The sequence below is a fragment of the Saccostrea echinata genome, unplaced genomic scaffold (genome assembly GCF_033153115.1).
Source record: "Saccostrea echinata isolate AGI-Se365-2 ecotype Australia unplaced genomic scaffold, CSIRO_AGI_Sech_v1 ptg000001l, whole genome shotgun sequence".
Taxonomy (NCBI): Eukaryota; Metazoa; Mollusca; class Bivalvia; order Ostreida; family Ostreidae; genus Saccostrea; species Saccostrea echinata.
Genome location: NW_026889750.1, coordinates 39,228,092 through 39,356,589, shown reverse-complemented (window position 1 = coordinate 39,356,589; position 128,498 = coordinate 39,228,092). Strand labels below are relative to the sequence as shown.

Sequence of the window (128,498 nt, the reverse complement as noted above, 5' to 3'; positions counted from 1 at the left end):
TCAATATGCAAGTGCTAATACAAATTTTAATGTGTCAAAATTCAATGCATCAGAGATACACCCAAACTTAGGTTCAGCAGCTCATAAAGTTTACAGATTAAAAAACATAGGATAGCCAATGAGCCAATGTGATTGTGATGTAAACAAAGAAATTATAGAAGTACTTGGCCAATCACGGATCTTATGAAGCACTTGCTGACTCACTGTACCTCCATATGACCCAGTCTAGCCACATGTCTGGGGAACAGTGAGCCAGTCTGATCAAAAATATATATATATATATAAAAAATGGAGATTGAGTTTGAAACAAACAGCATTAGCTGCAGAATTAATCACCCAAGTTTTATCAGTTCTCCATTTCCATGACAAACATGTTAAACATGTTAAAAGTCACATAAATTTTTACATTTTTTTCAAATATCACAGGATTGAGCCCAATTAAATCTCAATTTAGTTTTAGGTAAAGTTTTACAAAATTTCTATCAAATATAGTTTGAATTCTTACCAAATGTAAAATGTGCCTATAGTCTTAGATAAATACAACTGATTTATATCTACCTCGTACCTTTATCTTGGTTGTATGTAACATCATTGAGCAGAAAACTTATTTGTATACAAAAAATTAAAGCATATTAACCTACATTTCTAGAGGACTATTCTAAAATTAGACTGAAGAATATGATTTATTTTTATCTCATTTAACAGCCCTTTGCACATAATTTAAGTAGGTAAGTTACCTGTGACAAAATAATTTTTTAATCAGTCACACAATGTATAATTATCTCATTTAGAGAATACTTAACTAGCAACTTATACATTATCTTGCAACTGCTGTCTTCTCATGAATGGGAATTTCAACATTAGCTCAGCCTTTGGAAATACATGTTCTGGAGGATTTAAAATCAGGTGTCAGAATATAGATGGATTCAAATAACATTAATTGCCTAAAAACCAAAATAAGACACTATCCTACAAAAGGAAGAGGTTAGAAATAAACGTATACAGAGGTCTACATTCCTTTTTAATGTGTACTTTTTATCATCTTTGCAAGCCAAGGGTTCTCAATCTACTATGCTCCTCAGTCAAAATGTGGGGAGCGCAGTACCTAGTGGATCAAAAATCTCTGGCAAGATGACTTTTCATTTACAGTTAACTTTATTTTTCTCCTTCCAAACATTCTATTAATGTGTGCAAGTTCCCTTCATCAATGTTACAAAAGCTTGAATGCAATAAAATAGAAATGTTATTAATATTGCATTTATTTTATTTACAATCAATCTGAATTTAACTGCACAAGCTTCTGTTCACTACCTATAGGAGATTTATGACTGTAGAATTTTACTACTTTTAAGAATAATTCATACATAAACTGATGAATTTTAACCAGTTTCCACTGTTTAAGTTTTCAAATAGAGAGTCATTAATCCAGAATATACCGGTACCTTCTGGCTAGAACTTCTACTTAATCAGGACATTAACGTTTGTCGGACTGCCCGTGTCCACTTCATTTTGTTATCAGTCAAGTCAATCTCCAAAAACACTTTCCAATCAAAGTTACTTTTTTTTTTTTTAAATAATTATTGGAATATTGTGAATATGGAAAAAAAATCCCCATAGAATTCATTTACCTAGCTCTGTGATTTTTTTTAAATCACAAACATCAAATACGAAACATTACAATCTTAAGGGCTCATGAGTCACACTTCACCAGATATTGTCAGAATGTTCAAGGACTAGGTTAAAGAGAGTGCTACTGCATTTTAGATCAGTATTAATGCTTTTATTTTCATTATTAAACAAATCTCTAAGTCAATATTATTTTCAACTTCTTCATTCTTGAAAATTAATTTCTACAAATTCCTATTATATCTGTTCAAAGTCAGACAAGTAAAAAATGAGTTTGGATGAGTAACATTCGTCAGCAACTTGTCCAAATGACAATTAGATTAACTTGATGGGTTGATCTATTGCATCACAATACACATACAATTTAAAAATCGTAAGGAGAAAGAGATTTAGTATAAAGTTGTGAAACATATTTCCAAATAATTTGATATTCTTTATATGACCAATTAACTAGGGGTGTCCACACTGTGGCTTGAACCTACAACCCTCAGATTTAAAATCCAACGCTTTACCGACTGAGCTACAGGCTAGCTAGTGCTAGTAGGAGCGTGGCCTCACTATATACAACGCATAGCCACTTTTAACTCTGTTACATTTATCTAAATGTATAAACATGTACTTCTTGACAGAAATTTATTTAAACTAAGAAACATTAAATGGCACAAATTCAAAAAAAAAAAAAAAAAAGAGCTTACAAAATGTCCAGGTGCCAACTGATTTTGAGAATCATAAATCATTCATTTTAATCAAGTTAATAAATTCTTACCATTAATACATGTCAAAAAACAAGATGTGTTTGTGAAACACTGATGCCCCCGTATGGCAGGTTATGGCGAAGGTTAAAGTTTCTCAAATGCAAGTCAAAATCCAGGCCAAAAGATAAAAAATGTTAAATTTGAAAGCCCTAGCTGCAACTGTTCAAAAGTTATGGCGAAGGTTAAAGTTTTTTAAAAGTAAGTAAAACATCAAGGTCAAGATCAAAGTTGTTGGTATCCAAAGGAAGGTCTTGTCACAAGGATTACATATGTGAAGTATGAAAGCCCTAGCACCAACCATTCAAAAATTATGGCCAAGGTTAAAGTTTTTCTAAAGTAGGTCAAACTCCTATGTCAAGGTCAAAGAGTCAAAGTGGTTGGTATTCAAAGGAAGGTGATGTCACAAGGATTAAATAATTATGTGAAGTATGAAAGCTCTAGCATCAACCATTCAAAAGTTATGGCCAAGGTTAAAGTTTTTCAAAAGTAGGTCAAACTCCTAGGTCAAGGTCAAAAGGTCAAAGTTGTTGGTATCCAAAGTTAGGTCCTGTCACAAGGATTACATATGTGAAGTATGAAAGCCCTAGCTCTAACCGTTCAAAAAATATGGCCAAGGTTAAAGTTTTTCAAAAGTAGGTCAAACTCCTAGGTCAAGGTCAAAGGGTCAAAGTGGTTGGTATCCAAATGAAAGTTCTTGTCACAAGGATTACATATGTGAAGTATGAAAGCCCTAGCTCTAACTGTTCAAAAGTTATGGCCAAGGTTAAAGTTTTTCAAAACTAAGTCAAACTCCTAGGTCAAGGTCAAAGGGTCAAAGAGGTTGATATCCAGAGGAAGGTCTTGTCACAAGGAATACACATGTGAAGTTTGAAACCCCAAGCACCACTTGTTCAAAAGTTATGGCCTAGGTTAAAGTCTCATAAAATTTTGCAAAAGTGGGTCAAACTCCAAGGTCAAGGTCAAAAGGTCAAATATGATGGTACTCAAAGAAAGGTCTTGTCACAAGGAATACACATGTGAAATATGAAAGTCATAGCTCCAACCAATCAAAAGTTATGGGCAAGGTTAAAGTTGACAACAGACAGACAGACAAACAGACAAACAGATAAACAGACAAACAAACAGATAAACAGACAAACAGACAGACAGGACAAAAACAATATACCCCCGGGATCTTTCGATCCGGGGGCATAATAAAACTTGACGTATGACTTTTACCATGTTTACACAATAAATCCGATGAACACCTTCAAGTACCATTATCAAAACTGGTCAATACTCTGTTCAGTTGTCTTCATTAAATCTGTCTTCATGCAATTTCTACACTTCCATGAATCATAACTCACTTCGACAACAAAGTTAGAACAATCCATTCCAATCTTTATGACCTATATATACCTGGTATATTGTGTTTACAGAAAAATAAGATGACATTTTGGATTGCTTAGGCTCTCTGTAAGATGCACAAATGTCAAAAATCTTACAAACAATGGACAATCTGTGACATAATTTATACACATCATAAAGTCCCACATTCAAACGACTGACCTAGTTGCTCATCAATTTTTACATTCACTTTTCACCTCTTTTCAAACAATACTGCTGCGCTACTGGTGCTGCCTGTGGTGGTTAAAAATGATCCATCTGGAATATACACTTAATATTCTCACAACAAACAAAATAAGCAGCTTTATAGGGACATATTGGGGCATAGAAACTGATGCTGCTTGATCAACTTGCTTTGTAAAAAAAACTCCTGCTTTGCAGTCTGTCCAACAAAAAAGGACTGCAATTTATTGCACAATTTAGTTGTTTGATAGTTATTTTGAAATCATTGAAAATTCAAATGTTTAATTTATGTAATTTTTTGACATTCAGTCAAACCTCGTTATCTCGAACCCAATGGGACCGAGAAAAAACTTCGAGATATCCAAGGATTCGAGATATCCTGGGTAAAATACTTAAAGAATAAGGGATTGGGACTTTCAAATCATTTTGATATATCCATGGTATTCAAGATATCAGTGTTCGAGATACCGAAGTTCAACTGTATCTAACTTATGACATCACAATTGTGATTTGATGACAATGTCTAATGCTTTGAAGTCTGCATATCCTCCTGGCTAAGAACATGATTTAAGATTTCACCATCAAAGTTTGATTTGGGGGCAGACATTGGCCATTACAGAATATAGTCCTTTTCGCATTAACGCTCACATACTCATTGGTCAACATGGTCAATAATATCAACTTCTATGAAAATGATCAAATTGATGTTTGCTTGACAGTCTCTTAAACTTCAATAAACATACATAATAAAAAACAAAAGCAATTTCTCAAAGTTATCTATGCATGAATCATAATGTTAGTAGTGCAAATTAAAGGTCTTACCATTTATATTAAATATTAACATGTTCAAAGTTTGGTCGATAAAAGTGTAACGTAAGGCATTTAAACCCATACCATATAGCCTTTGTGTGCTGATTTTGTTACTAGCTATGAAACACAGCAACGAGTGGGTAATCCTCACATTAAACAATGTAGATCTTATATACACTGGACAAGGTTAAAAAGAAAGGCAGTACAAACTCTGGCTAATCTATACCACCTGTTGTATCAGTGTCGCTCAAATTCTCTGTAACCTAACACCAAACTCAAAAGTAATGTATCAGATTATTCATGATTGTTTATGGTAAAGATGTGTGATGATTAATCTAAGCAATAAACCTGATAAATAAATACTGTTTTTCTTCCTTTTTTGAAACATTTTTTTTCTTGCAATGTGAACCCTTTTTAACGATCATGATGATGTATGTAAAATTCTACATTATTTTATCTGCATGAAAGTTAAATTACCTTCATATCAATTTATGATGAAATTTAATAGCATGCCATGTACATAATGTATTACGAAAATATCTCCCAGGTTCCACTTTATTCACAACTTTTATGTTTCAAACAGTCTCTTTAACTTTAATAAATAATGTTTAGAGCCAAACATTCTCAAGAGTCCCCTTTGCTTTTAAACACACCCTAGTTTTATTTTTTTTTTTTTTTACATCCTATTGCTGATAACACACATTCTTCAAGAGTGACAAAGTAATCCTGTGTTCCCCTATGCTATCTGTAATGAGACTGTATTCTTAGTCTACTACTAACTGGTATCTAATTGATGATATCTCATACTATAATATAAATCTGAAGTTTCCACCTATTTTTATTTGATATATCAAAACTTGTTTATTACCGGTGTCATAAGATATGGTCGTCACTCTATGAAAATTATGTAAATAATACTCAAAAGAGAGCCCTAATATTATGCCCAAACAAGAAGATTTGATTTGAACATATCTTATTATGTACTGAAACATATTATAAAATTGATTGGGTAGCAGGCATAGCCTATATAAGCCCTCTCCACAAACAAAAAGATGACTTTCAGTGTAAACCACTCATGACTGAAGTGTGAAACAAAAAGATACAGAATCACTGATATATTATATTAAAGTACGAAATTATTTAAGTAATCCAGGGAATACCAGTTGCTAAGACTTATGCATGGGTAATATCTGCATGTATAATCTACACACTCTAATACTATTAATGTGCTGTTGTCTTCCTTGCAATATCAACAGATTAAATATATAATGACATTCAAAGTGAAATAATCTTCAAAAATTCATAATTGATATTTGCATTTATAACTGCAAAATTATTCAATGTAGAAGTCAAAGATGCAAATGTATAATTTTTCTTAATTGTCATATTACAAAATCACCACATTGCCATCTCTGCAAAAAAAAAAGATGGAGAAACAGTTTTTTTTTTACCCACATAAATGTACACCGAATGCAACAAATTTTTATGCAAGGTTTTTCCTTCATCCATCAGTTTACGAGATTGACCAGAAGAAATTTTGGATCTTCTTTTGGATTAATGCTCTATTAAAGCAATAGTGCAGGGATTGAAATTTTCCTGGAAATCCCACTAGCCCAGGGCTACTGATCAGTAAAAAATTACTAGCCCAAACCTCAAACTAAGTAGCAAAACAATTTTTTTTAATGCAAAATGAAAATGTAACAATTTAAAGTTTCAAACGCTATGGTGACAGAAACAAATTAAACTAGTTCTCAGTCAAAAGAAACCAGACTATATAGAAAGAAAAAGAAAATGGACGAGGATTTTTTCCATTCAGTTAGTCCAACAGACTATCGTTACATTTAAATTAGCTAGCCCGAGTCCTAAAATGACTAGCCCCGGGCATCAGGCTACTGTATATTTCAACCCCTGTAGTGATACTCAAAAATTTCCTGGCCAAAAGTTTCAGTATGTTGGACATATTATATTCCAAAAGGGGTTGGGGGTGGGGGTATGATTAGAGGGTTATTCCAGATCCCATTTGGGCAATTAGAAGAACCCGTGCGACTGCCAGACCACCATGCACCAAACATTCAACCACAATGACATCCTATTTGTAGCACACATTTATACTGTATGCTTTTTTAATACATGTCATCGACAATCATCATTATTCTCTGGCTTATCTACCCTGACAATGAATGTTATTTAGTTTCATTTCAGAGTACAGTAAGTTTAATTTCTATTTTAATTAACATGATTTCGCCTTTTTTCACTCCTAAAATGTATGTTACAATACATATGGCTTGGATAAAAGGTTTCTTGTGCGATACTTTCTTATTAAGTATATATCGTGGATACTTTGTTGATCAATCCTTTCACCTTTTGTAAATAGATTCAAGTCTCGAAAATGGAGTTGAAATCATGCTATAAGTTCTTGTTGACTCATATCACCCCTCATTTACCAGTCAAAACTAGTAAACATATTTAAACATATGAAAAAGCTCTTGAGTTAAAACGTAAAGAGTACTTACAGTTTTTTTCAACGATTGTATCCCTCTCTCCAACCGGAAGTAAAATAACCGGAAGTTTACACTGGTCACTCAACCCAGAGCTGTGGAAATTCAAATTATTCAGAATATAGATTTACTTCAAATGCTTAAAGAATTCACACATATCGAAACACAAGGATAATAAGAAATTCACAAAAAAAACTTATTTGGGAGGAACATGCGTGTGTATGTGTGTGTGGAGGGGGGGGGGGATTTGTGTTGTTTCGCGCCAATTCTGTTTCGCACCTGATCGAGATGCTTCGTAATTTAACAGCTCGAAACACTCCTTTTTCATTAATTTTTTGGGGGTGGTATACAAACATTTTTAGGTATTATGCACCTATTCTTGACAAAAGAAGAGGTCATGAAAAAATTAGCTGAATTAAGATGATTTCATTGTTAGTATGCTTGTTTCTTCAACAGCACAATGTGTCCCAAAATTTATGTGTGGCAGTTGGCAGTAAGCAGCTAGCAGTTGGAAGTAAGCAGTTGGCAGTAAGCTGTTGGTTGTCGCATATGGAATCTATACTATCCAGCCTTTATTATCATATTTTACAGGCCCGTAGGAAGCAATTTCAGTTGGGGGGGGGGGGGCACAGCCAAACATTTGTCAGTTGACAGTTGAGGGGACACTACCAAAAATTTCCTAACAAGTAGAAAAAAGGTCGTCAACCACCAAAAATTCCTTGACAAGCAAAAAAAAAAAAAAAGGTCATCAGACGTTTTTATTGAGGGGGCACAAGCATATATAGTATCTATGTTTACTATAGTAATCTATATATCGGCAAAATTATTGGGGGGGGGGGGTACGCCCCCCGTGCCCTCCCGGTTCCTACGGCCATGTTTTATTAGACATTCATATTATGCATTTATTAATAGCAAATTTTTAACCCTAAAGTTACTTATTAGCAAATAAAACATTTTTTTCATTTTCTATTAAAAATAGGAAAAAAATTCTTATTAAATAATTGAGAGCTAATATTGACCTTTTAATGCTGAAACCACTACTTATCAGGGATGTCTTAAAGGTTTATAAAATAAAATTTTGGTGTGGCATTCCTCCTTCTGATTATTCAAACTTAATCTATGAAATATTTCATGGGACACGCTGAACAAACAAAAATCAACTAAAACATAAAGTATGAAATGTATTTTTCGGGATATGAAATAAATAGCATAAATTAGTAAAGGGAAATGAAATGAAATTAAATAAAATTTAGGGGTTTTTTTTGTTTGTTTGTTGTTTTTGCTTTGTTTTTTTTTTTTTTTTTTTGTTTTTTTTGAAAATTTGCAAACGAACATTCTATAAAAATATCTAAGGGGCGCTTTGACCAAAATCAGAAGGTGGGGGGGGGGCACATTGCTTGGGGACGGTTTCGAAATGATTTTTTTCTATAAAATTTATGAAGGGGCGCTTTGACCAAAATCAGGTGACGATTTGACCAAAATTATGGGGCGCTTTGACCGGGATGGTTTTCCTAGGGGGCGCTTTGACTGGATATCAATTATTCGTTTCTTCAACTACACAAGTATATTCGTAAATTTAGATGTGACGTCATCAATATACAGAAGAAAAATCTTTGTTTTGGTTTGGAGCTGACAATGTGATCTTAAAAAGAAACTTCTTTCCTGTCTTTCCTGGTAATGTTTATAAGAACAAGTATCTACGTAATCAGATATACTAGTCCATTTCTCAATATTTTACCTTTGTCTTAGACAATGACTTAATCAGTTGTTAATAGTTGTTGATCTCACATGATTCGTTACTTATTCATTTCACTACCTGCTTCTCTCAGCTCAAGGATTGATAATCAGAGAATCTAATCATTGTAATTTTTTCTCCGGAATCTTTATTTATGTTAAAGTACCTTTTTGTTATTGTTGTAACATTAAAAATTTAAAAAGGCTAAACTCGTTTACCTTTAGATCACCACAGATCGTAGTCTCCCTTATATTGTTAACATAAACCATCTACAGACTACATATAGATGTTAAATCTCATTTTCAAGTACAAACATATACAGTCGCATCTAGTTAGAATAATCTAACTGTGTCTCAGGACAACCCAAACCAAGTGCCCTGGGTCCGTAGGACAATATCATTTTAACAATAGAACGATCTATCTAAGTCACATCATATTAATGTATATGTGTAAGGGTTAGTATTCATATTCCACATTAATCTCAGCGAGATCCATAGAGAATAAAAATTTTAGTCTGGTATCTCTACGGATCTCAGACCAGTATCAAATAATCTCATTCGGGGTTTCGTGCCGGGACTTCGACCGCTGGTTTCGATTCATATGGGCTGAAATGAATTAGCTGTCCGCTTCAACTTTTTGCTTTGGACATCCTTTTAATTTCCTATCACCATAAAACTTTCGTTTCTTACCTCTGAAAGGTTTAAATCCATCAAAATGTAAAGTTGCTGATTTTTCATAGCAATAAGCTATTCGTTTAAACCTCCGATGCTGAAGAGTTCCAGCAATAGTCTGCTTCAAATACTTCGTACTATGGTTCATTTCTATAGGAAAAATTAGTAGTACGAATGAGATTATGTGATACTGGTCTGAGATCCGTAGAGATACCAGACCAAAATATTTATTCTTTACGGATCTCGCTGAGATTAATTCCACATCTCTCTACTGTGTATGGAAAGCCTTTATTTTATGAGAAACACTTGCCACCAGCACAAGATCTTATGTCTCTATTACTACAGCACACCACATCTATTCTCATATACTCTATCGGGGTTGACACTAAACTCATAAGGCATAATAACCGACAGCATCAGTGACTTTGAATTTCCTTTGTTGTCACCAACCCTGCAGTCTAATTATGCCTTAAAAGTTATGTGTCAACCCCTGAGAGAGTATGAGAATAGATATGGTGCACCAATTGCTTTGGATTTCCTACTGGCCTGTTAATTAAATTTAAAATAAGTTGTCCAGCAGCTTTTTGCTGCTAGCCAGGTCACAAAATGATGATTGAGGGGATGGGTAGGGTTCAAAGTCAAGGTGTTGTTCCCATCAAGTGTCCAGGGCACTTGGAAAATTGAGAGTATTGGGATGACATTAGATCAGCTACTTACAGGTTATGATGTATCCAGTATTATGGATGAGGATTTAAATGTTATTAATAAGATGCATGTGATATTGTGAAATAAATATTTTTTTCTAGCAAACCTTTTCAAAACTACTAATATAGTAAATTGAATAAAAGAGCAACTGCATTACATATGATATTTAGCTATTATAAGTCTCAAAGCAAATTTAAAATTCCATCAACATGTGCAACTGCAGCATAAATTTTGCAAGGGTAAGAAACTAAAGTTATCAATTATAATCTAAAAGAATAGAAGTTGTTTAAACCTATAAGATTCCTCCTCCAGCTGAATGTGTTTTGGAATGCATTTCTAGAAAAAAATATGAACAAAATGGACATTTTTACAGATATATAAATAAATGTAGAACTGGTAAAATTGTAATAGAATTAGACAGCATACAATTCAAATTTAACAATGTTTTTCAATTATAATTTATTTTGTCAGTATCCAGGAGTGTGCAAGGTGCAAGAGATCCAGAATGACTGAGTCGGACAAGTGGAAGTGCCAGTTTTGTACCTATCAGAATTTTCAAGTGGCTACAAAGTGTACAATATGCAATGTACGCAGACAGGATACACCGATCTCAGATTTTGAAAATGAGGAGCAGGACATCTACAAAATGGCAGCTTCCATGGGCCACAACAAAGAAAGCAGTACAGTGCCCTCAACTTCACCCCACATCAGTAGCAGTGATGCAGTTCATGGTACAAAATGGGCATGTTCAGCATGTACATATCTAAACTGGCCAAAGTCAAGTAAGTGCACTCAGTGTCTGCGACCAAGAAAAAATGTGTCACCTGGAAGTCAGTCACCTAAGCAGAGGAGCAAGACAAGAAATGAAACATCTGGAGCTCACTTAGGGGAGAGTTCCAGATCAGGAAGGACTACTCCAGCAAGAGAAGTAACACCTGGATCACCAAAGGCAGCAAAATGTTCATCCAATAATGATATTAATAAAACATATTCCAAATATGCAAAAATAAAATGGACCTGCAAAGCCTGCACATATGAAAACTGGCCCAAAACTTCAAAATGTGTGATGTGTGGGACAAGTAAAGGAAGAACTTCTCCAGAGATCATTACCTCACCTCCTTCTTTATCACCCACCGAAATCAATTCAAAACAGATGGGGCCTTCTTCCCCTACCATGGCATGTGGGGGTGGATCTCCTCAGAGTGACAATCAGTCTGTAGAATTACAAGACCCTTCTACTTCTGGTGCTGTAACATCTGATGATAACAAAGCTACAGAAAAAAGACTTAAACAGATAAGAAAGTGTATGAGAGAAAAAGATTGGTTGTGGTTGAACGCATGTGTTGGTGTTGTTATTGGAGATTTAGGAGCCATTGAATCATTTATTACGTCAGGTGGTGATCCTTCGCGGCAGCTAACCCAAGAAGAAGTTGCTTTGTTAAACAGACCAAGTGCATTTGAAGTAGGATACACACTTGTCCATCTTGCCATAAGATTCAAGAGAGACGACATGCTTGCTGTCCTCCTTACAAGTACTGAATCTAATGCTAAGGGACTTAAACGCCTGCCATCCCATGTTTGTCCTGATGTTGCAGCGGAAATTCGTCGGGAAATTTCTTCAATACTGAGACAGAGGAAGGGAGGAAAAGGGGAATTCCCTTGCCAGTTTTTCTCTGATTGTGTTACATTTGCTTTACCCTCAGGTATGTAAATACAACATTTTGAAAGATTAAATACAAATATACATATATGTTTTTTTTTTTTTTATTTGAATGGAAAATAGACTCCATAGCTTATTTTATTGGATTTTGATTCATTATTTCCTATGATACAATTAAATATATTGATGGTTTTGTGCGTGCCTTCTGACAGGTGTTATGGATTTACCACAGTCTGTACAGTCACAGGTGTTCAGTGAAATCCTAGATGAAGATGTACAAAAAGGTATTTACTCTGACCTAAAACACATAGATGTGAAGAAAAAATAATTTTATTGAAGATTGTTGGAAAATATTTTCCAATAAAATATTTCCATTATGCAGTATAAGTATCCTAAATAGCAAAGCACTTCATACTTTATGGAAACATTTCAATAAACAAAAAACAATAATTCTTCATTTGTTGTAGAACTAGAGGATGATTTAGTGATCAACTGGAGTTTGGAACTGACAGTAAGGTTAGGAAGTCGTCTGTATGCACTGTGGAATCGAACTGCAGGAGACTGCCTTCTGGATTCAGTACTACAGGCAACCTGGGGAGTGTTTGACTCGGAAAACACACTCAGACAAGCCCTCTCAGAGAGCATTAGTGATGGTGCTATGATGTAAGAATTAGATGTAATATGAAAAAGGTTTACTAGGGTGCAACTAGGTGGGATAATCTGTCAGGAAAATGAATACAGGAAGTAAAATCATCCATTTTCTTTTGTTTTTATTTTGTAGGTTCTACCCTAGATGGAAAGAATATGAATCGATGCATGCTGAGAGCTTGCAGTTTTCTCTGGATGAGGCACAGTGGCAGAATGATTGGGCAGAACTCTTAAATTTAGCAAGTCAACCTGGTGAGTTCAGCACAGAAAAAAAAAATAACAAACATTTAAAATGTTCGCTATAAAAGATGTAGGTTTAGTTATTTTTAACCTCTATGAGACACAAAATCAGTTCACTAGATTTATAAATTTGTAAAATCAGAGTTCATTATAACCATTTAATTCTACCGGTAATCGTAAAAAATTTTGCTAGGGATCCCCCAAAATTTCACTATATCCATAAATTTTCTATATTCATGTTCATACTAAATGAGTTTTACTGTACTTGTAAATATATGTAAATTTAAAAATAAGAATATAAATTATTTAACCTGAATATTCATCGAATTTTTAATCTATTTACAGGTGCTTCTTTAGAACAGACTCATATATTTGCATTAGCCCATATTCTTCGTAGACCTATCATTGTGTATGGAGTGAAGTATGTTAAAAGTTTCAGGGGAGAATCATTAGGATTAGCAAGATTTCAAGGTGATTCAAACAATCACAGTATCATTTACCACAATGTAATGTAAAATAATATAGACTTGATACTAGTATGGTTTGATAACACAATATGAATATATTAAGGTATTCAATGTATTTTGAACAATTTTGATTCATTTAAACTATTTAAAAATGCATTGCTAGATAATGATGAAAGTGAAATGAACCAATTTCACATGACAGATAACATGCAAGAAGCCAGTCATTTTTCACCTTAAAAGATTTTGATGAGTTATCTGCCCTTGATGAAAAGAAGAAAATTTTAATTTTTTCAAAATATCTATGGTGAATGATTCATTTTATTTCATATTATAAAAAAGAGAGAGTTTATGCATATATTCACCAATTGTAAGGAATTCAAATTACTTTTTACAATATCTTAATAACACATGCGCTGCCCATAGACTTCAATGTTAACTTCAAGATATAAAATTAATTGTACAAAAATCAAAATTTGGTAAAAAATTGGTGGAGTATTTTTATTTGATAACACCTTCAAAATACTACCATGAATTAAAAATTGGACCATTCATGTATTAGGTACAATAAATGGTCGTTATACATTGAATACCTTAATTATATATATACATGTATGTACATAAGTGGATTTGAAAACCACTTATAAAAAACATATATACATGTATTTTGTTAAATTTACTAAGAAGGTAGTATTTTAATTGTCTAAATCTAACTAAAAGCAGTTTTCAACTTTATTACCTGCCATGATTATGATAAATGTGCTAATATTCATTAGCAAGTGTTTTTTTTTCCCATTTCAAGGTAATGCTACATTTATATTACTACCAAGCAAACAGTATTTTTCATATTTATGGTATCAATTGTGCAATTATATAGGTGTTTATTTACCATTACTCTGGGAGAATGGATTTTGTTGGAAGACACCAATAGCATTAGGTTATACAAGGGGGCATTTCTCTGCCCTTGTGACTATGGAAATGGACACAGATGGCATCCCAGGGGCTGGGGCTCATATTGAGCCCAATGATGATGATGAAGTTGCCTATTTACCACTGGTTGATTACGAAGGAAAGCTCCTACCAGTGCCCTTTTTAATGGGCTCAGAGGTTGTAAACTAATGCTATCATTTAAACAATAAAACGATTTCTATGTTAATATGGGAATTAAGGGTTGCAACCAGGTTGCAGAAAAAAAATACTTAACCCACGTAAGAGAATAATTTTTTTTTCTGCAATGGTTGCAAACATTAATCCCCATGTTAACAAAGAAAGGAAGACATTTTATTTTTACAGTATATTTGTATATCTGTATCAATTATTCATATAAAGTTGGTGACAGTACATAAGATATTGTATAATTGATCTGTACATTAATTTGATGGAAGAGCCCACTTCTCAAGAAATCTTTCAATCAGATGGCTTAAAAAAAGCATTTTGAATTAATTTAAGGTTAATTGATTGATGGAATCAATTTTCTTAGGAAATAAAGGAGAAAAATATTCAGTGTATGTAAATATCAAAGGTCTAACAAATATTCAAATAACATAATTTTTCTATTTAGCAATGGTTAAACCTTAATTATCATGGCCTTATATACATGTATTGGAAAAAATAGGATTTTATATTTGATCGGTTTATCTCGGGCTACAATTCTAAACTCACCCATAACTTAACTGTAAGTATATTAGAAAATTTAGTCTATTATAATCTGAAATTCATTTCAGGTTGGACGTGAAGAGAGTATTTTACATGAGTGGCTGGACTGTGTTGTTACTAAGGGTGGCTGTTTGGTGGCACTGCAGAAGGTGGGGAAGCGGCCCCTAATGATCAAACAGATGGTTGATGAATGGCTGGACCATTACAGACAGCTACCACATGTCACCTTAACAACAAATAAACAAACAACTCTGGCTGCTCAAACATTCTCAAGTGATGGAGAGAGTGATCAGGAATAAGACAGAGTACTTTTACCTTTCTGTTTGTGATTAATTGATAATACCTCTGATTGAGTGCTTTTTAGCTCACCTGAGCCGAAGGCTCAAGTGAGCTTTTCTGATCAAAATTTGTCCGTTGTCTGTCGGCGTCGGCGTCGTTGTAAACTTTTCACATTTTCATCTTCTTCTCCAGAACTACAGGGCCAATTTCAACCAAACTTGCCACAAAGTATTCTTAGGTGAAGGGGATTCAAGTTTGTTCAAATGAAGGGCCACGCCCTCTTTCAAGGGGAGATAATAAAGAATTAGTGAAAAATTAATAGCATCTTTTAAAAATCTTCTTCTCAAGAACCACAGGGCGATGAAAGATGAAACTCATGTGGAAGCATCCTCAGGTAGTGTAGATTCAAGTTTGTTCAAATCATGACCCCCGGGGGTAGGGCGGGGCTAAAATGGAGGATCAAAATTTTACATAGAAATATATAGGAAAAATCTTTAGAAATCTTCTTCTCAAGAACAGCAAAGCCATTATGAGTCATTTCTATATGGAAGCATCTTCAGATAGTGTAAATTCAAGTTTGTTCAAATCATGACCCCCGGAGACTGGGCGGGGCCACAATGGAGGATCAAAGTTTTACATAGAAATATATAGCAAAAACCTTTAAAAATCTTCTTCTCAGGAACAGCAAAGCCATGATTGATCATATTTACATGGAAGCATCCTCAGGTAGTGTACATTCAAGTTTGTTCAAATCATGACCCCCGAGGGTCGGGTGGGGCCACAATGGGCGATCAAATTTTAACATAGGAATATATAGGAAAAATCTTTAAAAATCTTCTTTTCAAGAACAGCAAAGCCATGATTGGTCATATTTACATGGAAGCATCCTCAGATAGTGTACATTCAAGTTTGTTCAAATCATGACCCCCGGGGGTCGGGTGGGGCCACAATGGGTGATCAAAGTTTTACATAGGAAAACATAGTAAAAATCTTTAAAAAAAACTATTTCTTAAGAACAGCAAAGCCATGATTGGTCATATTTATATGGAAGCATTCTTAGATTAGTATAGAATCAAGTTTGTTTAAACATGACCCCTGGGGGTCGGGTGTGGCCACAATGGGTGATCAAAGTTTTACATAGGAATACGTAGGAAAAATCTTTAAAAATTTTCTACTCAAAAACAGCAAAGCCATGATTGGTCATATTTAAATGGAAGCATCCTCAGGTAATGTAGATTCAAATTTGTTCATTTCCCCCCCCCCCCCCCCCACTTTTGTATTTAAATTTTTCAACCTTTCAAGACTAAACTGATTCCTGCTTTTTCCTAGCTATAGTGCTCAGGTGAGCGATGTGGCCCCTGGGCCTCTTGTTTTTTTCTTTTAGAAAAAAATAGTGTCCATTTAGTTTGCTTTAGTAGGAAGCAAATTCACCATAACTCTGGTTGTTTCTTTTTTATTCAGAAAACTTGATTAGATATTTTTGTTGTTGAAGTTTTAATGTTATATTTTATGTGAACATGGTATGTTTTGATTGCTAGTACAATATCCTTTGTGTAATAAATAATAAGTTTATTTCATTGATAATGTTCTTTCGTATTTTAATTAATATACTGAAGTGGTCTTGAATTTGAACTTTAAAGTGTCTACTTTGTACAATTGTGTGTAAAGAAGTAAGGGGAAAAAAGGAAAGTGCTTTATTGGTTGATAGTGCAGTGCTTGGTAACAACAGTGTTTGTCTTTTGTATAGATATATTCCGTTTTTGTGGTCAAATATGATATGTCTTTCAACAGTGCCAGCATTGTGTGCTAGAACAGCATTGTGGGAGATTATGTGTTTAATAAGTCAATCAGTATTATGTTGGGTGTTTGAAATGGGGAGTTTTATTCAGCTGTAATATTATAGACATCAGTTAAATTCTACAAGAAATACTTCCAATTTATTTGTTTAGTGTGAGATCTTTTTTCTCTAAAGTCCTGCATTTGTTTGCATCCATAGGTTAAAATAGATCTCCCCCTGCACTGTTCATCACTGACATCATTACTGATAGAAAGGAAAAGTTCATTAAATGAAGCATTTTGAACTGAATATTTCCTGGTCTTCTCCTAAAATGATATTCATAAAAATGGCTTTAATGTTAATGTGTACTACTGTATACAGGGAAATTTTCGCCCCCATTTTATTTTCGCCCCTTTCATCCTACTTATAGGTGGACGAATTTATAATGGGGCGAATTCAAAAAACACAGTGTAATTTCTTAAACAGAATTGTGACTGGGAGAATTTAAAATGGGGCAAATTTGTTTGCAAGTGTGAAAGGGTGAAAATAACACGGGGCGAAAATAACCCTGTATACAGTATTTTGTCACGTGTGTTTGTGTGTGTGTGTCAAATATTAATGGGGTTTTCAAAGGTATGTACTGTATGTAGTGAACCATAATTGTTACTTAATTCAGATATATAAATCATTCCCTCAGTGTTTGTTATATGATTAGTGCTTATCAGATTTATAGATGTGTTACTGAAATGAATACTTGTTTATATTAAGATGATGTTTATCAGATATGTTACACTGTGAATGCCATTTTTGTCCAAAGAAATTCTAAAATGGAAATACCTCATTTTAAAATCTCTCATTTTTGAAGTCTATGATTGATATTATATATTTTACTTCTGTAGCATTACAGAGCTCTTATATCTCCACATTTGCAATGGGCAAACACAGAGAAAAAACATTTCCTGCATAGATTGCATAGAGAAATTGGAAGTAAATGATGCATATCTTTTTCATAATGTTTGTCTGTTTTGCTATGTACTCTCAGATTATTTTTAAAACATTATTTGCTTTATTGTTAGTCTGCTACAGGTATTATGTGGAATAAATATAATTTTTGCTGAAGTACCTTTGTAGTGTATAAAGCAAAACCTGATATACAGTGTACTTCCATGGTAACCTATATTGCTTTTTGCAATACCAAATTTAATTACATGTGCATGTATTTAAATTAGAATTTTAAAATGTTGTAGTATTCAGTGTAAAGATAAAAAAAAAAGTATAAGCAGGTTTTCAATGTAATCATGTCTGCCCTAAGTAAGATTACTGTTAATTCTAATCGAAGTGAAAAAAAATTCAGGTTTAATAAGTGCAAGATTGTTTCTGTGGTTGAAGAATTGTGTCTTTTTGATGTTATGTGTAACTTTATATGGGCATCACAAATTAATTACATCCAAACTTCAGGTGTACTCATAAGAGAAGTTAGTTTATATTGATTTGTTTCCTAAAAATCTTAAAATGTCACACATAGAAATGATCATTAGTGAAATTTAGTGTTTACAATATTGAGTGTGTTTAAAGTCTTGATAATCTTCATTTGTCTGAACCTGTCCCACTGCAGTTTTTTTTCTGTCAGTAATAATGTCCATCAGTATCCATATAATTCTTTTTCTTCCTATAAATTAATTTTTTGATTGAAAACATAATTCATTTGTGTGCAATATTTGCAGTTTTTTTTCTTTTACATTAAAAGAGAAGAAAAATACTTTGTGTTTGTTATACTGTTTTACACAGCTCAAATTGGGGTTTCCTGTTGCAAGAAATGAAGTACATAGATTAATTACAAAATATGAAAGTAATAGATGAAAAAGATATCCTTTAATTATTGATAGAAGTAGTAGGCCAATCCTAGAATGAACTTATAATGGTAGAATATTGTAATGATACTATCCCAATAAAAAAGAAGCCCATGGACCATATCACTCACCTGTGTTTTTCCTGACCCAGAAGATCTATTAAAGATTTTTTTTTCTCTTTAGACATGAAATATTTTGACCCCATATTGTGGCCCCATCCCAGCTTATAGAAAGTTGAACTTGCACAACATGGAGATGCTTTAATATCACTATAAGTAATAAGTCATTACTGTTCTTGAGAATATATTGTAAGGATTTGTTTTCCCTGTATACATGCATTATTAGTATGTTTGTTTTGGGATTTTAGCCCCAGCATAAACCTTTGTTCAATACATAATTTAGAAAAATTTCCTATACATTATCCATATGTATCATCCACTGTGGGATGTGGAGACTGGTCCTTCGGATGAGACCGTGTAAACCGAGGTTCCATGTTGCAGTAGGTGCTAGCATGAAAAAGATCCCTCACTGCTCAATGGCCCTGATTGCCAAGTATAGGTCAAAATTTGCAGCTCTCCACCGGCAAGTTGTGGCGTCTCCATAAGAGTGAAAAATTCTCAAGAGGGATGTTAAACAATAAACAAACATATGCATCATTGTTTAAATGTTGTAGTTTTAAAACTGAAATGCTCCACTACTGTTATACAGTAAAACTTCTTTAGTACAAACACAGACATAGCTAAATCACAGACATATAGCAGTTTTTTTTAGCTCACCTGAGCCGAAGGCTCAAATGAGCTTTTCTGATCACATTTTGTCCGGCGTCCGTCTGTCTGTAAACTTTTCACATTTTTGATTTCTCAAGAACCACTGGGTCAAATTCAACCAAACTTGCCACAAAGCATCCTTGGGTGAAGGGGATTCAAGTTTGTTCAAATGAAGGGCCACACCCTATTTCAAGGGGAGATTATTAGGAATTAGTGAAAAAATAATTGCATCATTTAAAATTCTTCTTCTCAAGAACCACTGGGCCAGGAAAGATGAAACTTATGTGGAAACATCCTCAGGTAGTGTAGATTCAAGTCTCTTCAAATCATGACCCCTGGGGGTAGGGTGGGGCCACAATGGGTGATCAAAGTTTACAGAGGAATATATAGGAAAAAATCTTCTTCTTAAGAACAGAAAAGCCATTAGTCAAATTGATATGGAGGCATACTTGGGTAGTGTAGAACGAAATTTGTTCAAATGAATGCCCCCGGGGATAGGGTGGGGTCACAATGGGGGATCAAATTTTTACAAATGAATACATGGGAAAAAATCTTCTGCTCAAGAACAGCAAAGCCATTTGTTATATTGACATGAAAGCATCATCAGGTAGTTTAAAATTCAACACCCCCCTCCCCGTAAACTTTTCAATACTGAACTGATTTTTGCTTTTTTTCCTAGCCAATGTGCTCAGGTGAGCAATGTGGCCCATGGGCCTCTTGTTTTAATCCCAGGTGAAATTCCTAAGGAAAGTATTACGGTTATAACAAACTCTGATAATGAATTTTCGATGTTTTTAAAGTTCAAAATGAACTGACATTATTTTTCATGACTATTTAGATTTGAAATTCATTAGAAATCTTTAGTAACCCAAGGAAAATTTTGTATTTAATACCATATTTAGAAGTCATACTTGAAGGTAAAGATGCATAGTGTGAATTTGATATGCTATAAATGTATTATATTTAGCATGTACGATATTTAGCGGAAATTTAATTTTGAACAAGTTAGCGTAAATTTGATTTTAGCATATTTGTGAATGATCTTACTTATGTGTAAATGTGGAAGACATTTAGCATTGTACTTGAATTAGCAGAGGTTGCTTTCCGCCAAATACGCTAATTAAAAAAAAAGAGTACACAGCCAAATGTAATACGTTTACAGTATATACTTTAATAAACTCGTTATACGGATATAGAGAATTACAGATATAGTGAAGTATATATTCACAGGTCCCAAGGACTCTGCTATAACCGAGTTTTACTTTACATCCAAATTTAGGATAGACTGATCATTTTCATTGGACAAAAGAATTAGATCGCTATTCCATTGGTTCAATGTGTGTCATTTATTCATGATCATAATAAGTGAATCTTACTCAGGTTGATGGAAATAGAATGGACAGAAAATATGTGAATCTTGACATGTGACAGAAAAAAGTCTTAAATTTAGAATATAGGTCACTGTGACCTACTTTACAATGCACACCTTCTGAGGGCATAAAATTACTGGTAATCATATCAACTGAGAAAGTTTGATGGTCTTGGGTTTCACTATGTCCAAGTTAAGCATATAAAAGATGTTAACTCAAAAGCTGCAAAATTAAAAAAGTATAGGTCTTTAGATACATCAGCTGAAAAATTGATGATACCGGTCCATAAGTTTTTAAAACTAAAAAGATCTGATCAATGAATTGTGATGTCATATGACACATTGTTTGTGTCATGGCATCATAGCTTCAACTGCACGGATGTGCCTAAATTTGTTGAAAATAGCTGTGTAAAAAATTGTTGCAGGATAAACAAAATACATGCATTGATATAACAGTCTTGAAATATAAGCAATATTTGGGCTCGGGATAAAAATACGATAGAGAAGTTTTGCAGTTTGCAAACCTCGCCTCCATCATGTTTCCTTACCCTTATTGCTTATGCATGTATTTCAAGTCAGTAACCATGTATTTTAAATAAATCGGTTTTTGATTTTGAGCCATGGTTACTCTACATAATTTTTTAATTTTTGCTTTAAAGCCAACTCCTCCTACAGTTTTGGACTGATTTCAAAATACTTTTTTTCACTATATTGGAATTTGACAAAAGGTGTTGTATGTTATTAAAAATAGAAAATCATTCTGTGAAAATCTTTAAAAACACTCTCCTCCTACAGTTTTTTGGTTCGAATTAGTACACGAGTACACTTAAAATACTGACTTTTTAAAATTTTGACTAAAACAGAAATTGCTGTGAATGCCATTCTTTCAAAACGCTACTCCTGCTATATAATATTGTTCTAAATGAAATAGAACTTAGTACACAAGTAAATTACAATAAGATACATAATTCTGTGCAACAGATTTTAATTTCAACAAAAGTTGATGTCATGGTTATTTAAAATAGAAATGTCAGTGAAATTCTTTTGAATGCTACTTTAACATTTTGTGTTTTGATTTCAATAAAATCTTGAACACAGGTACACTACACCATGGTACACAATGCCTTATATCAGATTTTTAATTTTCAAAAATCAACAAAATTGCAATGGTAAGGCCTAGATAAATAAATTGTGTGTTTCCGGTTCACCAACTAACCCTAAAATATATGAGCCGGCCCTAAAAAATTTATCCGCAGATATCTTTCCAGGAGCAAACTATTCCAGTTTCACTATTAGAAATCCTAATTTCGATCACTTCAAATGCATATCCTATACACAGTAATCAGAAATGTTTTGACAGCGATTTCCCCAAGGAAAAATGGTAGTGCGCTTGCCAATAAAATATTAAAATAAAATAAAATGTTTTCCCTACCTACCTACCCTATTTTTTCTCAGGTTGGAATAGGAAACACAGTATTTATTTATCTTGGCCTAAGTAAAAATAGAAAATTGTGTGCAATTCTGTCAAAAGAAAGCAGGTTCAGATGTTTTTTTTTTTTATCTTTATTGTATGTACCCTAGTGGAGCTTAATTAAAGACTCATCATAGATTTCAGGTTTAAAATAAACTTAATTTTTATGAAAAAGGAAATGCATTTTCTACTTGTGAGTGGACTTGGATCTTTCATACCTTTTTTTTCAACTTTGGTAACCTGGGATGGGGGTTTGGTCTAAATGATTCATTTTTTTCTTAGAGGCGAACAGGGACCATGAGTTTGTTTTTATCTTTCAAAATCCTAAATTTCTTTTCCAGAATCACTATATATTTAACCAAATAAGACACAAATCATTCATAAGCAATGTGGAATTATCATTACAAGTATTTAAATCTCTTCATTATCATACAGAACCCATTTTCTTGGGAGAAGATTTAAAATCTTAAAGTGTAAATATATTCAACAGCAATCCTAATTGGAAAACTTCACCCACCGTACCACAAGTATACATGCATTGGTTGTTGTGTGAGAGGAATATTTGCTTTTTTTAAAATTTTCTTGGAGTGATAAAAGTTTCGTAACTTCAGATTTATTTAAATCAGGGCTCCAGTAAAGTAATGTAGGGCTAAAATAATATCAAAAAGTTGCCAAGTACAATGTAACAAAAAAGGTGATGTGCTATAACCTAGAAGTCTTTTTATTCTAAAAATATCTCTTTTGTAGAAATAACATCAAATTTCTAAAAATTGAGCAACTTTTTCATTTCATCTGCATTTACACAATGGACTTTCAGTTGACAAATGAATGATTACTGCTATACATGTATGTACCTGTAAATAATCTATGAAATGAAATAATTTATGATTTAAAACAAATTAACAGATTTAAATGGCATGCCAATTACACATTACATAATTATTTAACCCACAGTCTTCACTATAACAAATACAACTCACTATCTCTGAAAGTTGCCGGCATTCTTTCAATCAACATGCATCAAATAATGCTTATAAAAATTATGGGTACAAAACATGAGTGGTCAAAGATGAAAACTGGTTTACAGAGGTAGCAGATTTAAAAACCAAGTTAACCAACATATAGCTTCTCATAATTAGAGAAGTCATATCATTCACAAATATTTGCTTTCAATTGCAATATGCTTAAAATTAAGTATTTGATCCTATGTCATACCATCACTTCACTGTGTAGTGAGTGTATGAGGGGATATCAAATCTAATTTAATAAGATTGCTTTCAACTGAGACATTATTTAAAAAAAAAATCTTTGAACACATTGATTAAAATAAATTTGAATGACTAATATTTTTCTGCCATTATTAGTACAACCAGAGCTGACCATCCTGTAAATGGATGACTTCCTTTACCCTCACCTGTTTTATCATTATACTGTTCATAAATGTAGCCTGTCCTATAATATTCTTTTATTATATTATTGACTATATTTGCACGCAAATCCTTATATATTCCCTGTGCTAACTGTTGATATGGACCAGGAGTGTTCGAATAGTGATGCAAAGCACTTAGAGTAAGGTAGTTCATATTGATCCAGATAGCCCCTCTCCAATATGGAGGGTCATGTTCTGTGTTTCTTTTTTGATATTGAGGAGCATTCCTAGCTAGAGATCGAAGTCCATAATTAGTCCACAGCAATTCTGTATTAGTGAGATCACTCAAAATTTTATAAAGTTTTAAAGAGCTTGGCTCTACTATTCTTAACATTAGCGGAAATAGAGAAACATATCCAAAAGACTCAACAAACTGCATCTGGGGAGGTGTCTTCACCTCCCTGATCTTCTCTTGATTGAAGGGTTGTCCTGGCTGTAAATTTTTTGGTGGTTTTGGTTTCACTAGAAGAACTCGATCTGAATGGAGTCCATAATCACAGTAACGTTCTTTTTTTGGTGACCAGTGCAGTTTGTCCAGGAGACCATTATCAGTCAGAACCTTGTGTGTAGCCTCATATTCCTTCCCATTCTCTCCAAGCTCCTTTGCAATGTCGGCAAGAATTCCTGAAGCCAAAGCCATCCAGCACCTTAGATCTACATGTCTTTCCTTTGTGTTAGGGTGAGATGCTCGAGGATAGTCATCCAAGCCAGATGTTAGAGTTTTAGGATTTAATTCTTTATTTGTCTTATCATCTCTCCCTCTCCAGTAGTAAGTCAAAGGCTCACTTCCTACTTGTGTTGTGTTAAACCAACTAAACCACTTTTGCAATCTAGGAAACACTGTTTTCAAGAACTGTTTGTCCAGTGGATCATGGCTGGTTATCATGTCTTTGATTAAACGTTGAAGTGGTAAAAATAAAGTCGGTGGATTGGCATTCTCATTTCTCTGAACTACAAACTCATCTGGAACTCTGGCTCTGGCCTCTACACCAAGAATCTGCTCTCTTGGAATCCATCCTTCAACATTAAGTAAATCCAACCAGTGAGCAATAATATCTTTTGCTATATTAGGATCCCACTGACTTATAAGAAGATTGTGGAAACCCTCATCCCACAAAAATCCTCTTGGAAAGAAGGATCTGGAAGGTACTGCTGTGTATAGAGGAGCAGGCCAATAAGAAACAGGCTCTTTGTTGTACTTTGATTGGACTATGGAAGAGCCATAAAAATATCCAATGCTGCCTATCATATTGCTCAGTGCAGCTTTTGCAAAAGCAATTTCATGTTCATTGTATCTTTTATTTTCCAAATTGAAAACTTCAGAGAATCTATTGTCAAAACTTTTTGAGAATTTTTCAAGTTTGTGTGTGTACAATTCACCTTGGAGGGAATCATGGCGATCATAATTGCTCCCTGATTCAAACACAACCTCCATTTCTAATGGTAATTGTGCTGTAACCTGGTGGACCATAAAATTTGGACTTGGGCTATCCCTTGGAAGTAGACGCCCTGCTAAAGTAAGGTACGGAACTGTTCTTCCTTTATCAAAGCTATCAGTCCTCAGAGAATTTTGTAATAAATCTTTAAGCTTGTCAAGCCTAGACGCATATGAGATAAGATGGTTGTATTTAACTCCTACACCTTTCCTGGCTTTTGGGAATGACAACTTAAAGTTGCCAAGCTCAAGAGATTGTCCGCTGACTACCTCCATCCTGTTCCTCGCTATGTTCGAATTCAGTGTGCCTTGTCCATCTAAGGCAATATAAAACATGAGAGATACTAAAACAGGTCTGTTGACATCCTGAAAAATAGAAAATAAATAATTAAAACTGAAATGGAAAACTTTAGAAATATCTATCAAAAGTAATTAAAATAAGTGACAGCTAATGATCATTCTAGGACATACATTTTGAAATAAAAATGTATGCAAAATACATGTTTTAATATCATTTTTTTGTCAAAGCAAACATTGATCATTAATTATAACACTAATGCATCCATTTACTAGTGTACATGTACATGCAAGGTCAAAGTTTCCATAACACTACCCTCTCCTTAGCCTTCCATTTTCAAGGCAATTGGAAAGAACATGTTATGTCAAATTTATTAAATGTGTGCCATAAACATGTAAGTAAGGATAAGTAAGAGTTAAAATGTTCACACCTTGACAAACTCTCATCATAGAATCCTTGGCTAATGCAAACAGTGCAATGACTTTTTGAAGGGTGACAATTTCAGCTTTTACCCTCAGGTACACATTATGTTTAATTATTATACCATACTGAATGTCAAATATATAAACAGTATATAACATACATGTATTCATGTTTGATTAACATTTATTCCACTGCATTTGACCAACACTGCATTGTGAAATGAAGTAAAATGCCATTTATTTTGATGTATTAATATAACCTATACTGTTTGGTATCCACATAAATTTTGTGAGACAATTTTCATGTTATCTGTCATCCAGTAATATCATCTCTTGCTATATTTTATCATTCTGATGGCATATTTTGCTAAAGTAAAGGCTAGGAGCATTTTTTTTTTTTTGGTTAATGATATTTTCCTAGTTAATACTTTACATGAAAGGACAATATAAACATCTGACTCCAGGGCCATAACACTTTGAGGAACTCATTTTGGATCCATATCTCTCTTTTCACATGAAAAAGTATTTTGGTTAATGCAAAAGTGAGATCCTCAAAGTTTTATGCCTCTGGAGCCAGAATATGTAAGTTATGGAAGATACTTATCATATCAGATAGTATGTGTTGCCTGATTAGTATTACATCTTACTTTGGGAATTGCTGAAATACGAGCTGTCCAGTCCCCACCATGTTCTCCTCCTGGCTGTTTGACAAAAGATGTTGTTACATTGAAATGTTTCTCTACTACATCTTGGATACCAAAATTTGTCCCATCATGTTTGAGCCATCCATACTGTGGCAATCTGTCATCCTGACTACACCAATGCCGAATCTCCAAACTTCCTGACTGCTCTAACCACATCAATCCTACCACAGGGGATGTTGGAGAACGTGTTTTAAGGCCAAAATATAGATTCGATCGATAGGTTCCCCAAAACTTTTCAGGGTTAACCATAGAAGTTGACACATTCTGTGAAATCATTTTTGGTACATTGAGTGGGGTAACAACTAGCTCCTGTAGGTACATTTGGTAGCGCATGTAAACAGTTGCACCTGATATTACCAATACGAATACAATAGTCCAAATTATCATTTTATTATTCTGTGATTGATCATTTTTATTCTTTCTACCAAGGTTAGGTTTTGTCCCTGTTTTATTTTGCTTTTCAAGATCGTCATTGCTTTCCGATTGTTTTTGTTTCCTCTGGCGTGTCTGCGGTGGTTGATGCCGTCCCCCTTTATTTTTGCCCATTTTAACAAACAGTCAACGTCCCAGGCTTCCTACTAAAATGGTTATTGGACCACTCTCATGATACCGATAATTGTGTCAAAAAACGTGTACAAGAACACTCGATGTCAATCAGGACCTTCTTGTTACAGTAAAAGTACAGTACCTTATAAGCGTTTTTCTCACCAGTCACAGAGTGTAAAAGTTAAATTGGTAAATCCGGAATTGAAAATTTAAAGCAAACTCCATACAGTGTCAATTCTCCGGGACTACTTTCCCTACGAATAATATGGAGTTGTAGCGTAACGTAATACTGAGCTGTCTGGAGCTTGAATTAAAAGCAAACAAATAAAATAAAAAACCAATCTAGACCATATCACAGGATTCAGCAAAGCATTAATATTATATTAAATATTATATGAATATTGCAGTTGAGGATTACACTGAAAATTTTCACCCCAAGAAAACTGTTGTCAACCAAGTTGCAGCTGAGGTTGACAATTAAACCATTGTCAACTAATTAGGTTTGTTCCCGTTTTGCACACATTTGAATTTCAGGTATTGAAAAAATGTGTGCAAAACGGGAATTTGTCCAGGTAAGATAATTACTTAATTGATATAGTCTATATCATAGTTGTGAATTTGGAGAAAAAGAAATCTACGACAAGAATGCGAAGAAAAATGATTAATTTTGCATTATTTTTTTTTTCTATTTTGATTTAATTCTGTAATTTCAATTTAAGAAAAAAACTATTTCAAAACATAAAAAAATATTATAAATACTAATCAAAACTATAAGTACAATGTACATTCATATGATACTAACTGGGCAAGTTAATTTTTTTTTTTATTAAGATTGAATTCATTAACTCATTCATATTTTCTTCAAGAAATAAAAAAAAAGAGGGGGGACTGCCTGACGACATTTGTCTGATTTATCCATTTCAGTTAGATTGGACAACTTAAATTTTCAAACTTTATTCCTTTAAATATAGACTATGATGCATTGGTGAATACAGGTAATTCCAGGTAAATCCCAGACGGAGATCAGACTATAATTGCTATCAAAACATATTTCACACCTATTGTTCTATACCTAATTATCAAATGTGTGCAAAACGGGAACACACCACTAATGAGGTTGACAATGGCTTTCTAGGGGTGAAAATTTTCAATGAAACCTTCAACTATATGCATTATTTAGTATTTTATACAGAATGTTTTAAACAAAGAAAGATGAAGCCCATGTGCATAAATTCTGCGCAGTCAAGATTTTTTCATCAAGGAGCTTGTCTTCCGGATTGTTTATTAAAATTTGAATCTACTTTAAAACACTTGAAAAGTTTTCATAGTAAAGATTCTGAAAAATTCACACAAGAAAAACCATGTTTTAAAAAAAAGTATCATACCTATATAATTTTATTGGTGAAATATTGCAACGTTGTAGAGGTTTTTTGAAATTGCGTGATTTTTGCAAGAAACAGGTGTTTTTGCATATCTTCAGCAAGTTATTAAAATAAAAACATACCCCTTGATAAAAAAAAATGTTCTTTCATTATACAATTGCATATATTGGATTAGAGGTTGGGCTCAATGCAAGATATTGAAAAACAGATTAAACTTTTGTCAATTTTTGAAGAAATTTTCAAAATTTGGGAATGATACAATATTCATGACGTCATAAAAGGACTAGCGAGAAAATTATGTCATTTTCAATAGATGTGCAGTCACCAAGGGTCCAAGTTATATAGAATGCACCATCATCCAAAACTGAGCAGCTTTCATTTTTCAGAAATTCTCAGGACAGTGTCTGCTGGCAAAACTTTAAATTGCATCCCATTCTGATTCATCTCTGTGAAGATACTCCACAATAAATCATGTAGATTTCTCATTTATCAGTTCCAAAGGTCAAAGTTAACCCTGAACATTGTATTTGAACACAATTCCTGATTAACTTATGAAAATTTCAATAGGACAAAGCAAAACAAATTAATTGATGCAGATGGACACACAGGCATTAGACAACCTTTACACAAAGTTTCATTTAATTACTGTACTCACTTGCACTAAAAAGAAAAGAGATGGGCAGGGAGATCAGAAGTACTGTTGACCAAGAATAAATCTTCAAATAGTCAAGAACTGATAAATACAGTAAAAAATAAACAGAACTGTACTATATTATGACATACAAATGAAAAGCTGTACTCATATTTTTACATTTTAATATTCAGTAATAAAAAACATACATGTACAGTATACAAGCATGTGTTTCAACCTGTAATACTAATAAACATTTTCAACATCTTTGTTTCAAATCATAAACAGTATTACATGCATTAAAAATATCTAGGATTCCTACATAAGTTTACTGTCAGATTCCAAATAACATGTCCATTAATTTTAGTATTTATATGTACATTGTATTTAGAAGACTTGGAAATTTACAACCAACATCCAGTTAAATCTGAGATCCAAAGTATTGCACAAAAATAAATGAAATTTATAACAATATTCAATGACCATCCTTAAAAATGTGCATGGTTCATTCTTAATGATTTCAAATGTGGACTCTGAAATTGAAGCTATTCTAATCAAACAACAAGACATTTAATTTTTCAGTCAATTTTCTTAATATAACATGAGATTGAAAACATAAAACAACAAAATCTGGCAGTATACGACTCCATCAAAAGGAGCAGAGGAAATTTGGCACATAGGTCTGAGTTAATATAAAAAAGTCAATTCACATCTTAGGACTTCTACTTTCAAACTTCAGTTTCTTGGAGGAGGGTGAAGAGATGTGAGCCTAAAAGTTAAGATAATGAAAAAATAAAGAACAGAACAATGAATTTTTAGTAAATTAACAAAGACACTGGATATATTAATGTTTTTATTATGATTTTAAACCACTCAGACTGATACATGTTAAGGCAACAAACTTACAAAAATGAAAAAGTGAAAAATTCGAACAAATTATGACTTAGTTTTTTTTTTTTACCTTCTGCCATTTTTCTAGGATTCTTTCGTACTCTGACATGTAGTAAGCAAACACCTCATCACAATCTCTACGGACCACACTGCCTGGGGGGTTGTACACGCGACAGTTGTCTCGAACTAGCAGCATGTCTGAGTGGAAATCTTCATAATCAGAGTAAGTATGACTCTGTAACAGGAAATATACAATTTGGAAATATAATCTGTATGAAAAAAATTTCCTTGCATCATCCTACACAATAGTAGCTTTTAAGAAAAGCTCTACATTTTTGTCTTTTTCAGTTTGTAAATTCAATAGAATCCTGCTTCAATTAATAACAGATGAACTGGAAATGTAACCAACCTCCAATTTCTTTTTGATTGTTCCAAAGTCCATAGGATTTTTTATGATTGTGTAATAATCTGGGGCATCCTCTGGGTCCACTACAGAAATAAAGCCATTGGAAGATGTTAATATATTCATGATAAAAATGCCTGTAAAAAGTTTCCTTTTTTTCTTTGGTTGAAATATTGCCATTTACAGTAAAACTTGTCTAATCCGGCGACCAGTGGTTCCAAAATTTTTGGCCGGATTAGAGAAAATTGAACCGTTATAGCAAGTTAAAAATTACATAGATATAAACAAAGAGTGGTAAATAAATACTTGATCAAATGTGTCATTTTTTACGTTTCACTTGAAAAAATCGTCTATTTCCATTTGTTTTGAACTCTGTTTGTTCTTAAGAATTTTAATTTCTGCTACGTTTTTTATTCAGTATCGAAATATAATATCTCTAGTTCATTTATCAAATTTGAAAATCGTTAAGTGCTTAAATACAATCAAAAACCTTATCGTAGCTGTAAATATTATTTTGTTAGGGACAGATTCCTAATTAATTTCTTTCTTTTAAAATTAATATGTTTGAATATTTAGATACTGTATTTGTTAATTTCAAATGTTCTACATGTAATGAATATTGAAAAAAATCTTCTGTCACTTTGGTCGTTGTAAACTAGCGACAAAAAGGGAAGTAATTCGAATTGCACGTCGTGCACGCAAAACGAAAGTAGAAAGGAGGTCATGAATAAGTCTCCAAGTTTTTTCTACAGACATGCTACACGCAACTTTCCTCGCCTTACTTGAGCCATTAATGATTTTTTTTATCACGTTTGTTAGAATCTAAACTGTCGATACAGGATAGATCATTAACGGGACAATAATTACCCCACGCGAGACTTCTCTAATGACCAGCGGGCACAGGTAAAAATAAGTGGCCGGATTAGAGGAGATAATTTGTACTAATTATGAGCAGTAAGTTCTTTAATTAGCGGCCGGTTTACAGAATAGGCAAGATCTGGATTGCACAACATTTATTAAACATAAATTATAAAGAAAATTCAAGGGACTAAAATATTATGTCGGACTGAACAACATGCCGGAATGCACAACATCCGGATTCAACAAGTTTTACTGTACTATCATTTTTATGTATGCATATATATAAAACCACATGACACATATTTAAAGCTAAAATTGTTCTATGACAGTTAAAGATATTCTTGCACTTACCTGGTTCTAAAAACCATGTGGAGGCATTCAGGTCATCTTTATGTCTGTTTAATCCTCTGTATTTCATCACTTTCTGTATTATCCTAAGAGTCAAAATCACAATCTTCACAATGATTTTAAATGTTTGAAATAGTTTCATTATCTTGATCTTCCAAAAACCTCATTAACATGCTATACTTCCTCAAAATCATTAAATTAATCAACATTCTCCTGATAACAGGCTGCATAAAAAATACCCTACCCCAGGCATGCTCTGTTCCAGCCCCCACCAGGCAGGGGGGTGGGACTATCCTCCAATGCAGCTGGAACTTTCCTTTTTCTCTTTCCTAATCTTGCCAAGCCCGTGGGATCAGAACTGCTTAAGGGATCAACACTGTGGCTTTCACTTACACTAGTACCTGCATAAAATAGAAGTATGCTTAAAACTACAATCGATATGTAAATCTGGGAGGGAATAAATGCATATGAATTGGTTTAAGTATTTAGAGGCTAACAGAAAATGTATTATATCAGGTAGACTTTTTCTTATTTAAATCTACAAGACTGGGATAAACAGGATTTTTTTTCTTAATGTGTACCATGGCTCATATATTACCTGGGATGGGGTTATCCATGACCACAAACTCATCTAGACTGACTTCTGTCGGATCTACTGTTTGTGTGGTTTCCACCGTGACAGTTTCAGTGCTCTGAATGGTGCGATCTCCGAGCGAGACAGAATCCATCACTAACTGGACTTCTTCTGTCAGGGCCGCTGGCTGGGACAGGAAGTCTGTTGTGCCCGTCATTTCTACAGTCTCTGTGTTAAAGTCATCCTGAACTACACCTTCTAAACTCAACTGTAACAAGTAATGACCCAGATTACAAAAGCCAGTAGGTTATGTAACAAGTAATGACCCAGGTTACAAAAGCCAGTACATTATGTAACAAGTAATGACCCAGGTTACAAAAGTCAGTAGGTCATGTAACAAGTAATGACCCAGGTTACAAAAGCCAGTAGGTCACGTAACAAGTAATGACCCAGGTAAAGCCAGTAACAAGTAATGACCCAGGTTACAAAAGTCAGCAAGTTCTTGCAAACATAAGCAAAGGTATTCTATAAAGGCATCTTGGTATGTTTAACCCAGAATGTTAAAACATCTAAAGGATTAACATTTTATTTTAAATCCATTTTAAGTACACGAAACTAAATGTGTGTAATAGCAAAATACTACAAAAACAACTGTAAATATACTACAATCATTTATTCAATGAATTACAACATACAAAGTAATATTGATGAAAAAAGGTACATATTAAATATCTCTATTGTAAGTTATTGAAGATCACAATGAGTCTGGAATTACAGATCCTTATAAACACAGATTAAAAACACTGGAAACACAAACATCAACTTAGTGAGCAACAGGAATCTGCACTTAAGTCACAAAGTTATCAATATATCTTCCTAGGAAACAAGTCAACATTCAAGACACTGTCACACAAAGCACTTTATTTACAGAGCAAAGAACGTCTTTCCTTCTTACAACTTTCTTTTCTTGGAGGGTGGCATCGATCCATCGTTGAGAAATCCTTTGTCCATGACCTTGAGGACTTCTGTCAGGTATGTTTGAACTGCAGCAAGTGAAGCAACAATGGCAGGAGATCCAAAACCATGGCTAATCAGACTGAAATTGGTCAGATAGCTCTGTATCTCAGGCTCCAGGATTGGTTGGGGACGAGAGTTTCCAATGGGAGATCGGTCCTGATTCAGGATATCCATAAACTCCTTCAGGATCTGCTTAGTGGCCAGCACCATATTCTTCCTTGCCATGTTTTCCTGGGGGTCTGTTGTCTGGTATTTCTTACAGTTGTATTCGGCACACTTCCTTGCTGGGAACTCGGACTCGCACAAATACCCATAATCCCTTGCAAGTCGTACAGCTTCCCCTTCCACAAGAGATGTCAGGAGTGTTGTCTGGGCTGCTTTCCTTCTACCTGCAGGAAGACTCAATCCAATCTTGTCCAGCTTCTCTCTCAGACATCTTCCTCCATTTTTAGACTTGGCTCTTCTGAGAACTCCTCCTAGCAGTGAAGCATTAAGGCACTCAGGGGGAGACAATCTTCTCTGTATTTCTGCTATTGTGACTTTGTACTTGGTGGTACTGCTAAGTAGGGAGAGTCTTCCATCCACCATACAGAAAACATCAGCTGGAGCAGCAGCTGCAGATATATCCACATCATTGCGACCAGCCTTCTCATGGACTACCAGGCTTTTCTGTGACTGTGCTTCAAAGTTTCCCATCATCTCTCTCATTTCTCTAGGGATGTAATTCTCCATTGGGTAGTTTCCATTCATGGGTGGCATTCCCTGCTGGACTCCACCACTCATCATACCTTGTTCATTGAAGTTGACAGGGATAGTTCCTGGCATCACCGGTTCTGGTCTGTGGATGTTGGCACCACCATCCTGAATCTTGTACTCGTGGACTCTGTCTATGCCACCATGCATAGCCTGGAACTCCTGTTGGGAGGGCTGCTCCTGCTGCTGGTAGTCGGACACAGGAGCATACGAGTTATTGAAATGATAATCCATGGGAGGCTGAGATGGCATGGTGTAGGGTGGAGGGAAGTAAGGAGGGGGGTACTCGCCCTGGGCCATGACAGATGGCTCTGTTGAAGGGGGATAACCATTATCCCTGTCCACATTATGATGGTCCGCATAATCCCTCTCATACACTATAGCCCCATTCATCTTTGCTCAATTGACAAATCAAAAAAAAATATCACAGATAATTTTCCCAAAAAGGGAAACAATCCTGAAATTATTGATAAAGATAGGAAAAAATTTTTCCTATGATTTCAGTTTCACAAAACTTCTCTTGCTCTCAGTAAAATATTTCCACAAGGTCTGAAGTGCTAGAAGCCAGAAGAACTGATTGATGAGCCTAGCCAGAGGGATAGCTATATATACCTGGCCTGAGCACACAATCCAATTACATGAGTTCTCCCTCCTACTCTTGACACCCTCCAAATTACACACTAATACCATTGGTAAGTGCAGATACTGCATCTGATTACCTAGCAGGTGCTAATTACAGGTACCAAGTTCTCTACCTTCTCACCATCACATGCAATTAGTTCAGTTGACAGTGCAATTGGGTAATTATAACAGTAATTATAACTGGATAACCTGTTTATCTATTGGTAAATCATTATGTAGTTAGAATAATTTATATATTTTAAAAAATCTAATGTTCCTAAATAGTTTATAATTATCATAATGTTGCAGAATAGAAAATCACCTAAAATGAAATAATTTTCTGTATCAAAAATGTTCTTATAACATATATAACACCAAAACACAATGTTATTCATTCATTCAAAAAAAAAAAAATACATGTATTTATTTTTAACTTCATGATTTAACCATTCTGATTTGATGGCAGCTTTTATGATTTCAGCCTATAATATTTTACAAAAAAATTGATCAGATCAAACATTAGCATTTTTAAAATTTTCTTTCTGAATTGAGAACACACCCCTTTTTAAACTGCAAAGAAAGAAGCAACATTTTTTTTTTTAATGAAAAACAAAATAAAAACTATTAAACAAACAAAAAGAAAAATGAATTTATAACTTTAAAGCTTTAACCTTTTCTTATTGACAGAAAGTATAATTTACAGCAAACTCAATAACCTTAATAAATATTTTGAGGTAATCTATATTTATACCAGACTTAGTCAGACTGAAATTATCAAAGAAGCCTATTTTTACATTCTATTTTCAATAACATTATCAAGACTGTACATTGAAATTCAAGTTTGGCTGAAACATGTACATGTCCAGAAGTACTCTAAATTTGTATCAGGTCAAACTTATTCCTATAATTATGTAAACTGTTTTAACAAACTAGGAATGGACACATAAGCAATGCATAAGCTGTTCTGGTCTAACCAACAGACCCAAAAATATCTCAAATAATAGTCTGTAATATTCAGTGACAACTGAATATCTCATGCAATTACTTGAAATCAATTAATTATTAATTTCAATGCTTTTTTTTTTTAAAGTTTTTATCCACTACCATGAATGAAGTAAAACCCAAGTCCTACCTGTTCCTGTGTAACATTGATGGTAGAAGATTTAGCCACATCCTGTATAGGGATGAAGCTGCTGCCGGGTTTGATCCTGATTGTGGTGGTGTTCAGTGTGGTGGTGTGGAGGGCGGCACTAGTGGTGGGCTCACTGCTATCAGACACCACCACATTCTCTATTGTTGTGTCAGCCGAGACCTCTCCAGAAGATGGGATCTCTGTGGAAATTCAGGCAAGGATTAAATTCTTATACTGTAAATAATCCACTCAAAGAACATGAAAATGTCCCATTAACATGTTTCATTAATACAAATGTGCAATTTGATTGATGTATGTATTCATGAAAATACACAAACAGGAAAAAAATCTGATTTTTAAAAATCTTAAAATTCATTTAATTTCAATCGATTATTTTAATCTGTATTTTTCAACAGCACTGATCTTGGTCATCTTCTTACTATACATCATAATACAAAAATATGCAGTCATGTTAAAATTTAACTGAAGAAATTAATTGAATGTTGTGTTTTATCTTACCCACAACCCCACTATCAGCCTGACTTCCTGTTGCAGATTTGTCAGAAAGTACATCCTCCTCAATGAACTGATAAGGATCCAGGTCAATCTGTGCCTGAGCCAGGGAACTGCTTAACAAATCATATGCTTTGGAGCCTGGGGTTGCCTCCCCTTGGGGAGCACTCTCTGTGACAACCTTGGATTCTGTTGTTAGCCTGCGGGTTTCAGTCTGACCAGCTGCATTTGTCACTGTGTAAAATATCCCTGTTTGTGGATCCAGCTCCCCTTGGAGGTTCAGGTTACGAGCTATCTGTTCCAACTCATTCTGTGATGTAATGTCAGAACTCTGTGATGTATTTACTGTCTCTATGACAACATTCCCTTCTGATGTGGATTCCTGGCTCTAAAAATATTGAAGTACATTGTATATTTGAGAATGAAATTCATATACAGACAATAACAAAATAAAATCAGATCGATTAACTTTTCATTGAAACATTTTACTTCTTGTACACTGACAGTGCTGTGTCACTGAAGCTGGTCATGGAACTTTTAACTGCACAAGACATTTTACACCATTTCCTTCTCAATAGCAAATTAAACAAGCTAATAAATGTATATCTGGCAGATTTTTATACTGTGTGGCATAATTATATAAAGTTCCTGCTCATGCAAAAATGATTTACAGTAAGATTAGTGCTGTACTAGCTTTTTGGTTTAGCATCTTCAATTACCTCTTCCAACATCATTGCCTCACTCTGTTCTGGATTATTCAGAATCTTCATGGCTTGTTCTACAATATTCCCATGAAAAAAGATGTGGGTGTGAAACATTGTTGCCACCATATGGCAGCTCATGGCCAAAATTAAGGTTTTTCAAAAGTAGATTAAACTCCAAGTTCAAGATCATGAGGTCAAAAAAGTTGGTACCCAGAGATAGCTCTTGGCAAAAGAAATACTCATGTGAAATATGAAAGCCCTAATACCAACCATTCACACATTATGGTAAAGGTTAAAGTTTGACAAAAGTAGGTCAAACTCAAAAATCAAGGTCATGAGGCCAAAAACATGTTTGACAGACAAGCCAAAAACTATATGCCCCCAAATCTCTGCATATATAAATATTAAAATGTTTCTCAAATGAATAGAAAAATCATACCAGATAAAATACTTTTCACACCTCAATATTTAAGTACTTAGTTATCATTCATTAGTTAGAATCAAAAACAAATACATATATCATACCAATTGTGTAGAACTGCTGCTGTGAGAGTTGATCTGATAACTGCCCAATATCCACACTGGCAGACCTGTAAATGAATAAACATACTCATGGGGACAGATCAGGCAGTGAGGGGTTCAGGGTATCACTCACTGTCCCCCTTCTGCCTCCTTCATCTTCTCCCTTCATTCTCCACTTCCAAGGTCCCTTTCAACTACCTTAATATCCATTTCTCTTACTCTTATCAAACTTATACAAATAATCCGAGTCTACAGTAACCTCCCGAGTCGCTAGATCTCTGTTGTTTTATGATGGCTTGTACAGCAGTACAATCTGTGTCTATACTAACCTTTGAATTGTTACATTTAGTTTAGTAGATCCCTGTTATTCTTTAAGGGCTTATCTGAGTTTAAACTAACCTTTGAATGATCAACTTTGATTTGATAGATCCCTGTTATTCTTTGAGAGCTTATCTGACTTTATACTAACCTTTGAACTGTCACTTTTGGTTTGTTAGATCCCTGTTGTTCTATGAGGGCTTGTACAGCAGCCTGGTCTACCCCAGACTGGAAGGAGGGGTTATTGTCATCATACTCAAACCATTCATTGTTTGGCAGGTTTTCACTTGAGGCACCTAAGACATGAAATACTTAATATACATCACATAAACTTTAAATTACAAGAGGAGATAAAAATGTGCAGTGTTACTGTCACATACCTTTACTGGTGACCGTCTCTGATACCTGACTGCTAGTGCTTCCCGTCAGAGCAGCCAGGGTAGCTTCGTCCAGGTTAATAGTGACGTCACCACCTCCCTCAGAATCCTGACTTGCTGCATGGATCAGATCTTGGATCAACTTCCCTTCTGCATTTTCAATACGAACTCTCTAACAAAAGGGAAGACAGTATTTGCTTTAATGTTTTTTTATAATTTGTTTAATTCAAATTTATTGTAAATATATTCTGTCACTTTTAAGTAATGCCTGTCCATATATCTTAAAGTGATAACAGTTTTTTTTTACAGTACATGATAGATGTACACGTACCTGTCTAGTGGCCTCCAGCTGCCCTGGAGTGGTCACTATAACCTTCCTTTCTATTGGTCTCTGGCCACCTGAAGGTGATGTTACTACGATGTGTTTAGTATTGTCTTGCTTCTGTAGGAAACTCACCAACTCCTGAGTCAGAAAAGTTAAACAAAGTTTCTTTATTACAATCATACATGTAAATCTGCTATATACCATTTAAATTTAACATTTACCCCTTAGGCCTTAGAAAATTTTAACACGAGCAGAACAGGGTAATATCTTAATAACAATAAACAACTACAGACCTTTTCAAATGGACTAGAAATGACAGTTGTTCCCCTTGCGGTAGAAGTGGGCATTCCTGAAAGTCGCCGGGGCTGGGTCTTTTGTACAACAATAACATTGGGCTTTCCACCTAAGATAATGTAAATTGGTTGTTTGAAAACAGAAAAGGAAAAAATACACCATTTAAAACATCTCCAACACATCTTCAGTGGATGAAGAAAAACTATTAATCATTGCTTTGCCTCATTAAATTAAAATACATGGTGTACATACAGGGGACTCAATTTTTTTTTTACTTATTAATAACAAAGGTCTTGGCCTTTCCCATTGCAAAAAAATTCCCATTGCGTTTGGGAATTTCCTTTAATAGGTAATTTTGGGAACCTTACATTTCTATCACTGCAAATAGGGCCCGGCACCTGCCTCTTTTGGCCCTTACAAACATAAACTCTGGACCCTAAGAAACATCAAAATATTCCAAACAGACTCTTCTATAAGAGGTATGACATTCACACTTACTTCCTCCCGCTGCTGATTTCACGGCTGTTAAGTGGAGTGTTTTAGGATTCACTGTTACAACATTTGGTCCACGACTTGTTCCTGTAGAAATCACCTTCCCACCTTGAGTCGTTATGTTCAAAATCTTTGTCCCAGCTTGACCTTCAAATGAAAACAATTTTTCTAAATATTTCAAAACAAAACACCATACAAACTTTTTCTCCAGTTAACTGTAACATTCAACACTATTATCATGACACTTGGCTCATTCCAACAGGAACACTACTACATATATATGAGGCATGATAAATTTAATTCTGATTACAATACCGATGGATGTGATGGGTTTGGTGACCATGGTGACATTTGATGAAGTGGATGATCCGGGACTAACGACGACAACTGGTGTACCAGAACTGGTAGGGAGCTGAGTGGGCTTAGGTAGAATCTTACTTCCACCAGACCCTGGGAAACTCTGAGTAATTATCTTCATACCTGTAACATATTAAAGTTTGTCTAACTAGATACTTCACATTCTTATGGTTAACCCACTCTCACCAATGAATCAATTCTTTGTTTTCTAGATATATAATTTGCTATTACATGTAATTCATGATTTCCCAGAAAATTTCCTTTTCCAAATCATACAGAATATTTCTTTTGAAAAGTAAAGAAAAGTTTAATATTTGCTTTTCTTACCTCCCTCCTGCCTAATCTGAATTGTGGAGGGGGACTTGCCAACAGGTTTTATCTGAATGTTCTGCATAGACTGGGGAGAGGGCTGTACAGGCTGCGGCCCCATTGGTATGACTACTCCAGGCTTCTGCTGACCCTGGCTCTGTAAAAGGTGAAATCTGGGGTCAAGTTCCTGTTTATCTATACATACATGTACTATACATGAAAAATACGGTCAATGAAAATATAATTTCAATTAATGATTTTATGGTAGTTGATCCACACCATTTTCCTTCAATGATCATCACAAGAAGTGCTTGTTTCATTTAAGAAAAGATTTACAAATTCTTACCACAGGAAATCTCTGTCTTGGAACTGTTTTTGGGCGAGGTTTCTGAATACTGACAGTTGGGGTCAAGAAGGTCATAGTTGATGTCGTGACAGCTGTGGATGTAGAGTCTGAAAGTGATTTTGTAAAATACAGAAGAGCAATAAAATAATGCAATATGCAGCACACAGACTTGTGAATTCTTTTAAAAAAAATTTTTTGTATGTGAATGATTTTTAACAATGTTAAGAAGCCTTGGTGTTTATCTTTTGTTTCTTCTTTTCATTACGTGCATTTTATTTTGGTAAAACAAAACATTTTCAATTTTTGATTGAATTTGACATTATGGTAAAAATTTTTGCTCCATACATATTATTTTCAAAGTTCATGGTAGATAGGTATTTTCAACATCTGCAGTTTAATTGCCTGCAGGCATGATTAGCAGAAGGTCCATAACACTAAGCACAATGCTAACCATTGAAACATTTAGATGTTCATGCTCTTAATACACTGTTTAAAATAAATATAGTAAATAAATATTTTAAAATAAAAGAGCATTAATTAAGAACAATGAACATAAATATGGTAGTGTCTTGCATGTTTTAGTAAACCCATCAATCAAAAATGCATTTAAAATTGCTGGTAATGAAAATTGTTCAGCATAAATCAAACTCCCAAGTTGTGAAAGTGAAATGTCCTGAGGATGTCTTCAGAATAATCAACAATGTAAATAATTATCATCATTCACTCTTTGCTTGAATTTCTTAAAATATATCCGGTGGTTGAATTTCACAGTAGATTCTAACTTTAAATAATTATTCTGAGGATCAAGTAAATGACAGAATTATAGCTGAAAAAAAGTATGTTACAGTATCTCAAGTGCACCAAATTGATGACCAGTACATGTAACTAACCCTATTTTGCTTGTCAATAATGTTTCTGTGCTTGTTCATCAGTGAGGATGAATGTTACTGACGAATAAACAATCCATCTGATATAAATGTATCTGTTGATCTAATCTAAAAACTTCATATTCTCTGTCATCTACTTTTATTCCTTACTTGAAGATGAAGTTGATGACAAGGGAGTTGCCACTGTAACAATGTTTCCAAGATTTCCATTGGATGAAGATCCAGAATTTGGTAAGATATTAGATTTCTGATTGGATGTTCCTCCCAAAGAACTGGTTGTTTTAACCACAGGGACTGTGATTGATTTCTGATGTAAAATGCTGGATGATGATGCTTGCCCAGAACTGGATACAAGGATAACCTGTAGAGGGATACATGTAGGTAGCACTGTCACTGGTTATTATGTCACACACCTTTATCATATAGAACTTAATAAGCAAATTCAGTATATTGTGGACTCCTGCTTTCAGTGTCTTAGTGGATGGGATGGAATCATTTATGGTAAATTGTAACTGTCTTGCCTATGTGTCCTGGCTGTCCATCATACAAAAAAGATTTAAATTTTTGAATTTTGAAAGTTACAGCAAAGTTTCTTGAACCGGCATCAAACTTCAAGATCAAGGTCATGAGATCAAATATCAAAATACTATCCAAAAGGTCGTCACGAGTAATGCACATGTATGTGAAAAAAATATGAAAGCCCTGTCTCTTCTGGAGCAGAAGTTACAGCCAAAGTTAAACATTTTTGATATGTAAGTCAAACTTCTAGATTAAGGTCATGGGGTCAAAAAACATAGTACATATGTACATTTGGAAAGGTCTTGTCACAGGTAATGCACATGCCAAATATGAACACCCTATCTTCTCTCATTATAAATTTTCATCACCAATCTTAAAAATCTTTGAAAAGTACTGTACATCACAAAATTTTTGTGACACCTTATTTTTGCAATTTATAAGCAAGACAGAATCTTGGTGAACTCTGGTTGTTGTATATAATCTATACTAATAAAAATATAAGCCAGAATGAAATTTTCGGGAGCAGACTGATTTTCTTAATTACACAAAAATAAAGTTTTCACAAAAAAAAAAGGGATTTACAGCAGGTCAGAACTTCCAGGGCAAGGTCATGGGTTCAAAAATTATACATATTTGGAAAGGGATTGTCACAAGTAATGCATATGTAAGAGATAAATGCCCTATCTTCTCTCATTCAAATGTTATCATCAATGTCAAAATTTTTGAAAAGCAGGTCAAACTTCAAGGTCAAGGTGTCAAAAACCATCGCACATTTGCAAAGATCTCGTCAGAGGTAATGTACAAATTTGTGAAATATGAGAGCTCTCTCTTTTCTCATTCAAAAGTTATGACCACGGTGGTAGTTTTTGTGACAGACAAATGAGATTTAATGTCCCCTTGTTTTGCGAAAGCGGGGGACAATAAGAAACATTTCTATCACCCAAAAAACTTGAAACTATATTTCATCATTAAATAGATGTGCATATAAAACTTAATATCTGTGAGATTGCTGACATTCTTTGCAGGCCACTGTATGGTCATAAAAATTCTTCTTTTTGCATCAAATATATTAATTTTGCAACAAAATTTTCCCCTGGCTATTGAACAGAGCAAACCTTTTGTGACTGGCTGGTTGAAGATGTGACTTGAGGGCGTGTTTGGGGACTCTTGCTGATGGTGATTTTGACAGGGGACATCCCTGAAGCTGAACTTGCTGTAGTGGAATACGTGACCCTTGGAGTTTGTGTACCAGCTGATGGAGACACAATATTAATAGATTCTGAAGAGGACTGACTTCTTCTTCTCTTTCTTGCAGGCAATTCTTCCTCATCTTCTGTGTTTAATCCACCTACAAGATTTTGTGAATGTCACTATCTTAAATTTGAAATTTTTACTGATGAAAAATGAAGTTTTAATCAGTCTAAAGAAAATTTAAAATACCTTTGATGTGAATAGACATTCCACTTGGCAATACCACCACATTAGAGTTTGGGCTGGATGGTCTTGTTACCTTGGTGACAGTACCACTAACAGGAGTCGGTGGACTAGAGGAGGTGCTGCTTACTGCAATTTTGAAAGAATTCATTATGCTAGCTTCAAGTTAGACAAGTTGAAAATATTCTGATTTAGTACATCATTTATTTCTTACAGTCTTTACTGCCTGTTCTAGATGGACTTGGCATAGCTGCATTTTTTTCTGCTTGTAGATTAGCCATCTGGTTGGCTGTCACCGTGAATGCCGTTTGAGGCACAAGACGAGGCATCAGAGGAATTAGTCTCCTCCCCTCGATCATCCATTCTGCATCTGTGCTAGGTCCACACATGCTTTAAAATTATAAACACAGTCTTAATTCAAACAAAATTCATAAAGGTTTCTTTTTTTAAGAAACCACTACATTAAGGCCAAAATTACAATAAGCAAAAGTGCTGCAACACGCAACTGAGTTTAATTACCTTTCTTGCAAATAAACGTGGATAAATGAAAACCCTTTTAGAAGCTATTATTTTCTTAAAGACCACAATTTCAGCAATTTGTTAAGTACACTGAAGCTTAATGTCAAGCTTACAAATTCTAGTCTTCTTGCTCATAAAGAAGTTTCATATTTCTTGTGTAAAACTTTGCCCTCTATTTTGGCCCAAAAGTAGCCCATGGGGCAGAAAAAATTTCAATAACGTACTGATCAGCAATGGTGGCTAATTTTTCATCATTAACAGCCCTTCTGACTTCAGCTCTGTGTCTCTCTGTTGAGATACTACAATAAAGAGAAGTAAAAAGAGTAAGACACTGTCTTATTTAAAAGATGTTTTTGTTTTCTGCAATTCTGTGAAATAGTATCATAATTTACCTTAAAGTGGACTGAAGATCCTGAAGAATTTTTTTCTTATCTTTTGTGAGATCGCCCTGTGCTCTGAAAGCTGAAACAATAGAGCTGTACGCCTCCAACTCCATTCTCCTCAATATTCGCTTGCATTCTTCTTTGCTCATGTCCAACAGCATTGGCCACATGGTGCTTTGAATAGAAAATGCAAATAAAAAGTGGAACCTGTTCATTATTTTCTGTTACTAAGCATAAAACAGTATAAATTTCTGAAAAATAAATAAAGTGATCCACAGCTTTTATTTCCCACCATAACCACATTCACTAGAATTTGACTTATTAACATTTTCCAATTTTTGGATTGTGACAAAGCTGTTCTTCTATCATCAGGACACTGTTCTTATTAGCTGCAATAATGTAGCCCTCTCCGATTTTTTTTTTGGGGGGGGGGGGGGGGGAGAGGGCTACAACTCCTTAGGATCTCCGTAATGGTGCAAGTGCGGGAGTGATTCTACCTCACAGATTTCGGCTCAAATTATCAGTTAGTGGGTACTTTATTAACATATCTTACCTGAACTCATAAAATGTAGTTATGCAAAACATGAATTGATCCAAAAATTTACAGAACAATCCGTATATTGGTTATTTTTCGTGTATGTCAACATCACATTTTGAATTTATCCGCCTTGTTTACTGACCTTGATCGATTTTATTTTGGGACAACCAATGAGAATTCGGGATCTAGGGGAGCGGACCTATTAGGATTTCCCTTATTTTAAGCATAAATATCAATGTTTATGAAAAAATATCATGTGGGATGCTTTTATTTATCGATGTTAAGTTATACCAAACAACACAAAGATTTATATACACCAACATTTACCTAATAAAGTGATTCTAAATTTCAATCGCAAGCAGGGACCTATATATACTAACGGGATAGGCAAATCCTTCAGCGCCATGTTTATTTACCCAAAACGGCACAAACAACACTGCAAGTTTTTCTAACTACGTTTTTCCCAAGTAAAAAGCTTGTTTTCTGATTAATGTAATCTGTTCTTTTTGTGTATCGGAATGGATATTTAATAAATTTTAAAGCACATATTATAAAATAATCTAGATATTAAGTAAACAACCACCGAGATCGACAATTTCTCGGAAATACGGCCGATTAGGGACACACACTGATTTTTAAATAAACGTAATTACTACTAAGATAAGGAGTAAAAACTGTGCTAATAACAAATCTTGAATAATTTTTTGATAGATAAATTAAGATTTTATTCTGAAATATTTAATAGCAAAAGAGATATATTTAACTAAAATTGACTTATGAAATCACGCAACTTACGAGATATTGCGAGAGTTGCCTATCCCGTTAGTATATAGGTCCTGTCGCATGTCTCAGTACATCACGCGAGAACTGTCATGGCTGCTGAGCAGAACAACTGAGGCCTGTTCAACAGAGCAAACGTTCGCGAGCGCTCGCCAATATTCCTTATCTTTCCAACAGATATGTTCGCGAGCGCTCGCGAACGTTCGCCCTGTTGAACAGGCCTCTGGTAAACACGCAGATTTATTTTACTTGGTTTTCGCGTATGAAGGGCTATGTTGTTGATAGTAAATAAAAATTCCGTCTTATTGGAAGTAAGTTAAATGCAAAAACAATTTATTTTGCAGTCGCCCGTATCTAAAAATATATTTGCACCATTACGGAGATGCAGTGGAATTGTAGCCCTCTCCTGAAAATATCAGATTAAAAAAAATCGTAGAGGGCTACATTATTGCAGCTATGTTCTTATTAGATTATACATTGTGATTTATATCAAAAATCACGTTACATTTTTCCTTGTAACTCAATTATTCCTTGACTTGTGTGTGTGTTTAGGGCGGTAAAAAAATCTAAATAAAAATTAAAATCATATGAGCTCTTCAAATATATAAAACCGTTGAAATTTACGCTTAATAAGATGGAAAAATATGCTCACTAATTTTCCGATGTGCTTTTGTCCACCATATTGGTAAAGGCGGTACGCTAGGACGCATGCGCGATTGAAAATAGCCGATAAATTAATGTTTTCATTTTCACGTAAAAATTCAAGTATTCCACTTGTTATAAATCTTATACCATATTTTTTGATTTTGTTGCAGAGTGATATAATTGAAAATGCTCTTTCAATAAAGATTTCTTTCTTTATAATATCTATTGAACCAATAATATTTTGATTTATCGATTAGATCAGTTTCTACAAAAAAAAGTCCGCATGCGTCCTAAAATTGTTTAAACATGGACGTCAAAGTTGGAAAGTGAAACTTTCTGCAGGTGCACATTTAACATTATCGAGTAGGTGCACTGTTTACAACTTGTATTCTGCATGCTGATTAATTTTGTGCAATAATTCAAAACATTTAAGTTATATTTGCTGTTCTATATGCAATATATTTGCCATTTTACATCTTCCAATATTTTTAACTTGAATTTCCTCAGTAATGCAGTAATGCATCAATATTTTAACCACACCTATTCTACTCTGTGATATGTCACAGAATCCTTCGATCGAAAATAATTGGCAGGGAATAAACCATTTCAAAATAATTTATTCATTATTTATTTTTGCTAAACAAAGTCATATCACTTTGATGAATGAGGGGGTTTTTTTTTGGGGGGGGGGTGTCTATCTAATAGCAAAGTCTCATTTAAATCTTAATAAAATAACAAAATCAAGATATTATACAAAAGTTTACAGATTTATTATATGTTCCACATGTGAGTGTTCTGAGGAGTTTATTTTTTGATGTGGATACACATCAAAAAACCTTTTACTTTATATACAATATTGTACAATACAATATTTATTGGTGCAAACACAATTACAATAATTGGCAAAGGCACAGCATACAAGAATCATCAATTGTTCATACATTTAAACAATATTCTAGAATGTGAAGATATGCATAAATCATACAATCATTTGTACAATAGTTAATATGTACTACAATTATTTCTAGATATATGACATTTTTTAATAAGTGAGTGTGTTATTTTCAGTATTTCAGGGCATTGCCTATTAAAGCAGAGCTTAACTTTTTTAGTATTAGACATATTTGATATTTTCCCTTGAAAAAAAATCAACAAATTCCTTTCAAAAGTTAACCTATGATTATTGTATTTTTGGCAGCTGAATAGAAAATGAAATTCATCTTCAATATATATACACTTTTAACTTAGATCACCCTCTTATTAAATGCACATTACATTGGAAGGTTATAGGTTGGATACACTAAGTCTAGCCTGTCACCAGTGTGATGGCACATCATTCATCTTATCAGGGACCTATATACTAACGGGATAGGCAATTCTCACAAGTCACACGATATCTTGTAAGTTGTGGTATTTTGTAAGTCAATTTTAATTAAATATATCTCTTTTGCTATCAAATATTTCAGAATAAAACCTTAATTTATCTATCAAAAAATTATTCAAGAATTGTTCTTAGCACTGTTTTTACTCCTTGTCTTAGTAGTAATAACGTTTATTTAAAAATCAGTGATGCCCTTGATTGGCCATGTTTCTGAGAATTCGCCGATTTTTGTGGTTCTCTACTTGATATTTAAATTGTTTTATAATGTGTGCTTCAAAATTTATTAAAAATCCATTCTGATTCACAAAAAGAACAGATTACATTAATCAGAAAACAAGTTTTTTTTTCTGGAAAAAAACATACAAGTACTAGTTTGAAAAACTTGCAATGTTGTGTGTGACATTTTGGGTAAGTAAACATGGCACTGAAGGAGTTGCTTATCCTGTTAGTATATAGGTCCCTGATCTTATGCTGTTGCATTTCCATAAATTAAAAGTAGAGAATGCAATTTTGTACAGAATTCCATATTTTTTCATTGAAAATTCATATAATTTTTATAGGGCTGCAATCAGTGCAATGATTCAGGTACCTCATGATTTGGTTCCATTTTCAGTTCTTCGGTCATACTTTTCATAGCATTTCTGTTTTCTTTCAGGCCAAAATATATCCACGATGGGGACATAATTAAGGTTTACTTTTGGAGTTTTAATCCAAATTCCAGAGATTTAACCACTGGCGTTAGCCACTTACAAATTGTAAAGAAAAAAAACACATTGATTTTTTTTAAACATGAACCGAGTCGTAATTTTAAGATGTTGAACTGAATTAAATTGAATTGAATGGTTTGCATTGCAATTCATGTGCACTGTAATTATTCATTGCAGCCCTATAAATTCTCTGATGTCAGATTTGGTTTAGCTTGTTGGATAATTTTTTAGCGAGAATTTGGTCTTGTGAATTAATGCTATCATTACTATCAATAGTAATAATGAAGGATGGAAATGAGCTTAATACCCCATTGAGAGAATATAGAGATTAATGCAAGTTTGGTACTATTACTTTTGCATTATCCAAAGCAGATTGCATAGTATGTTTCAGGGCCTGGGAAGGGGTCGCACCTTGCACCATATGCGCATACAGTTGAAAAATTTTGCAATGCAATAAAAGTGTGCTGCACCATGCAGCGTGTCCCAAAAAATTTTGCAAAATGTGGGCAAGAAGGATTTTCTAGTTTTTAAGTTCATTGCTATCAATATTCTCCATCGAAGTTTGGGATGTCATGTATCAATTATGGTTCATAAGTGTCAAGTCGTTTTGGATGGCTGCCCATAGCTTCACAATTTTTACTTTACGGAAGTCACACACATGGAAAAGATTACCTTACAAAGAAATACCAAATTATCAATGAAGTCTGTGCATCTTGGCCTGTCCCTCAATCTGTGAATTGGTAATTAAAAAAGAATTTTTTGGTGCTTTTGTCTTATATTATTTTTTGAAATACTTGCTGTGTTAGATGATTAATGATTTTAAAAGTTCTTAGAAACAGAAAAATCGTTTCTACTTGTAAGTCAGTGTCAGATACATGTACAATGATTTGTCAATTCCTATTGCATTTTTTTTTATTTTCCTAAATTTTATTGTCAGAGTTATATGCATTATCAGCGCATCATACTATGATATATTTTAAAATGGCCCCATGTATTTTTTCTCTTGGCCCCAAAAATTTCAAAATGGCCTCATCATTTTATTAAGAGTGGGGCTATTGGCCCCAGCTATTATTTGACCTTAATATTTTAGGTTATGGTACAAGTAATTAATTATGCTTGAGGTTTGAACTAATACTTTACAGGTAGTATTTACTTACTTAATTAGGAAATTTAATATTTAAAAATTGGCTCTTTTATTGAGCACATGCATGCAATTTATTATTTTGGCTTGATAACCCAGTGTAGACTAGTACATGTTTTGTTTGATATTCACAGAATGGGAGATGGAATAGAAGTAAAGAGATGTGGAGTGAAATTTTCCCCTCCTGCCTTAGTTTTAAACTACCTCATCAAAGCCTCAGGCAAGATGCACCGTAGAACAATGCCTCTACGGAATTTTAATAAGAATTCTAGTGTGGATGCCACTGTTGATGAGTTGTTGACAAATCCAAGACATGCTAAGTTTGTGAAATGCATGCCAAAGTTTCAGCTATACAGACTTGTAGCCATAATCAGGGACAAACTAAGTGGGATGTCACTGGAAGACAGTTTAGCAAAGAATGATGAGATTGACAGGCTAGACCCAGAGGAAGATCTAAATAAAGTGGATGATGAAACACTCAGAAGAAAAAAGTCTTTAATGGAGGACACTTTTGAAAAGCATGTGAAGAAGCCAGGTGATCCGGACTTTCAGTACGATGTACAGGTGGATTTTGATGAAGTGGAGGCATGTGAGTGGGATTCAGAGGAGTCAGATCAGGAGTTCTAGGATCGGGATTTATTTTCTCATTTTAAACCACTACTAAAAATAGAAAGATATATTTATTGTTTATGTCTTGGCATTTTATTTACTTATACTGTCTTTGGTATCTATGCGGATTCAGATTGATATTAAATGTTAACGTTTCATTACTTAAAATCTACCTAGTACACAGAGAAAATGTCCTTGTTTATAATCAGGGTAATCTTAAACCTAGCTTTAATTTATGGAAGAATAAACTAGAAGTTGTTACTGAAGAATAAGCAAGAAAACATTTTTTTCCATAGTTATGTTGTGTTGTAAAATAAGAAATGTAAAGGAAGGGGGGTGGAAAGTATAGGGATTTTCTATAACCGTATCAAAATAAGTTATAAAAGAAGGAAAGAGGGTGCTTTATCCAGATATTAGGATAGGCATTTATGCTTTTATAGATGTAGAGTAGATGTGGAATATTTATATTACCTATATACACCACAGTGTATTCAGTGTATCCATTAGGTGTTCCTGTTCTCTGTTTTGATTAGTGCTGAATATGTGAAGATATGAAGATTTTATACTTTTATAAAGTGTGTAAGGTGATCGTCTTGTACATCTATAAATAATAGTACAATATGATGTTAATTCTGTAAATCTGTAAATTTTTTATAGTGTTTGAATCGACTGATATCGGAAGAATCTCAAGGCAAGCACAGTTACTAACAGTTAAGAGTTTTGATTTTACTCCCATGGGAGGCATCTTTATTATTTCAATACGATGTATATGTGTAATACTTATTTAAACTACACAACTACATTCATGAGCCTCATAAAGTCAAGTTATTGTTGATCTCGAACAGATTTCTTCACACATTACACATGTCACTTCATAATATTATGTAAAGCAAGGAAAATGTGATAGATTCTACTCAATAAGAAATCATATTTTTTAAATTTATATATATACATGTACTTTTGTGTTGCATTAAACTGTGTGTCATTTCATCTTATTATTCTTTATAAGCTCATTTAACTTATAAACTTTTATGAGTACATCTAAGAGTTGAGAGGCTTTCTGTTCTACAATGGCCTGTAGCTCTTTCTTCTGAACTTGCATTGTTTTGATTTCTGATAAAGCAAACCACAGATTTCTAGCTTACATGTAGCGATCCTGATCTCAAATGTTGTTAAGCAGGGCAAAAAATCAAATGAGAGGTTTGGTTCTCAAGGTCAAATGGAAACCCAGATCCAGAATATGCAAGTGTGGAAGATGGTGAATTAAATAAAAGAATTATATTTTGAAGATCATTGCTACATTATAGATGTTTTTCTGCAGGCATCCTTACGTTTTGCAAAAACAATTTGTTCAAATCATGGTTTCCTGGACCAAAGGAGGATTAAAACAGAGTTTAAAGTTTTACATAAAAAATGTGTATAAATGTACAGCTAGTTGAACTTCGATATCTCAAACACAGATATCTTGAATAACCTGACTATGTCAAAGTGATATTCTTTAAGTATTTTACCCTGGATATCTTGAATCCTTGGATATCTCAAATTGTTTTCTTGGCCCCATCAAGTTCAAGATAATGAGGTTTGACTGTATCTCAAAGCCAGGAATGCCATAAAGGAGATGGGTGAACATGACAAGCAATAAGCCTATAGTGTGACAAACATGAAGATGAAAAATTAAATTTCAATTATATTAAAATTTTCCTTGATATTTCATTTAACATTAAAATATACTTTATGTAAAATCTCTACAATTTGCGAAAATCCCTCAAAGATTGAAATTATTTGCCTGTGAAATATTAGACACACACTAAAGCGGGCAAAAAGAGTCATTTTCGCATACTATAACACTATTTTTTCGATATGAGTGGGTCTTCGCTCCACCTTTTTGAAAGTTAATCCTCAAAGTTTGCATAAAAATATACATTTTTTGGTTACCAAAAGTATGGAGCAATGACCCACTATACCTTAAAATATACTTTTATGACATAACATTCGCATCTTTTCGAGAAATACTTGAAGTCCATTAAGTCAAGGGTCATATCACAAACATGATTTAAATGCCACTGTTCTTCAGGACTCGTGTAGTCTAGTGGTTAGTGTGCTAGTCTCGAAAGAAAATGATACTCTGGATTTTTATTGCTAGGGTTCGAACCCCACAAACACCACATTAATTTTTTTAATAAAAGAATAAATTTTGCCGAGAAAATTTTCCCCAGAAAAATTTTGTTCATCACAATTTCATAAATTTCAATAATGAGAACTTTACTCTAAATATTAAATTCACAAACTGAACATGATTTTTATATTTCTGAAGCTATAGGCTTTCTGCACGCTATGTTCGCCCATCTCCTTATGAAAATAATTATACTTTTCAAGCATTCTTATTTTATGTAAATGCTCATTTCCTCAAATCATTGTCAACAAATTAAGTGGTGCCCCTTTCTAAGTAAAACTGTTTCCTACAGGCCAGTTTGTTAGAAAAAAAATTTCTGTGCAAACTCATAATCGAATACATAATTGCGTGTATTTCATATGTGTTCCGGGCGAGCTAATAAAAAAAAATTACATCGGGTTTGGAATACAATATATACATCGAAGGAAAACAACTTGATTGATTTGTGTGTGAGAGGAACTACCATATGAGTTGATAAAAATGGCTTGGTGCGGTGAAGCTGACTCTTTCGTGAGCCCTGTTGTGAAGTATATTCTTTTCTTCTTCAACTTCCTTTGTTGGGTTTGTATTTTCTTTCGTTTCTCCCCTAATGCACAAAATTAAGACTTGACAAACCTTCTCTCCTACACTACAGTCTGATTAAACAAAAGCATGATGCCTAAGGTTATCAGAGACCTATGTATTAAGTATATAGGTCCCCTGGATTATATACAAAATTATTGGACAGTTCAAATTTAGCAGTTCAAATTTCTGTCCTATGCAGGTCCAGTGCAATCAGCACATTTACCGATGTAGTTATTCAATGATTTCAATTTTTTTTTTTCATATCAAAGTAGTCAGTTTGTAATTGCATAAAGCTGCCTCTTATTCTGAATTGAACAGTTTAACGCAATCATCATGATCATAGATGTTTTAAGCAATGACCTCACTCATTAGCTGACCTTTTTAAAGCTGATTGGTTGAGGGGCGCCATGGAGTCAAATCAAAGAAGCTAGCACAGACACACAAGGCCAAAATAAAAAATACCTTTGTTTAATCCTAAGGCGACCAACCCAATTAAATCCCGCCGACTAAAAAGTTTTGTTTAAGAAGATTATTCCAATATTTTTTTTTAATGTTTGTCAACTTTTATAAAATACAATTTCATGAAAACCCGTTCTTATCAGAAAATCAGAATGTATTTTCAAAGCTGCTGTCAGGAAAAAAAATTATTTACCTACCTACCTACCTACCTACCCAACTTCAGATTTTAGGGTTGGGTTAGGGGAAACAAAGATATTTTTAATGATGGCCCAAAGTACAAGATTTTAATTTGTATACTAGTGTCTCATTATATCGCAGTACTTAATTTTTTTTGCATAAAAAGTGTAATTCCAAATTTTTACTTCAACCTTTCATCAAATGATATTCATAAACCTAACTATGGCCTAACTTTTTAGTGTCAAATTATTTTCCAAGCTTGCATCATTTAATTTTTAGTCTATTTTTAAAACAGGAAGTGTTATTTACCTCCTTAATTGGAGTCTCATTGTATCGCGGCATGGGAAAACATGGAAGCTTGTAGTTTAAATGGACTTCAATTTTTATTTTTAATATGATGTAATTCTACAAGAAAACTAAACAGTAATACAAACTTAAGACTTTCAAAATATGAACTTTATTATTATATTTATAACTTTATTATTGGGTTATAAATTCAATGGTCTGAATGAAATAAAAACGGGAATGGAAATCTGTAAAATTACGTTTCATTTGAATAAAAAATTTTCCAATGGATGTTCCATACTTTTTAATCATCACAATAGTCAACATTCAGACGACAGACAGATAGTCCATCAACAAAAAGGATATGAGCTATATATCCTAATTTTTGGAAAATACTGAGATACAATGGAACCCGCGATATAGTGAAAATTAAGGATATTATTCTATCAAAAGAAACTTCAAGTCTACAGCTCATGACAGTGGTTCAGTGAATATTTTTTTAAGGATATAATAAGAAAATATGAATGGTTAGCCCATTATTTTCACACTGAATTGTCTACATATTTTTCCATTTACCCAATCATGACAGTGAGCACATAGCAGGTGTGACAAGTGGACAGGGGATGCTTTCTCCTCCTTGCACCTGATCCCACCTCTGCTTTAAGAGTTCCATATTTTCTATGCTCACAATTTGTATTGTTTGGTTGGATAATTTGAGCTTAATTACTGTTTGTTATATCTTTACATTTAATTTTGCTAAATCACATGATAGCTATAATTGATTATTTTTAATGAAAAAAGATGTACAAGTACGAGAAATTATACAGGTACAGGGGCAAATAGTTCCAGATTAAAGTAGCATAACCTTTTAATTTTTACTTTCTTTATCAATGACTGCCTCTTTTTTGTTTGGAGCATATTGTGTCCAATGATTCTTGAGAAATGTACATATTAAAAAGATACAGTGAAAAGTAGGGTAGTATGTGAAGTGCAGTTATTAGCCCTGCCTACTACAGTTTAATTAGACAGCATATTATCAAACCTCTACATAATACCCAGTAACTTGTTGTCATGTATATGTTGTGTGCTTTAGGCTAATCAGGTATCAGGAGAACAGCCAATGAATGAAATTGTTAAAATTTTGCATTAGATCCATCAGAATCTGACCATATGTGAAAAAAAAAAACACATTTTGTGCAATTGGTAATTTAGATATGAAAATTGGGTGTGGTCATTTAAAAAATCTTTTCAAGAACCACTGGGCCAGAGGAGATTAAACTTATGTGAAAGCTTCCTGAGAGCATAGAGCCATAGACTCAGGTTTGTTCAAATCATGACCTCACACCACTCCACCCTCAAAAAGATGAAAATTTCCAAAATCCTAAGCAATGCTAAATATACACAAATTTTGTGCAAAGGGGTAAATGGAAATCTTATGGATTTATGACCGACATTTGTTTCAATTAGATAAATTTTGAGTATTTGCTGGGAAAAAAATGCCATGAATGATAGCATAACTACATAGCAATTAACCATTTATATCAATCCAATACAGGTAAAACCAGTTTTATTTTTAGTGTGAAATACATTGCAATAAACTCAGCTGAAAATGCAAGTAAAACAAGTTTATCTTATTCATTTTGTAGTGTGCATTAATTAATCTAGTAAGACACTCTTACTTAAGGCAAAGGTGTGAATACAGCAAAAGGATTGTGAAACAAACTACATGTAATTGCTGCAAAAAAAAAGATTTCTTTTTTTGTAGTGAAAAAATAGAATCAATTTTTTTTGGCCAGGGTTATGTTAGACTATTGACATCTTCAAATCCTCTTCAGGGCTTGAAACAACTTACCCGAAAAATCTAGGCATCAAAGTTAACATCCAAATACATGTAATTGTAAATCTACCATTTAGTTGTGAACTTGATAGAAAGGGATTTTGTGTACGCATGAGGGGTTGGAGTGTATGGGAGGAATTTTAATTTTGTGTCTGTGTGGGAGGGGGTGGATGGAAAGGAATTTTGTGTGTGTTGGGGGGGGGGGGTGTGCAGATCTTGGGAAGTACATATTAAACATTATAAATGGACTGACAAATCAGTTTAGGACATACCAATGTACAGTGTAGTTTAAGCTTTATTTTCTGTAGTCAAAGAGTCGTGATGATTGAAGGACCTGTGTTTGACACTTACAATGCCTATATATGATGCTGTATAACTCTTCCAAAATAAATTTTGAGGATATATCAGTATAAAATACATGTTTCTTTATATTTTATGCATATTTTTCTTTGAATAAGAATGATTTTCATCATTTGATATTTATTCAAATTTCCTGGTAATGTATGCAGATTCTTTGTCCAAGAACATCAGATGGTACTATGATTTTATTTTTAGAATATACATGTATCTTTAAAAAATTACTGATAGGTAAGGTATGTTGTATATGTCCTCAATATACATGTATACTAACAACATTTATGTAAATACTACTGTTAACAGGGAATTATTTAATCTTAGACTAATTATAAATCCTGGATTTTCAGAAAATTTTGAAATCAGGTGTAGTGCCCGAAAACTAACTTAGTTTTGCTTGAAATATCAGTTTTCACAGTAGTAGATACTGTCTAAATGGGTAAGTATGTATATAAGAAGCTAATATAATTGAATTATTGTTTATTTTTATTCATTCATGTTTTTATTGTCTTCCAATTTCATATTTTTATTGTTTATTTTCAGTCATAATTATTATTTCTAGGGTAAATGTCTTTTATACAATGTATCTGGTGTTCTAGTGTTGTATCTGTAGAAAATAATGACGCATGCGCAGATGGGGGTTAGTCGATGCCTGGCATCAAAAATCGACTAACCCCCATATACGCATGCGTCATTATTTTCTCGCTAAATTCTGCAGTTTTCTGCAATCAAACGGCGATATTAAAATAATCCATCGAATGTCCGTCATTAAATTATCCTACGACTCCACTGTTATCGCAAAACGTTCCTTCCGAGTTGTAGATATCCATTAAACATTGCCAACAACGCACGGCTTCATAGTCCCCATGAATGAAGACCCGACTAAAGAAATAACTCGCAGCAAACGAAAATACATACCGATGCGTATTCAGCACGACAACTGCAAACACCTACATATGTTTTCACAACCGTAACAACTTTTAAATCCAACGAAACGCCCAGAAAAACGCAGCGATGTAAACACTACCAAATTTACAGCAGCTTCCTAATGCAGACAACCACTACTCGACGTCACAGTCGTAAAATACGACGTCACAGGTACACTCTTTTCCCGAACTTTTCTAAAGCAAAATGGCGATTAAGCATTGTACGTAATATAAGGCATACTGTCTTTGTTGTTCAGCACACGTACTTTTAATTGTTTGCAAAAAGTTCTCCTTTAACCAGGTAATTAAATATCACAAGAGGAAAGGGAACTGGAATGTCTTTAGTACAGAAATCGGTCTTTGAAAATTGAAGATCCATGATCCGCCCACTTGTTTCACCTCCAGCTAAGAGGTGCATATTTAGTGTGCAAATCGAGAGTTTTCAAGCCATTGTGACGTCACCCTCAATAATTTGTAACAGATCAGTGAAATCTTACAAATGAATCAATAAAAAGAGTAATAAAGAGATAAACTGTGGAAATCATTTAGTTTTCAAGTCTTGTGTATTGTAAACAAATTATTACTGATTAATCAGGTGTAAGGCACAACGATTCTCCACAAGGCAGCATTGATATAGTAGTACTTGATGTACATGTAAATATACTGTAGATAATCCGTTTATTTGAGATACCCCACCAGCCCCCGAAATGAATTTGTATTGAAACCTTTTATCGATTGATTTGTGTATGATCAAGAACTAACGAGAAGTGGATTGACTGGAACGGGGGGGGGGGTGATTGGAACGGGGGGGAGGGGGTCGACTTCTTATCGTTTATACAGGTGCCTTAGCAAATAGCAAATGGATTTCAGTTTAAATAAATATTTACCGTTGGTTCAGCCGAGATATATGGATATAAAACCGCTTTTTATAATTTTTAACTAGTCTTTATAGATTATAAGTTCGACTAAAATCTTAGCTATATTGTCACTTGCCGAAAAATCGAAGTATATGGAATGAGTAAGATATATGTTACTGTCGACGTATTTTAAATACTTGTATGATATCCCCCGAATATACTATTAGTCGCTCCATTCTTTCCCTATAATTTCTAGTAGATCTGTCATTAACGGGGGAAAATTCTTCAAATATACAGATTCGGTGTAATACATGTAGCACATTTCCATCAAAACTCTTGTGCTACAATTATCTTTTTCATTATGAATAGCAATATAGAGATATAACATGCTCATCAGTTTTACTCGAGCTATTATCCCTGCCAGGCCACCTGTGAAGGAAATGTCAATCAGAATCGCCGAGGAAAAGAAGGGCGGGGGTGGGGGTGGGGGGTTACCAAACACTACTCAAGGAAGTGCTGCGCTTTTATTTCCGTTAAATGACTCAGGACTTAGATGACGTCCATTGCTCAATTTCTATCGTCTAAGAGAGCAGTTCTTCTACATTAAAAAATAACATTAAAAACATTTTGAAGTTTAAATCTTTGTTTACGATTTTTGTTTCAGAAAAGCTTATATATATATTTTATCAAGTGAAAACTCGATCACTAAAAGATACTTTCATAAATTTATTAGTATGTCAAATGGTATGTCTAGGTGCTGGCCGCGAGTGTTTTATTTTGTTCTTCGCAAGTTAGATTCCTTCAAAAATCGTTTTAATATTTATCAAAAACACCATGAGAATATTTTGTCGACCCATACTGAATAACCCATTCAACAAAAATAAAAAAAAAAGGGGGAAGGGGGGGGGGGGTTAGAGTACTTGTATTTCCAGAAGTTGCATGTTAAGTTATTTATCATTATTCTAATAACTGTCATCCTCATCGGAAAGTCTAAAACGAATTAAATAAAAGTAATTACATAACATGTCTTTGCATCCTGAATTTTGTAAAGACAAAAAATTAAGAGATTACACACACATTTCGTCCTCCTTTGAGTCTTTGACTCGCGCATCAAGCCTTGGCTTTCGGTTAAATGCAATATAGTGATACTGTGTTTTGTATATTTTTATATGATACCATTTTAATTTACTGAGTATGTAAAATTAGAGGTGAAAATCATGTTACAGAAATCTATGATAACGTATTATGTATGCATCTCAATACATGTACCTGCAATTCCATCTGTATTTTTAAAAGAAATGAAGTGTCTGATGAGACTGCAGCTTTACTGTTTTGTACTTAAGGGCATTAGCAAGGTTCCTGGCTATTGTATAGAAGTCTCTTCAGCAGATTTAATGGTACTAAATTGCCCCCCCCCCCCCCCGAAATAAGTTTTGCAAGTTTTGGTATTTTTCTTTTATTTCTTTTCTTTTTTCAGGGAAGGGGGCATGCTTGTCAAAATTTTTCAGACGTCATCAACTATCCCCCCCCCCCCATTTCTTGAAAAACGATGCTTCATGCTTGGTCTATTCCTCATGATGCCAGTAAATCAATTGTGAATTCTTTTGAATGAATTTGTTTTCTTTGTGCAATCCAGATAAAAAGTTTTGAAGTCATGGATTTTGTGGCCACAAACATGAATTAATGCTTTACCCTTTGTTTGTAAGAATAAGCATATAGTTACTCGGACGATCGTCCCTCTCCCCCTTTTTTTAAACACATGATCAATCCACTCTGTAAAGTATGCTTGATAATATTTTCACACAAAACGTCATATATCTAATGTACTTTCATTTCATATTTAAGTGATTATGCTAAATGCCCTTCATTTTCAAGCCCCACAAATACACAAATAAAGCAGCTGAGGATTTTTTTTCTTTTTAAAGTAAAGATAATATTTGAATATCCTGTGAACTCCAGTTTAATGAATTACAAACACAAATATTAGCATTTGTTTATTATTTTAACTAGTGATTAGATACATGTACTTCATTTTGAGTTGGTCGTTAGGGTGGCGCAGTGGTTAGAACGTCTGCTCTAGAGTTGCGGAGTATGTAGTTGATCCTTACGTCGCGGGTTCGAATCCACTACGGGACGTGGAGACCAGTCCTTCGAATAAGATTATATAAACCGAGGTCCCATGTCGCAGTAGGTGCTGGCACGAAAAAGATCTTTTACTGCTCAATGGCCCTGAGTGCCTAGTATAGATCAAAATTTGCAGCTCTCCACCGGCAAGTGGTGGCGTCTCCATACGAGTGAAAAATTCTTGAGAGGGACGTGAAACAACATACAAACAAACATACAGACAGACATTTTGAGTTATGTATCCAAACTATTTAGATTTGAATGCATGCTTGTTAAATGAGATTGAATGTGCCAACAATCCTAACTATGAAACTCAGAAGAATTTGCTAGAGGAATATCCCCCCCCCCCCCGACGAACTTACATGTAGGTGGTGGCATAATGCTTTTGTACCGTCTGTCCTTCTATCTGTCTCTGTCTGCAAAAACTTCAATTGAAATTTGAACTGCTTAGATAAGCTCTCCATTTTTCACATATTGATGCCGTTTTAAGTGCTGTTGCCTTACCTCTCCTGGATTAGCCCAATGTTTGTGTTTACATTAAAGTACTGAATGTATGCATTTATTTATTAAAATAATTTGAATCGTACTTTGCGTTCTCACCATCGGTAACGTTTGAGGAAAATACATGTATAGCGAAAATACAACACCATCAAAGTGCAAATGTGTTCATTTTAGGCATTACCGTGAATTTTAGAATATCTTTTTCTTTGTTTATTATGAAAAAAAAACCCACTTAGTCTTCCTTTTGTCGATCCATTATCGCTCTTAAAATAGTAAGAACTATATAGATGGGTAGATTTTTGAAAGATGAATGGACGCTAAACAGAAAAAAAAATTAATTAAAATGTTCTTGCTGCCATTTTGCCAATTACAGTTGGAGAAGGAAACAAAGAAAGAAATCGGCAGCAATCTTTCAACGTGTGATCATCATACTACCCTGGATCTATGTTAGGTGATGATACCAATATTAATGATTACTACTGAAATGTGATGTATTAAAAATAAATTATCGTGGTGTAACAACAAATTTTACTACATATTTTCTCTATTATTTTTTGTGATCGGTTCGCTAGTAACTACGTTACTCTTTTTTTTCTGGAATACGCATGCTCGACCTCACGGTAGGGCATCCTGGGAATACAACTGTAGATAAACTGTACCATGACAATTTCGTTTCATTATCTGTAAAAGATTCGTGCTTTGTTGTTTAACCTGTACATACATGTAAATGTACGAAAGGTAACAGTTACTTAGGTCTTATAATGCAAAGACTGAAGATATCAGTTAATTCTAAAATTATGATAAATATATAGCTTTTCTTAACTACTTTACGACACGCTCGGATAACAACCTCGGATATGCATGCTTGCCAAGCTTGCCGGAAAGACCCGAGAAGATGCGATTGCTACAAAATAGTACCACACTGCATGGAATATTTTAAACTAGGTGCTCATTGGTTCTACTGATCTCTTATTTTTCACCTTAAAATTTAAAATACAGTAAACTATAGAATGCATATAAAATGACTAATGAGTAATGCCATTGCCGATGTGAAGCCCATTCTAGATTCACCTTTCTGAATTGCCCCCCCCCCCCAGTTCATCACTATGCCTTTTTTATTTACAATTAATGGATTCAGCAACCTAAACCAATGGTTCAGATATCTACTTGTGTGTTTTATGATGACCACAGCGCTAGGTCAACTTTCTTTTTAAAGGATTTGCTTGTAGCTGTTACGGCAAATATAAACAATAACGCTTACATTATACGACGAACTACTTTATTTGATATTATGCACTGACAGCTTAATTATAAATCTATCATCAGCATTTACTGAGATTTTTTTTTGGTAATTACTTTGAGATGCAATATTTATCATGTCTATGCAGTAAAAAAAGCTAAAGTCTCCAAACTCAAAACACCTATTTCGAAGGGGGGGGGGGGGGTTGTACATTAGTATATTTCTTTTTCAACTGCAGGAGTTTGCGAGTGCTCGATCTAAATGCTGCAACAAAACGGGGGAGACTACAGGATGCATTTAAATAAAGATTTACAACAGTGAAAAACTATACTTAGAACCCCCCCACCCCCAGGTATCCTACGGGGCTGTATTGTCAATAAAAAGAAATCTCTCTTTTTATGCATCAGCTGAAACGAGATATTTAAAAATAGCATATAAAGACAAAAGGTTTACATCATCGATAATATTTAATCTACATTAGTATCAACAAAATTAAGGAATTGTAAACCTCCATGTTAAGTGTTAACTGTTGTTCGAAGAAAAAATAATACTGTGCATATTATGAAAGCATCACTCCAGTCTAACAATTTTCACAGCAAAAAAAGAACAATTATATGATTTTGCTTACATAATGTTACCTTCACTATCATTATTTATTTTATTTTTTCCAAAATATTTTATCAAAATGTGACGTGATCTGTTTCCTATATACAATATTGCCACGCGATTGCGAGTTCGAAAATCCAGCACTGCATTACTAACTAGTACTACAAGTCGAGCCTGTGAACATCGACCAGGAAAATCATCAATGCAGGGACGCTATATAGAGAGACAGGATTTACGTTTAGAAGGATTAATTTATGTGAAATATAAACAAATTAATATTTCTTACATGATGGTGTGCTTTGAAACGTGTGATTATTTTCTGAGGTTAGGAGAATGAGGGGGCTACTCCAACAAAAAAAAAAAAATCTCCAATTTTTTGGAGTAGCCAAGAATCAGCGAACAGTCTATTTGGGAGCGGGTGTTAGGACATGTAAATGACTCATTCGATCACATTTTACCAGGTGTCCTAAGTGTCTTGAGTTTTTTTTTTAAACGGGGGGGGGGGTCATTCTGGTTTACTTTGCTATTTAAATTTTATGTAGCAGAAAATATCCGAGGGTGGAGTTGGACACTCCAGATATCCCTCTAAATCTGCGCAATAATAGTTTGTCCGAAAAGAGTCCTTGTATGGACAATTTCATTCGAAGGCTTACAGCCCCTTTCCATTCCCATGTTGTTGAAATATGATATATAATAGTATGTTCATTCACCAATCAAGGGCCCTCAGAGGGCAAATACAATTATTACAATAATATCACATTTAATTAAATAATATTAAAATATCGTAATATGGTAGAATATTAACCATGTTATATTTAACATGTAGGTGTAAATGGAAGATTACAATACCACAAATAAGATACTCGTGAAAATGCAAGATTTGTAACATATCCACAATTGTCTGAAACTGGGACAAAAATATTGAGAAGGTAGACGCTAAAGAAAATGATAATAATAATAGATTAGCAGCATACTATTATATAGTGATCGAGCTGTGCAATTTATTATCCATAAGCTAAGGCAGCATCCGACATCGATTCCAATGCAAATTACGTCACTTCCGTTTCGCACAGAATTATCTCACTCACCCACAAACAAACACGCAACTCCGTTGCGAGGGGATAAAAAATACACAGAAAAGTCGAACAAGTGTAGAAATCTATCATAAAGATGCACTTTTCTACATGGGAAGAAATTCTGTGGATTTTCTCTGGTGTAGCTGCATGTAGACTGAATTCAATCAAAGCGCAGTTAACGCTGGCTTACGCTTATCTTTATATTATCCGAGACAAATGATGTCAACAGTGTTGAGGGAAGGATCCAAAATTTTTACAGATATAAGATTAAAGCTTTAAATTTTATTTTTAAAGAATAATATGACGCCTTTAATTTTTTTTTTCGGGAGGGGGGTGGGGGGTGGCATAATTTCAATATTTTATGTGCTCAATAATAATAATAATACATTTAAAATGAAACATATTATTATAGAAAATAAAAGAGTAAACAATAAACAAAGTTAAATAAAAAGGAAATTAAAATAAATGTTGGAATTTGTATGTAACCCTTAATTTGATTTTAAAAAGTATAAGTATGCCACAGGTTACTAATTTACCCCATTTCATTGACCACGCAAAGCGCAGGTTTTTTCCCCCGTAAATATGTCTTAGGATTCGTACGGAGTGGGATGGACTGATTTTAGGGCATAGATAGGAAGGAGAGTGTCTGGGGAAAAGAATTGAAATTTCAAATATTGAGAAATGTTGCCTTTGAACGTATGAAGGGTGTAAATAGGCCATGTTTACCTTCTTCTCAATGGGTAATTGAAATATGCAGGGTATTGGGGTAACTCACAGTGTCTTAGAAAGACTTGCACACTGGATTCTCCCTAGATTCAGAAATATTTTAAGGCTATAATAAAAAATAAAAAAAAAAAAAACACTAAATTCCAAGGTGCATCAGACATGCCACTGAAGAAAATATTTAATTTTTTTTCTTAGATCCACCTCTCCTAGATTCTGCCATAAATGCATTTGGGGGGGGGGTGCTCTTTCTTTTGGAAATACTTCAGAATGCTCTATATATTTTTGCTTTATATATTTTTGAGGTCTATTTGATGCTTTGCATCAATTTAACTTGTTCAATATTTTTTTTTTTTGAGCCAATACAAATATATATATATTTTGATGATGAAATTAATAAAAAATAAAAATATTTGAACTGAGTACTCGATCCGTTTTTCGCCAAGGGGGGGGGGGATTCTGTCTAAAAAAAATACGTTTGTAAAGTATACAAGAAAAAAAAGACACGGGGTGGATTAATCTGACTGGTGTATTCAAATACTTTTATTATTATATTTATGACGCAGTATTTTTCTCTGTTCCCCGTCATTGCAAGTTTAAGAGTAATGTCACAAAGGCTTGAGAATTTGTTTATGGTACAGAAGAATTCAAACTAATGTTTTCCACAGTTTAACTCTTTATTACTTTTTTTTATTGATTCATTTATAAGATTTCACTGATCTGTTACAAATTATTGAGGGTGACGTCACAATGGCTTGAAAACTCTCGATTTGCACACTAAATATGCACCTCTTAGCTGGAGGTGAAACAAGTGGGCGGATCATGGATCTTCAATTTTCAAAGACCGATTTCTGTACTAAAGACATTCAGGTTTCCTTTCCGCTTGTGATATTTAATTACCTGGTTAAAGGAGAACTTTTTGCAAACAATTAAAAGTACGTGTGCTGAACAACAAAGACAGTATGCCTTATATTACGTACAATGCTTAATCGCCATTTTGCTTTAGAAAAGTTCGGGAAAAGAGTGTACATGTGACGTCGTATTTTACGACTGTGACGTCGAGTAGTGGTTGTCTGCATTAGGAAGCTGCTGTAAGTTTGGTAGTGTTTACATCGCTGCGTTTTTCTGGGCGTTTCGTTGGATTTAAAAGTTGTTACGGTTGTGAAAACATATGTAGGTGTTTGCAGTTGTCGTGCTGAATACGCATCGGTATGTATTTTCGTTTGCTGCGAGTTATTTCTTTAGTCGGGTCTTCATTCATGGGGACTATGAAGCCGTGCGTTGTTGGCAATGTTTAATGGATATCTACAACTCGGAAGGAACGTTTTGCGATAACAGTGGAGTCGTAGGATAATTTAATGACGGACATTCGATGGATTATTTTAATATCGCCGTTTGATTGCAGAAAACTGCAGAATTTAGCGAGAAAATAATGACGCATGCGTATATAGGGGTTAGTCGATTTTTGATGCCAGGCATCGACTAACCCCCATCTGCGCATGCGTCATTATTTTCTACAGATACAACACTAGAACACCAGATACACTGTATAAAAGACATTTACCCTAGAAATAATAATTATGACTGAAAATAAACAATAAAAATATGAAATTGGAAGACAATAAAAACATGAATGAATAAAAATAAACAATAATTCAATTATATTAGCTTCTTATATACACACTTACCCATTTAGACAGTATCTACTACAGTGAAAACTGATAATTTCAAGCAAAACTAAGTTAGTTTTCGGGCACTACACCTGATTTCAAAATTTTCTGAAAATCCAGGATTTATAATTAGTCTAAGATTAAATAATTCCCTGTTAGTTACATGTATGGAGAGATGGTATGTTAAATAAAGTCACTTTACCGGTATGCTCACTTTTAGTTTCCCATGGAATGGAATAAGGTCCTTTGTTTTAAACTTTATTCTCCTTAATTCAAGAGTGGTATATATATGCAGTTAAATTTGTTAAAATAGGTGCAGTGATCACAGGCACTTATTTCGTATACGGGGCACCCCTACTTATTTTTACCACAAGGTACCTAACTCACTTTCAGGCACCCCTGCTTCAAGCTCGTATTTTGTTCATATATCAATCATTAACCTACTTTAAAATTATATCGTTTACTTCAAGAGACTTTTTTCTTGTCAATTAAATCGTCTCAGACGTCTCTGGTCAAGATGGGAAGTTGTATCCCATCTAAAGTCTTAAATTGTATTTCGAGGAATAAATAAGTGGTTTACAATAAAAAGGCTCGACCAGAGACGTCTGAAATGATTTAATTGACAAGAAAAAAGTATCTTGAAGCGAATGATGTCATTTTAAAGTAGGTTAATGATTGATATATTAACAAAATACGAGCTTGAAGAGTTAGATACCTTGTGGTAAAAATAAGTAGGGGTACCCCGTATACGAAACAAGTGCCTGTGGCAGTGATTCTAGAAATTATGCTAAAGTTGTGAAAAAATGGATTGAGTAATGAATATGATTCACTAGAGTAACATATGCAACTGAAAAGATGTACTGACTGGAGATAGATTTCTAAACAAATAATAATCAAAGACTCTTACTGACAACATTTTTAAACATCTGTAAAAGCATTTGTTCTATCGTCATTTTTAGCTCACCTGAGCCGAAGGCTCAAGTGAGCTTTTCTGATCACATTTTGTCTGTAGTCCGTCTGTCCGTCTGTCTGTCTGTCTGTCTGTCCGTCCGTCCGTCTGTAAACTTTTCACATTTTCAACTTCTTCTCAAGAATCACTGGGCCAATTTCAACCAAACTTGCCACAAAGTATCCTTGGGTGAAGGGGATTCAAGTTTGTTCAAATGAAGGGCCACGCCCTCTTTCAAGGGGAGATAATGAAGAATTAGTGAAAAATTAGTAGCATCTTTTAAAAATCTTCTTCTCAAGAACCACAAAGCCAGGGAAGATGAAACTCATGTGGAAGCATCCTCAGGTAGTGTAGATTCAAGTTTGTTCAAATCATGACCCCCCGGGGGTAGGGCGGGGCCACAATGGAGGATCAAAGTTTTACATAGAAATATATAGGAAAAATCTTTAAATATCTTCTTCTCAGGAACAGCAAAGCCCTGATTGATCATATTTATGTGGAAGTATCCTCAGGTAGTGTAGATTCAAGTTTTTTCAAATCATGACCCCCGGGGGTAGGGCAGGGCCACAATGGAGGATCAAAGTTTTACATAGAAATATATAGGAAAAATCTTTAAAAATCTTCTTCTCAATAACAGCAAAGCCATGATGAGTCATATTTATATGGAAGTATCCTCAGGTAGTGTAGATTCAAGTTTTTTCAAATCATGACCCCCCGGGGGTAGGGCGGGGCCACAATGGAGGATCAAAGTTTTACATAGAAATATATAGGAAAAACCTTTAAAAATCTTCTTCTCAATAACAGCAAAGCCCTAATTGGTCATATTTATATTGCAGCATCCTCAGGTAGTGTAGATTCAAATTTGTCCAAATCATGACCCCCGGGGGTAGGGCAGGGCCACAATGGAGGATCAAAGTTTTACATAGAAATATATAGGAAAAATCTTCTTCTCAATAACAGCAAAGCCCTAATTGGTCATATTTATATGAAAGCATCCTCAGGTAGTGTAGATTCAAGTTTGTTCAAATCATGACCCCCCGGGGGTAGGGCGGGGCCACAATGGAGGATCAAAGTTTTACATAGAAATATATAGGAAAAATCTTTAAATATCTTCTTCTCAGGAACAGCAAAGCCCTGATTGATCATATTTATATGGAAGTATCCTCAGGTAGTGTAGATTCAAGTTTGTTCAAATCATGACCCCCAGGGGTAGGGTGGGGCCACAATGGAGGATAAAAGTCTGAAATAGAAATATATAGGAAGATATGTTCTGATGAAGAACTGGAAAGCCATGATTAGTCAATTGATATGGAAGCATCCTCAGGTAGTGTAGATTCAAGTTTGTTAAAATGATGACCCCAGGGGATAGGGATGGGCCATAATGGGGGATCGAAAATTTTACATAGGAACATATAGGAAAATATCTTCTTCTCAAGAACTGAAAATCATGTTTAGTCATTTTGATATGGAAGCATCCTCAGGTAGTGTAAATTCAATTTTGTTCAAATGATGACCCCCGAGGGTAGGGTGGGGCCCAATAAGGGGATCAAAAGTTTTACATAGGAACATATAGAAAAAAATTTCTTCTCAAGAACAGAAAAGCTATGTTTAGTCATATTAATATGGAAGCATCCTCAGGTAGTGTAGATTCAAGTTTGTTCAAATGATGACCCCTGGGGTAGGGAGGAGCCACAATGGGGGATCAAATTTTTACAGAGAAATATATGGGAATTTTTTTTTAAAATCTTCTCATGTACAACAAAGCCATTTGCTAAAACAAATTATATATTGACATGGAAGCATCATCAGGTAGTTCAAGCCCCCCCCCCCTCCCCCCGGAATCTTTTCAATACTGAACTGATTTGAGCTTTTGCCTTGCCAATGTGCTCAGGTGAGCGATGTGGCCCATGGGCCTCTTGTTTTATTTCATATACCGGTACATGTGTGTGCATATATATAACTATTACTGTGTGCCAGTACTCTTTCGCCTACGTAGACATTGAAAGAATATGATAACTGTATTATATAAACCTTAACTAATCTATATTTTTCATTTAACATACACTGTATATATCTAAGACATATATACAGATTAAGCTGTCTAGATTCAAGATTGTATTAATTTTTATTAGCTCACCTGAGCTGAAAGCTCAAGTGAGCTTTTCTGATCACCCGTTGTCCGTCGTCCGTCTGTCCGTCCATCTGTCCGTCCATCCGTCCGTCTGTCCATCCGTCTGTAAACTTTTCACATTTTCAACTTCTTCTCAAGAACCACTGGGCCAATTTTAACCAAACTTAGTACAAAGTATTCCTGGGTGAAGGGGAGTTTAAATTGTTAAAATAAAGGGCCAAGTCCCCTTACAAGGGGAGATAATCAAGAAAAGACAAAAATAGGGTGGGGTCATTAAAAAATCTTCTTCTCAAGAACCACTGGGCCAGAAAAGCTGAAACTTATGTGGAAGCATCCTGGGGTAGTGTAGATTCTAAATTGTTAAAATCATGACCCCAGGGGGTAGGGTGGGGCCACAATAGGGAATCCAAGTTTTACACTGCAATATATAGGAAAAAATCTTTAAAATTCTTCTTCTCAAGAACCACTGGGCCAGAAAAGCTGAAACTTATGTGGAAGCATCCTGGGATAGTGTAGATTCTAAATTGTTAAAATCATGACCCCCCAGGGGTAGGGCGGGGCCACAATAGGGAATCCAAGTTTTACATTGAAATATATAGGAAAAATCTTTAAAAATCTTCTTCTCAAGAACCACTGGGCCAGAAAAGTTGAAACTTATGTGGAAGCATCCTTGGGTAGTGTAGATTCTAAATTGTTAAAATCATGACCCCCAGGGGTAGGGCGGGGCCACAATAGGGAATCCAAGTTTTACATTGAAATATATAGGAAAAATCTTTAAAAATCTTCTTCTCAAGAACCACTGGGCCAGAAAAGCTGAAACTTATGTGGAAGCATCCTTTGGTAGTGTAGATTCTAAATTGTTAAAATCATGACCCCCGAGGGTTACAATAGGGAATCCAAGTTTTACATTGAAATATATAGGAAAAATCTTTAAAAATCTTCTTCTCAAGAACCACTGGGCCAGAAAAGCTGAAACATATGTGGAAGCATCCTTTGGTAGTGTAGATTCTAAATTGTTCAAACAGGACCCGGGGGTAGGGAGGGGCCACAATAGGTATTACAAGGGGGGGGGGATCTGGTAAAGAACAGCATGGCCAAAGTTACTCAGGTGAGCGATGTGGCCCATGGGCCTCTTGTTTATCAGTAATTTGTGGGAATATTCACAAATTATATGTTATACCTATTATGTGCATCATTGTTATTTCAGCTGTTTGGAGGTGTCCTTATAGGGGTTGGTATTTGGGCATACATTGAAAAGCACAAATATTACCACAAAGAAATACAGTCCGTGTACGATCTCATCTTTGATCTTGCCATCATCTTCATGGTCGTTGGAGCTGTTATCTTTATCCTGGGATACGCAGGGTGTATCGGTGCTCTCAGGGAAAACATCTACCTCTTGAAGTTTGTAAGTACCTTAGTGAAATAAAAAGAAAAATTATCTTGTGTGGAATTTCAAATTGAAGTTCGTAAATATCTGGGCTCTTTGCTGACCCAAAATTATGTGCATAACATGCTTAATGATACACAAATCTTTGATTTTAACATTTACAGTAAAACTTGCTCATCACAAAGTGCCAGGGATGGATGATTTTGCTTTGTTATAAGTGTAATTCATTAGATTCACAATATATTTTAAAGTCATTGGGAATGAAAATCACTTCACTGTAAGCGTCAATTTAATATAAGCATGTTCACTATAAGCATGTTTTACTGTAAGTGTTATTATAAGTGCAATCTATTGTTTTATGAGAATGATTATAAAACATACCTAACTCACTGTTGATGTTATTTAATTTTTTACAGTACTACTTTGCCATGCTGTTAATATTTCTTGGGATGGTAGTTTGTGCAGTATTGGCATTTGTATTCCAAGACAAGTTCAGACAGAAGTTTACACTCCTGTTCAAAGATAATCTGATCACTACGTACCAGGATGACCCAGACAAACAGAGTACCATAGACTGGCTACAGGAAGAGGTGAATATAACAGAAAACAAATTAAAATTGTTTTTATTAGGATTCACAATTTGAAAAAAATCAGTAAATTACAAAACAGAAATTACAAGTTACAAATTACAAGACTGAAAATTTTTCCACCTGTTTTAAAATGTGAATTATTTGTCTTCATTTCTCATAAAAGAGTAGCCATTAAGCTGTAAATCTATATAGGTATTTATGAATTTTTCATGTAATACTAATTCATTGTTTATTCTCCTGTAAGTTTATTTGTGTTTTTCCATTTGTAGCTGGGTTGCTGTGGAGTGAACAATTACAGAGACTGGAACAAGAACGAGTACTATAACTGTACGAACAATGGCAAGGCTAATCCTAGCCCCCTAGCCTGTAGTGTTCCTCACTCCTGCTGTAAAGTACAAGATGTTCTAACAGTAAGTGTTACACTCTACTGATGAGTGCTATAAATGTAATAACAATAGCAAGTCTAATCCCCCCCCCTTCATAAAGTGTTCCTCACTCCTGCTGTAAAGGTTAGTATGGTGATTACTGTGTAACTGTACTAACAGGCTATTGTAGCCCCTGTCCCTCCCCTGGCCTTTAGTGTGACTCACTCCTGCAGTAAAGGTCAGGATATACTGACAGTAAATGTAACACTCTAGTGATGAGTACAATAATACTAATGATGGCACCCCTGGCCTGTAGTTTTCCTCACTTCTGCTGTAAAGCTCAGGATGTTCAACAATAAGTGTAACACTCTATTGATGAGTTGATGACTACTATAACTGTACAAGCAGGCTAATCCTAGCCCTTTAGCCTGTAGTGTGCCTCACTCCTGCTGTAAAGTTCAGGATGTTCTGAAGTAAAAGTTATCATCAGTTGTCTTGTAAGTGTTACACTCTGTTGATGAGTACTATAATTGTACTAACAATTGCACCTCTGGTCTGTAGTGTTCCTCACTCCTGTTGCAGTTCTCCTACTTTTGTTTTGATAGGATTGGATGTTAACTTAAGGACATAAGCAACATAGTTTGAACTTAGTCATCTTTTTCCCTGGAATTGAAAAGTTCCAGTACTTAAAGGAAATGTTTGCTACATTTTAATGTCTCTATATGCTGTTGTACACTTCTTCTAAAACAAGTTTGGATAAACAAAACATCTAGTATATATGTTTCGTAATTTTTGTATATTTTTTTTTGAATTATACAAAAATTTTCATCAATTGATATCTTTTCAAAACACCTGGTAATGCATGCTGATTTTTTGTCTACGAGCATCTGATGGCACTATAATCTTAAATTAAGAATATCTTGAAAAATTATCAGTCAGTAAGGTATGCTGCATATGTCCTTAAATCCAGGAAGGCCACAGTTGCATGCTACCCCTTCCCCATCTTCTGGGCCATAGTGTCCCTTATTCTACTTTGATTGTAAAAAGTCTGAAAATTAATAAAGAAAATGTACCCTGTAATGTGGATACAGCAAATCAACAAGACAACTTTTACTTAATTACAGTTATATCTATAGATATTAATGTCTTAGTTCTTCACATAAGGTTTCTTGATTATTTTTTTTCTCTTTTTTATGTATTTTTATGTATTTTTTGATTGATTGATTTTTTTTTGTAGCCAGGAGTTCCAAATATATTGTGTGGGAGTGGAGTCCTTAAAAGGGTATGTTACTTTGGATGGTTAGATTTTTATGCATTTTTAATTTTCAACTAAGTATTTTTTGTCCGTGCTACACTGTTCTAACTCTTGAAACATATCCATAAAACGAACACGTCAATTTAAATGTTATTTATTCAGATGGATTATATGCTCATAATTTATTTGGGCATTTTTAAATGTAATAAATTTAGACAAAATATATCCCTCCTCCAAAAAATGAAATCATAGAAGAAATATGTTATTTTTTTTGAAGGGGGGTGATATCTCTGTTATAAATACCATTGGCTGTATTGATGCTGCTCTGGGTCTGGTGGAAACAGAGCTGCCTATAATTGGAGGAATCACCATTGGGATCGCTATCATACAGGTACAAGTAAATTCTTTATTTCAAAACAAGTAGGAATTGCTTATAGCAAATCTAGATGCAATTTAATTCCTTGAATTTTTTTAATAAAAATTATCTGCGGATCTATCATTGGAGTAGATGTTTCAAATTTACTTTACCATGTACAGATTAATATTAACATGTGAGTGGATGATTTCAGCTGATTGCAATGTTTCTATCGTATATGCTTGAGAGACAAATTCAGGATCAAATGTTGAGGTGGAGCGTTTGAAGAAGATGATGTCAGAACAGTGCAGAAATATAAACAGTGCAGGGAAAAGTGAAAAATATCAACCCCCCCCCCCCCCCCCCCCCCAAAATGTGGAAGTGGATTTGTACATAACAGTGTCTACGCCTTAACTCATCTGTGAGACCAGTCATATTTTTTATTGAATTTTTAATGAATGCTATGGTAATCTGATATAGACGTTTCATATCATGAAAAATGTTTTTGAAGGCCAAATGAAGTAGTTTCATATACAGTGTATATAGTACTTATTTTTTGTGTATTAAAGAAATCTCTTTTTTGCTATTCATTTTAATGCCCATGACTTGCCAATTTAAGAAATCAAAATTGTTTACATGTTTTTAATTATGTTTAAATGTTTGTATACTAATATTTTAAAGAAATGACCATGATATTACGTTTTGTATTTGTTTTTTAAAGACTTAAATTTGGATAACCATTGAAGGTTATATAATATAAGAACTTATTCGAAGAGTATTTATTTACAAAAAAATGAATGCTATATTTTTATTTGCTATAAAACATGACAGTTTTTTAAAATACTCATTTTTGGGTGGGTGTTTTTTTTTTTGGTTGTTTTGTTTTGCAATTGGTTAATTTTGTACATTTATATGTTTAAATAATTTTCAACTAACAGTGGAAAGTTTGGAAATCTTGTATACTACAGTATAATTTTTAACCAACAATGGAAAAGTTTGATAGTCATTATAATGTTATTATATTGGATATTTGTAACCTTTGTTAACCCTATTCTGAAAGTATAGGCTGTCACAATGGGTTTCTGTTTCTGTAAAAATGTGTACATTATGTATTGTATTGTTTGATATTTTTTTTTTCAATCTATGCAGTGTTTTTCATACAAATATTATCCAATATAAAATATAGATATTATCTGCATAATATTGTTTTTGGTGGAGGTAGCCCCAGGTGGAAAGAAAAATAATTGTAGTAATGTAGAGAAATTTACTGTATGTTAGAATCTTTCTTGGAAATGAAATGTAAATATAAAAGTAATAGAATCGGCCAGTGTATCACAATGTGTAAATTTGATGATATTCAGTTGTTTTTGTTGTTATATGTTTATTTTTTCATTACTTTTTTTAGCAGAGTTATATCTTTTTAAACATTTTACTGTAATTTACTCATTTTCCCAAGGTAATGACCATTTACACACCTTATTTTATGGGAGTTTTACATATAGGAAACAAATCAAAAACACTTCAAAGATGTCAAGGGAAAAGATATTTTTTATATTTATCATAGATCGGGGGATATTATGTGATTTATAAATAACATATTTTATGATGACTAATATTTTTATTTATCACTCATAATAAAACCAGATGTAAGGAGTTTCTTCTTTTTAAGGAAATTTCTCTCTGGAGAATTGAATCTCATTAGAAATGTACACAAATTTGACTAGTCTACGCAGTTTTACAGACTTTTTTTATCATTTCATTTGGTGCATTAACATTTACACTGTTATTATGTAACAATACATGTTTTTTTTAGTTTGTGGTTGATTTTATTGAGTTGTTATTGTATATTCAATATACATGTGTAGATGTAGTTAATAACTGGTACGTTTTTGTGCAGGTAACTATTTTTTAGAATAACTTACGGATTAAGATTATTTTTATGTTAAACTCAGCCTAACTGCATCAGAAGCATATTTCTTTCATTGTTTTTCTTCTATTAAATTATTTTACCGAATTAAATACATTTAACTAGCTGTAAGTTCGACATTGTCATGAAATTTGAGTTTCAGAGTACTCAGTATTTAAAACCGGTATTCCCTTTGCTTTAAAGTGTCAAACAGTTCAGTTGTATTTTTTTTAATTTCACATTTTCCACACTACAGAAAAGACAACTGCAGCTACTTAAAAAATACTCTTCTTTTGTATTACATGTAAGCCATCTTAAGTGTTCATATGTAATGTTATTGTCTTAGTAATGGTTTTACCCCATGTTGAACAAGATTTATTATGGAATGTAAGGTACATGTGTTTATCTTGATGCTTCTACAAGAGGATATCAAAGTAAATCGTCAAGGGTTTGTTGATGTAATGGTACATTGTACTTAAGTTTTACATGTACTTAATTATATATGTATGTAGAATTTTACGTATCTTGTATCCTTGATAGTAATATCGCTTTTTTTATGGTGAATGGTTAAGTAATAGATATGTAGATATATAAACGGTTAAGGTATATTGATCTAAGTAATATTCATCATACTTTAATGCTGTAAATCACTTATTATTCCTGAGAACTTTATTTCTGCATAATTACGCAAGATGGTCTTCTCGTAAAAATTTCATTCTGGCGTATATTTTGAGTATCAAAGATTATATACAACAATGACCATAATTCATGAAATTTTGTCTCGTTTATAAATACTAAATACCTATCTCTCAAAGATAAGTTGGTGTGAAAATTTGTCACTCAGGTGACATAGGTTTGTGTTTTTCTCTTCAGTTACCATAGAACAGGTGAATGTCACACATCCGTAAACTTTGGAACATTTTCAGAACTTGTAAATCTGTAGAACTGATTTCAATACATGTTACATATAGGTGAAGGAGAATAAAATTATGTATATGTGCTCTCTCTCTCACTGCCCCTTCAAATTTCTCAAACTGCAGAACTAGTTTTGTCAGAGTAACTATAATTGAACACAAAGTATGTGTATTATGATCTCTGCCTGCATACTCCCCCCCCCCCCCCCCCCCCAAAGAAAAAGCAAAACAAAAAAACAATGAGATACAATCAGAACCTCCAAAATTATTTCAGTTTCCAAAAATCATTTTCAATTCATGACATCTAGCTGACAACTTGTGCATGATGGTATTATAGATTATATATTAGAAATAAGCTGAGAAAAATTTACTGCACAATATTTATTTGGCCTCTTAGGTGGCTGTCTGAGCCTGTGGACATCATGTTTATGAGAAGGAATGGAGGATGAAATTTTCCAAATGCAGAAGGAAATTCTTTAGTAGAAAAAAAATGCATTCCATATGGAGTTTAATTTTGTTTTAAAATATGTCTACTGTTGTTGGATGAAACAATTTTGTTCATAAACATTCATTCCAGAATTTAGTTAATTGTTTATTTCTTTCTGCTGTGAATATTAATAATTACATGTATATAAATCTGATCTGGTGATGTATGCATAATAGCAATATTTGTTGATATCTAATAAAATACTTGATCAATGGATGTTTATTTTATTCTATTTCTTGTGTTTAGTATGTGGTTACCCACAGATGAAATATGCCCTACATCGACATATACTTATTTACAAATGATGGAATAATGATTGAATACTAAAATGATGTATATGAATATGTATCAAAATTGAAATTCAAGCAACTCATCAATGTTGTTTTTCAATGAATTGCATTTGGTGACATTTGCATAGGGGGGAGGGGTATTATATGTTATGAATATACAAGATTGGTGTTCATTCAGTTAAGGCAAGGGGACTCGGGTAAGCATTGTGGCCAATTACTCTGAACTAAGAAAATATTACATAGAATTAATGAATCAAGTCGAGCTTAAAGTGCTTATGGTTTTTAGCTCACCTGAGGCATAGGTCATGAAGAACTTTGAGTAATCACTAATGGTATTAAAAGCCACTGATGGTATAGTTGCATTAGTGGAAATCTTCATGTGATGATATATTTGAATAATTTTTAGCTCACCTTGACAAAGTCCAGATGAGTTTATGGTATACCCCTGGAGTTGGCATCGGTGTCGGCAACCCAGTCAAAGTTATGGGCAAGTCCACTGCCAAATAACTATAAGCCCTACCTGGACCAAACTTGCATATAGGGATACACACTACCAAACTTGCTTCAGATGCTGGATCTGACCTACATTTTCAGGGTGACTGAATAGGTTTAACATTTTGGAGCAGGTCCTTCCCAAGTAACTATATGTCCTTCAGTGACCAAACTTGCATGAATTGCATGAACTTGCAGAATTGCTACAGATGCTGGATCTGTCCTACATTTTGAAGCAAATCCATTCACAAGTAACTATAAGCCTTGCTTCAGATGCTGGACCTGTCCTACTCTTTTGAAGTAGGTCTATTCCCAAGTAACTATAAGCTCTATCTGAATCAAAGTTGCATGGATGATGCATCTAGGGATAAACTATACCAAACATGCTTCAGATGCAGCATCTGACTTATCTGGCTGATCTACCCTGTACTGAAACAGTTAAAATCTTTGGAACATTCCCAAGAAACTATAAAATCTATCCAGACCAAAATTGCAGGCTTTTTGCATCTAGATATGCACACTGCCAGAACACTGAAATTATGAGAGACATTGCCTTCACTAATAGATAACATTCATCAAGGTGAGTTTTGTAATCTTTGATTACCTATGTTTAATACTTGTGTGTGGACAAAATTTTGAATCAGTGATGAATGAATGACACTGCTATCCATAAAAAACATGTAATTAATGCATCTTTAATAGTTGTTGTATCATTTAAAGGTTGTTTGAATAATGATACAATGATATCGGTAAAGTTAACCAATAGTGTTACATTACATCATATTGATTTTATCAAGTCACCGGAGTCGTTTTTGCAGTCTGTTAATTGCTATCTGTTTTCGACTCTCGTCCCTCTGTACATAAACTCTTCTTCTCAAGAACCAATAGACAAAATTCAACCAAACTTGCCATATTAGAGCATCCTCTAATAGGTAAAGAAGATTCAAGTTTGTTCAAATGAAGGATACACTCTCTTTCAAGGGGAAATAATTCAGATCTAGTGAAAAGAACTAGGTTCACTTTATGCATAAAATGACCCTGTCCTTATATCAATTAATTGACTATTACCCTCTGTCCCATTTCACATATCAAAATAAAGAAGAGACTTAGCGCTCTTATTTCATATTACAAAATTTCTTTTTGAGAATCCAGGTATTGGAAAACAGGCTTTGAGAAAATGCAATGTTCTTGAATTTTGCAGAAAACATGCATATTTGACTACCTTCAGCAAAGAATTAAAATATGAGCACAGCCCACGATCCAAAAATTAATACGTTTTGTGATCTTCAGAAACAGATCTTTCATTATGTAATTGCATATTTTGGATCAGAGGTTGTGCCCTATATGAAATATTGAAAAAATACCTCAACTTTTGGCCAAAGGTCCAAGTTATAAATACTGCATTTTCAACCAAAACTGAGCAGTTTCAATTTTTCAGAAATTCTCAGGGCCAAAAAAGGCCCTAAGTAGCTCTTGCTCTTTGAGTAAGTTATTTTTTAAAAAGTCCTTTAAAGAACCACTGGGCCAGAAAAGATGAAACTTATACAAAAGCCACCTCGTCCCACTATTTAGCATGGTTTATGAATTTCATTGACATCATATATTAGTTTTCATATGTTGACTAATTGCTTTTAATTATTTCATTCTGAGTATTAGTCAATGTTACTATAGACCATTTCCCAGCAGTTACCAGGTAACAATTATCCTGCTTTTATTCACCTTCTTTTTGTGTAATTTTTTTTTAATTTTCGCATCTTATTTAATTAATGTAAATCAGTTTAACTGAGAAAAAATATGGATTTGTCCATGCTAGTGTACACTAAACATTGTGAATTTGCAAATACAAATATTCATTGGCTCAAAGCTGCAAACACAACTTACAATAATTGGTAAAGGCATAGTTCATACATTTATACAATATTCTAGAATGTGAGGATATGCATAAATTTGCATTTAAATAAGAGGAAAGAGAGAAGGGTTGAAAATGCGAAAGTGGGAATCCAGGGAAAGTATCCCCTGTCCTTATTTCTATAAAGGGAGTCTCAATGTACAGAATCAGTGAAGTTAAAGAATATATCATGGAGGGTCCTAAATCAGTGGGGTACCTAAATTGGTGGCATCTCCTTTTGAGCTGGTGATTTTTATTATATTGGGAAATCTGACTTATTTTATCAATATATGAATAATGTTAGGTAACAAAGTAGCTTATAGTATGTCATATAAAAGTAAAAATATCACTAGTAAGAAAATTTATACAATTTAGGTACAACAGTGTTTGATTAACTTTGAAACAATTACTCAATTTTTGAAAGGAAGAAAAAAATAGATTGAAATTACTAATCAAATTTGAATTTGTTGAGAGTACAATCAAAAACAATATCTAAACAAAAGTTTAACATCTGTACATAAAAGTTAAGCAACTGTCATTTGATAATCAAAGAAATTTAAAATTTTAAGGGACTCCAAAAAGTTCATGTCTGATATATGATCTATGTGTATATTTTTAAAGGCTGGTTGCATTTAGATAGTAAATAAATTTACAATAAATACATAATTAAACTGTAAAATAGTTTATATCAGCTGGAAAAGGTTAAACAGAGAACAGTTTTGACTGTAATCAGGATTTTTGCCCAAAGTTGGTGTTGTCATGTGAGCCCAGTTTGGCTGTCTGAACAGATCGAGTAACCACTGGACCCAAGGCAACTTTACTTTAAAAGAAATTTTCAGATATGGTGAACATTTTATTCATCACTTTCAATATAAACATATTTACAGGTCTGTTAAAACTATTCTGTAAATCAATTGCAATGTTAATTTTGATAATTTCTAAATCATTTGTTTGTTTGGTGCTGAACTTAAGAAGGTAGAGACCTTTGAAAAGCATCATACCACTGATTTAGGTACCTCATCTTTTTGCTCGAGCCCAAAACAGAATGTCATACATTTGGAAAAGAAATATCTCTTCAATATTATTTAATTAAAATTTTGGTATAATATTTAAATAAATTACAGGAACCTTTAAAGCAGAACTGCATAAATTCCCTATTCAATTGTACTTGTTAGGAAAATTTTGTAATTGAATGCTTATTACCACCGAAATAGGTTCCTGACTGACGAAGATACTAAAATATCTGAAAATAATAAAACTTATCAGCTTTAGCAGTCAAAGGGAGAAAACTCTACAGAACTTGCGCGTCAAATCGAAAAAGCCCGCGTCTTGAAGAGGTCGCCTAGGCAAATGACATATTGTCGAGATAGTTACATATTCCTTGCTACTATTTTTAAAGTAACGGCAATAAGATGTATACCTTACAAATATATTTTTATTAAAATACAGGTGCACAGTGCCGACATTTAGTCTACAATTTCTCTGAAAATTTATTTTATTATATATGTTTCAAGCGGCCTTGCAATTTACCGCCATTTGCAATTTGTAAACAAAGCAGAAACACTGAAGTTTCAACCAAAAAGTACCAAAAATGTCGTGTCTTATCAACATAATGCATTGGTGATCAGTATTGTGTTTAGTGTGCACCACTTTGGAAAACGTGCAAAATGTACATTAAGCAGGTATGAAGCTACGAAAACGTTTTAAATTGTCGGCGTCTGAGATACTCGTCTGCAAGTATTTAAGTTCTTTTTAGATTAAATAAACAAGATCAGCACAATTAAGCCTAATTTTAGTGCATTTTGTTATGTTGTCTTTAATTGACCGAATTTTCTTTACTATATGATTAAAAAGTTGCGAGTAATTTTGCATTTTATACTGTATTAAATTTCCTCATTTTTTTTTTAAATTTGTTATCGATCCATCTTTACAACTGAAAAACATTAGATCCTGTTATACTTGGAATTACCACTTGTGTGATAAAGTTCTTCCAAATCTGATATGTTAATTGGGAAATGTTTTTAGTAATTATGAAAAGTAAATATGGTAATTTTTTCACACCTAGTATTATTTTATATATTTTTATTTCCCTTGTACTACAGTGTTCTATATCTTAATTAATACAGTTGAAATTCAGTATCTCGAACACTGATATCTCAAATACCATGGATATGTTGAAGTGATTTGGAAGTGACAAGTCCCAACCACACATTCTTGAAGTATTTTGCCCTATTTTGAATCCTTGGATATTCGGGAGTTTTTTCTCAAGTCCCATTGTGTTCGAGATAATGAGATTTGATTGTATTTACATTCCAATTACTTTCCCTTAAGATTAGTTCCAAATTAGAAAACAGTTCATTTTCTCATGAACTATCATGGATTAGCATAAATATCTGCAGTGTTTCATCATAATACAGTGCTTTATATCAGTACTATAGTGGATAGTTGAATTCATTCAGTGATAGTTTAATGGCATAATTTGCGGCAACTCATCAGATAAATAATGTAAATATAAGGTATGAATTGAATATTTGAGGATTCATGAGGTATATGAACTACAACACTTCACACCGGCATATTTATCATGAAGTGCTTCATGAAATATGCCGACGTGAAGCGTCCTAGTTCATGTCCTCATGAATTTTCAGAAATTAAATTCATTTCTTCAATATACTCTTACTTGAAATATGTGTGTGTAGACAGAGAATTTGTATATTTAATATGACAGGAGCAACACATAATTTGAAGAGGGTGTTGTCAAACTGAACAAGTGATTATTACAAATGTAGACATACTTCTATCCTTTGAATCAGGGGCAAGATCAAAAGTTCCATGTCCAACAAAACACAAAATTGACAATTTTATCAAGCAGCAAATTTTTATCTACCCATTGGGTCTGGTACCGATTCAATTGGGAAAAGTAGTGTCGAAATAGAACAAAAGGGAATTTTCTGTAATGTCAACAAATGAAATTTATTTCGTGTTTATTCTAACCTAACTATTAATTCAAGCTTTAAAGAATAATCATCAAGTATTCATTGTTGTACATATTAATGTCCCTTGTTCTCATGTTGTCACGATTTCAAGTCATCAAAAATGTAAGATGCTAGCATATGTCAACAACACACATCCCGCCATATTACCACTGATCTCTACTTTCAATTTAAGAGAAAGTTAAACATTTAGTTAACTCTTACAATGTTTCACTTGGAAAAGAATTACAATGTCATTGTAGTCTGTTCCTCAGCAGTTGAATTTGGAATTTTTAGTCTCAAGTTTGGGAAAAATTAACGTTTTTTGGCATTGGGAATGGTACCGTTTACTGGTACCAGTTATATAAGGGGAAAAACACTGACAAGACCCTTCTATCCCTCAGTGTGAAGGAGATTGAAATTTGATCATCTAACAATTACTAGTATTTACAGCATTGAAAATATGTTCATTCATAAAAAGAATCATTTTAAATACCAATAAAATAAGGTTTCATCTTCAGTATGCACTTCCTGTGTAATCGGACAATTTTAAAATATTTGGTGCCCCCCCTCCCATAACTGATATATTCATTTTATAAGTTAACATCTATGTTGTTATGATGTTGTAATAAGTGCTATGTTTTAAAAATTTTAGGTAATTATCCAAGGGTTTAGAAGCTACAGGGATCAAACTGTTGTGGAACCTTTTAGCCCAAAGCACAATGTCATAGGTATTTATTTAAAGAGAACAAATTTTCGTACTTTTTACTATATGTGAATCAGTGCATATCTCATTTATTACTTGATGCCCTTTCTCTTTGTAGTTGGCAGAAATGGGTCAGGGAAAAGTAACTTTTTTTATGGTAAGTGCTCCTGATTTAAATGTGGTAGTGTGATTGGCATTTCAAATTATTAATGTTATTCAAAATGTGTATAATATAAAGGAAATACAGACCAGGAAGCAGTCTGACCCAATACATGTATTATATATTTTGAATTGGTTATGACATTCAGGTCAGGAAGCAATTTTGCACCAAAAGATATAGAAATATTTGAACTTGTTTATCTTTTTGGTTTTTCTAGCTATCCAGTTTGTCTTGTCTGATGAATTCAGTCATCTTAGACCAGAACAAAGGCAAGCTCTACTCCATGAAGGAACAGGACCAAGGGTTATTTCAGCCTTTGTGGAGATTATCTTTGACAATTCAGATAATCGAATACCAGTGAGTTATTCAATGTTTGAAATAGAGGGTAATTAATTATAATCTCAATTACAATAAAAATTTATCTGTGTGTTTTGTTGCCTTATAGGAGATTTTTTTTTAGAGACTTTTAAGTTTTTAGCTACATTTAATATATTTGTGGACAGTGTCTAGAGAATAATGTGACATTTGTCATTCAGAGCAGTAATCTAAATTTTTTCTGTACATCTAGATGTACAGCATTTTCAGATATGCTGAGGGTATAATGTGTCTTGTTACTTCTTTCAGATTGACAAAGATGAAGTTGTACTCAGACGTGTCATTGGATCCAAGAAAGATCAGTACTTTTTAGACAAGAAAATGGTTACGTAAGTACGAAGTTGCTCGTAAAGGAATCGAATTATATATATATGTGTGTGTGTAAAAAAGTACCTGACATTTTAGCCATAATGAATCGTGTAAGATTTCACTCATGTCTGTTTTGTAAATTTCAGGAAGGGTGATGTTATGAATTTGTTAGAGAGTGCTGGGTTTTCTCGAAGTAACCCATACTATATTGTTAAGCAGGGAAAGGTACGTTATTTTCCCCTAAGGTTTTAAACTATATGTATTTCAAAATAAAAACATAATGAATCATGGGAGGTTGTGTTAAGACAAATCAGCTTTATCTACTTTTTTAGATTAATCAAATGGCAACAGCTCCTGATTCTCAGAGAATCAAACTTCTTAGAGAGGTGGCTGGAACAAAAGTGTATGATGAAAGGAAAGAAGAAAGTAAAGTAATTCTAAGAGAAACTGGTAAGTTGGAAACTTAACAACAGAAAAAAACCTTATATTTACCAGACCATTATTGTCCACATAATTATTATAAGGGTGAGTGATTAATTTGTCTCCATCTGAGTAATGTTAGAATCTTTGTCATAACAGAGGGTAAAAGAGAGAAGATTAATGATCTGTTGAAGTATATAGAAGAAAGACTAGCAACGTTAGAAGATGAGAAAGAGGAGCTTAAAGAATATCAGAAGTGGGACAAAATGAGGAGGTACTCTTATATCTGTCATCATTTATCAATGTACAGTTCACCAACCTGATTCTATTATCAGTGTATTGGGAAAGATCATAGCAATATAGCAATATTTTAAATATTTAAGGTATTTAAATCTTGTATACTACAGAACATGTTATCCTATTTTAGTGACATTGAATTTATTTTTTCTTAAAACATGGTTTTAATATTTTACAACTTTTTATAGATCTTTAGAATACACCATTCATGACCATGAACTGAGGGACACAAGAAAAAAATTAGATGAGGTATGTTGTTAAAAAAAATAATAATAATGTTATACCCTGCTTAAAAACAGGTGATGTAATTTTTGTTGACTTGTACATAATTACAGTTTTACTTTACATCATACTTTTCATTGATATGGAAATAAGTGATTCTGAAAAGAAGTTAGGATGTTGAGCATTCTTTATAAGTTAGTGTTTTATTTTCATGGTTAGAAAGGCTGTAGGATATGTGATATTGTGATTCTGAAAAGAAGTTAGGATGTTGAGCATTCTTTATAAGTTAGTGTTTTATTTTCATGGTTAGAAAGGCTGTAGGATATGTGATATTGTTTGTCTGTTAATGTTTACACTGTATTTGTATTTAAGAGAGTGTTTTTTGTTCTTATCTAGAAATAAATGTCACATTGTGCATCAAATACAGTTAATTATGTAGTTTTTTTTTATTGAATTAGCTACAAGATAAGAGAGATAACAGTGGTGCTATGACACAGAAGATCCGTGACAAGCAGCAATCTACTGTAGACAAAGTCAAGGTATACACAGATCAGAAAACTTCTGATGGCTGTTACTGTAAACCAACTTTTATTCACATGCGAGAAATATCCGCGAATTTCATGATCTTTTTATACTCGTGAATATTTTTTGCTGCTAACCATAAATTTAATCATGCATTTCTGTAGAATATTTCTTCAGTCACAAAATAAGTAGACCCAGATGGATTTCAAACCAACAAATTGTGAATAAAAACTGTGGCGAAAAATATTTTTGGTTTACAGTATTGCATTCTGTCACAAGAATTGCCATCCTTGTACTAGATGACCAGTCACAAATTCAACTTATTTGTTATAGTCCATAACAAGAGAACTCCGAGACCTGAAAACTAAGATGCAGTCAGTGATGGAAGAGAAAGAAACCTTGAACTCAGAATACCAAGAAGTGACAAAGCGCAGGGCAAAACTGGAATTAATGATCAAAGACATTCAGGATGAATTAGAGGGAGACAAGAGCTCAAGGGTAGGTACAATAACTGTGTAAACTTGGTGGATTTACCCTTCCCTGAAGAAAAACAGAATTAAATTTATATGTATGTCTTACTTACATGTACAGAGCAAGTTAGAAGATGAGCTGAAAAAGATCAATGAGAAAATCACAAAAACTCAGCAACAACTGGAAAACAATTTGCCACTTTATGAAGCTCAGAAACAAAGGGAAGAAAACTGCACCCAACAGTAAGAACTGGATGTTAGACTGAACATTCTGTACACTGCATCAAAAAATATCTTGACACTATTAATGTCCATTTAAAATACTGTAAATCAACTTTCCTTCATTGATACTTTTGCTATTCAAACATATCGGGAGGGATTTTTATTTTCGGAATCTTGTAATACAAACTCTTGTTGTTTATAATACTGAAAGTAGAGAACTTTTGGTGAAAAATCATTTTCCCAATTTTCTTTTTCACTTGAAAATGCATAAGCATGTAGGAAGGTGTTTAACATCATGTAAATTGTTTTGTATGGACATTTGTCAGCTTGTAAGAAAAAAAATTACTCTTAGCCAGAAGTAAGTTGTAAATAAAGAGATAGAATGTTCAGAACATGTAATTTGTATTTCAATAATATGAATAAGGAGAGCAAAGAATTTTTTTTAAAAATTGAAAATTCCTCACCTAGTCAAGATTTTATTTTAATTTCACTTCGTTTACATAATTTTTTCTCCTTTTTAGGTTATCTTTAGCTGAACAGAGGCGGAAGGAATTGTATGCAAAACAAGGCAGAGGGAACCAGTTTACATCCAGGGATGATCGAGACAATTGGATAAAGAAAGAGCTTAAATCTCTTAATAGGGCAATCAGAGATAAAGAAGAACAGGTTAGTTGATGATGAAAACTTTTACAGAGGAAATTTTCTTTTGGTTAATTTGGAATGAAAGTATTGAATTGTTTTGATATAAATTGAAGCATGTAAATGTAACAAGATTTTTCCTTACATAAAAGACTAATCAACATTAAAGGAATTTACAAGTATATGACATGAAGTTATTAAAGGAAAAACACAGTTTGTTACATGTATACATGTACATTGTATAAGCATTGATTGGGAAGGCCAGTGAGTACCTTTGTAGTCTATTTCTATTTGACAGATTTGAACCATTGAGATTTGTTTTATTAAAATGAATGTATTTGAAATGAAAGTAAAGACAAATTAGGCAAGTTGTACACCAAATATTTCTAACGAACATTGCCAAGACTTAACCTGGTATGGAGAATTCAGAGTTGTTCCTAAGAATTGAAATAGGAGGGGACATTAAAAAAGTAGAAGGGGGATCTGGGGTTCCTCTAGTTAGAATAATCTAACTGTGTCTCGGGACAGGCCCTCACCACAACCGGGCCCATAGGACATTTATCATTTTAAAGATAGAACATTCTATCTAGGGTTCCTCCCCTAACAAGAGGTTGAGGGTGAATACCAGAGTAGCAGGGGGATGACGTCATCATAGGCGTGGAAATTCCCCGGCCCCCAGGTCTTAGGGACAACCCTGAGAATTGAATGCACGCTAACGGTTGAATGGTTGATTTTTCTGTTCATTGTGACTATGGCCCAAGCCCTTCCCAGTCACTGTATACGAAGCATAATATTTTCTGCCAGTTAACAAGTACATTGGTTTTACAGTTAGTACATATACTACTTATATATGTTAATTTTTTAGGTCACCTGAGTCACTCAGGTGACCTATTGCTATCTCTTTTCGTCCGTCGTCGTTCGTCGGTCGTAAACTTTTGAACATTTTCAGCTTCTTCTCTGGAACCAGTGAACCAATTTCAACCAATTTTGGCATATAGCATCTATGGGTGAAGGGGAACAAAAATTGTGAAATTCGTGGCCCCTGCCCCCCTGGGGCCTGAGGGGTGGGGCCAAAACCATCAAAATTAATGCAATCTTTAAAAATCTTCTTCTTTACTCCTGGACATCAAGCAGTCAAACTGTTGGCATGATTGTAATAAGCATTGAGCCCTCTACCAAAATTGTGAAATTCATGGCCCCAGGGTCAGGGGTTCTGGTGCTAGGGCGAGGCTATATAGATCATATAGTGAAAGTGCATTATTAGCTCACCTGAGCTGAAAGCTCAAGTGAGCTTTTCTGATCACATTTTGTCCGGCGTCCGTCTGTCTGTCCGTCTGTCTGTCTGTCTGTAAACTTTTCACATTTTCAACTTCTTCTCAAGAACCACTGGGCCAATTTCAACCAAACTTGCCACAAAGTATCCTTGGGTAAAGGGGATGCAAGTTTGTTCAAATGAAGGGTCACACCCTCTTTCAAGGGGAGATAATAAGGAATTACTGAAAAAATAATGACATCATTTAAAAATCTTCTTCTCAAGAACCATAGGGCCAGGAAAGATGAAACTCATGTGGAAGCATCCTTAGGTAGTGTAGATTCAAGTGTGTTCAAATCATGACCCCCGGGGGTAGGGCGGGGCCACAATGGAGGATCAAAGTTTTACATAGAAATATATAGGAAAAATCTTTAAAAATCTTCTCAAGAACAGCAAAGCCATGATGAGTCATATTTATATGGAAGCATCCTGAGGTAGTGTAGATTCAAGTTTGTTCAAATCATGACCCCTGGGGGTAGGGTGGGGCAACAATGGAGGATCAAAGTTTTACATAGAAATATATAGGAAAAATCTTTAAAAATCTTCTTCTCAAGAACAGCAAAGCCATGATGAGTCATATTTATATGGAAGCATCCTGAGGTAGTGTAGATTCAAGTTTGTTCAAATCATGACCCCTGGGGGTAGGGCGGGGCCACAATGGAGGATCAAAGTTTTACATAGAAATATATAGGAAAAATCTTTAAAAATCTTCTCAAGAACAGCAAAGCCATGATGAGTCATATTTATATGGAAGCATCCTGAGGTAGTGTAGATTCAAGTTTGTTCAAATCATGACCCCTGGGGGTAGGGTGGGGCAACAATGGAGGATCAAAGTTTTACATAGAAATATATAGGAAAAATCTTTAAAAATCTTCTTCTCAAGAACAGCAAAGCCATGATTGGTCATATTTATGTGGAAGCATCCTGAGGTAGTGTAGATTCAAGTGTGTTCAAATCATGACCCCCGGGGGTAGGGCCGGGCTGCAATGGAGGATCAAAGTTTTACATAGAAATATATAGGAAAAATCTTTAAAAATCTTCTTCTCAAGAACAGCAAAGCCATGATGAGTCATATTTAAATGGAAGCATCCTGAGGTAGTGTAGATTCAAGTTTGTTCAAATCATGACCCCGGGGGTAGGGCGGGGCCACAATGGAGGATCAAAGTTTTACATAGAAATATATAGGAAAAATCTTTAAAAATCTTCTTCTCAAGAACAGCAAAGCCATGATGAGTCATATTTATATGGAAGCATCCTGAGGTAGTGTAGATTCAAATTTGTTCAAATCATGACCCCCGGGAGTAGGGCGGGGCCGCAATGGAGGATCAAAGTTTTACATAGAAATATATAGGAAAAATCTTTAAAAATCTTCTTCTCAAGAACAGCAAAGCCATGATAAGTCATATTTATGTGGAAGCATCCTCAGGTAGTGTAGATCAAGTTTGTTCAAATCATGACCCCCGGGGGTAGGGCGGGGCCACAATGGAGGATCAAAGTTTTACATAGAAATATATAGGAAAAATCTTTAAAAATCTTCTTCTCAAGAACAGCAAAGCCATGATGAGTCATATTTATATGGAAGCATCCTCAGGTAGTGTAGATTCAAATTTGTTCAAATCATGACCCCCGGGGGTAGGGCGGGGCCACAATGGAGGATCAAAGTTTTACATAGAAATATAAAGGAAAATATCTTCTTCTGAAGAACAGAAAAGCTATGTTTAGTCATTTTGATATGGAAGCATCCTCAGGTAGTGTAGATTCAATTTTGTTTAAATGATGACCCCCAGGGGTAGGGTGGGGCCCAATGGGGGAAGGAAAGTTTTACATAAGAACACATAGAAAAAATATTTCTTCTCAAGAACAGAAAAGCTATGTTTAGTCATATTGATATGGAAGCATCCTCAGGTAGTGTAGATTCAAGTTTGTTCAAATGATGACCCCTGGGATAGGGAGGAGCCACAATGAGGGATCAAATTTTTACAAAGGAATATATGGGAATTTTTTTAAAAAATCTTCTCAAGTACAACAAAGCCATTTGTTATATTGACATGGAAGCATCATCAGGTAGTTTAAAATTCAATGGGTATTATTTAAACAAATACATGGTTATGATAAGCAAGGATGCCTTTTCCAAATTTGTGAATTTCATGACCCCTGGATCAGAGGTTCTGATGTTAGGGCGGGACTCTATTTATTATATAGTGAAAATGCATTAATGCTTTAAAAATCTTCTCTGCACCTGGGCATATCAGAGGCAAAAAGGGTAAAAGTTTTAATAAGGAAGGGTATTTTTACCAGATTTTTGAACATCAAGACCATTTGGTCAAGTGTTCTAGTCCAGGCCAGGGCTCTATTAATTTGTATTCTACTGAGAGGAGTTATTCCCCTTTGCCATTTACTTGTGATAATTAATCACTGTAAATAATGTGCTTGAAAGGTTAATAGAATAAGAGAATTATGCAAGAATTTTTATTGTATAATACAAAAAGTACTTTCATAGTTTTAATGATCAGGTAGACTTGTCTTATTAAGGTTTTCCATCCCTAATAGGAACTAATTCTCTATCCTTAAATATCAATCACGTATATAATACTCTGATATTAATTCAAAGAACTTTACAGTAGAAAAGGATTTACCAAGTGAAAGTTTCAAAAACGTAATTGACTAAGCAGTATTTAATTAATAGAAATTGCATTGAAGTCTATGGAGACAAGCGATTTTTTTAAAATAAAAATTCAGATAATAAGAATATCAATAGCTACTGTGGTGGAAAGATCCATTAAATCATTAGAAATAGAATGACAATTGAAAACAATTTTTTTACCGTATTTTTTTTTAAAATTGATTTTTATTACTTAAAAAAAGAGGGAGATAACTCTTCAACAAAGGTCAAGTCATAAATTAGGACACTTCCTTTCTTACATGCTATAGTAATAAATGTAGATTATGTCTAAATATACTGAGTATTCCACCCGTACACATCTGTTATGCATTCAAATTCATTGAATCTGAGGCTATTAGGGATGGAATACCAGTACCTTAAATGTTCATCAAAGACCAAGAGTCTTACTCAGGCCAATGTAAGAGATTTCCACGAGGAATTAATAGAGTACAGAAGCACTGATAGTTTCTTAATATACTGTCTGGTGAGAGTGATAAATGGGGAACAGATTAGAACCTAATTTATGAACTGTTAATGAATACTAGACTAATTATTTTGTTAATCCTGATCACCCTATTTTTCTTGCTTTTGGGCAACAAAGCTTCACATTTCAGTTCATTTTATACTCTATGGATCCTCTAAATTGTTGTATTATACTCAGGTGACCGTTAAGGAGGTTGGATCCTGCCATCAAAAGTAATGAGAATTTTTTATCAAGTATATTTTTAGAATTTATACACATAGCTTTATTAAAAATCAAAACAAAAAATGGGGGTCAATGCGCTTCTTTTGGCGCTACAGAGCATTTAGTTTGACCTTTTTGCACTGTAAATACGTCTTACACATAAATCAATTTTTAAAGTTTTTCCTTCAATATTTTTTGTTCAAATAAATTATGGTGAACAAACACAGTCTTATTTCATCTTAAATAGACACATTAAAATTTGTAACAACGAAGAAATTTTTGAATTACTCCGCATGTTCAATTATTTGACCTTTTTGCACTCAAACATTTTCATTTTTCTGGTATTAAGATTTAACAAGCAAAAAAAGTCTTTGAAAGTAATGACATTTTACTGAATTTAAGAAGAATGATTAAAAGTATCGTATATATTCAGAAAAGAAAATTAAAAGTGGGGGTCTGTGATGTTAATTTTTAGATATTACTAAAATAGTGCTAATTTTAAGCTTAAATTAAGGCTATTTTTTTCTTCATTTCCACAATATATTTGCTATATTTATCAAATATGATGATAGAATTCATGACAGTTTTTTTAATAGATAATTTAGGATCAGTATAAAACAGTCCACTGCACAAAAGAACTATGTGTGCAGACTACATGTAAAAATAGGAATCCAAACTTAACATACTTTTAATTCTTCGAAAGAGAAAAAATGATCATTTTCTTCTAAAAAAAACCTTCCGCCACAAAATATAGTTCCTCACTTAATGCTTTTGGTATGGAATTTAATCATGGAGTTTTAACTGAATATAGTTAAATTGGCATTGTAGAATCCAAATTTATTGTAAGAATTAAAACATTATGCAGAATTTTTGAAATATAGGTTAAGATAAGAATCTGCTCAAAAGCTCAGGAGCGAACCTCGTTAAGGCCCTTGGGCCTCTTGTTTTATGTCCTGATTATAAAACTTTTGTAGATAAAAAGGCTGAGAGAGGATTTAGTCAATGATAGCAAAAGAGCTGAGCACCTTGGAACTCAAACTCTGGTGAGTTTTTCCCTTAGTAAACTTTATGACTTATGAGTGTTGATAGTTTCAAGACAGAACTAATAATGTGCTAGGTACACCTTCTTAAACATTTGGATGAAATATATGGAATCTTCTCACAGATGCATGTACATAGGTATTCTAGAATTTTTTTCAATGCACAACTGATACCTTAAAATTATCCATGGATTTTATCCTTTTGATTTCAGGAAATAAGCAGCAAAATTGAACAGAACAAAGACATCATTGAACAGAACAACAGAAATTTTAATGAAATGAAGAAACAGAGGGATGCATTACAAAATGAAAGAAAGTTAGTAGTATTTTGTTGTTCTTATTTACAGTGGAGCCTCATTTATCCGGACGCTTTGGTTTCCAGTCAATTTGTCCGGATATGTGAAGCGTCCGGATACCTGAATTGCCTTTGATTTTAGTTATATGGCCTTTTACCATTGGCAATAGTGAAGAATGCTGCTTTATACCAATATGTTTTATTGTTTAAATACTTTAATATAAGTTAGTACTACTCAGTACTTGTTTAAATAAAAACTACATGTGTCATTGGAAAAAAACGTGTTTATATGGTCACACTTATTATTTCTACTTCCCAATTTCTAATGAATCAACTTCTCCTAGTAGCCATGTCGGTACTGTCGGTAGAGTCTTATTTAATATGAACGCCCATCAATGCTAAATGTGACATAATCTGCACATGTATACGAACGCTAATCGTAATCATCCAAAGCGAGATCGTATTAACGATTGTGTAATTTTGAAAGTGATTTTATAAATGTCATCAAATCATAGATGTGTTTTGCACACAAAATACTGTGCTTAAAAAAAAAACTCCGATGTCATGTCTATAAATACATAAAAACATGTTACGACTGTATTCTAACAGTAAAAGAAACATATTTGCCGACTAGGAAACAATTATCCTAGACTTGTAAAATTATTTCAATTAATTAATACGTATCAAAACCATGTTAGAGAAGCGAGAGTCTCGTGCGTACCTATCGACCTACAATTAACCTTGCCGCAAGCCATTGAAACAAACAGCCAGACCAGTGTTTTTACAACAATTAACACCCATATCAAGAAATTTGAGCAGACTTGACAGACCAGTTAGAAAATTATCGTCTGGATGAATAAACCAAAATATAACGTAAAAATTCATTTTGTGATGAAAAAAGACCGTCCAGATACGGAACGCAGAATTCCAGTTAAACGGGACAAAGTAACGTTAAAAAATTTCGTTCCCATGAAAAATCATCCGGAAACTGAAGCGTCCAGATATCTGAAGGTCCACTGTATTTGGATGACATATTCATAAGTTAAAGTTTAAAAGCAAAATACCAATTGAGCTTTAATGCATTATAAAGAAAGAAAATTTGTGGTAGTTGATAATTCTTATTTATGACAGCTTAATCAGCAAAAGTTTGAAAAAAGTTACCAATTTAATTGAGATTATGATTATAATTTAGTTTATATAATTATGATGTGTACATGAATTGAAAATAAGTGTGTATTTTCTTTCAGTGCATTATGGAGACAAGAAACGCTACTACAGCAAGAACTACAAAGTGTTAGAGAAGAATTGAGTAAGAAAGAACAGGGACTTAGGTCTATGATTGGCAAGGTCAGTAATACATTAAATAAACATACATTGTAGTTGTAAAAGTATGGTATGTTTTTAAGACTTATTTAAGACTTACACCTTTTTTCTTAGGCTACTCTGAATGGTATAGACAGTGTACAAAAAGTGCTGGATTCCTTTCGCGAGCAGGGTAAATTTCAGGAGGTGGTGGACGGATACTATGGAACTCTGATTGGTCAGTTGGACTGTGAAAAGACATTCTTTACTTGCGTGGAAGTAACTGCTGGCAACAGGTAAAATTTACAATGATGAAAAAAGTTTGATAACTTTCGGGTCTTTGCTTATGATGCAGTCTGAAGCAAATTTTCATTTTACAACAGTAGTGGAGATCAAGTAGAGAAACACAGTATTAATTTGTTGTCTCTGAAATGTGGCATATCAGGTTATATTTTTATCCTTTTATAATGGATTTACTGTACATGTACAAAATTTGACTGTGATATGTTAGTTTGTGCATGTATACATGTTTTGTTCCCATTTATTTTTGAAGATTGTTTCATCATGTGGTGGATTGTGACAAAACAGGCACAAAGATCCTCACAGAAATGAACCGCCTTCGATTACCAGGGGAGGTTACTCTAATGCCCCTCAATAAATTGGATGCTAAGGAAACACAGTATCCTGTTACTAATGTGAGTTACTCAGTAGCTCTACTATAATAATGCAATATAAGACTTAAAATAAGGGCATTTAAATAATACACTGAATAGTCATAGATTTAAAAGTTCTCAAACCCAAGCTGGATCACTGTTCTTTGATAATAATAACTCATTTAAATTTCAGGATGCTATTCCTATGATTAGTAAAATCAAATTTGATCCTCGATTTAACCGTGCAATGAATCATGTTTTTGGAAAAACCTTAATCTGTCGTAATATGGAGACTGCCACTCAAATTGCCAGAACACAAAACCTTGACTGCATAACGTTAGAAGGTAAGAATTATCATCTTTGATATCTTTACTGCTTTCAGGAAATTAAGTACATATATGTGGGTATAGGAAGTTAAAATGATTATAAACATAGTTGACATCTACTTGTATGCAAAAGGAAGTGTAGCAGGTTCAACAGAAAATAAGATATTCCAACTTAGATTAATGTTGACAAAATGTTTAATTAATTCATATGTCAAGCAACATCTGCACCTTATATTTAACACCTTAGACACTTTATACCATATTTACATGTACATGAAAATTTTAGAAACAATTTCAGAAGGAAAAAAAGCTTAACTCTTAGGTCTATAATACATTTTTAAAAATTAACAATGAATTGTACATTTCTTTTCAATAAAGGAGTTACTTTTTTTTCAGGTGACCAAGTGAGCCGTCGTGGAGCTTTAACTGGGGGTTATTATGACATGCGTAGATCAAGACTTGATCTCCAGAAAGGAAAAATGGAGTATGAACAGAAACTAGAAGTAATGGAGAAAGAGTATAATGAACACAAACAAAAGCTAGAGGCAGTGGAATCTAAGATCAACAATCTGGTCAGTGAGATGCAGAAAATGGAGACTAGGAACAGCAAAAACAAGTCAGTAATGGGCTAGAATAAAAGGACTTTTGTTATCAAGTCTGTTTTAATCAAACGCTCTAAAGAGCACAAAGGTCAAAACTAAACATTGTTCTTATTCTGTTGACAGAGACACTTTTGACAAAATGAGGGCAGATTTACGACTCATGACAGAAGAAAAGCAAGCAATAGAAAAGTCCATGTCATCAAAGGTATTTGATATTGAAAAAAAGCCATTACCATTTATTTATTTTACTACATTGTCATTCTTTTATAAAAGGATAAGTTTGACTTAGAACAATAATGTTTATTTGATTTGATTTTAGGAAACCAGCGTAGCCAGTCTGAAAGCTAGTTTAGAAACCATGCAGGGTTCAGCAGCTTCATTAAATGAAGAGCTGGGATCTGATCTTTTGTCACAACTTAGTGTGGAGGATCAAAGGGAGGTGGATTATCTCAATGATCAAATCAAGAATCTCACCCAGCAAAACAAAGAAGCTCTGACAGAGAGAATTAGGGTAGGACTCTACAAAGTAGGGTAGTTTAAATGTCTGGTGATCATAAGATGAATGATATGTTATGAAAAACTCAGAATTTGTCTACAGGTAGCAGTGATCAATTGGTCATTTTGTTTTTAGTTGGAGGGTGAAAAGAACAAGTTGGAGAATTTACTGCATAATAACCTGATGAAGAAACGAGACAGGATCATGCACGACTTACAGGAAATGTCTGTGGCTGACTATCGTCAGAAGTTGGAGCAGTATCAGACAGAACTGGACCAAGAGGATGAGAAGCTGGCCAACTTTAAGGAGCAAAGCAAAAGTTTGTAACAAGATCTCCAAAACTCTTAAACATCCCTCAACATTCTCTAGTAAAATTAAAGTGGTTGAGGCTGATATTGGTCCATATGAATGCTAGAGTTGATGTTTTAAGCTCACCTGAGCCAAAGGCACAAGTGAGCTTTCCTGATCGAAATTTGTTGTGTCATCAGCATTGTTGTTGACATAAATGTTTCACATTTTCATCTTCTCCTCAAGAAACAATGAGCCATTTTCAACCAAACTGGGCACAGAGTATCCTTGGGTATAGGGGATTAAAGTTTGTTCAAATGAAGGGCAACACCCTCTTCCAAGGCTAAATAATTAAGAAATAGTGAAAATTGGGTAGGATAATTTAAAAATCTTCTCAAGAACCACCGGGCCAGAAAAAAATGAAACTTATGTGAAAGTTTTCTGGGCTAGTGTAGATTCAATCTGTTCAAATCATGACCATGGATGGGGTGAGGCCACTATGGGCGATCAAAGTTTTACTTAGGAATACATAGGAAAAATCTTTAAAATTAAGAACAGCAAAGTCATTATTATTTATATTTGTTTGGAAGCATCCTCAGGTAGTGTAGATACAGTTTTATTCAAATTATGCCCCCCAGGGGTAGGATGGGGCCACTATGGGCGATCAAAGTTTTACATAGGAATGCAAAAAAAAAAAAAAAAATCTTTAAAATTCTTCTTTTCATGAACAGCAGATTTTTATAGGAATATATAATTTTTTTATTTTTTTTTTTTATTTAATTTTTGATATATAATTGATAATTTTTATTGGAATATATAGGGAAAAAATCTTATGAAGAACAGAAGGGCCATAGTTACTCAGTGAGCATAATGGCCCCTGTGCCTATAGTTTTAGTGAAACTAAAAGTGTTAACCATTGTAACTACAGTTTTTTTTTTTTTTTTTTTTTTTTTTTTGATTTTCAGGTTTGGATGGTCAGCTCGAAAAGATGAACAAAGAACAGAAAGAATTACAGACTAACCTAGAACACTGGAGGGTGAGTAAATTTTACAGACTATTCTAGAACAGTGGAGGATGATTAAGTACGAAACAATAACTTGTTCTTGGAATTCTCGAAAGGTACTGATTTAAACCTTTATCATCTGCTTTTACCTCTTCAAGTCATTTGTTGTGTTAAAAGACATTCATGTATTTATCTAAATCATTTAATTGCAAAATTGCAGTCATATTTTAAGTAATCATGAAATTATTATTTTTAAAAAAAACACCAAAAATAAAGTATACCATAGGGATGAAGTGTTTGTTCCCTTTTTGAGAGCTATTAATCAATACATTTTTCCTGTATCTTCATTAATGCAGAAAAGGAATTTGATTGTCTATTTCCATTTTCAGGCAAAAGAAAAAGAATATCAAGACCAAATCTCTGAAGATGCAAAAGATTTGGAGAAGATGACAAACAAACAGAGCCTGCTTTTGAAAAAGGTTAAATATCTGTGGGGTTTTTCCCCCTTAATATATACTGTAAAGCGGGATTTTTTAGCAGGTTGCTAACTTTGGCTTATTTTAGCAATTTTGGTAGTAGCACGCTAAAATTTTAATCACGAAATTTGCAACCCTGCTTATAGAAGTAAAGATAACTTTGATGAGACTCTTATTAAACATTTAAGTGGTATATTTCTTTTCACTAAAACTCCTAATACCTTAATCAGTATTTAAACATACCGATATACTGAAAACTCTTCTGGAAGATGAGTTTCCTCTGTCTGCAATGTCATTGATCTCCGTGTCCACTAAAAATAGTTCTGCTAAAATAATTGGCATACCTTTGAGCAACCAAAATGCCATATTTAACACCTGCTAAAGAAACCTGCCATACAGCATCTGATACTGATAAATGGAATCATTCCAATGTCAAAATAAGTTTATTTTTTCCCAGTTTTGAGATTAAAAATGCCCAATTCAACTGCAGAAGATGCCCAATTTAACTGCAGAAGATCAGACTTTGATGACATTGTAATATGAGCTGACTAAAATTTTTCACTTCCTCTTCAATTGAAAGTAGAGATGAGTTGTAATATGTCGAGACACATGTTCTAGACAGCCTAGTGTCAGTCATTATTTACAACTTGAAAGTATGAAAATGTGAAAAAAGAGATACATGTATTAATATGTAAAACAATGAATACTTGTTGTTTATTCTTTATATTGTAGATTAATATTTAATAAGTTTAAAATAAGTGTAATACAGTAAAACTCGGTTATAGCTAAGTCCTGGGGACCTGCGAATTTATTTCACTATATCCGTAATTCGTTATTTCCATATAATGAATTCATTAAAATTTCCGTAGCAAATTCACAATATACTCGTAGATTTTTGTTCTTCAAGTATGACTATAAAATGTATTTAGGGAGGGAGGTAAAGAATACAGAGGTTACCTTGGAGTACAAAAGTTTTTGTATGAAATGAATTTCAAATATAAATACCTACAAAAATATTGTTAGTTCAATATTCTTAAAGTTGAGGTCTTTGAAAATTCGTTATAAAAGATGAAAATTTTGTTATTTTTAACCTATTGGGGACACAAAATCAGTTAACTATATCCATAAATTCGCTATATCCGTGTTTGTTATATCCATAAAATTTTACAAGGACTAGTAAACAATTTCACCGGGGATTCCCAAAAACTTTGCTATATCCATAAATTCACTATATCCGTGTTCATACTAAATGAATTTTACTCTATAAATGTCTTTTCCTGATTTTTCATACTAAATGAATTTTACTCTATAAATGTCTTTTCCTGATTTGTTGATGATAGAAAATTCCCAAATGTATGGTATTTTGATGCAATTTTCACAAGGGAATCCATATCGGAACCATACCCATCACGTTGGGAAAAAAAAATTGATGAATATTTAGATTATTTTATATAGGTGTAATACATATACAAAGTTTCATTTCTAAATCATAACATTTTGTTTAGAATTTACCTAAATATTTATTTGTTTTTTGTTAACAGAAAGATGAATGCATGAAGAAAATAAGAGAATTGGGATCACTACCAAGTGATGCATTTGAAAAGTATCAAAGCTTTAGTCTTAAACAGGTTAGTTCCATTTTATTTCCTTTCTATTGTAATTGTGAAATGAATAATGGGAATAATTTAACCTAAAAAAATGAAGTGTAAAATCTTAGACAATGTAAATATGTAATAAGATATCTTGATATGTTTTACAGCTCTTCAAAAAACTAGAGAATTGCAACCAAGAGCTGAAAAGATACAGTCATGTGAATAAGAAAGCTTTAGATCAGTTTGTAAACTTTTCTGACCAGAAAGAAAAGCTTATCAAGAGGAAGGAGGAGTTAGATAGTGCTCATCAGGTAAATCAATTGATGGTTTCGTTCAAGTTTCTAGAAGTGACATGTCAGAGAGAGATATATATAGAAAAAAGAGCTCGGAGAGGAAAGCTAATGTATAAATGTACATGTTTCTAAGCAAGAGGTTAAGAATGATGTATAACATGAAACTGAATTTGGTTAGTTGTACATCAAAGACATACATTTTAAATCACTTCCTGTAATCCTGTATCTCAGGGGTTACACTGTCTTTCTCTTATAGTCGTACTAGCAAGACTTGGGACTTAACAAAGTACATGTATTTTCTGTATTCAGTTATGTACAATGTTATTATAAACCATTAAAAAAAATCTTTCATTTCTTTTAGTCTATCTTAGATCTGATGAATTCATTAGACCAAAGAAAATATGATGCCATCCAACTAACATTTAAACAGGTAAGAAAAATTTAAAGTAGTAGTAGATCAATTGTACATGTATCAGAGATGTGCATATTACTTGAATTTTGATTTTTGAGAAAAATTCCAGTTGTTGAACCTCATCATTTTTATGTGAAATATTGCATATAGGATACATCAAACAAATATTTGGTAAAAGTTAATCTCTTTTTCAATTTTTATGGTGAAAGTTGTGTACTATGTTTGGAAGAGAAAAGATTCTTATAATTTATGAGATAAGTAAGAACAAGATCACTCTGTTGGGCTTATAAGTCTTCCTTCTTCATTTTCTGTTACTATCAAGTCTTCTTCCTATGTTTTCTATTACTTTATAGGTGTCCAAGTACTTCAGTGAGATTTTCAGGAAGTTGGCTCCACAAGGCCATGCTCAGCTTGTGATGAAGAAAGGGGATACTGACCAGAATGAAGACGAAGATTCACAGGACTCGATTCCTCAGGTGGAGCAGTTTACAGGTGTGGGGATAAAGGTAAGAAATAGTGCCAGTTCAAACCAGTGTGTAAAACGTTCTTGATATACAGTGTAGAAGCATGCTTGTTGACTGTATAGGATTTGAATCAGCACTTAAATATACATTTCATAACTTGTGCAAGTTGGATAAACCAGTTTTTCTCCAAGAAGTTCCTAAATCATTTGTCAAAAGACACAAGGCATTATTTTATTTATATATATATATATATATATATATATATATATATATATATATATATATATATATATATATATATATAATTAAAAGAATTGAGAAACAAGAGTTAGAGAAAAAATGGTAACTAATGAGCACAGATTATGAAACCCTGTTCACAACTGAATTTCTTAAACTACATGTATCTGAATGTAAATTGTTTTTAGAACGGTCTGCAACCTGTATGTTGAGGCACAAGAGAATCAAATGCTTACTAAGAATTACTGTAGATCAACTCATTCGTTTTTGAGAAATATCCGCAAGTTTCACAATCTTATTTTACCCATGAATATTCATCACCATGAACCATTAAATTAGTTATGTATTAATGTAGAATGTTTTCTCAGTCGCTAAGTTGATTTGTTGCGGAATTGTGAATACTATGGAAACTTGTCACATTTTTTGTGGGGGACCAGTGTTCTTGGATTTTGTGGGTCTTACCCACGAATCTACATCGCCGCAAACAATAACTTGTCAAGGTATCTGTATATTGAATCTCCTTTATCTACAACTTTCCCACCAAGTTTCCTGCTAAATTACATCCCCATGTACCAGTAAAATGTTTTGGTTGCCCACATTCATTGACCCCACTAATTAAAATGATTCACCTAGTTAAAATATCACTTTATGGGAGTGATCAGAATGTAAATGTAGCTTTACTGGCAGAATATGATGATGTACCCCCAGCTTGAAAAGCAGGGTTAAAGAGATGGGGGGTCCTTTAAATGTCTGTGCATTTGTTTTGATTGGGGATAGCCTTCCCTTATCCCCACCTCCTTCTATACCACTGAATAAAATCTTGAAATTATGTTTTGTCAAGGTTTCTTTCACTGGAAACAAGGCTGAAATGAGAGACATGCAGCAGCTATCTGGAGGACAGAAGTCTTTGGTGGCCTTGACATTGATCTTTGCAATCCAGAAATGTGATCCTGCCCCATTTTACCTTTTTGATGAAATTGATCAGGCTTTGGATTCGAGTCACAGGAAAGCAGTCGCAGGTAACTACATTCATGTGGCATTCTTCAGTATTTCACAGTGATATAAAATTACTGCACTAGATTATAACTGAAATATTTTTTGAGAAAAAATGTTAACTACTATATCATTTGTAATCATTTTGGTAGATATGATCCATGAATTGGCTGGAAATGCTCAGTTCATTACAACAACATTTAGACCAGAGTTACTAGAACATGCAGACAAGTTTTATGGTGTCAAGTTCAGGAATAAGGTAGGGTTTAAAACTTAAGTCATAATCAGTTCACTGGAATCGAGTATTGTAGCATACATGTGCATTCATATCTGATTGTCTTTATTTTTTTATTGATTCTGTGATTGTTTTCCACAAAAAGTTACTTCAACTTGTTTGTTTGTAGGTGTCTCATATAGAATGTGTGAGTAAGGAGGAGGCAGAGGATTTTGTGGAGGATGATACAACTCACGGCTGATCTTGTCAAACAGACAGACACACTGACCGGCAGCTGACATCGAGTGCAATGTGCTCATTTCTCAATCCTACATTTAGTGCATTTCCACAAAGCCAAGCATCATAATGTCGAAAACAGACAGATTTGGGGCTATGTGTAAAATTGAATGCATTTTGCCAGTGTCATATTTCACAGGATCAAAGGTTCATGAACATCTGGATATAATGTAGATATAAACATTATTCGGTTTAACATATACTGTAGATAGCAGCTGTGTTAAATGTTGTGTCAAATTTGTAATGAGTTCTATATGATCATAAAATTTTTAGCATATTTCATTCTGTATATACATGTATTTTAAAGAATATTTTAATGATGATAAATTATTATCACGTACAGTTAAAATGATACAGATTTAGAACTGAGTTAAAAATGTTCATTAGACAACCACTACTTTTCTTGCAATCTCCATTTAATGTTTTTATCAAATTAAAATTCTATTGTATGTGCAATGTTTTGTTGATATTTGTTACATCTAGACATCAGCATGAAATAAAGATGGTTGGCTGAATCAGTAGCACCTATGATTGAATGAAATAGACATCTTGAATTTTAGGTACCCCCCTTTCCCTTGGACCTAATGTGTAGGTCATATACATGCATTTGTAACTGAGAAATGTGAGAAATATCTGAGATCTATGGGTCATGTATATGGAGAATACTGAAGACATACTTTTTTAGCTTACCTGAGCTTAAAGCTCAAGTGACCTTTTCTGATCACCTGTTTTCTGTTGTCTGTCTGTAAACTTTCCACATTTTCAACTTCTGAAGAACCACTGAGCCAGAAAACCTGAAACATATGGAAGCATCCTGGGGTAGTGTAGATTCTAAATTGTTCAAATCATGACCCTCAGGGGTAGGGTGGGGCCACAATGGGAATTAAAAGTTTTACATTTAAATATATAGAAAAAATCTTGAGAAGCACTGGGCCAGAAAAGCTGAAACTCATGTGGATGCTTTCTAGGGTAGTGTAGATTCTAAATTGTTGAAATCATGACCCCAGGGAGTAGGATGGGGCCATATGTATTACAAGGGGGAAAATTTTATGAAGAACAGTAGGGCCAAAGTTACTCAGGTGAGCGTTGTGGCCCATGGGCCTCTTGTTCTGTGTGGAATATAATTTACTCTATGAATATGGTCACAAATTTACTGTGGAAGTTTGTCACAGCTTGCTTTAAGTGCTTTTAAGACACACAATAGCAATTCAAGAAATACCCACAGATCAAATAAAATCTGAAATTTCACGGAGTCGTGACACTGTGAAAAAAAGGGACGTCTACAGTACTCCAAGAGAAAGTAGAAGGATGAATTAGCTGACCATTAAGGCCCATGAGCCTCCTGCTTTCTTGTAGAATAGTTGTTATGAAAGAACTAAAAAGGTATCCAATGTTGAAAGTCACCATTAGATGCACACTAACCATACTTGCTGAGGATGTTGCAAGATACATCTTTTTTTCTCTCAGATGAATTGATAGATGGAAGTTTTTATAATGTTTATTTTTGAAGGAGAGATCTCAGATACAAACAAAAAATGGGTGCCTGGATTGGTATATATTTTTGGACCTGTTTTGTGTATAAATGATGTCAATAATAATTGACATTTCTTAAAATTCATTTTTTTAAAAAAAAGAAACCTCTGCATAAATGTTGACAATTTAACGTTTTCACATATCTAAGCAGAATTGGAGGTAATGCTGGCTCTCCAGATTGAGATCGCAGGGTAATTGGTCAGTTTGTGAAGTTTTCAAAAACACTGGTCGTTATCCTATAAGTCTTGAATGATATTAATAATCACCGTTGAACACTGAGAATGTGTATGTCTATTTATGAAATTATATCATTAGAAAAACATTGTAAAGTTCAGACATAGTTTGATTATGGTGACAATTCAGAACGAACTTGTGTGACATCTGCTCTAAAGTTTTATGGTTTTCTTAATTTTTTTTCTTGTCTATTGAAATAAAATATGCGTACATGTAATTTCCTGATCAAGATAAACAGAATGTTTCTAACTTCTAACGTCTTTTTTAGTCTTCTTGTGTATATGAAAAGAGCTACTTGAAACAAGATGTGTTTGTGAAACACTGATGCCCCCGTATGACAGCTTATGGTGAAGGTTAAAGTTTCTCAAATGCAAGTCAAACTCCAGGTCAAGAGATCAAAAATGATGGTACCCAAAGAAAGGTCTTGTCTCGATGAATATACCTGTAAAATTTGAAAGCCCTAGCACCAACTGTTCAAAAGTTACGGCGAAGGTTAAAGTTTTTTGAAAGTAAGTAAAACGTCAAGGTCAAATGGGACCCCAAGGGAAGGTCTTGTCACAAGTGATACACATGTTCGTGAAATGTGAAAGCCCTAGAACCAAACGTTCATATGTTATGGCCAAGGTTAAAATTTTCTAAAAGTAGGTTAAACTCCAAGGTCAATGCCAAAATTGTTGGTATCAAAAGGAAAGTCTTGTCACAAGGAATGCACGTGTGAAGTATGAAAGCCCCACCACCAAATGTTTAAAAGTTATAGCCAAGGTTAACGTTTTTCAAAAGTAGGTCACACTCCAAGGTCAGAGTCAACGAATCAAAGTTGTTAGTATCCAAAGGAAGGTCTTGTCACAAGGAATGCACATGTGAAGTATGAAAGCCCCACCACTAAATGTTTAAATGTTATAGCCAAGGTTAACGTTTTTCAAAAGTAGGTCACACTCCAAGGTCAGAGTCAACGAATCAAAGTTGTTAGTATCCAAAGGAAGGTCTTGTCACAAGGAATGCACATGTGAAGTATGAAAGCCCCACCACCAAATGTTTAAAAGTTATGGCCAAGGTTAAAGTTTTCCAAAAGTAGGTCACACTCCAAGGTCAAGGTCAAAGGTTCAAAGTAGTTGGCATCCAAAGGAAGGTCTTTCACAAAGATTACATATGTGAATAATGAAAGCCCTAGTACCAACGGTTCAAAAGTTATGGCCAAGGTTAAAGTTTTTCAAAAGTAGGTCAAACTCCAAGGTCAAGGTCATAGCGGTAGGTATCCAAAGGAAGGTCTTGTCGCAAGAATTAAATATGTGAAGTATGAAAGCCCTTGCACCAACCGGTTTAAAATTATGGCAAAGGTTCAAGTTTTTCAAAAGTAGGACAAACTCCAAGGTCAAGGTGAAAAGGGTGAAAGTGGTTGGTATTCAAAGGAAGGTCTTGTCACAAAGAATAGACTTATTAAATATAAAAAGCCCTAGCACCAACCGTTCAAAAGTTATGGCCATAGCTAAAGTTTTTCAAAAGTAGGTCAAACTCCTAGGTCAAGGTCAAAGGGTCAAAGTTGTTGGTATCCAAAGGAAGGTCTTGTCACAAGGAATGCACAGGTGAAGTATGAAAGCCCTAGCTCCAACTGTTCAAAAATTAATGTCAAGGTTAAAGTCTCAAAAAATTTTGCAAAAGTGGGTCAAACTCAATGTCAAGGTCAAAAGGTCAAATAAGGTACCCAAAGAAAGGTCTTGTCACAAGGAATACACAAGTGAAATATGAGAGATAGCTCCAACCAATCAAAAGTAGGTTAAAGTTTTTGCAGACAAACAGACAGACAGACTAACGGACGAACAGGACAAAAACTATATACCCCTGAATCTTCGATGCGGGGGTATAAAAACAAATATGCCAAGAAAATGTGTATATTGATACGATTAAACAGTCGAACTTGGAGCAAGTCTTTTTATTTTTTAAAGACCTATTTGAAACTAAAATGTATTATATGTAAATGATAAACTGAATCATTGGTATTGATCAGTAACTTTATATATTTAAAAATTGTGTCGCATTCTGCAATACAAGGTTAGCAGCATCTATACCAGACTCGTAAGCTCCATGGGTTGTAGAATAATGATGATAACTCATGGCCTCACCAGCAAACAGTAGCACAGGGTTCTAAAGGAAAATCAAACAGGTTATTATGAACAGATCATGGACTAATTGTCTGTTGAAGTAAAAGAGTCTAGTTCTAGAATATCAGTTTATCATAACATAGAGAAGTTCTGACCTGTTTGGAGGGCAGTGGTTTTGTGAGTTCCTCGAAGTCGTTAGGTTCACTGTAGATGGATACATAACTGTAACTTCCTCGGATATACTCCAGGCTCTGCCACTGGGATCTACAGAAATCAAAACAGTGTAGTCAGGGATCTACAGAAATCAAAACAGTGATGTCAGGGATCTACAGAAATCAAAACAATGTAGTCAGGGATCTACAGAAATCAAAACAGTGTTGTCAGGGATCTACAGAAATGAAAACAATGTAGTCAGGGATCTACAGAAATCAAAACAGCGTAGTCTGGGATCTACAGAAATCAAAACAGTGTAGTCAGGGATCTACAGAAGTCAAAACAGCATAGACAGGGATCTACAGAAATCAAAACAGTGTTGTCAGGGATCTACAGAAATCAAAACAGCGTAGTCAGGGATCTACAGAAATCAAAACAATGTAGTCAGGGATCTACAGAAATCAAAACAGTGTTGTCAGGGATCTACAGAAATCAAAACAATGTAGTCAGGGATCTACAGAAATCAAAACAGCGTAGTCTGGGATCTACGGAAATCAAAACAGTGTAGTCAAGGATCTACAGAAGTCAAAACAGCATAGTCAGGGATCTATACAGAAATCAAAACAGTGTTGCCAGGGATCTACAAAAATCAAAACAGCGTAGTTAATCACCAAAAGATGGTAAAAGACCACAGGACTTTAATATGATAAAGCTCTTCATCGCCATTTAATACTAAGTGATGCAAGAAAAAAACTCATAGGGGTAAAAATACTTTTATCATGGGTGGACACTGACTTTAGATGTTTAAGGTCAGACGACACGTTCCTCAATAATATTTATTTTAAGGCATATACTGTATCCCCTACCCCCTTCCCCCCAATTAAGAAATTCAAAAAAGCATATTGTCTACTTCATTTTATTTTCTTTCTCTTTCTATAAATGAAATATTATACAATTATAGACTCTTTCGGTGGTGAATATGGTTTGTTATTCATCAGAAAAATATCAATATTGACCGAGGCGAAGCCGAGGTCAATATTGATATTTTTCTGGTGAATAACAAACCATATTCACCACCGAAAGAGTCCATAATTGTTTTATTATATAGTCAGGATTTGAATGAATACGACATTGAAGGCTGCATGACGACTCCATTTTCAATTAGGAACTTCTTTCGTAGAAAAATAAAAAAAATGTCCAGATTATAACTTCCGTGTTTTCCTTTTGCTGTGTGTATTACATCGAAATGTTTGGAAAATAATCCTACGAGAAATTTGCCTAAAAGTTTTCCTGCTCAGATACACAGCATTTATACAGCTGGCCCCGGTCGTTGCAAACATTGTTTTCAACGTTGTTTTGGGTATTGATTGTGACGTCACAATGCCGCTGCACGCGCACTGACTCTCCGGTGAATACGGCTTCAAATCCAGTGAATATGTAGTATTATGAATTATTACCTAACCTACTATATAAATTGTAATTAGGCATTTTGAACTGTTTCCGGATTCTTTTTAATGTTTTTGCAAATCATGAAACAGTCAAAACTGTTTACCCGGTCACAGAATGAACTGTTGCATGGCTGAACTGTTCCATTATGACGTCATAGTTAATTTCCCGTACTTTACAGCTATAATATTGAATTATACATAAATTGAAGCATTTTTATTTAATTCGAAATTATCATCTGAAAAGTAAACCTGATACCAATTTAAATATATATTCAATTTAATACTGTAAATTCCTTATTTTACGCGAGTACTTAATATCGCGAAATGGCCCAAGGGCGTCAAATCGCGGGAACAATAATTCGCGAATCGGTGATTTATCTAGAGATTTTACATACATTAAAGCACCATAAAAATAAAAGCGAGTAATTTTATTTCGCGAGTGGTGCTCCTCGCGTAATTACGCAATAATTTATTCCTCGCGTATATTTAGGAATCTACAGTATCATTTCAAAGAAGAGGCCATGAACACCTTTTCTGAGGGTAGTTTGGGAAAAATGTAGGCCCCTTTCATTCAGTATAGATCTTTGCCATAAACGTGCAATATTCAAATCTTTAAGACATCATTATGTTGTTAACTACATTTTTTTTTCAATTTATTAGTGCATGATAATATCACACCCATTAATTTTTCTGATTTTACACCAATCGGTGTGAATATTTGATTACTATTCATCTTGTTTAGTTTGGTTTTGAAAAATAATACAAACTTTTGTCGAAGTATTTTAAAAGCCATTGATTATTATGTCGATATCATTACTTTGAGAAATCATATAGTAGGTTAGGTAATAAAACACTTATTTCATGACAACTCGGGAAACAGTCAAACTGTTGTCCCTCGATAATGGGGAAGACCTGGGAAACTGTTGCCCTCGGCTTTCGGCCTCGGGCAACAGTTTCCCAGGTCTTCCCCATTACCTCGGGACAACAGTTTGACTGTTCCCCTCGTAGTCATGAAATAAGTGTATACTGTTTGCGTTTGTATAGATTATATAGGGACTATTTATAGACTATATAATAATATCTTATACTGACCGGCAAAAATTGAGCTTTGAAAGAGTACCCGTAAAATGTGTGGAATTTATAAAAATCGTCCGAAAGTGGTGTTTAAAAAATTGTTTGACTTAGGGTATGGGGTACCCCTCCTAGACCCTCCCCGCATTCCCCTTCCACAAACGTGGTTAGAGATAGACCTTAAATTATCATGGACATTATTCAAACATTTGTATTCTATGCATTTCGAAACACACCCTATAAATGAATGCTTAGTATTTAGAGCTTCCTTAAACAAGGAATTCGTGCAAATTTCTTGATTTGAACCAAAAAAAATAATACAAATTTGGCGACTTTCGAAACAATCTAGTTGGATAAAAAGAGTTAGAAGAATTTTATATTTATTTTACACAGGCACTTGTTTTGGTAATAATTTTTTGATCCATAGTATAATTATAATACTAGTCTATGGGTTAAAAATTATTACCGAAACAAATGCCTTCGTTGTGATTGAGTCACATCAAATCAAAAAGTCACTACAAATATTCCGTGTTAAAGTTGTCACTAATTTATTTTTACCTTAGTCGTGTATGTTTTTAAAACTTGGTAGTTATAAATACAAACAGGAAGTGTTCTTGGAATACCGGTAGTCGTTTTTTTCACCTTGAATACAAGTAAACTGGTGTCAGTAAAGTGTTTGCATTCCTTAAAAATCTGACAAAACCTGTAAGAGTGGGCTTGATACATGCATACGGATACATGTATAATGTTCATAACATATTTGCACCAATAAAAAGAGTTTTAATTTCACTACAAGTATGCCCTTTGTAAAGATTTTTTCAGTCTAAACCATAATTTCGATTTTAATTTTTGGAGTTATAGATTTTAGCTTGGTCTTTCTGTCTTTGATTCGTTTTGCTACGAAAGTCTCCCAAAACCATTGTCTTAGTAGATGAGGCATATAGCAAGGTACAGACAACCTCTTGACAAACAGTAAAAATTACATGTAGTGTTGTCAACGAGTACCCCGTTAACCGTCGAACGATGCAAGTATGGGTTACTAAAACTGCTATTCGGTTACCGGGTACTCGGATAAAAATACATTTTATATAGCAATACGTAGAAAATAAATGTTAAATTGTTTATAAATGTATACTAACAATTTTCCTTATTTTATTCACCGTTAAACTTGATCTAGTGGTTCACAAATAGGATCGATTTGTTTTGATTAGTTTTCACAGTTTATGTAATTGAAAGCTCTCATTGCCAGGGGGTTTACAAGGTTCGAAGACCTGCATGAGTTATAATTACCTCATAATTAGTAGTCCCTCAGAGGAACATAATTTAACAAGATGCCGCCGAAGACACCTAAAGCTTTGAAGTATTTTTAAAGAACAGCTGATTTGAATTCTGTAAAATGTAAATTAATGTGTGAATTGGAGTTATTGTATACGATGGGACTACAAATATGTTAAATCACATAAGATTAAAACCTCATGGGCGTAGCTTCCATTGTGGCAATGAGGCAACTACTTCACTAGAATTTTCAGAATCACCGCTTCCCAGAATTAATAATACATTGCAGAACATATTTAATTTGTTATTAAAACTAATGGTACGAAAAAAAAACCCAGACAACAGATAGTTTCTGTTCACAATATACTTCCCAGAATTGATGGATCCAAACGACGCCGAATTCAATTAAAGTTTTAAATAAAAAAAATGAATTGAATTGAATATGAAATTATCTTCAAATGTGTTAGAAGTTTGAATAAACATTTTTATTTACACTATTAATTACTTTTCATATATGTATTACCATATACCTGTTGAAGTCTTCAATAATGAAACTGGTAAAATCGTTGCGTTTTGGAAGCTTCAGGTTGATTGCTCAAGACACCTATGTCTTATAAATATCTTTGCTATAATGTAGAAATGCCTAATGAAGCATATACGGATGTGTTTTATGAGTATACCACTAAGGCTATCAGGTACTCATCTTTGGTGCTTTATGAGTATACCACTGAGGCTATCAGGTACTCACCTTTGGTGTTTTATGAGTATACCACTGAGGCTATCAGGTACTCACCTTTGGTGCTTTATGAGTATACCACTGAGGCTATCAGGTACTCACCTTTGGTGTTTTATGAGTATACCACTAAGGTTATCAGGTACTCATCTTTGGTGTTTTATGAGTATACCACTGAGGCTATCAGGTACTCACCATTGGTGTTTTATGAGTATACCACTAAGGTTATCAGGTAATCATCTTTGTGCTTTATGAGTATACCATTGAGGTTATCAGGTACTCACCTTTGGTGTTTTATGAGTATACTACTGAGGCTATCAGGTACTTACCTTTGGTACTTTATGAGTATACCACTGAGGCTATCAGGTACTCACCTTTGCATCTTGCAAGGCTTTGGAATATTCATGTCAGGAGCAAATTTTTTTAGCAATAGGTAACACGTTTCCAAAATTTCTCCCTCTGCCAAGCATTCTGACAGACACCCTCCCTCCCCTCCAATCCACCCCAGAAGAGTAGAGGGGTTGTCCCTCAATACGTGGAAACCGTCAAAGTCCCGGTACCAGGGATCACCGTTCTAAAGACAAGCAAAAAGTATATGTAGTAAAACTTGCTTATATGGAAATCTTGGGACATCTTTTTAGGTAATACTTGATAATCCAAAATCTTTATTTCCAGAGAGAGAGATGGAGTTAAAGACTCTTAACATTCGTGATTTTGTAAAACACTCATAAATGAAGACATGTCCACTCCAAAACTGAATACATCACTTAAATCGTTGAATCTTTCCATTTAATTGACGTTAGTAATTTCGTTCATTGTAATTTCTAAACTGATAAAGCATATCAAATATAAGCAGTATGCGGGCTTTACCTTTTTGGTTAGGATTGAAGCTGGTTGTTTATCGATTACGTCTTTATTTGAAGTCCATACAAATTGAATTCCTTCAAAAGATTTGTCCCAAAACGGTGTCGTCCACGTAAGAAATACTTTCACTAAGTTTCCAAACCCACTTCGCAAAATCGCCGCCTTTTTCCTTGAAGGTAACGGTGGCTGGAATAGTTTTTCAGTGTTTGATTGCAGAAAACCTAGAGGTACAGTTACAATCACATAATCACAATAAATATATTCACCGTGTTTAGTTTCAATCATACATTGCTTTGATCCTATTCTATCATTACAAATGCCACTACTTTCCCAATCTATTTTCGTAACTGGTGTTTCTGTTCTAATGCACTCAGAAGGAATATCTCTTAAAAGGATGGAAAGCACTGATTGAAAACCATTTTTTACTTCTGTAAAATAGCTTCCGTTGTAATTTTGGTACCTGGCTGGCGATGCTACATCAAACAAGGAACGGCAGCCGTTGTCATGTATCTCCCATCGAATTCGCCAATCGAACAACCCTTTCTTTATGTCAACATCCTCCTCTGTATCGTCACGTGACCCCAAATATTCTTCGAATCTCCTTTCAAAACAATGCCCCATGCTCTCATGGCAGTTTGTATTTTCTTCAATACCATTACATTCTTCATGCACACTTTCCAGAAACTCGTTGACATCCCTAACGATTTCCTTTGGAATTCGGGACCCGTTTTCCTTGTAAAATTCGTTTCCGTAAAATGATGATGTTCCTGAGCCTTTGGTCGTCTTTGATGAGCGGTCAATAAGATCATGTTTGACAGCCATCTGGTACAAGGGGTTCTCATCTCCTCCGTGGATGTACTGAGCACCAAAGTCAATCTTTCCTGCCTCTATCCAAAAAAAGCATTTTTTTTCAAAGTTTTTTTGGGGGGAGGGGGGGGGGGGTGTGTAATGCTTGCTTAATGACACAGTCAATATTCCTGAAATTCATGTAGCATCATTAAATTAGATATGTAAATTTATAAATAAATAATAATTTGTAGCATCTATTCGACTAGATATTATTAAGACTTTTATTAAGCAGTCATTATAATTGAAAATGAGGTCCATGTCGGTCAGAAGTTCTACATTAGACCAAATATTTCTACTGTATATATTGTATATGTATATTGTATTTTGTATAGTGTATGTAATGGATCCATACAAGTGTAAGATGAAAATTAAATGAAGTATTAACCTACCTCCGTTTACGGTAAGTATTCGACCCCCCAATCGATTCATTGCTTCCAAAATCTTAACCTGTTGAATTCCATTTTTAATGAGATGACGAGCCGCACTTATCCCCGCAATACCCCCTCCCACGATGACCACTGAGAGGGATCCTTTGTTTCCTATTGCATCAGCCCCCTCTGTCATACTTAAATAAATCCTCTAGTTGACAGAAAAACTCTGGCTATTCCCAAACGTTCGCTTTGTTCTAAGGTGCGGTACCCGCACATCATGTAATAAGATCATACTCAAATGCACTCATTGCGTAATATAACGCAAGAAAATGTTTACATGCGCAATGAATGTAAACCTCCTTGTGGGCATGTAGCGGGGTGGAGCATCTCTTCCGCTTATCGCAGGTAAAAAGATTATAATAATTGTGTAGTTTTAATTTTACTTTTCCATTTTTATCAGATCAAATGCCATGTGCGGATCTAGAAGGGGGGAGGGGGGTCCGACCCCCCCCCCCCCTGGAATTTGCAGAGTTATTGAAAGTATATACTGAAGCAAATAAAAAATGACTTTGAAACCCTCCTAGAAAAACGTGGACCCCACCATCACTACGACGAAATAGATCTTTTTCAACTTTGGGAAATGGATTTTACGTTTTGTGATAGAAAGGTCTTGTGTTCGAATCACGACCGCAACTGATCTTAAGTCGATAAAAAAATAGGTAGCAACTATATTCCTTCGCCAGGCGCTCGGCCCTTTGAAGTGAAAGTTTATATGTTATGTAAAACAGAATTTTGATAATGAAGATACTAAACAACAGTGGTTTTTATGCTTAAAATGGTCTCACTGCACACAGAGGAATGCTTTTTAAAAATGCTTCAATACAGTTACTCTTACAATGATCTGCCCTTAAGTGTAGAAAAGAAAATAAAGCTGAATAAACAGTATACGGAACAATTGAAATCGATTCAAGTATTATTTGCAGTATACTAGACCACATTAAAAGTGCCACCCTGGAGTATGATATTCCAGAGAAAAAGTCATGGACTTCTTATTGAAAATGAGGGTCCGTTCTATAAAGCACTCTACCCTTAGTTTGTCATAGATTTGCTTGAAATTACGGGGGAATGTCACCGAGCAAAATTAACATTTTCTAATTAAAATCACTTTTTAATATTTTATACTAAATTTGGACGTTTATCTATGAAATTCTTTATCTGTTTTTACTATGTACTAATATCGAATTAATTGTGTCTTTAACTCTTATTTATCTCATTTCCTTTGAAGCCGGATTAAGGCAGTCCAACTGACACTCGGTGACTCTGTCAAAAGAATCTACTCATTAGGCGTTAATGCCTCGGGATTTGTTAATCCTGTATCAATAACTTTATTTATACAATTACTTTATAACCTCTTTCATGTCCATTCTATCAAAGAAACACACCTGTCCATCAATCAACTCAACTAGTGTCATAAGTCAATCATTGTTTACTCTTAATCTTACAAAAAGCTATGTACATTATACTTTCTTCAGTTTGGAGGCCCGATGCTCTACCGGCCACATCCAACTCGATTAAGACTTGTAAGCTTTTGTTGAAATTCATGTTCACTGTTATTTACCATCGTGTATAATAAATTCGGAAACCTGATTTTACCAGTTCTTGGACTTTATATTGGAAGACCATAAGGAATATACAGCACCTTTCTCGTTTGAATTGTATTTCGGCCCCACAGCGCCGCTACTTTATTACCGCCAATATTCCTTCTTCCCCGTTTACGATAAAACGACGGATATAGTCCAGGAATTAATTTTATAACTTATAACCAAAATTTAACTGGTTATAGGAACATTGAAAGTGAACGTGTAGTTGTTAATAAAATATTCATTAACTTTCATCAGATATTAGCTTGTACTTAAACAATACATGCCTTTTGTAACTAGCATTATGTAAATACTTCATGCTGATGGTGTTGTGTATATGAACATTACTAAAAAAAAAAATTAAAAAGTATGGAAAAAATAAACATAACCCCCCCCCCCCACACACACACACACACACACACACATTGAGTATTTACTTATTCAAGAGATTGAACATGCAAATGATTTTAATTTTTGAAAAAGTTAAATGATAGCAAAATCTGAAAATTCTTGTAGTTAATCTTATATTTCGGGGTTCGTGTTGTTGAGTCAACCCTTCCCACCTATCTCCATCCCTAAAATTGCATTGAGATAGGTTTAAAATAATATATGGAATATTGTTCTTTAAACTTCTGTACGCCCTTCTTTAACCGAGATTTCAGTACAATTTATTAAATTTCTTTTCAATCATTATTCTATGAAACAAATGAAACAAACTTTTGGATCATTTTATTTTCACATGTACATAAAAATTATTTAATTTTCATAATCAACAATCTTCGACAAATAAAATTTTGAATCCTTTAAAATACTATATTCATTTCCTACATTTATTTACTTCCTGGTTGTTATTATATTGTTTGTATATATAAATGTAAATTTCAATTAACCGTCTATAAGATTTCAACAAAAAATCGATATGAGTCGGAATAATTTTTTTCTTCTTTATCTGGTTATTTCGTTAATTCCCAAAGGAATAACAACTGCCAAGAATAAAGAAGGATTTTGTGAAGATTCGACAAAGTAAGGAATTCCGAATGGATTGTTAATTATTCCATTTGTTAAAAATTATTTTACATGTAGCAGTTTATAGGAAATATTACACTTACGGGCTTCAATTGGAAATCAAACAGAAGAAAAATTATAATACAAATCCCTTCTTGCTGACTTTTTTTTCCTGTATTCAGGCTTATACTTTTGCTCTTTATTCCGTATTAAGGCATCCTTTGGCAAGGAATTTTTTTAATGAATTGGGAAAATGGTGCACGACAGTTTTTCTTTCATAATTAAATGAAAATGAGTATTCTTTTGTACAAAAAATATGTTATATTACTTTTGGTCTGGGCAGACTAAATGTAAAAGTATTTACTAAATTAAAAAGTCTTGTACAGAGCAACTTTTGATGTCTGTGATAATGTTGAATTTTGTCTAAAAACTACTCTGTTGTTTGGTTACATCAAACATGGCAAACAAATTAAATATCATCATAAATCAGACCTCAGATTTTTCTTTACGGGTTATAAAATACGCTTACATTTAATCACTCCAAAAAGCAACTGTTGATATTAACTGTTTTCAATGTGATTTTCCCCCACAGAAATGAGAAGTGTTGTATTAGCCACTACCTAGAAAACGGAACATGTAAAGGTAAAATCACATTTAGAAAACAAACAGTTCGTGTATTTACATGAATAAAAAAAGCATTGTTTATTCTTAACACTCTTTTTACTGCATAATAATCGAAGGCACTTCATTGTTTTAAATGGAAATTAAAGTTTGTCCTAGCGGATGGTATGGCGAGAATTGCACACAGCAGTGTACACAAAACACATTTGGAGAATTATGTCGTGGAAAATGTAACTGCACCTCTGATGAAAAGTGTCACCCGGTTAAAGGATGTACGTTATATTTTTTTTCATTTTATCAAATTATTCGTACCTGTATTGGAAATTTTGCTCTCATAGATATTGTCAACGTGGCATAATTCATATCATTCACATAACTTCAAGTTATAATGATTGATCTCATCAAAGTTGCAATGGTTACTTTATCTAACTAAAGCATTATATGTTGATTTCACGCGTGAATAGTTCAGTTCAAGTCGACATTGACATACTCACATGTACATTGTCTTGTGATACAGGTAACTATCAAGACGACGAGATAATCATATGACGAAAAGTTATATGATTTGCAGAAATGTTCCCATTGTATGATTATGAAAGTATTGTCTTTGATTCAGGTATTTCAAAGGGAGTGTGTTTAGAGAATAATGGGTAGGGATCTTCTCTTCATATTTGTTTCTCTATAGTGAATTATATACAAATCAATATATTTGTTGAAACATCATATCACTATATTTGAGTACTGTTCATATTCTTTAATTCATTTCACGTCATTTCAGAAAGTTCAAATGCTGTAACAATTACGTTCAACGTGTCAGAAATAAATGTTCAGGTTCGTTTTGCCTCTTCTGGACTTAATATGTAACACTTATAATATAACAACTTACGATACTGTAATTTAAAGTTACTTTTTTCGTCCAGCGAGAAAGAAAAATGAGGGTGGCAGGAAAATTAGAGTTCCCGTGTAAAGCAGTTTTGAAATAGCATAGATTTATTTTTCTTAGCATAGTTTATTTATATATGTTTGCTAATTAGGATTTGAAAAAAATATATGAAAAAGTGCTGCACAACGAGTAATATATCCACTGAGTCAAATCTTTGATTAAGAAAAATGATAAAAAGATACGTTTCTGTACAAAATTAATAAATCATTTGTTCCATGTATAAAATATTTGTCTCCAAACATTTACAGCTTGTTTACCAGGAACGTTTGGCTTTAATTGCTCGAAGAAGTGTCCTGATGGAAAATATGGCCATCTCTGTTTACAGGAATGTAACTGCAATCCAGGTGTCACTTGTGACAAACGATTTGGTTGTGTTGACCAAAGTAGGTCTTACTGCAATGTAAATATTCTAAAAATGAACATCCTGATGATAAACATCACTATAGAATAAAATTATAAAAAAGCAAAACCATTTGTACAAGATTAAGATATATTGTTTCAAAATGTATAGAGCTGAATATGATTAACTTTATAATTTGCTTTTTTTTATTATTATTTCAAAGTGTATAAATGAAGTCTTGTTAAAATATATACTTCAACAAAATAGGGAATACATGTACAAACAAATTCTGTCTCTGAGCTATATTCAGCAGCTGATTAGAGAACAAACTCAGTTGTGTGCGTGTGTCTGTTTGTGTGTATATAATTGTTCTATTCGGTATAGCATACAAACTCAGAATAATGAAATGAGGAGCGAAAAAGGGTTGTATTATGACCAGTGGCATAATAAAGTATCATTGATGTTATTATTACGTAACAGAATTTGATGATTAGTTTCAAAATAATAACGACAGGATTAGTGGCCCTGGTCTTTGCATCTGTTTAATTTGGAATTCGGAATTAAATGAAAGAAAAAATACAGTGTTGTTATTTCAACAAACTTTGAGCAAAGATAATGGAATTCATATTTATGTATTACCTTAATTATTTATTTATTTTTTTTTTTTTTTGCATTTTTCTTTTGTTTCATTTCAGATTCTTCCCATAAAAATATATTGTTTCTCGTAGGTCTCTCAACCAGTCTTATAGTCATTACTCTGGTGTTTTTAATTATGATGCTAAAGATAAGGTATTATACATCAATCAATTATATTTGTTATTCATGCCTTATATATATATATATATATATATATATATATATATATATATATATATATATATATATATATATATATATATATATATATATATATATATATGGAATTATTTTTTATTTCAAATTTTATCTATTTCTTTTACACAGGGGTGTAAAATTCTACACGAAATGCGGTGGTAAGATTTTCAATTCATTAGTAAATTATTGAAATCGTATATCTTCATGTATCATTGCATATTTTTAAATATTACAGAAGAATTTTTTTCTCGCACAGAATTATCTCCGACAGATCATAGGCCAGATGAGTTATTACCTGTTTCACACATTCCTTGCAAGGGAGACAAAGTTAAAGGTAGAAAACAGACGTGCCAGGCAGAAACTCTGACTACACCGATACGTAGTTCAATGAACAATTTGGAAAAAATCTCTGTAAATGAAGGTAGTAATGGAGAGATGGAGGCATGTTTTTACAATACCCTCGCACTTCGAGTTAATGGTTACGATGAACTTGCAACTTTGACACGGCATTCAATCGTTGATCGCCATTCTGATGCCTCTTCAACTTGTTCTCGAACCAAGTACTTGAGTGACTTTCTTAATAGCGGTGAAGTGACCTCTGATGATGAGAGTTTTAGAAGAGCTTCTTCCTTCTATCTTCAAAATTATGATTACAAAGATAATACAATGCAGACTTTTCACCATAATGAACCAGAGAACAGAGAAAATAAAGACAGTATCTCCAATTACTCCGATGTCTACAATTATGACGAAGCAGAACAATTCGACAAGGGAATGACTGGAGAACTTAATTCAAAAAATCTGCTCATGAAAGAGTTGTCTTGTCAGCTTATGAATATCAATAAAAACTAGTGTTTCTTTTAATGCTTTGTTTGCTGACAATATGAACTGATGCAAAGTTTGTTTATAAATTCATCCTTTTTTTTTTGCAATAAACTTTGATTTCATTGATATTTGAAAATTCATTATTGGACTGATTATGAAAGGGTTGCAATATTTTCAAAGATTAAGAGAGGAAGTTGGAAATAAATTTTAACATGCATAAAATGTTTTCTTTTTGAAAAGTGCAACTGAAAATGAAACAAGCAATTCAAAGACTTGTGGTCCCCCGCTTCGGTGTCTTAGATGAGTAGTATATTCCACTATCACCTGCATATGTGGTTTACTTCTCACAATTTATTCAATATTCAAGAGCATGTCCTGATGACGATTAATTTTTAAACCGAGGCAGGCTACTGACAGATAAGTTGATGTGACAGAGATTTCAACGACCTTGTTTAAAGTCAGCATTTCGCAAATTCCATGGACCTTGTTAACAAATATGACCTATCATTGGGTTGTATTACGACTGACGTGTTTCACGCCAATTATTAGGCCTTTGTTTTTACACTAAATTTGACTACAGAATGTTTCGTCTACCTGTACATTTGGCTCACGGTTGGTGTGACAGATCAACAGGGGATACCTACTGCTCCTCGATTGGTTCCTAATCCCACCTCTGCAATTTCCGAGGGTCCGTGTTTTATACCCTGTTCAGAGATTGTATTGTTTGTTGATTTTTCGAGATTGATCACGGATAGCTATCTTCACCCTTTTCGTCTCAAAAAGACGTAGATACGAAAGTATAAATGATTTGAAATGTGCAGAAACAAAACTTAGAAAAAATGCATGTGCTTAGAAAAATAAGAAAATGCAATCTGTTTAATTTGTGTGTATTGAGGAAGCTTTGCATTATTTTAAAGTTGTTTCAAGTATTTGCATTTTACACCGGAAAAACTACTGTCAAGTTCATTTTTCTTAAAGTGCTTAGAATACAATTTCACCTTTGCCCTTGATTTTTAAGATAACACAAAAGTAATTATTTTGAAGGGAAACAAGGAAATACTGATTTTTCTTTGGAGAAATAAGATTATTGCGATTTTTTCCAAAACGATTTAGTTCTTCATAGATAAAATGTAATTGCAAACCTGAGTTCTCATGGATATGATCATTTTCATATGAACCATATCTACACGAAATTACGAACAAATTATAATATTAGATGTATAAATTGACTGAGACAGTGCTATCGATTAAACTATGATAATTTCATGATCTATCAATTTTTAGCAAAAATTTTGATTTTTTTTTTTTTTTTTGGTCAATTCATATAGTAATAATTTTTATTTAGATATTCTATATGTAAGATTTAGTCTGCTAAATGAATTCAATTGAGCTTTGCAAAGTAGGAAAAGTGTAGGGATTTCCATGAACCAGAAATCGTACACAAACTCAAACACACTCTTTAAAGGTATTTCCGATATTAATTTGTGAATTTTTGGCTCTATGATGGTTGTTACTTAATGGAGTTATTACACATACTCCATTTTGATATTTTAATCATGAAATGTTTAAGTATATTAAGTTGAAAGCTTGTCGGAATATGATGGGAGATCTTCAGATCGAGTGCGAAATTCAACGACATGTGTTGTGATCAGGAGGAATACGTCGGCAACTTGTATCAAAATCCAATAAATATAATGTCAATGAGGTATACAATCATGGGATTATGAATTAAACAAAAGTCTGTTGAATGTTTCATTGACACCTGTCATGTGAATTAAACATTTTCACAGTTTTGTCTACTACAGTAATATCTAAAAAATTAATTCCTCATTTTTTCATTGATATGCATATGTCCGCGTTTGCTTGGGATAGAATTAAAATGTCATTTTTGGCCAAAATAATGGGTACAATAACATAAGAGGTTTCAAGATACATCAAAATGCTTTGGGGGAGGGGGGATGGGGTGCTGACCTTTGAATTTTATTTTTTTTTATACTATATATACAACAAAAGGAGACTCTTAAAACAGGTATGAGCACCCCTGCCGTCTCTTGCACTATCCAGAATATTAAGAAAAGAATACAGTGACCACATTAATTAATTTAGTGCTCCATAGCGTGGATTACATTTAAATATGTCTTACTTCATATATAGAGAGAGAATTAAGCCAAAACAGACTTCGAAAGACATGTAAATAAATATAGTTCTATTTTTATCTTTCAAATCTTTCTAAAATTCAAATAAAGAAAATACATGAACACTTATTAAGAAAACCATTTGTATGATAGAATCAATTGAAGTATTAATTTATCTTGGTGAATACTGAGATTTAATTAATTACTTTATGGTAGGTGAACTTAATTCTAAGAATTTCAGTTTGTGAATGGTAGACATGATTTATGTTTTAGTTCAAAATTAAGTCAAATCATGTGTGTTATGATAATGTATGTAGGTATGCATGTGTATGTACGACTGTGTATATGTATGTGGGTATGTAACTATGTATTTTATACTAGAATGTAAAATACCTATAATCACTTTAAAAAAGGTTGAATTTAGTAGATACATAATTATATGTTAAGTATTTTTTATATATGTTATTAGTTTTGCTATCACCTAAATGATTCTGAATGAGTGTCTTGAATACTTGGGTACAGGTGTGTCAGTAAGATTGACTATGCAGAGGCATCGTCCCCTGGTGCCCTCTGTATTCAAGCCACACTATATACATGTATTAGCATACTGCTATTATTGTCAATTTCTTTATCTTCCTTCGGTTTTCTTCCTACTCAATATTTTTGATCCAGTTTCAGACTATTGTGATTATGTTGCAAATCTTGCATTTTCATGAGTATCCTACTCGTGGTATTGTACATCTTTCATTTGTACCCTCATGATAGATATGATTTATATTCTTTCATATTACAATATACTTTAATATTATTTATATGTAATCATTCTGAAATAATTGTATATGCCCCCTGAGGGACCTTGATTGGTGAATAAACATATTCTATTCTATACGTTTTTACAAAATTAATGCAATGGGAAATAAATATAGAGTGTTTCTTGATAATCTGAAAATGCATAAATCGGACTTGAGGATGTAATTCTATTTTTGAATTGAAATAATCAATATTTCCGATCCAGATATTTCAAGTTGTTACTAGAAAACAATGTGGACATATGTAAAAATCCATCTTTATCTATTGTGGAATTTCACTGTAGAGGTCGCGATATCACTGATTGAAGACTGCACAGTGCAGGGGTTAGTAAATGAAATGAAATTTTAATATCATTTGATCGGTTGAGTTTTGTAATGTCCACCAAATTAGTATTAAGTTTTAGTTAATTATCAGTAAAACAAAATATTTGATGTATTACACGATGGATGTGACCATTTGACAGGGAGCGCTTACTCCTCTATGGCACCTGATCCCACCTCTGATGTTTTAGAGATCTGTGTTTGTTCTGTTTACAATTTGTATTATTAAGTTGGATTTTTGAGAATGATTCAATTTGAAATCTTTGCATTTCGATATTCCTAACGATTGTATCTGTTAAAACTAAACCTGGAGTGATGGCAGAGAAATCTTTACAACTGTGCCATTCTGATTACTAGTATGCTGCAAGGTGTTTATTTTATACCTGAAATCTTTTCAGTTTCCTTTTATCTTTAAGGACATATATGTACAAGGCTGTGCTCAAGTCCATGCACCGGAAAGTAATCAAAATACTTTTCCGCAATAATTTATTCTCATTGATAGTCCTTACAAATCATGTTTACAACGCTTGCAAAAAACTATAATTTTTAAAGTAAACCAAAAAATAATAATAATAATAAAAATAAACATGAATCAAAGGATTTAATTTGATAATGAGTAACAAGCACTTGTTAGTACAACAATCATTATGGTGACAATTAGATTAGTATACTGTCCATCTTAATTATATATGAATGTCAACATGAGTAGTAAAAAATACAGTTTGATTACACATCATATGCATCATAATGCCTTTATAGAATACATAAAAGTCAAATTAAAGGAAGATAATTTTTGCAGAAGAAACATTTGATTTTTAGTTATTTTGCTTCGTTTCAAGTTAATCTTTATAAAATCATTTTGGAAAAAAATGCATGTTTATAACTTTTATTCACATTGGTTTTCAAGATTATGTATATGTTATAAACTTTACTTAGAATTTTAAATTAGAGGTCCGAGACGGTGCTGTAAGAATTATCGCCTGAAGGATGAACACTGTATAGATACTTACAGTCAATATTTCATACTTACTGACACAGATAAATACTTACTGACACCGTTAAATACTTACTGACTCTGTTAAATACTTACAGACACTGTTAAATACTTCAAAGTATACGAATATTTGATGCATTATCTTATTAAGAAATGTTTTCAACATTTTCAGTTCGCTTGTAAATGTTTCGAAATAACATGTATACATGACTCTTACGTGATATAAAAGACAATTCAACCGGTTTAGAGTTTTCAATGTCAGAATTTATACATCCTTTCGCCCATCACACGTTTCAGAGACTGTGCAGTTGCAATTCTCCTCGCAAAATATTCCATACTTATTTGGAGGGTAGGTCTCTGCGCAACCATCACCGAAGGTCCCGGCCCAGCATTCTGAAATAAAAGTTGTTATCTATGATTTCAGACAAAATGAATGCTGTACAAGCTCTGAAAGAAAATTTCACAGGCAATTTATATACATACGACCTTTCTCATTTATATATATACATACGACCTTTCTCAGACCCGATAACATTATAGTTAAGAATATAGATGTTTATTATATACGAGGGGTGATCAAAAAGTTCGCGAACTAATTGAATAACTTCCATAAAAGAAATGAAATTAGGTTTTAGTGCTCATTTTTTTTTAAAGTAGTCCTCTCTGATTTAAGGTCAGACGACACGTTCCTCAATAATATATAATTTTTCCCATGAATTTGTCAATGAAGTAATGCTACTTTAACTAGTTTCCTCACAAAAAATTGAGGTACCTTACCAGGCATTTGTGCAAGATACCAGAGGGTGGTGTTTCCTATATAATCCTGTTGACAATCTTTTGAATTGCCATTATCACAATTTTTGGTGTACTTTATTTTTTAAAACATCTTGAAAACAATTTAGAAATCACATATGAATGACAATTATGAATATTTTTTTTTATATATTATGAAGAAATAAAATAGATATTTGAGGAACGTGTCGTCAGACCTTAAATGCACATCTGCCACCGTTCTGCCCATGCGCGAATCACGTGATACAGGCGGTCACGTGACATGCTCCGAAGCGTTCCGTTCACAGGATGTAAAAGATTTTCCCGAGTCGTATATTTCTTACCATGCAAGTTATTTTTTATAACAAGAACAGTCAACTTGTCAAAAATGGCCAAATCTCGGCCATAGGATGGGTGGATAAGGATATCCTTTCCCGGAATGAGCATTGTGACCATCACAACCCGAGTCTTCTGTCTTGGGAGCGTCGTTTATCCAATGTGAATATAAGGCATGGCGCCTTCTTTTTATCGTATCTGATATGATTAAGGTCTAAATTAAACGACATTTTAGGGATTTAATAACTGTATTATTGTTATGATATTCAACTATTTTTCTAACTGTAACTTGGCGGTCTTTCATGTCAAATTGCTCAACTGAGGAAACATCTCCTCCCCAGCTTGCTTTCACTGGGCAAGAGAACAAGCATCATTTTTAACCATCTCCCTTCTTTCACTAAAACAATCAATCCAGTTAATAATTGAACTCCTGGCAAGTCTTTTGTCTTCATAAACTTTGTACAAAGTATTATATGCTACTGCAAAGGAATTTTCAAGATACACATTAAACTTTACAGCCATTCATTGCTCGAGTACGACTGAGTCAATAATTTTTTGTCACAAGATGAAGTAACCTACCTAATGACGTCATTTTCACATTGTAACGTCACAGACATGGAGCAAAACATGACATAAAACTGCTATATATAGAACACATGTATGACTATATGTGTGCAAAATTTCATTCTGGAAATATTCGAATTATTGCCATGCATTTTTAACGAAAATCGGAAGAGATTGTCCATAAAAAGTAATATTTGAATAATATGTCAGCTTCATGTTAAAGTAACACGTATTAAGGCGAACCTCACGAACTTGCTGCAGCTCAAAACAATTCATTCCATCCGCCAATCCATATACTTTTTCTTCTCCAATAAGGGACACCACTATTTCCTCAATTTGTGTAAGAGGATCCGCCTCATTCTGTCCCCCTCCAGTAACACTACGGTCCTTTATCATAGTAAAGGTTTTTGTTATTAAATAAATTAAATATATGTACAACATTTAAATAAAATGTGCTCAAATGGTAGACGTTTTTCATTTGATTTGCAGTATTTTTACAAATTATAAGGATTTTCAACTTTCTCATGGAATAGGCCATTTTAAAATTTATCAAACTGGCATCTTTAAGTAGCTTAACAAATCGCAGAAATGTTAGAGAATAACGCTTTTCCGCATTAACCAAAGCCATTATAGAACTACTCAGTTTTTCCGTTAAATGACCATATTACTATATATTGAAATTTTAAAAAATTAATATATCTTTAAATAAAATTAATACGTTTAAATTAATGTTGAAATGTATAGGCCTATATACATGACTATACATGTGTACGATTTTGACCTGTTCCTCTCACTTATGAGAGAGAGAGAGAGAGAGAGAGAGAGAGAGAGAGAGAGAGATATTTCACTATTATTATATTCAACAATGGAAATATGTCATGCTACCAATCTCATTAAAATTAGCAGATCTGCGCTGTGCGTATGCAGTTTAGATGGCATGGATCCTACAAGTCCAATAAATTATACTTGGATTGACTACGGTACCTTTTTGACTTCAACTGCCCGTTTCTTAGTCACTCTCTTTACGTCGTCCCATTTTTTCTTTATTTCATCAAGTGTTCTTGGCACTAGTGAAGCCGCGTTCACCGAGTTCTGAACCTCAATCCAAGCCATTTTCTTTTTCTTGTTGGAAATCATTTCGCTAAATCTTGAAAATAACACGTCGGATTTTTCATGCACTTTGTTGACAAGAACATCAACTTCTCTGTCCAAAAACCTTGGTTTTCTTTTTCTTTCTTTTTCCATTTCCTAACGTAAACTCTGTAACTCGAAACACGTCAAATCATGGAAAAAATGACGTAAATGCATGTTGCATGGCAACTTTACGTCATAGAAGAAAAGGAAAGGATGATTAAACAAATAACTTTGATTTTATTATTATTTTTCTTTTTCTTTTTTTTTTTTTATAAATTACACATAATGTTATATTTAGAAAAACAACAGTGACAAAACAATCGATTTTTTGACCAATGAAAATTGCAGATACACTGAATTTGTCTTTACGGACCCGTTAATACCGCACCCGTAAAGTGAACGTTAACGGAGATGTTTGTGAATATCACGTTAATTTTTTACGGTCACACCCGTTAGGGTCTCCGTAAAGTTAACGGACCCGTTATCTAACGGATGCTTTGTGAATAAGGTCCCTGGTCTGAATTGTGGTTTTGAAAATATAGAGATAGTTCGCGAACTTTTTGATCACCCCTCGTAGTCTATTTATAGTCTCTATATATACATGTATCATGTTTTATACTAAATCAAATATAGTTCTATTTGAATTCAATTTAGGAGTACATACATGTATTTTATAACAAGATCAATTGGAGTGAAGATCAATTACACCTTGAAATCACACATAGGTGGTACCCAGACTTCAAGAATAGGACAAAATAAAATTTTGAGGAAGTTGTAATCACTTAATTTAATTTGTGTAAGGGAAAGATGCATCCATCTTTTTAAATGAGAATTAAAACAAATTTGTGCAGAAAATGCACAATTTGAGAAAGTTTTGATGAAATATACAATGTTTAAAAACTTTCTCAGTTGTGATTTTGTTTCAGCAACGGTTAAAAAAAATAACCTTACCTATACTATGGAAATTCCATATACGACAGCCAACTGCTTTCTGTCAACTGCTCACTGCTTACTGCCAACTGCCATATATATGTTTTAATTATTTTTCATATTTATGCAGATATTTATGTGAATTTTCAAAGAGCATTACTTATTTGGGGATACAAAGAGATATAAGTCTTTAATTTGGTAAAACTTACGTTTTTTTTTATTACCGAGGGAGGGGGGTGGGGGTGGTATTTAAAGACTAAAAACAGGAAAATAGTCATTCTATTACCAATTTCAAATGATAGGAATAACAAATTAGAAATATACTTTATCAATCTGATATGGGCATTATCCTGTTATTTACTTCGCGAAGCAAATAAGTTTGACGTCGTTTACGTTAACGTCAAATTCATCTGTGTACTTGTTTACGACGATGCTATATTATTTTTATAAGGAATGTCACAGATTTATTACATCGATATCATTACTTACCCATGATCGACTATTACATTATTTTATTGACAAAATACCATGTCTGTGCATGATTGAAATATTAAATCCTAGTTTTAATTTTTTACGTTACTTTTATTTTTCACATTCTCCCGGGCCAAATGCATCATTTCAACCCAATCCATGAAAGTTGTTAAACCGTGACTACATTGAATACTTCTAACGAACGAACAGGTAATAATGGTTACTATGTTTACTTTAAATTGAATGAATAATTGTAAAGGCGCAGATCAAGGTCAATTTTTTGGCCTTATGAGATTGTGTGTTTTTATTTATAAACATTCCGCATAACTTTCCTTTATACCGTAGACAGGTAGAAAGCATATGCAGAAACGGAATAAAGTAAAACCGCCTCTCATTCCGTATAATTTCTGAAAGGAAATGGGATAATAAATGTACTGAATGTGCGAATTAAAAGAACGTATACAGTATGTATAAATGGAATAAATTAAATGGGATGTAATTTACTAGTATATGTATATATTGATAACGCGAATTAAAACAATGTACAGTATGTATAAACGGAATAAATGAAATGGTATATGTAAAACACACAGTACTAGTACACCAACTTTTGACACTGTTTTTTTTTACGCGCGTCGGTTTTTACTCCTGTTATTTGCTTCGCTTTCTTCAATAATACTTTTCACATTATCAGTAGTTTTTATCTTTAATCCTGCATTCAGAAAACTACTGCTTCATTCCGTAAATTTCTCAACAAAGGATAATACATGCATGTATGTATACAAATACGGAATAAAGCTGCATTCATAAAACACCACCGCTTAATTTATTCCGTATTTTTTTTTTAAGAAAGGACTATACACACTGATGTGCGTGTATATATACAAATACGGAATAAAGTTGCATCCATAAAACTCCATTGCTTTATTCCGTAAGATTTTTAAGAAAGGATAATACATGGAATGTATGTCAAAAAAACAACCAGTTGTGTACATGTCAGATTAAATATTTTTGTATTCTTTTGGTAATTTTCTCATTGTTTCTTGACTTTCATTTTCAAAAAAAAAACAAAAAAAAAACAAACAATAGTTATGATTATGTTTAAAGGACTTGTGTCGCTATTTACTCCTGTTATTTGCTTCGCTTTGTATAAAAACGTGTCTATTTCTACATTTGTCATCTTTTATCTTGATCCCCCAAAAAATACCAAGCCCCATTTTTATATACTTCTCCCCCAAAGAAACCCTTTTCCCGGGGAAATCTTCCCCTTGAAGTGCTATTTAGAATGATCTGTCTCGGTATATATATACTCCTGTTATTTGCTTCGCCTCTGTATATATATACTCCTGTTATTTACTTCGCGAAGCAAATTAGTTCCAGGGTTTTGAGTACATTTAAAGATCTTGCGGCGCTAGCTACTCCTGTTATTTGCTTCGCTTTATATAAAAACGTGCCTATTTCTACATTTATCATCTTTTATCTTGATCCCCCCAAAAAATACCAAGCCCCATTTTTATATATTTCTCCCCCAAAGAAACCCTTTTCCCGGGGAAATCTT

At 33.7% G+C, this 128,498-nt stretch overlaps 7 protein-coding genes and 1 pseudogene across 9 annotated transcripts; 3 read left to right on the top strand and 5 right to left on the bottom strand.

Annotated features, from left to right (window-relative positions):
- Window positions 1-8,845: 8,845 nt before the first annotated feature.
- LOC133191411 (ubiquitin thioesterase zranb1-B-like) lies at window positions 8,846-18,852 on the top strand. 2 transcript variants are annotated; one of them, XM_061327176.1, is made up of 8 exons: window positions 8,846-8,932; window positions 10,848-12,072; window positions 12,242-12,313; window positions 12,497-12,692; window positions 12,811-12,929; window positions 13,263-13,388; window positions 14,259-14,488; window positions 15,106-18,852. In XM_061327176.1, the coding sequence occupies exons 2-8, from the start codon at window positions 10,875-10,877 to the stop codon at window positions 15,334-15,336; spliced, it is 2,172 nt and encodes a 723-aa protein (XP_061183160.1). In that variant the 5' UTR covers window positions 8,846-8,932; window positions 10,848-10,874; the 3' UTR covers window positions 15,337-18,852. The 2 variants fall into 2 exon arrangements, with proteins under 2 accessions (XP_061183160.1, XP_061183152.1); XM_061327168.1 differs by having other exon boundaries at window positions 8,857-8,932; window positions 10,841-12,072.
- Window positions 18,853-23,143: 4,291 nt separating this feature from the next.
- Window positions 23,144-27,451, bottom strand: LOC133191400 (mannosyl-oligosaccharide glucosidase-like). Its single transcript, XM_061327157.1, has 2 exons — window positions 26,782-27,451; window positions 23,144-25,780 (listed from the first exon to the last, which is right to left on the bottom strand). Exons 1-2 carry the CDS (start codon window positions 27,382-27,384, stop codon window positions 23,891-23,893), a joined length of 2,493 nt encoding a protein of 830 aa, XP_061183141.1. The 5' UTR covers window positions 27,385-27,451; the 3' UTR covers window positions 23,144-23,890.
- Window positions 27,452-29,565: 2,114 nt separating this feature from the next.
- On the bottom strand, window positions 29,566-46,304 carry LOC133191379 (BRCA2-interacting transcriptional repressor EMSY-like). The gene is made up of 25 exons (XM_061327136.1): window positions 46,267-46,304; window positions 44,306-44,470; window positions 44,138-44,212; window positions 43,609-43,784; window positions 43,401-43,523; window positions 43,076-43,308; window positions 41,592-41,802; window positions 40,555-40,661; window positions 40,227-40,365; window positions 39,858-40,022; window positions 39,549-39,689; window positions 39,050-39,159; window positions 38,763-38,894; window positions 38,435-38,603; window positions 38,206-38,350; window positions 37,740-37,804; window positions 37,230-37,288; window positions 36,517-36,898; window positions 35,998-36,197; window positions 32,499-32,742; window positions 32,145-32,301; window positions 31,904-31,986; window positions 30,698-30,777; window positions 30,359-30,523; window positions 29,566-30,166 (listed from the first exon to the last, which is right to left on the bottom strand). The coding sequence occupies exons 1-25, from the start codon at window positions 46,293-46,295 to the stop codon at window positions 30,104-30,106; spliced, it is 3,618 nt and encodes a 1,205-aa protein (XP_061183120.1). The 5' UTR covers window positions 46,296-46,304; the 3' UTR covers window positions 29,566-30,103.
- Window positions 33,374-35,127, bottom strand: LOC133191390 (transcription factor AP-2-alpha-like). Its single transcript, XM_061327148.1, has one exon. The coding sequence runs from the start codon at window positions 34,635-34,637 to the stop codon at window positions 33,426-33,428; it is 1,212 nt and encodes a 403-aa protein (XP_061183132.1). The 5' UTR covers window positions 34,638-35,127; the 3' UTR covers window positions 33,374-33,425.
- Window positions 46,305-46,549: 245 nt separating the features above from the next.
- Window positions 46,550-51,067, top strand: LOC133191369 (centrosomal protein of 19 kDa-like). Its single transcript, XM_061327126.1, has 2 exons — window positions 46,550-46,622; window positions 49,623-51,067. The coding sequence occupies exon 2, from the start codon at window positions 49,624-49,626 to the stop codon at window positions 50,113-50,115; it is 492 nt and encodes a 163-aa protein (XP_061183110.1). The 5' UTR covers window positions 46,550-46,622; window position 49,623; the 3' UTR covers window positions 50,116-51,067.
- A 1,663-nt stretch (window positions 51,068-52,730) lies between these two features.
- On the top strand, window positions 52,731-102,012 carry LOC133191355 (structural maintenance of chromosomes protein 3-like). 2 transcript variants are annotated; one of them, XM_061327115.1, is made up of 37 exons: window positions 52,731-52,831; window positions 69,957-70,157; window positions 70,556-70,729; window positions 70,999-71,139; window positions 72,332-72,376; window positions 72,627-72,740; window positions 82,309-82,384; window positions 82,478-82,516; window positions 82,737-82,876; window positions 83,144-83,223; window positions 83,350-83,428; window positions 83,536-83,653; window positions 83,783-83,897; window positions 84,109-84,169; window positions 84,601-84,681; window positions 84,998-85,162; window positions 85,256-85,377; window positions 85,878-86,022; window positions 91,629-91,697; window positions 91,907-92,010; window positions 93,237-93,336; window positions 93,427-93,587; window positions 93,845-93,986; window positions 94,138-94,288; window positions 94,667-94,886; window positions 94,996-95,077; window positions 95,192-95,383; window positions 95,504-95,687; window positions 96,622-96,692; window positions 97,049-97,138; window positions 98,677-98,763; window positions 98,895-99,038; window positions 99,382-99,450; window positions 99,786-99,938; window positions 100,975-101,152; window positions 101,279-101,385; window positions 101,531-102,012. In XM_061327115.1, exons 1-37 carry the CDS (start codon window positions 52,751-52,753, stop codon window positions 101,600-101,602), a joined length of 4,353 nt encoding a protein of 1,450 aa, XP_061183099.1. In that variant the 5' UTR covers window positions 52,731-52,750; the 3' UTR covers window positions 101,603-102,012. The 2 variants fall into 2 exon arrangements, with proteins under 2 accessions (XP_061183099.1, XP_061183091.1); XM_061327107.1 differs by lacking the exons at window positions 52,731-52,831; window positions 69,957-70,157; window positions 70,556-70,729; ... (1 more) ...; window positions 72,332-72,376; window positions 72,627-72,740 and adding an exon at window positions 80,263-80,363 and having other exon boundaries at window positions 101,531-102,005.
- Window positions 102,013-105,412: 3,400 nt separating this feature from the next.
- LOC133197432 (spermine oxidase-like) lies at window positions 105,413-112,460 on the bottom strand. Its single transcript, XM_061333463.1, has 5 exons — window positions 112,286-112,460; window positions 111,054-111,934; window positions 110,558-110,757; window positions 105,659-105,767; window positions 105,413-105,546 (listed from the first exon to the last, which is right to left on the bottom strand). The coding sequence occupies exons 1-5, from the start codon at window positions 112,458-112,460 to the stop codon at window positions 105,415-105,417; spliced, it is 1,497 nt and encodes a 498-aa protein (XP_061189447.1). The 3' UTR covers window positions 105,413-105,414.
- Window positions 112,461-122,992: 10,532 nt separating this feature from the next.
- Window positions 122,993-125,713, bottom strand: LOC133197423 (uncharacterized; annotated as a pseudogene).
- Window positions 125,714-128,498: the final 2,785 nt, after the last annotated feature.

Excerpts from the sequence above, each read along its gene's own strand:
- LOC133191411 (XM_061327176.1), top strand. The coding sequence starts at position 10,875 with ATGACTGAGTCGGACAAGTGGAAGTGCCAGTTTTGTACCTATCAGAAT. Across the intron at positions 12,073-12,241 it reads TACATTTGCTTTACCCTCAG|GTGTTATGGATTTACCACAG; the intron begins GTATGTAAATAC and ends GCCTTCTGACAG. Across the intron at positions 13,389-14,258 it reads AGGATTAGCAAGATTTCAAG|GTGTTTATTTACCATTACTC; the intron begins GTGATTCAAACA and ends GCAATTATATAG.
- LOC133191400 (XM_061327157.1), bottom strand. The coding sequence starts at position 27,384 with ATGGGCAAAAATAAAGGGGGACGGCATCAACCACCGCAGACACGCCAG. Across the intron at positions 25,781-26,781 it reads GTATTTCAGCAATTCCCAAA|GATGTCAACAGACCTGTTTT; the intron begins GTAAGATGTAAT and ends TCTATTTTTCAG.
- LOC133191390 (XM_061327148.1), bottom strand. The coding sequence starts at position 34,637 with ATGAATGGGGCTATAGTGTATGAGAGGGATTATGCGGACCATCATAAT.
- LOC133191379 (XM_061327136.1), bottom strand. The coding sequence starts at position 46,295 with ATGGTGGACAAAAGCACATCGGAAAATTA. Across the intron at positions 39,160-39,548 it reads GAAATCAGCAGCGGGAGGAA|GTGGAAAGCCCAATGTTATT; the intron begins GTAAGTGTGAAT and ends ACATTATCTTAG. Across the intron at positions 32,743-35,997 it reads TCAATGTTACACAGGAACAG|TTGAGTTTAGAAGGTGTAGT; the intron begins GTAGGACTTGGG and ends TACTTGTTACAG.
- LOC133191369 (XM_061327126.1), top strand. The coding sequence starts at position 49,624 with ATGGGAGATGGAATAGAAGTAAAGAGATGTGGAGTGAAATTTTCCCCT.
- LOC133191355 (XM_061327115.1), top strand. The coding sequence starts at position 52,751 with ATGGCTTGGTGCGGTGAAGCTGACTCTTTCGTGAGCCCTGTTGTGAAG. Across the intron at positions 84,682-84,997 it reads CTACTGTAGACAAAGTCAAG|TCCATAACAAGAGAACTCCG; the intron begins GTATACACAGAT and ends TATTTGTTATAG. Across the intron at positions 101,386-101,530 it reads GTGTCAAGTTCAGGAATAAG|GTGTCTCATATAGAATGTGT; the intron begins GTAGGGTTTAAA and ends GTTTGTTTGTAG.
- LOC133197432 (XM_061333463.1), bottom strand. The coding sequence starts at position 112,460 with ATGACAGAGGGGGCTGATGCAATAGGAAACAAAGGATCCCTCTCAGTG. Across the intron at positions 110,758-111,053 it reads CTTCAATCCTAACCAAAAAG|AACGGTGATCCCTGGTACCG; the intron begins GTAAAGCCCGCA and ends GCTTGTCTTTAG. Across the intron at positions 105,768-110,557 it reads AAGCCTTGCAAGATGCAAAG|ATCCCAGTGGCAGAGCCTGG; the intron begins GTGAGTACCTGA and ends TGATTTCTGTAG.